This window comes from Cyprinus carpio, chromosome A1 (genome assembly GCF_018340385.1).
Source record: "Cyprinus carpio isolate SPL01 chromosome A1, ASM1834038v1, whole genome shotgun sequence".
NCBI lineage: Eukaryota > Metazoa > Chordata > Actinopteri > Cypriniformes > Cyprinidae > Cyprinus > Cyprinus carpio.
The window spans coordinates 4,274,339-4,399,805 of NC_056572.1; the positions used below are offsets into that span (position 1 = coordinate 4,274,339).

The 125,467-nt window shown below is 35.9% G+C and overlaps 4 protein-coding genes across 5 annotated transcripts; 2 read left to right on the forward strand and 2 right to left on the reverse strand.

Moving 5' to 3' along the window:
* Positions 1 to 23,867: 23,867 nt before the first annotated feature.
* frg1 (FSHD region gene 1) lies at positions 23,868 to 28,826 on the forward strand. The gene is made up of 9 exons (XM_042719086.1): positions 23,868 to 24,079; positions 24,227 to 24,298; positions 24,784 to 24,914; positions 26,718 to 26,775; positions 26,965 to 27,079; positions 27,582 to 27,686; positions 27,987 to 28,078; positions 28,177 to 28,287; positions 28,499 to 28,826. The coding sequence occupies exons 1-9, from the start codon at positions 24,018 to 24,020 to the stop codon at positions 28,533 to 28,535; spliced, it is 783 nt and encodes a 260-aa protein (XP_042575020.1). The 5' UTR covers positions 23,868 to 24,017; the 3' UTR covers positions 28,536 to 28,826.
* A 769-nt stretch (positions 28,827 to 29,595) lies between these two features.
* asah1b (N-acylsphingosine amidohydrolase (acid ceramidase) 1b) lies at positions 29,596 to 34,906 on the forward strand. The gene is made up of 14 exons (XM_019088228.2): positions 29,596 to 29,909; positions 30,113 to 30,159; positions 30,764 to 30,854; positions 31,103 to 31,189; positions 31,394 to 31,472; positions 31,565 to 31,639; positions 32,204 to 32,249; positions 32,388 to 32,532; positions 32,743 to 32,797; positions 32,976 to 33,057; positions 33,683 to 33,814; positions 33,920 to 34,043; positions 34,126 to 34,182; positions 34,259 to 34,906. The coding sequence occupies exons 1-14, from the start codon at positions 29,832 to 29,834 to the stop codon at positions 34,346 to 34,348; spliced, it is 1,188 nt and encodes a 395-aa protein (XP_018943773.1). The 5' UTR covers positions 29,596 to 29,831; the 3' UTR covers positions 34,349 to 34,906.
* A 41-nt stretch (positions 34,907 to 34,947) lies between these two features.
* Positions 34,948 to 78,030, reverse strand: LOC109071930 (pericentriolar material 1 protein-like). 2 transcript variants are annotated; one of them, XM_042718891.1, is made up of 40 exons: positions 77,877 to 78,030; positions 75,555 to 75,672; positions 74,325 to 74,570; positions 73,754 to 74,053; positions 70,572 to 70,742; positions 69,001 to 69,120; positions 57,804 to 57,981; positions 57,615 to 57,724; positions 55,775 to 56,021; positions 55,470 to 55,620; positions 55,152 to 55,346; positions 49,447 to 49,610; positions 47,606 to 47,838; positions 47,092 to 47,210; positions 46,817 to 46,946; positions 46,552 to 46,713; positions 45,768 to 45,931; positions 45,477 to 45,662; positions 45,152 to 45,401; positions 43,620 to 43,765; positions 43,056 to 43,231; positions 42,784 to 42,910; positions 42,285 to 42,637; positions 41,987 to 42,154; positions 41,623 to 41,679; positions 40,824 to 40,996; positions 40,118 to 40,249; positions 39,903 to 40,035; positions 39,611 to 39,754; positions 38,644 to 38,747; positions 38,412 to 38,546; positions 37,933 to 38,130; positions 37,791 to 37,850; positions 37,464 to 37,590; positions 36,834 to 36,985; positions 36,670 to 36,748; positions 36,396 to 36,583; positions 36,187 to 36,279; positions 35,961 to 36,084; positions 34,948 to 35,712 (listed from the first exon to the last, which is right to left on the reverse strand). In XM_042718891.1, exons 2-40 carry the CDS (start codon positions 75,657 to 75,659, stop codon positions 35,687 to 35,689), a joined length of 6,126 nt encoding a protein of 2,041 aa, XP_042574825.1. In that variant the 5' UTR covers positions 75,660 to 75,672; positions 77,877 to 78,030; the 3' UTR covers positions 34,948 to 35,686. The 2 variants fall into 2 exon arrangements, with proteins under 2 accessions (XP_042574825.1, XP_042574748.1); XM_042718814.1 differs by having other exon boundaries at positions 42,784 to 42,943.
* A 1,797-nt stretch (positions 78,031 to 79,827) lies between these two features.
* LOC109088925 (microtubule-associated tumor suppressor 1 homolog) lies at positions 79,828 to 116,455 on the reverse strand. Its single transcript, XM_042766196.1, is given in 16 exon segments — positions 79,828 to 80,842; positions 80,978 to 81,075; positions 81,578 to 81,694; positions 82,332 to 82,427; positions 82,559 to 82,632; positions 82,755 to 82,860; positions 83,182 to 83,396; positions 85,713 to 85,779; positions 90,541 to 90,625; positions 90,627 to 90,765; positions 101,095 to 101,199; positions 102,564 to 102,689; positions 104,289 to 104,480; positions 106,296 to 106,443; positions 107,965 to 109,472; positions 116,296 to 116,455. Coding segments are annotated over 15 exon segments (3,123 nt in total). The 5' UTR covers positions 109,312 to 109,472; positions 116,296 to 116,455; the 3' UTR covers positions 79,828 to 80,634.
* Between the last annotated feature and the right edge of the window lie 9,012 nt (positions 116,456 to 125,467).

Here is a 125,467-nt window from a genome sequence, read left to right on the forward strand (position 1 = left end):
AATGCTGTTATGATTTCGAGGTTTTAAACAACTCAATTAAAATGATTTTTCTCAGCAGTGGCAGCCACTGAAGCTGTTCAGTTAACATCTTTTGTCTCAGTGTTTTTCATTGTTGTCATCAGCTGACCTCAGTGGACTCAGCAGTGCACAAGTCGTGTGGCGTTAGTGGTGTTGTGGCTAGACTGAAAAAGGAAGCAAAACAAAGAGGAACGCAGGTGGGTTTTGATAAGGATTGTATTGAACAGAAGAGGCAAAAGCTACACAGCACATCAGAGACCACTGCTTTGTTAAACACATACATACACACCTTTATAGTCAGAAAAATACTGTAGAATCCTTGCTGTTTTTGAATAGACACAAAACAAGTTATTTTCAACCATTTTTTTTCCTGGGCCATGGAGGTTTATTGTACACTTGATAAAAGGAATCATTCGTAATTAGAAGAAAAATTTTAGCATTTATTCGCAACGGTATAGCATACAATTAAATGCATAACTGATGGCTATGTTATTGCAAGTAGTGAGGTGACACAGGGACCACAAAATAAAAATGTGAAATATGAGTGAATATGAGTGATATGAGCAATAAAAATAACTATTAAAATGTATTCATTAAATATTTAAATGAATATATATTTTTTTTTTCCATAAAACCATTTTGTGACTCGATGGTTTGTGGTCAGTATTTTTTTTTTGGGGGGGGGGGGGGGGTAAAGACTTCTTTTTCCGGCATTGGTGTATTCAATTGGCACCGTAAAAACATTTTTGATGTTACAAAGATTTTAGTTTTAAATAAATACTGTTCTTTTGAAACAAAACAAATCACAAAAATACAAAACAAAAATATTAAGCAGCACAGTTGTTTTCAGCATTGATAATAAAAATAAATATTTCTACCATCAGTCAGCACATTAGAATGATTTCTGAAAGATCATGTAACACTGAAAACTGGGGTAATGATAATGAAAAATCAGCTTTGCATCACAGGAATAAATTACATTTAAAATATATTCAAATAGAAAACAGCCATTTTATATTGTAATGATATTTCTCAACAATATCTGAAGTCTCCTTTCAAAAACATTAAAAAAAATGTTTTTATTGATCCCCACACATTTGAACAGTAGTGTGTATATACTATTTATAGTTCTAGCAAAACTTACATTATGTATAAAATTATCAAATTATTTCACTATTATGAAACAGTCCATTCAATATCAAGTTTTAAATAAAAGGATGGAGATTTTAACAGATTTTCTTTTCAATATTTTGTGGTTGAAGTCTAGCATTGAGCTGATTGGACTGTGTTAGAAAATTCTGAGATGACGTGCGCTGCTCTGATCGCTCAGCCACACTCACACTACATCGGTGTCAAGGTTACTGCAGTGGTGTCTACTTTTGATCTTCAACATACCTGGGATTTGTTTTGTATGGATTTACAGATCACGTTGCTCCCACACCCCATTCTCACTGACCTCTGCCTGATAACTCCAGGAAAATTTGATCTTTTCCAGTGTTTTCTTTAAAGGAAGTGATCTTATGGTATTACCACCCATAACTTTGACCCTCCATAAGGTGAACTGAGGCAGATTCTTACAAATATTTATGTATTCCAGTGATGATTTGAAGTCAAAAACTAAACATGGGAGTGTTTGCGTCACTATTAATTGTCCAAGGTACAGTCTAAATTATTAATGCTGATGGATTTCTAATTCTACAACCCAATTTTTGCCTGAGATAGATTCAAGCCCACTTCTCTTGCATTAAAATGCCATCCTGCAACATATAAGAGTAAGTGAAACCCAATTAGAATTAGAGAGCCTTATAACTCTTGTGCAGTCTTTCTCGTCTCATAACCCTCTTTAATGGGTTTCTCTGAAGTGATACAGGAAAATGTGACACAAATCTGATATACTAAGTAATGCTTTTGATTAAAAAATAAGCATGGAATCAAGGTCTGAGATTCTATGAAGGTCAAATTTCTTTCCGAGCAGATTTTCACTCATGTATTACTGTAGGTGCATACCTGTAATGCCGCTATAAAAAAAAGAAGCATTTCTGCTGCAATTCTCAGTTTGTATTGTTTTGTCCCCCTTCAATCAATAAAAACAAACATTTATTCTGCAGACTTGTGTTCCTCACCTTGACCTTTGCCAAATGTTTTGAGTGACAGGCTGTAGAAAAATAATCTGTACTTTGTCTCAGTGTGTTGATCAGGGACTATCGATCTAAATGAATTGATAAGGTCAGGCCCTGTTCAGACATACACTTCTTTTTTAAGCAATGGATGGTAAACAAATATCTCGGTAATGCTTTACAGCCCGTAAATAACAGTGGAAGTAAACAGAATTTACAGCGTACCTTTTTTGTAATTACAGTGTATCTATATAGTACCTCCGTGTAGTTATAAGGGAACAATATGCAAAGTTTGGGGAATAAAGGGGTAACAACCTGGAAAATGACAAATTATTTTTACTGTAAGCATTTTGAAACTAAGATGTATCTATTCTAATATTATGTGGTATGTATGACCTACTATGCTAAATAATAAAACAAAACTAGAAATATATTTAAAAAAAAAAAACACTTTTTGTAATAAAACACTTTTATTAATTTACTAATATTATATTATATTAGTATTATATTATATATGGTATTGTGTATTATAATGAATCAACAAGATTTTAGCGTTTTTATCCACTCCTCTCAAGTACCATTTCTTGTTCATTTCATGGCTTTACCGCTCAAGGTTGTAAGAAAACACTCCAACAAAACCCTCCAGTTTTAAAAACACACTCCGGTCAGTTTCAAAAAATGTCTCTCCTTTTCGTCTTGATTGGTTTTCTTCTATTTTCTAAACATATTCTTGTCATGAGCGCCCCAAACATGGATAGATTCGTCTTAAGGTTGTCACTATTGAAATTGGAACAACTAACATAATGTGTTTTACTACTTTCACCATACTTTTACAATGCAGAAATAGTAAGAGTAGTGTGGTGATACGTGGTTCCAAAATCATCAACTGTATATACACCAAAAAAAACTCACTCATTTCAGGAAGTAAACACAATTATTGTGTTTTGCTCGGAGACTCCAGACTGGTCCCTATTTGTCTTCATTTAGAAATATTGTCAGTGGCTGAATGAAAACTGCTGATGAAAATAGCCTGTAAAATTTTTGACTCTCATTTAGAATTCTTAAAAATCATCAACATTTCAAATTAATCAACAAATTATACACTTGTAGAAATAGTAAAAATAGTGTGGCGGTTTCAAATTCATCAACAGTTTTTATGAGTCATTGAATTATTCACTCATGATACACTTTCATTCAAAAACAGTGATTCATTCACAAGCATTCATTCTTCATACATGATTCATTCAAACACCTTTATGTGTTGCTTGGAAAAGCTGGACTGATCCCATTTTGACTTCATTTGAAAATATTTGTATTGGCCGGACAAAAATCATAACTGACAACATTGTCAATATTGCAATTTCCAAATCATTCAGCCAATTCATCAAAAAATGATTCATTCGGGAACAAAACCAATGACTCACTAAATTCTGAACTACTAGCATACTGTTCCTACTGTCTTCATGAGTCTTTGAATTATTCACTCATGATTCACATGTATTCCTGATTCACAAGTAAACACATTTACTGTGTATTTCTTTGAGACAAATCTGAAATGGTTTGAAAATATTTTTATAGGCTCAACAAAAATAGTAGTTGACTGTAAGTCACTCTCGATCAGCTTCTTACTTATTGAGCTTTGTATAAATGCGAAATCAAACTCACAATTAATGTTTATCTGCCAACAGCACTTACACGATTTTGCTTAACTAAAGAATTGTAATAGAATTCTGTGTAAAACAGGCACTTATACTTGAATCTGAGAACTACTGAATTAAAAAGCAGTGATATGAAATGCTTAAAGCAGAGGTTATAAATAAGCCCTGCACTTAGAGACTGAGATAATGTGAAAGTGGAGAGAACGAGTGTATTGGGGCAAAGATTACAGCCGCACTCCCTCCACTGTGATCTTTAATGTCTCTAATGAGCTTTGTTCTCCTGTTTAGAAAAAGACTCACACTTTCACATTAAGCTTTCAGGTCAACCACAGTATCTCCAAGGCCAAGGATATACATGCAAAAAGAATATTCATTATCTCTGGGTTGTGTATATGTGTGCTCCATTGCATGTGTGCATGTGACAGAGAGAGAGACAGGAAGAGAGAGAGAAAAAGTATTTGTCCGAGTAGGTTAAGGAGTAGGTTTTTTGATTAAAAATCACCAGGTTAGAAATGGGAACTTTTCCACCCTGATGTGCTTTGAATTTCAAGTGCGAAATCCAACAGCAATTCCATCTGCCAAAGTATAACAAGCACAGCCCTGTCCACAACCTAGTGAGCTGCCTCGCTCCTTACAATCTAATAAAAATTTACCTACATAATAAAACTGCCCCAAGATCGGATAAAAGCATATTAGACACTAGTTCATGCATTCACTAGATCAACCCCCTTGAGTGGCAAAGCATCTGAATTAAAAATTCAGTTTTGTTTGCTGAAATCATGTGATTTAGCAGTCCAAACCACTGATACAAAACAGAAGATTTGCAAGGTTTCAAAGCCTCGTAAAGCAGTATTTCGAACACAACCATCACTATGCTCCAGGAACGTGTCTATGATGGCATAAAATGCTTTCTGCGTAGGCAAGTTTTTGAACAGCGAGTGAGATTGATTGGTTTACCAGCTGCCTTTTGGGATTGTGAAGGAAACAACAGTGGTCTTTCATAAAGCATATCAAAGAGGCCTGTAAGCAGTGTCATTACCTTTTTATTGCTTTGCTCTGTGCGTGTGTGTTTGTGTGTGAGAAAGTCTAGCATTTAATTTACATCAAAAGTGCTTTGACTTGCTATCGGTTGTGGATGCTGACAGTGAAGATGACTTCAAGACTGTGAAACAACATGGAAAGTGGTGCTTTTTAGTTCTGAGAGGTTGTGATTTATTGATTAAGGAGATCATGTTTTATTCAATGGAGGAAGAGGGAGAGCATGAGTGAGTATATGGCATGTGTGTGTTCTGCAAGAGGATGGGAAATGATACGGTTATATACAGGCATGGTGCTAAAAGAACTGAAACAGTATGTGTGTTAGTTGTCAAGGTCTGTTTGCATCAGGTGGCAAAAAACCGAAATACAGTACTCTACAGTTTGTCTCCAAATACCTCAAAATGAATGTCAGTTTCATAAATGTTTAAATACAGAAATTTCATAAATGTTTGTTTAATGCAATTTACATCATCTATTGGAAGTCATCAGACCATTACAAATATGAGACAGAAAAAATAAATTTGCTTAAAACATTTTAAGGGATTTTATTCAGAAGTATAAGCCAGGCAAAAAAAAGATAGATATTTTAGTACGCTGCTACCTAATAAGACAAATATGTAAAATTTGTGCTGTCAGAAGATTATAGATCTATATTATTGGCAGGGGTGTTTTTTAAAAGAGGCTAATGCATTGGTTCTAAGCCAGGGGGCCTGGGACCTCAGCAAACTTCCAAGGGGCCACATGCAGGATGACATAAAATTTAATTATATCAAATTATCTTCATTTATATTAAAAAAGTATTTGGATGAAGAACAAAATTAAAAACTTAATATTAACATTAAAGGCATAGTTAACCTGTCAGTGTTGTCAATTTACTCACCCTCAGGCATACAAGATGCAGGAGATTTTTTTTTTCTTCAGTAGAGCAGTGAAGAAGATTTTTAGCTAACACTGTGGTCCTTTGGTGATTCATAAAATGCAAGTCAGCAGCTGCCCCTATTTTAAAGAAGAAAAAAAAAAGCATATTGAGGAGCACAAAATTAATACTTGTTGCTCTTGACAATATATTGAAGTCTTATAAAGCGAAACGATCAGTCTGTGCAGGAAATAAACGCACAAACACACACATATTAAGAAACCTGCCTCACTGCTTATTAATATTTGAAGAACTTTTCATGCCATTATGCAAAAATATGCAGAAAAGGGTTAATTTACATAGTGCTGTGACACCTCAGTAACATAATGGTTTTTATGAATTAATCTGTGATATATGTTACAAAAATGTTTACCTTATTTAAAAACTCAAAAATACCCTTATGACTAAATAAAACTGTCAGGATCCCCGAAATTAGTCTTAGATGGCAAAACTGCACAGTGTGCACTAGGCTTAACACACTAATCTACTGGCCATAGTTTGTTTGTGCACAGATAAAAATTTGATGTTAAAGATTTGACTTTAATTCATGCAAAGCTGAATTTTCGAAGGACTGGAATCAAACAGTGTTTGTAAGTCTGCACATGTGGAATCCCTAGCGAGAGGGATCAGTACAGACTAACTGCTTAAGTGGCTCTTCAGGGGTTTAAGAAGACACAGATTCCCCCTTATAAAATCTCATAGTGTCTTCTGTGAGGGTCTTGTGAGACATGTGGAGCACTCCTGGTATGGAAACATTAAAATATTGAGGGGTCAAATGATCTGATGAGATCAGTCCCACCCGGAGCATTAACAATGGTTGTGTTCCTCTCTCTGATGCTCATGCATTTCCTCTTTCATAATTAAACCTTTGAGATCATGCCAGAAGATGAAGCACAGGAGTGGGTCTGTTGTTTGGAGAGGATTTAGAGAACACAAAAGCTATACACAAATCATTTGGCGCATTGCATCTGTTTGGGAGAGAGAGAGAGATTGAGAGATTGTTTTGATGATGGAAACGGTTTATAAAAAAATCCCCACATGGTATTAAAATGTGAGTGTGTGCAAGATACATTCCTACAGCATGACTATACTATTCCAAGCATTGAAATCCATGCAGAAAATGCTCCTTTTGTGGATAATCCAACGCAGTTTCCATGAGGTTATGACTAAGAGGAAATGCTATTAAATAGCAGGAATTGTGGAGTTTTAAAGATTGTCCTTGAGTTAAGTTCACTTTACTTAACTTCCCTTTTAAGATAGCAGTCTGTTATGTTTCACAGGTCTGTCGTCTGTTATGTTTAGTAGACATTCAAGGTTATCGTATTCAAAGTAAGTGAAATTAAATGACATCCATGAATTTACACTTAAAAACTCCAATAATTATATATATAAACTCAAAAAAAAAGACATTCAAAAAAGTATAAAGTAAGCAACATATATTTATAAGAAAAAAAATGTCTTTGCTGTATAAATACAGCATGAAGGTTAAAATATAAAGTAATTCCCTTCCAATCTAAATTTCGTCTGTGTGACAATTTGTTCCTTCCCTAAAGAATTCTTAATGAAGGCTTCCTTAGACAGCACTAAAAAGAGCACTTGCAAAAGACTTAAACGTAAAATAAAACCCACCACAGACTCAGCATATAGCCACAAAGTAAAGCTTTTTTCATGTCTTAGGTATAATTGTTCTGTATATACTATGAGACAAGTACTTGTATTTTAGATTTTCGGGTTTGAGGTGTTTTATTGCTGAGTTAATCCATTTTTAATCATGCTTTTTGAAAACACTCATCTACTCTGAAAGCAAGTGGCACGTTGTGGAGCAACAAAGCTGTTCCCAATATCCTAAGAACATAAAGCAAATGTCAACATTAAGCAAACAAAAAATCACCCAATAACCTAATAACAAAATGCAAAGATATCCTAGACATTAAAGAGCCTATAGATATTTGTTTAAGGTTATGTAAACTTTAGTGAAAACATTAGATATTGATAGATAGAATGTTACTTTTGAGATAGTAGTAGCAACATTTTAAAAAACTTTAGATAGATAGATAGAATAGATAGATAACTTTATAAACGAACGTAGGAGTTTACTGTAAGAGCCTTTCAACTGAATTAAAAGTCTGCTTTATTGTCAATTCTTATAAAGTTAAAAAAAAATATATGCATACAGATAACACCTAACAGTAGAGCCTAAAATAGATCAAAATAAAATAAAGACCTATATATAAAAAGACATAATAGAAAAATAAAAAAAAAATAAGGTTTACACATACCTGGCAGATAGAAAGAACGAGTGCAGTTCTGAACAAGTGCAGGGCTCAGAGTTTGGTAAGTTTTAATTTTCAAGTCTGTGTGACATTCGTAGGGGTTGGTAGTGTTAGAGGGAGGATACTAATCCCTGTTGCATGAGGAGTGAGCAGACCACTGCTGCGGCGGACAGTTCCTTCCCTAACAGCTGATATGGATGAAGCTTAAGGAAGGCTTTCCTTTTCGCACAGGCAGACTGTTGTGTGACTTGCAACCTGCAAGAGCTTTCGAACGTGAAAACATTCCTGGAAAAAATAAACCCACCACGTTGCAGACTTCAGATAGCCACAACAGTGAGTAGAATATGCTCTCGATGGTGCCTCTGTAGAAGCTTTTTCATTTAGATGCAGTACTCGGGTTCCTGGCAATACACTGCGGCATGAATAAACTATGCTGAGTAATCTTGCATATTATTATTTATTTTTATGCTTTTTGCTGCTTTTATTTGTGCCATTGTCATTGTATGCCGGGTCTCAATACCTCACCTCGCTGTAGTTTGCAGCTGAGTAATCTTGCATATTATTATTTATTTTTATGCTTTTTGCTGCTTTTATTTGTGCCATTGTCATTCAATGTATTTATCCCTCCATTCATTTGCTGCTTTTATTTGTGCCATTGTCATTGTATGTATTGTTCCCTTCAGTTATTTGTCATGTGTGAGTGCTGATTGGATCTTGAGGATGTTTACTTCATGAGGAGTGGAGTAGTAGTAAGTGCAACAGGACGGCTAGTCATTGAAAGCTATGGCTTCTTCGAGCCGACTTTTTTGAAGCATGCTGGTGTTGTGAAGACATCAGTGAGATTACTGCTGCGCACAGTACTAGCATGTCAGTCACAATTAGTTGATCTGCTGCAACATCCTCTCAGTACCATGATTTGTCAGGACCCGGAGCTCCTGGTTTGTCCTGTTTTTGTGACCTCAAAGCGGCCCGAGAAGCATCTGTCACAGGTGAATGTATTGCCCCACAGGCTTCCGAGTGTCTCTGCCCTGTCGCTGAAGTGGGCTTCCTCCTAGTACTGTCTCTTAGCCTCTTCTCTGATCATAGGTTGGCTAGGCCCCCCTCGTCTCCAGCTCTGAAAGCAAGTGGACACGTTCTGGTTGGCGCACAGTAATGGTTTTTTTGTGACTGTTAACAAATACACTGTGATCCAGTGACAATACTCCTAAGAACATTTTGCTTAAACATGTTCCACATTGTAAGCTATGGAAAAATTGAATTTTCTGAATTTTTTTAACGAGCGGTATCTGTAAAACAGTGATGTTGGTCTGAGGGCACCGAGGTGGGGAAGGGGCGAGGGCTTTGTTTAAAAAAGTCTAAATCTTTTTTTTTTAATTTTGGTTTTACCCAGCTATGATTGTTGTAAGATTATTCATTTAAACTTTAGTGAAAACCGATTAAGGGAGTGTTCTATTTTCATCCATTTTGCAATCACATTTTTTGTTTCAAGAACCGATAAAACTATTAAAAACAAAAAAACTTTAACAAAAATCCAAAAGACAATAAAAAAATATATAAATTAAACGAAAATTCTACTAAATACAATATAACATCAACGAACCAACTACTATCATGAGCGTACGCTTGAGACTGAGTTTACTGTAAGAGCACTGGTTCAACCAAAATACAAACACCCACAAACATTATCCAAATTTCTGAAAACCAAATAAAAAACTGGTTCAACTTTGAGAGAATCTTGCCCGAACATTAGCCAAAGTTCTGAGACCTATAGCTGGGTTGGACCTGTTTGAAAACCAAATAAATATAAATATACATACAAAAAGGGTTAATAGGGTTAAACATTATACATTTCTATGCTTTAATATAATATCATGACAGCAAAGTTTGGAAAAGTACATTACCTCACTTCTTTTTTCTAGACTTACACAAAATGACCTCACTGACATGCGGTCATACTTTTTTCTTTTTTTTTTTTTAAATCATTCATCTTTCCTTGTTTTGTTCAGACTACTTTAAGAATGTTGCTGCTTGTGTTATCATTTCCAAACTAATAATGAGCAGGCTAGCATCTCTACGTACATACAGTATTGTGGAGAGTTAGTTGGGATGAATTGTAATTCTGACAGCAGCAGTTGCTGCCATTCCCTCTAGAGATGTACCATTCTCAGCTGTAACAGCAGATTAACAATGACCAGTCCAGTCTCAGCAGAGACGGTCTGCTAAATCACAATCACCTCAGTGCCAGGGAAATGCCAGAACTGAGCAGGCATGAGCGGGTAGGCCAGATGGTTCAAGCACTGTCCTGTCTATTATTATGATGGAAACAAGGCCCCAGTGAGACATTCTGGGGACATTTTGTATCTGGCAATTTTTTATTTTTCTAATGGACCATTATCTCACGTAAAAATGTAAGATGCATTGATAAAGCAAAATACTGTGAAATCCATATTTAATGGCAAATATGACTAGGTAATAGTGATTCTGATAGTCCTGTCTTGTTCCTTGAAAAATTTCCAGACTGATTTATGCTCATTAGTCTCCCATTGCAATATTGTTGACTAGCAGCATAAAGTCTAGTCCAGAAGGCAGTTTATTTGCCCAAGAAAGAGCCAATTAGACATGAAGAACCATCTTTGAAGTGACCAACCACAGTTCATTTTATTTTTAGGAGCCATTTAGGAGCGGGTGAATATGAAATCTGTGACACCACCACATTAATAAAACAAGTGGAGAAAAAAATCCTAAATAGAAAAAAATACACTTTCTGATTATGTTACAGGCAAGACTATGACTTGGACAGATTTTTGGGTTTCACTTGATTTGATGGTCCATTTAGCACATTCTGTTGACTATAATCACCTACATGTCTACTAACCCTCTATAGAGTACTAGGAGAGTATTAGTAGACTAGTAGGGTTAGTGTTAGAATACATTGACATGTACTGTACTTGCAAAGTTACTTTTAGTCAGCAGAATGTCTTTTGGGAGACCATAGCAATAAAAAGTTAGCAGATATTAAGCAAACAGTCTATTAAAACTCTGATGAGAGTTAGTAGACATGTAGGTGCAACATTACTTATTGTCAACAGAATGTTCAAAAGGGACCATCAAAATAAAGTGTTACCGATTTTTGCTTTCTTTGCACAGCAAGTAAGAGCAGCCTAATGGATATATATTCAAGTCATTTTGCATTGACGTAAAACTAGCAGTTAATTTAGTAAGTCATATGTTGATTAAGTAAACCGATTCGGTGAGTTTGAGTGATCATATGAGTGAAGGATTTGTCAAATTCAAACTGGGAATTGCTTAGTCTGAGTCTTTTTGAATGGTTTGTTAAAATAACTAGCTCATAAGAATCTTTTTCTTTGATGCATTTCAGGCTGATTTACGCTCATTAGTCTCACATTGCCATATTGTTGGCTACCAGCATAAAGTCTAGTCCAGATTGCAGTTTACTCTGCTCTAAAACCAGCCAGTTATACAGAAAGAACCATCTGAGTGACCTGTGAAGTGACCAACTGCAGTTTATTTATATAACAGCTCATTACAATAACTCGTGTCTCATAATAGTAATTTGTTTTCAAATCAGACTACACAGCTTGTGCAGTATGCTGACAAACACTGCAGGAAACACTGCTGCAATCTATAACACTGTATATTTTATGTAACTGTGTGCCTTTCCAGTTTGTTTTGACGTGTTGTAATCTACATACCATATTCCATGCATCTTAATATCGCTATTGAAACAAGACTCAACAATCAGATTTATCTCCTCCAGAGAATAGCATGAGCTTTACGAAGGAGTGGCCCCTGCTGGTTAGTGAATGTGGAGAACAACCAACTATATTAACATTATTGTAAGCTTGGTGCTGAAATCACAGTCTCACTGTGAGGCAGTGGTTCCCACTGGTTAGTGCGAGTGAAGTGCGGTAGCACACGTGGTGGCGCTGAATGATTTACAGCCTGTCAGTCCCCGAGCAACTGGAGTAGCTGTGACTCTCATCCAAGAGCATCTTTAATGAATGGGGAGAGTGTTAAAAATACACAGGTTGTCAATTATTGAACATCTTCTCTCTCTCTTTCTTTCTAAGGTGCACGGACACTTTCACTTGCGTTTATTGGCCTGCTTCCTCCATCTTTCTGTCATTTTCCTTTTCTGCCCTCTTTTTCAACCAGTGCCGCTCATATTCCCTCAATCTTTATTTCATATGTATGTTACTAAAGGATTCTTGTAAACAGGACCAAGCTGTTTATTTTAAAATATTTAAACAGTAAAAGTTTGTAAAGTGTATAATTTGTAAAAAAAAAAAAAAAATATTTAATTACATCATTATTTACTCATATATGAACACAAAATAAGAAGCTTTTCAGAATATAGTATGTTGTGTCCACTGTTAAGCTCTAAAAAATAAAATAAAAAAGTAAAAAACATAAAAGTGACCTTGAACAGACTACTTTGCAATAGCATATTTTTATGCCCCTGACATACATCAACTGAATCCAAGTCTTCTGAATGTCTTTATATGATGAACAGATTTAATTTAGGCTTTTATGCACATATAAACTTCATCACATGGTAAATGGAAGCTGAAACGTGCTTTGTTTCACATGCAAGAATCAATTTTCTTTGTTCTCACACATCAAGCAAGTAGAATTGAGCTTCCATTTACCATATAGGTAGGGTAAAGGTGACAAATGTGTACTTTCTGAAATTCAAAATGCCACTTAAATAATTAATCCTGCCAGCAACTCTGCTGGTGCCCTCAAATCTCATTTGCACTTCTGCATATTTAAGCATCACGTTTAGCATCGTTGACATCAAATGAAAATGTTTTCATGCATCTTCAACCTTTTGTGTTCCAAAAATATTCTTACCAGAAAGTAAATGATGACACACTTTCATTTTTTATTTATTTATTTTTTTATTTTTTTATTTTTTTGTGAACTGTCCCTTTAAGTACTGGGTCATTTAAGTACTTTTATTCAGATTTAGAGTATTTATTCTCATATTATTCAAGTACATCAAAAGCACATGTTAACAATAACATGATGTACTGAAATAAACAAGGAACTGCATTAGTACAACAAAGCACTGCAGCTGAACTCAGCAACTCAAAACCCTCTCACCTCTGGATTTTTTCCACACATGCAAATCACTGCTTCTATATCACCTGGGTATTCAGTAACTAGGGCACTAGCAGTATCTTGAAAAACCTTATTGTACTTTGACCAGTTCAGGTTTTTCCAACACCTTTTCCGCAGCTAACTGTAAAAAATCCATGAAGAAAGAAGCTGCCTTTGGATAAACAATACAACATGTAATTTGTCATGGTTCCCACAACAGAACCATAAAACATTTTTTCTTAAAGATTCTTAAAAAACATTCTGTGCACATTCTGCACAGTTTCATTTTTGATGATTTGTTGAATTTGGTTATTGCTTTTAAGTGTGACAAATGGCTAAAGGTGAGGTTTAGTATACTGTTTGTTACTTTTTATTGTGACTACCCAAGATAATCATAAAACAATATCTGCTATGTTGTAATCATCATAAAAGATTAATGATCGAAGAGTGGGATACATCTTAATGATGTGCAAGATGGCGCATATATGTAGTATTGCTCAATATTGCTCAATATTATATAGTGTTGCAAATCCCAGAGCATTACCAGATAAGCAAATGCTCTGTTAATGCCAAGTGCAAGTACATACTGCCCCCTAAAGGCAGACTGAGATTTACTTTTCAGAGATTGAGTGCTGTAGGCGAAATCACACATGTGAGTTATGATGCAAACTCCCTTGTGCTCGATGACACAAATGAGAGATGTGCTCTGACTGAATGTGTGCTTTGCTCTGTCACCACCAGAACTAGAACAGAGAGACAAAGTTAGACATATGGCATCCCAATGAAGAAGAGTGAGACTTTAGATGTTGAGACAGAGTCACGCTTTCTCTTTTATTGGCATAAATTTCATAATGGAAAAAGTGAAATGCTTTGAAAAACTTCCAAAGCTCAGCTCTCATTTTCCAAAACTGTCTGAGAAAGATCAAATGCTGGTGTTGTTAGAGGGAGGTTGCAGAAAATACACAAATAAATAAATAAATGGGGAAAAAAAATCGGATATTTGAGAAGTACAGCCTCAGATGGCAATCATTACTTTGATCACTATACAAGAATCGTCTGATTAGGGAATTCCATTATTCCGTTATAATGTGCATTAATTTCTAGTTAAATGTTTGTATAAATGTGTGTGGTGTACTGACACAACAATACGTTCAGGGTTAAATTATATGCAGGAAAGAGGTGGTGAACCTAGCACATACTGTATACTTGAAAATAGCCAAACTGCATTACATCATTTCAGAAAACTGCTGATAATCACAGTGGAGATTTTAGCAATTTAAGCAATCAAGGTCATATCACCCAGACAAGGTTATCTATTATTCCACCTACTAATGATTGATTAATACCTTTTTAAAGACATGCAACACTCTTGAATAGTTTCAAACAATTTATTTATATATAAAGGTTTCAAATATTTTATTTAATTTTATTAATGCCACCAGTCCAGGGGTCTTATGTATATACAGTAACTTTTTTTGATCCACTTCAAATGTTGACTAATCAATCTTGTCCTAAGACAAGAACACATTTTGTTTTAGGTTTTAGGACAACTTTGATGAAAGTTTTTGATCCACTTCTGCCTTGAGAAGTGACAGAAATAGAGTTAACATCTGCCTATCACACACACGATTAGGTGTTTCTTGTGATATAGAGGAACTTGTGCAATGTGTGTTTGTTTTGGTGTGTGGTCTTTTCAGCTAAACCTGTTAATGACACTTGGAAGAAAAGTGGAATATCTCAGTCAAACTTGTGACTTCCTTTGCAACTTTCTCACTATGTTAATGACAGATATGCAGATTTCTGCATGTGTATGCGAGACACAGAGGGAGCAGTCTATGAGCGAGTGCATTTTTGTGAATCTTTAAAATGATAGGTTTGGCCATTGTTGATAACTTGTAATTATAAGGAGACTTGTGGTACTTTAACATTTAAAAGAGTCTGAGTGCATAATTCAACATTTATTAACTCTACCCATTTTGGGATGAGGATTCATTATTTGATTACCATGATTTGTGTACCACCCCACCCAATAAATGTTGGTTTTTGGAAGTTAAAAAGAACAAGTCATCTTGTGTGAAAACTCACATTATGGTTTATCATTAATACACACACACACACACACACACACATTTTTTTTATATATAATTTCTTTCTTTTTTTTGTCAGTGTATTATAAAGGTATAAAACAGACCTTAGTATTCATTCAGTTGGTATATTAACATCACATTAATTAATGAAATGTATGTTTTTGTACTGTAAATTTAAGTTGAATCCTTAAATCCTAAAATATTGCTACCACATTTTTACGGTAAAGTTCTGGCAACTACAGCTGCTGTTTTTACTGTAAATTTCACAGATGTTGGAAGGTATATGGCTCATGAAGGAAAGGCTGAAAAATCCTCTTGTAAAAGGAAACACTGAGAGAAGGAAAATAGAATAGAAAAGATGTAGCCAGAGAAACCGGGCCTGTTACCTCCTCCAGAAGTGTTGAGAGGGAAATTTCACGGCTAGTTATTCATGCTGCGATCTCTTCCCCTCCAAATCACAGTGAGAAATTGGCTGAGCCCTAAAGTGACTCTAGCTTGTAGTCTGTTTGAGGGTAGAGACCCATGACAGAGGAGCAAGCTCAGCGGGAGTCTCTCAAAGGTCTTCAATATACAGCCTTTCAGTCAGTTTCTTGTGCCTGAAGCTATTGTCCAAACAGCTCTGTTACTAAAACCCAAACTGGTGAGCCTTTCCCATATACCTGTAGGCTAAAGAGTACATTTTTCAAACTCTGTTGCTAACTGGCTTTATTTCAACAAAGCAAGCAAAATGCTATACATATATATTTTTAGAAACATTTTAACCAAGTAGGACGTGTTTTATTTTTACTGTAGATTCTGCTATAAATTGTTTTATTGGAACTCCTGGAATAAAATCCCAAATGTGCATTTCCCAAATGTGCAATCATTCGTCAAATTACTTGGCAGCAAGACCTAAAGCTATAGCTCACCTCCTGAAGGCTTCAACCCACAGCTCAATCACAGGGTCAGTGTCATGAGAGACAACTTGTTAACCTCACAAAATGTGACATCATTTCCTGGATTTAGCCTGAGGGTTAAAGCGGCACTCTAGAGATTCGGTTACATGAAGCAGAGGCTCTCATAAATCTATACGTACGTCTATGCAAGACCCTCAAAAGACTGTATCCAGTGTATAAGGGCACGAGAGGGAGTCTGACCTCCATTAATGCAGTAAAAAGTAGATGGAAGGCCTGTGTTATGATAGTGACCTACATGGTAAGCACACACCTCTGTGTCGACCACCTGCTCTTCACCGTCAATCATTCTTCTCTGGCTCAAATCATTTCTCATTAACACAGTGACACTCAGAGAGACACAAAGACCCTGAGCTTCCGAGCTGCTCCTGCCTGCAAAATCACTTACTGTCTGCAACACGGAGGTGCTGCGGCGGTCCCATTAGCAGCTGCATTCTCCGGTGTTCAATCCCCCTCCCCCTTATTTCTTCTGTCAGTACTTGTCAAATATCGGAACGCACAGCTCCCATCGGAGGTTTTCGGAAAGAGAGCCTGTCGCTGTCTCGTGCACAGCAGTTTTCTTTGTAACACCTCATGGGGGCGGGGTTATCTTCTCAACACTCCTGTATCTCTGCAGAGAATTTTACTAACAGTACAAGCAACTACGGTACACTGCTGAACACTGCCACACCATAAACAGAACAAAATTGAGACATACAAAGAAAGGAGCAAGGTATGTGAAGTTGCAAAGGCATAGTCAACCTTAAATCTCTGAAAAAAAAATAGTAATATAATTAAAATATAATAATATAATTAATGACACAATATGCTGATTTATTAATCTGTTTATTTGCATGTATAAAACGGATGAGAACCTCCTCCAAATTAAGACTTTTTTAATGATCTATTACTATAACTTATCTATTTATTTCGATATTACTATAAATATCTAATTATCTATTAGGCTACTTAATTACGTATTTTTTCTTTTGTTTTTTCTTATTATTTTTTAATGACTTTATTTCTAGATTAAATTAATTAAATTAGATTAAACTGCATGATGTGCTGTAACACCAAATTGCATGTGAAGTTTACAGTGGGGATGTTTCAAATACAAATTTCTTTAATTTGCTTCCATTCTGGAAAAACACATTGTTCAGCTAAATTCATTGCAGTCACCAAATTAAATTTGGCTCAGTCCCTAACGGTTTCCCTGGCGAAAGCGAGAAACAGCATGCGCTGGCTCTAAAACAAGTCACGTTTTGATCTTAATTTGTGTTCTTAGTTGTGATTTGGAAGCAGCTTCCAAACTGAAAATCTGTGATTTTAGTTGCTTTTGATTATTCTAGCTAAAAATAACAGCTGAGTAGACATTCATGCCAACAATTAAATGCATTTTCTCACTAACATTGGCATACTTATGTGTGTTTGATTGCTTTTGGATCATCTGAATTCTTTCAGCTATGAAGTTCATCAATCAGCCCCCAGTCCCAGAAGTATGTGATATGAAATCTGTCATGTTTGCTCATCGGCACTCAGTTGGCAGAGTTGTTTTGAGCCAATAACATGAGCCCTAAAACATCATGTGACTAATGACTCTGGAGAAGCAAAAAAATTATGGCATGACCTTTCATTAGTGACTATCCTGAGCTGTGAAACTTAGCAAACAAGAAAGATATCTTATATTTTAATAGACAAATATTATATGTAAAAAAAAAAGAAAAAAAAAAAAACATTAATTACAAAAATAATAAAATGTGTGTGTGTGTGTGTGTGTATGCGTGTATGCGTGTGTATTATATATTATATATATATTTATTTATTTTTTTAAGGAAGGAAAAATTCTATGAAGAGTTGATCTGACTTACATAAATACTATTTATAAGCTTATACTTGTTTCCAATGATACACTGTCAGCCATTCTGTTCCAGTTGGCACTGTATCATGCCTTATATTACTTTGAAAGTCAGACCAGTCACTATCTATAGCCAACCACTTGACTGATGACTGGCACCATGGGAGGAAATGAAAGACTAAGCTCATTAAACTATATATTAAGCTATCTTTCCCTCGCTCTTCCTCCTCGCCATCCCCAATTGCTTTGTGTCTCATACCACGGTGATGCTTGGTAAGGATGATAAATTTTCTATTCCACTTGAGAGGCGGAGGTAATGGGGCAGGCCGAACATGGAGACAAAAAGGCTTTCAACAAGGACGAGAGAAAGACACTGACGAACACAGATACAAACATCTCATTAAACAATCCCATCACCGCAGCCGCCCGCCCTGCTCCTTTAGTCTTATCACATATGATTAAGCAGGTCTGCTGCAAGTCTTTCAGAAGATTATAATCTGATCCGGCTGATATGCATAATATTTAGCATTTAATGTAAGCCGCCATCTTAGAAAGAAAATAATGTTGGCGTCAATTGACTTTTTAGGTTATTTTCTGTTTATGTGTGTATCAGTCTGTCTGGGATATCTGGAATCAGTTAAGTGTTCTTATGCCTAGTCTGCCACATAGCTTTCTTCGCTGTTCCTTCAGTCACCCTGTTCAACTCATTGACCTGTTTGCATTTAAAATCTGCCCAGAATGCAGCTTGTCTTGTTTATTTTACTTCCTGGCAGTGTCACACTGTGATTTATTGCAAGCTCTGACCAGTGTTTCAACAGACCACCCTTTACTGATTGTCATTACCAGAGTTTGATCCTCATTGGATTTTCCCTGTGTAACTGATTTGTTTGGCATTAAAAGCAGGACAAAACAGCACGCAAGCGAATTACATGCACACAGTGACAGCTCGCACGTAAAACGTAAACCTGAGGAAAAGACAAATTCCAAACTTGAGCAAATAAAATATGATTGTGTGTGCACACATCAACATGTTGCGATTTGATTTGACGCACCGATTTTATTGTTATTTTGGCAGTAGCAGGAGGATCCTTCAACAATAAAAAAAAAAAAAAAAAAAAAACACCACCATCTGTTACAGGCTACATATTTTATTTAACAGTAAGCTCAATAAAATTAATGTGCTATAATGGCCAGTACACATCTCAGATCAAATACTGTCCTACATAAACACCGCTATGTAGAAAAGAAATCATACAAGCAAAATTCATGTCTTGCAGGAAGAACATGTAAAAAAAAAAATAAAAAAAAAACGGTAAGTACAGTAAGTAACAACAAAAACAAAGGAATAATTCTATATTTTAGTATATAGGATATATAATATAACTTACTTTACATTTTAACATATCAACATTTGATGATTCACTTATTTATTCTTTTTATCAACTGACTAGCACAAACAACCAAGCAAAAACTCTACTGCATCCTTTGCGCTCTCCGAGCGTTTTGGTGCACAAAGTCTTTACTGCAGCTTTCACTGTAGCAGTTGCGAGCACGGGGATTGTCAGTACTCAGAAGAGCTAAATTGGACAGTCTTTGAAATGTCTTGATCACTTTTAATTTCGAGAACGAATGACAGTAATTGCATGGCAAAGTCTGGTGAAAAGTTGTCTGAACCACTAAAGCATTTGCCATTTGAACAAGTCAGACAAGCGCAGCAGCAGATCAGGACACAGTTTTCATCATCAAGGTGTAGCTATACTGAATTTGGTCTTCTAATGTGAACAGGTAGAAATAGCTCTTTAACATAATTGCACGTTACCACATTTTTTTTTTTTTTTACAATAGGAGGTAAACGATTTACGTAAAACTTTACGCGTTGCATTCATATATTCTGCTCTCTTCTGCAGAGTTTCATCGTTTAATAGCACTGTCTAAATACATAAATGTAACTTATTTTGGCCAAAATGAAGAAGAAATTATACCCATTGCCTTGTATTTTTGCAGCAACGCTAAATGCAATGCCCTTCCAACAGTGCACATCACACAGATGCCTGCGAAGCTACTTTGTTTGGCCTTCCAAAAGAGGACACAAATAGAAATCAGTGGTTAAGTTGTACTTCAACACTGTTCCAGAACAGTTCAACTCAAATATTCAAACGTGTACAACGCATTTTACGGAGGACGAGGACTGTTTCCTGAACCAGTAGCCTACAATGCCGGTGTCTGTTTCTATAAAGTGGGGCAGTTCCAATTTTGCAAGGACAGTCTGCCGCTTCTGACTCACAGTCTGTAAGTAGCTTTCATATGTAAAGGATTTGCTACTGATGATTCAAACATGAGTTTTGAGCAGTGTAGAGTAACTTTTATAAAGCTTGTTGTTTGTCGTTTCTCCGATCACAAATGCAGACATGGTTTTATGTTTACGCGGAGCGATGTGCAATGTAACGAGTAAAAAGACAGTATAAGTCATTATAATCAGTAATTATGTCCCCACTGGATGCAACAAATGGCTCATTTGTAATGGTTTTTTTCTGGTTTTGTCTCGTCACGCCGGGACATGGCATCACAGTATGGAAAGGTGCATAACATTTCCATCACACGCTTGAGCCTTCGGCCAGTCACAACGCACTGGATAGCTGGCCAATCAGCATACAACTCGCTTTTCAGAATAATGAGCTTTGTAAAAATTGACGAGTGGCAACTTCCCGCTCTCTCTCCTGAAGCCAACAAGGAAGTGACTAAAACTGCAATTCATCGACTGGCCGCTAGAGGCTGGCTGCAAAAAGGAAGTCAATCCCATAGACTCCCCATGTTAAAATGCCCAACTTTACAGCAGAAAAAAACATGTTTACAGCCTGGTTCAAAAAATGAGTTTGGTCTATATAGCTAATTTTGCCCTTCATGACAACTGTGAGGGGGGTGGACTTTTTTATAAATCGTCCGTTTAAATTATATTAAGCCTTAAAGTTTCACTCAGATCATTAGGATCGAGTCAGTTAGAAATACCAAGGGTTCACACAAAACAAGGGGAGTCCGCCTTTAGTTACTATGCCGCCCGCAGTTGGAATCCGCTTCCAGAAGAGATCAGATGTGCTAAAACATTAGTCACATTTAAATCTAGACTCAAAACTCATCTCTTTAGCTGTGCATTTATTGAATGAGCACTGTGCGATGTCCGAACTGATTGCACTGTATTTTACGTATTCACTGTATTTTATGTAAAATCATTTTCTATTTTTAACTGTTATAAATTCATTTTAAATAAGTCAATTTTTAAATCATTTCCAATGTTTTAAAATTGCTTGTTTTATTTTTGTTATTATTTTTCTTAATGATTATTTTACTTTCTTTTATGTAAAGCACTTTGAATTACCATTGTGTACGAAATGTGCTATATAAATAAACTTGCCTTGTCTTGCGTTGCCTTAAAGTTCTGCATAATTAAGGGTGTGGCCACTTGAGTGACAGGTGGATTGCCACTGTTGACACTGGCTTCAGCAACCAGCTCCCTCCTTTTTGCCCATTTTCGATTATCTGGGAGTGACAAGCGGTGACACGCTGCCAAGATGGCGACGGCACGCTCCGCCCACTTTGTGCTTCAAGTATGCTCTTCAGAAATCTGCGGTGACGTCACGGACACTTCGTCCATGTTTTTATACAGTCTATGAAATCAACATTTCAGAAAGGTGGGGCATAGAGGAGAAACAATAATGTACAGTATGTGGAAAATAATGTGTTTTTAAACCTTGCATCATTGTGAAGATGATAGTGGACTTCAGGAGAAACCCCCCTGCACTCCCCCCACTCACCATCATATACAGCACTGTGGCTGCAGTGGATTCATTCAGATTTCTGGGAACCACCACCAACTTCAACCTGCCACAGGAGCTGCTGAAACAGTTCTACTCAGCCGTCACTGGGTCTGTCCTGTGTACTTAAATAACTGTCTAGTTTGGTTCAGCTTCAAAATCAAACATCAGAAGACTACAGAGAACGGTTCAGACTGCTGAAAGAATCCAAATCACATCCAAGTTACCCCCTTTTTGAACGGCGCTTCAGAGCTGCAAATACCAGGAAAGTCAGGCACAAGAACAGTTTCTTCCCCAAGGCAATCTACCACATGAACAGTTAATTGTTCCCCACTTATGCAATAAAAATGTGCAATATCCTTTTATTTATTTGTTACCCCTCCATCCTGCATCTCAGTCTATTCTATTCCATTATCAGCTATAGCACAACTGGTCATACAATTTATTTATTTTCCGATTTATTTTGCAAGATTTGTGTTTTGTTTTTTTGTTTTTGTTTGTGTGTGTTGTTGTTGTCTCTGTGTACTGGAAGCTTACGTCACTAAAACAAATTCCTTGTTTGGGCAAGCATACTTGGCAATAAAGCTCTTTCTGATTCTGATTCTGATTCTGATTACACCAAATACACAAAAATAATGTTCTTTTTTAGCAATGTCATATGACCGCTTTAAGATCCTCGGTTACATTTGCTGCTGAACTAACAGTAAAGAGGAAGTGATGATCGGGTTTACTTGTGCTGCTGCCGTCTGAACTGAGCCGCATATACAGCGATCTAGATGTCATATATTATAAAAATCTTATCGCTTAAAGGATATAAGTGTGAATTTAGAAAGAAAACTTGCCTCTTTACTGTCTGCCATCATCTTTGTTCTCAGGATAGGGCCAATCAACTTTTTTTTTCTTTATAAAAAAAGCTAGTTATAAATACTATAACCTAACTTTAAACCACCCCTAACAGAAAACATTCTGTATTTTTTAAATAAAAAATTAATAAATAACAAAAATACCTTACTTTATACTGTTTTCACAAAATATAATGCAGGTTTTGGTAAATAATGTCAGACTTTGCACTTCTATGTACACATTTGTCACATTTATAGGCACACACACAAGTTATTATTATATATTTGTGTCTGCAGGTTCTTATATGCAGGATCCAAAATGAAAACTGGCAAGTGCAGAATGAGATTGGCCAATAAACTGTCTTCGGAAATTAATAAAATGTAATTATTACATTTTAAAATTAATGTAGAGAAAATAAAAACTATTTACTATACCCATATGATATCTTGGAACATAACATACAATTTAAATCTGACCCTCTTTTGTTTTATATGGGTAAATGTCACATCATGTAATTTCACTTCACTTCACTAATGGTGTAAGAAATTTAAAGAGATACAACTGGTATACTAAAGTGTGTACTTTTTTCTCAGTAGAAAATTTACCATCAGATGTTTAGCTAAAAAAAAAAAATAATAATAATAATTTTTGTCCTTTAAATTTTGTGTAAAATGTCTTAACATTTGGCGGTCCAATAAAATACTGAGTCAAGAAACAGATTGAAACAGATGTTTTGAAAACTTCTTGTTCATCCGTCACACTGGAAACAGAAAGTCAAGTGCAAGTGTGCATCCACAGGACACTTTTCTATCCCATGAGGCCTCGGGAGAAAAGATGTTAATGGAAGCGATGCAGTTAATACTATAAGCTACATTACAATAACCACGTTACAGAGATAAAATCAAATACATCCAGATTATGTTCATACCACACACATTCATACTATATAGCAATTAGTACGAAAATATATTTAAAGAAGCAATATATAACAATTTTTTAAAGGTTGTGATTGCAAAGTAATTACTTATTCAAAAGAAGAAGGACTTCCTCCTCAAAAAGTATGTGATTTTAGACACAGACAAAATAATCTCTGGAGAAATCACAGTTAACAATTTTCCCCAAGTAATTCATTTTTCAAGCTATGCACGTTATATATTCCTCCGACCGATGTGTGTCGCGCTTCAGCCCGGCCGCGCGTCTTCAGTGCGGTCTTTTGACTCCTGTCGCCCACCGTACACACACAGAGCGCTGCTGCAGCAAAACGCTTCCGAGCCGTCGATATATAAAAACATCGTATGATAATCCCACACAAACGTTTTTACAAAGTTGCTTTAACCGTGTGTGATCATGACCGAGTACTCACACGTCAAGTCCACCAAGCTGGTCCTGAAAGGATTAAACGATAAAAGGTAAGGCTTTCGTTCTGTATTACGTTCGAACAAAAGTTTCTGAAAATGTATCGTTTCTCATTAATGTTTACAGTTACTGTAATAATTGATGCAACAGTTAATATCAGAAGTATTTCCGCTAACATATATGACTTCCAAACTGTGCAGAAAGAAGAAAAAGAACAAGGACAAAAAGAGAAAACGAACATATATCATTGACCATTCCAAATATGAGATAGAAGATAGATAGATAGATAGATAGACAGATAGACATACCGATAGAAGAATAGACAGACAAGGACAGACAGACAGAAGATAGAGAGATAGATAGATAGATAGACATAGATAGACAGAAGACAACAGATAGATAGACATACCGATTGGTATAGATAGATAGACAGACAGATAGATAGATAGATAGACATTTAGATAGACAGATAGTCCACATGATAGTTATAAAATATAGATAGATAGATAGATAGATAGAACAGACAGACAGACAGACAGACTGATAGATAGACATAGATAGACAGATAGACAGACAGATAGACAGACAGATAGATAGATACCAATAGATAGATAGATAGATAGACAGACAGATAGATAAATAGACAGATAGATGGATAGATAGTTCTTTGTAAATGCTGTATGATAAGCCTAATAGCTGTATTTTTGTTGGAAGTGTTTGTGGTTCATGATATGAGCGTGTGTGTGTTTGTGGATGTTTCCTCAGGTGGATGGTGGACAGTGAAGAGCTTCGGTGAGCTCACAGGCACAGTGGCCATTGAGATGCACAAAAAGTCCTTCATTCATGCGCTGGACACTGGACTCTTCACTGTAGGAGCGCCACATAAAGGTGCTGATTCTGTTTGCTTCATTAAACTCCTCAAGCCCGGTTTATGGAGGCAAAACAGATCTTTTAGCTTTGCTCTAATAGATTCTCAGATATATCTTACTTTGTGTTTTATTTTGAATCTTTTTTAAATAATAAACAGGGTGGCATTACCTCCATTCCCTGAAGAAAATATTTGTTTTGAGAATTAAAAGAATATTCTTTAGACCAGTGGTTCATATGTTTTTAAATGATTTTAAACCAATTACTTTATATTTAAGTAGTTTCAGAAATTCACATTCAAAATCAGTTAAGCACATGTATGCATCATATTTCTTACTGTGTTTTTTAAACTCATGTTTCCTTAAAATGTTTTTGGCTAGTTGAGCAGATTAGTAGTAAGTTTAAATTAGATTAAAATATCCATGATTAAATCTGTATCTAGCTATAACTAACATTATAAATGGACCTCAATTAACACATTTAAATAATAAAACAAGTTAAAGTAAAAATTTACAAAATGTACAAAAATGGTTGTGCGTGTAGGATGGCCTTTTGAAATATTGACACGGTTTGCGATGAGCAAGTGCATTAATATAGTGATGAGCTGGTTTAAATGAACTAGAAGATTTATTGGAAATGAAATGCTTTATTCTTTAGGCCTATCATGTTTTAAAATACACTTTACAAGCTCTATCTGCAGTGTTTTCAGGCAACAGGCAAATCTCTGCAATTATACTGCATTGTATTTTTTTTCTGCCATGCCATGCAGCTTTTATATTGCCTTTTAAATTGAAAAGGTCCCTCTAATAGCGTGGAACAAATAAGTCTCGAAAGTAGAGATGGCTAGGTGCTGCCGTTTCTCTTTTGCTCTCAGTGTGGGATTTAAAAACCTGAATAATGTTATGGTTGGTCAGTCGCCATTACTGCAGCCGTTCATGCAAAGCACAGAGCAATTTCATAGTTCAGTCACCAGGAGGGGTTGTTTACGATTGTTTTTCTTTCCAGCCTCATTTTCTGCTTTTCACTGACCGCTGAGTGTAAGGATCGCTCTCTACATTTGTGCACTCTCTCTAAAATCTATTTAATTTAGCGGTTGAGACCTGAAATTAGTAAATGAAAGACCGTAACTGTTCATGACACCCGATTCATGACCAGTGCATCTGTGTGATTCCCACACCTCTCCAGGAGAAAAACATGGACACACACACTAACTTTCCAGCATTGTTTCATATTCTTATAAATGTTCAGCCATGAAAACTTTGATGAGATAGAAATTATTCCGTTATAAATGTGTGGCAGCTTTGAATTCTTTTGTGGAATGGAAATGCTAGATTCATCTCCAGTAATAGTGCAATTATATACAGTAAATATAGACTATCATTCAAACATTTGGGGTTGATTTTAAATAAATTGATTTATTTGAAGAAAAAATAAAAAAAAACTTAAATTAATACTTTTACTCAGCAAGGATGCTTTTACGTTAACCCAGATTGACATTAAAACAATTATAATGACTAAATACTGTAGTTTTGACCTTTCTATTCAAAAAGAAATCACTGTAGAAATCAACTGCTTTCAATATTGATAAAAATAAGAAATGTTCAATTAAAGCAGCATTTTTGAATGATTTTAGAATGATCATGAAGACTTCAGTATTAATTCAGTTTAGCGTACAGGAATAATAATCCATAAAATTACTTCTTTTTTTATTATTATTTATTTTTTTTTTTTATTTTTTAACTGTAATTATCAACTAAATGCAGCCTCGGTGAGCATAGGAAAATACTTGGAAAAAAATGGTGATGATATGTTTTGTGTTTGCAGAGGATGAAGGCCCAGATCCTCCAGAGCAGTTCACTGCCATCAAAGTCTCAGACTCCAGGTAAAGATCATGAACATATCTATATCTCTAACTAGGTGTCGTGTGTAGTGATGGGATATCAGTGTTCAAGTGTTCAGTAAAACAACAGCAGCACCTTTAAATGCTTAAGCACCTTGTAATGTTCTGTAGCTAATTATTTTGATCATGTGACTATTTTTTTTTTTTCTTATTTGTTTTGCTGGTGTGTAGGATAGCGCTGAAGTCAGGCTATGGGAAGTATTTAGGTATAAACTCAGACGGTGTTGTGGTCGGTCGATCAGATGCCATCGGCTCCAGAGAGCAGTGGGAACCAGTGTTTCAGGATGTGAGTGAATCTGCCAATCAGATCAGTTCACCAGTCACAATGAAAATACTTCAGTTTGTGTAAATGTGAATAACTCTTGTACATAGGGCTGGGCGATATATCGAACGATATGATCATGCGTATCTAGTCAGTAAAGCCGGTTCCCTGATTAGCCCTAAATCGCCATCACCTGCTTTCAAATGGAGCGGCATTTAATAGACAGAGCCGTAGTTCACTGATAAGCTACGCAATATCGCGTTCATTATCAAAGGCGATTCATCTGCGATAATGAATGCGATATTGCGTAGCTTGTCAGTGAACTACGGCTCTGTCTATTAAATGCCGCTCCATTTGAAAGCAGGTGATGGCGATTTAGCGCGAATCAGGGAACCGGCTTTACTGACTAGATGCGCATGATCATATCGTTCGATATATCGCCCAGCCCTACTGGTACATTAGGCTGAAAAGTTTGGAATTCAGTTTTAACATTTCTTTTATTTTTGTTGTTTCTTGTTTGCCATAGGGTAAGACGGCCTTACTTGCTGCAAACAGCTGTTTCATCTCTTACAGTGAGAGCGGAGACATAGTGGCCAAAAACAAGACCGCGGGAGAGGAGGAGATGATCAAGGTGAATCCCTCCTGAGCTCACAGTCCACACCAAGATGGATTTTTTTTGTTGTTGTCTGAAGGAAATGATTCAAGGCTTTTTTTTTTTTTTAGACATCCATATCTTTGCCCCTAGAAGCTCAACAAACATTTGAGAAATAATTCAGTTAGAGTGGCCAGATTTGGCCACTGCAGTGCACAATGTCCAATGTATATTATCTGAACACATCTGCTATCAAATTATTACAAATACAAATTACACCTTTTTTCCTGGAATGAAGGTTATAAATATTTTTTTTTCATGCTTATCTGTTGCCCACAGATCCGTTCATGCACAGAAAGAGAGGTGAAGAGAAAAGACGATATTGCAGATGAAGACAGGGGTGATGTCAAGAACTGTGAGGTCAACTACGTGTGAGTGCTTGCATTTATTACCTGCAGTAAGATACAGAAGCTCTGCTGTTTATTGAGCATACAGTGAAGTTAATGTTTATGTGAATGTTTGCCTACAGGAAGAAGTTCCAGAGTTTTCAGGATCGGAAGCTGAGGGTAAATGAGGGAGACAGTGGTACGCTGAAAAAAGCCAGAACAGAAGGAAAATTCCATGAGGCCCTGCTGGACAGGTAAGACGTCTGACTTCAGGAGGAAAAACCTCTTACTGTGATCATACTGGATAATAACTGCTAATCATCCTGAGATGGATGAAAAGGTGTCAGATTTGGAGATTTTTGGTGTTTGAAACATCGTGAAGATGCAAATATTTCTACATTTACAGTGGGAAGTGATGTATTATCATATGTTTATAAGAAATCATGTTTTTTGTTTCTTTTTTAGGAGAGCCAAGATGAAGGCTGACAGATACTGCAAGTGAAACCAGCAGTTTTTTTTTCATCATCATTATAATTTTACATTGTCATGGAATCTGCCATTTTTTTTTTTTTAATAATAAACCTAGTCACTTTTCACAAGAAAACAATGTTGTTGTTGTTTTTAAATATCCTATCAATTATATTGTTATTAGCAACAGTAATTTGTTTAATATTGAATTGTACATTTGCTTAATTCACCAAATTAAATGGATTGTAAACTCAAAAATCTCAATGCCATTGTTGTTATCCAATTTTCTGTTACATACAAAGAAAAGAATGATTAATCTATGGAAAACGTGGTTATCCTTGATGTGACTTTAGTCATTTAGTGTTGATGTGGTGTTATTTTGTAGGGTTTTAATATTTATTTGACCCTCTAACTCTAGCACTCTATTCTAATTCTATTCTTTAAAAAAAGTTTTTTTTCCACTTTTAAACTTGCAAAAAAAAAACTAGCTTCTCTAATCTTGTATTATATCTATTTGTTTTCTTTTTATTTATTACACAATTTACAAAAGCAAAAAAGGCATCTAACACTAGCTTGTGCTATTCTTTTTGATCGCTTCCATTGTCCTCATTTATGAGTCGCTTTGGATAAAAGCGTCTGCTAAATGACTAAATGTAAACATTTATGTGATAATATTATTCATGTTAAGCCACATTTGAAGATAAATGAATACTGAATATTAATCCTGTGCAGTTGATAAGGCTTTGCAATATACACGTAAAATGAATTTGTACTTCCACTGTTACATTTGAAATAATATATCTAAGATATAAGATAGTTAAATGTAATGTCTTAGACTTTTTACTAATTTTCTAAAGATCTCTAAGTTTACATTTGAACGAGTGTGCATATTTGCCAACTTTGTGTAATTAAAAACTACTTAAAACTATATGCTTGTTGTTGCACTTCCCTCTACAGCCGTTAGATGGCGCGATTCAGTCGCCTGTTTGTTTATCGATCGATTTGACCTGCTCTGTCTGGTAAAACTGCATTCTTTTTCTGCGGCTGTTATTTCTCCTTAGTCTATTTAATACTAATAATAATAATAATAATAATAAGATTATGTAGGACCGACTTATGGTACAGCTTAGTGAAATAAAACGGCGACAAACCCAAACCCAAGACAGAAAGTGCGAAGTCATCTTTACTTGTTTTATTCTGTAGCTCATTGTTATGGTAACTCCCCGGTGTCTCGTGGGTTTGCGCAGATCACGGACCGTCACGAGTATCATCGGTACTTCCGCGCTCACAGCCGCTTCTGAAGAGCACCGGGCACTGCGCTCGTCTCACAATGATTCCCAAATTAAACCTCTGCTGTTTTATTCTCTCTTTTGTGTTTCTGTGCTTGTCTGCGCAGTATGTCCCGCCGGTAAGTCACAAACTAGTTTGTATTGTTATTTATGAAAACAAATGCTTCTTTACTATTATCCTCGTATCAGCTTAAGTTATAACAGGACTCCAGTAGTATGTCTTATAACCTAAATCAACAGTGCTGTTGGCATAGAAAAGCTTAACTGAGTAACCAACACAACTCCAATTTACTGAATTAAATGACTAATGTTCACATTTCAGTACACAGAAGAGTGCCGAAGTGGCATGTATCCTCCAAACGGCCCAACGTGAGTATGACAACTGAAATCATGGATTATACAACCTTTAAAAACTGCTGTCAGAGACCAAAATTAAAAATCAGTACAGGAATATAATAGTTAGCCTACATGTACAACACGTGAAAAGACAAACCTCACGAATGAATCACAGCAGAGAAACGGATGTGTAAAATTAATAGTGATATTCCAAATGTTTTTATTTTACCAGCTTATTGTCTTTGATGTTAATAAGAAAAAGTATAATTTAGTTTTAAAGTGAAACAAAGTCAGGTGTTTTGTAACAACAGGGCGTTGTTTCATTGTTATGCAATTGCAAAAGATGTATATTAGCCTATATTATCATTGCATATATTATATTATAATGTGATATTATTATAACATTTATATTACAGTGTCCATTGTAATTTTTTAGTGCAAAAATGTTAATTTAATTTTTTTTTGTACCAACTTAAAGAAAAAAAAAACTTTTAAAGTGTTTTCATCATAGTTCATCTATAAATCTACAAAAACTTAATTTTCTCTTAATATGAATGATTTAAAATGTAACTTTGTATTTGTAATGCACATTGAAGGGAGAGAATATGAAAATGTGTATAATCTCTGGATCTTTTAGATTTGAAGGGGATGTGTCCTGGTATACTGTTAATCTGGATTTACCTCCAAACAAAAGATGGACAGATGTCATTACAGACAAAAAGAAGGATGTGAGTTTATATCCGGTTAAATGCTCTTTCTATGAATGTACTTGTAGCAACAAAAGAATTGCCAGTTGTTTAGCCACGACAGACTATTCACTTCATTGTTAGAGGTCTAAATTATGAACTGGTGGACTTTTATGTGAACTATGAACCAAAATGTAAGAGAAATCCTTGAATTTCACAAAACTAAAACCAGATGTTCTTGAGCAACTCTCGGTGAACATTTCTCAAGAGCTCGTGTGTGTTGTCTTTAGATGGTGAGCATGATTCAGGCCATCAGAGATCTAGCAGATGCCTTTGTTCCCAGTGGAAAGCTCATCGATCTAGTAGATAAGGATTTGGTGAGTTATTTAAGAATCTCATCAGTCTAATTATGTAAGCATAATCATGATTGACTCAAGTATACTACAATCCTAAATCTCATATCTGGCAGACATACTGTATACAGTACCTGTCACCGTTCATCTACGGTACATTAATAATTTGGACTGTAATAACTCTGCTAACAGTGCTTGTTAAAAGGACTATGATGTGTTTGTCCGCAGCCCTTGATGGTGGACACCCTGCCGTACCCGTTCAATGAGGAGATCAGAGGAATCGCCTCAGTGTCTGGTGTTTCTCTGGGTATGAATGCATTAAAACAATACTATTATGTTTAACACTGTTGAATGAAATCTGTATTTAAATCACACAATCATCTGTTCTCTGTGACTCAGGTGAGGTGGTGCTCTTCAACATATTTTATGAGGTGTTCACCGTGTGCACGTCTCTGGTTGCAGAGGATGTCAATGGTGAGGATATCGTCAGAGATAACATTATTTTCATTTTTTTTGATAATATTTTATAATCTACATCTATGTTATAAAATATAATATACCAATTAAATGACATACAGTACCAGTTTAGGTCAGTAAGATTATTATTATTATTATATTTTTAGAAATTTTATTTAGTAAGATACATTAAATTAAATAAAATGTGACAGTAAAACTTTTATGTTACAAAATATTTATATTATAAATGTTTTTTTTAAACCTTCTATTAATCAAAGAATTTTGAAAAAAAAAAAAAAAAAAAATGTCTTCCGTGTTCTGATTTCATAGCAGCACCACTTTATAGAAAATAGTTATTTTAAATTGCAATAATAATCCATTGCTTATGTTTATTGTTGTTTTTACACTCAAGTAAATTCCATCTTGGTGAGCATAAGAGACTTCTTAGTTTACCGACACCAAGGTTTTGAATGGCAGTCAAAAAAAAAAAATTATATTACAAACTAAACCAATAACTGTGATATGAGAATATTTTGTTTGAAGTTGTGCCATGTAGGACTCATTCGTTTGTTTTTATCGTAGGCAATCTCATCCATGCAAGGAACCTGGACTTTGGACTTTTCATGGGGTGAGTGTAATGTTGTTTTGACATTTGTTTTTAACCTACTTCCTTAATTTTTTTTTGTTTATATATATACTATATATATAAATATTGAAATCAAAAGATGAAGATTTCATATTGTCCTGTGGTCTGCTCTGCTTACAGATGGGATTTGAAGAACAGGTCGTGGATCATCACAGAGAAGCTGAAGCCACTGGTTGTTAACATTGACTTCAGACGCAACAACCAGACTGTCTTTAAATCAACTAATTTTGCAGGATACGTGGGCATGCTGACCGGGATTCATCCAGTAAGGACAGAGCTCACATCCGTTTATATGAGCAATCTGAGATTATAAATCATGGTGACAAGATTCAGAATGACCTTTTGTCTCTGACATTGTTTGTAGTTTGGCTTCTGCAGTTTAACAGGAAGGAGAATTGTGAAAGCATGGATTGTTGGTCAGTAATCACGTTGCTTCTGTCTCTCAGTGTCTCTCTGTCTTCTGTCTTCTTTGTAGCACTCATTCACCCTCACTATGAATGAACGCTTCACTCTGGATGGAGGCTACATCGGTAAGCCCATGCCTGATATTTGCTGAGTCATATGAGGCATTGTCAGAAATATGTTGAAGCTTTATTTCTTGAGGATTTGCAGGTTTTTATTTTCTTCATATATGTGTACTTATTTTATTTGCTCAGATCTTTGGTAGATGCGTGTTAGTTTTATTGTGACTTGTGATGTGAATTACAGGGATTCTGGAGTGGATCTTGGGGAAGAGAGACGGCATGTGGATGAGTTTTTTGACCCGTTCTGTGCTGGAGAATGCAACTAGGTTGGCTACAGATAAATATATATTTGTGCATTACAATGCTTTAGAAATGTAATTTTAATAAATTAAGTGTTACTTCAAATATCAAATCATTCTGGTGCATTGTTTTCTGAAATAATTTCTGTAATAGAGTATAAAGCATTATTATGCATTTAGAATCACTTTTTAATTCATCATAAGATTTAGAAGTTTCACTTACACACTACGGTCAAAAGTTTGTACTTGTGATTTTTTAAAATGTTTTTTAAAGGAGTCTCACCAAGGCTGCATTTATTTGATGAAAAATACTGTAAAACAGTAATATTCTATTACGGTGTCCACAAAAATATTAAGCAGCAAAAACATTGATAAGAACCATAATTAATAATTGAGCACCAAATCAGCATATTAGCATGATTTCTGAAATTTCAGCTTTGCATAATAGTTTTAAAATACAGTAATCATAATTCACAATATTACTGTTGGTGAGAATGAGACTTCTTTAAAAAAAATAACAATAATAATAATTTCAAAATTTTGACCGGTGATTTAAATTTTTATTTATTGATATAGAAATATGAAACAAAAGAATCAGATGGATGTCTCTTTGGCATATAAAGATGATAATTTGGATGTTGTGTTCTTTTAGCTATGAAAGTGCCAAGGCCCTGTTGTCTGACACGAAGCTGCTGGCTCCAGCGTACTTCATCCTCGGAGGAAACCAGCCGGGTCAAGCCTGCATTATCACCAGATCCAGAACACACAGCATCAGTCCACTGGAGTGAGCGGGCGAGCATTGCTATTCTCTACACATAGTTAAAAGAACACGTGTGAGTTTGAAGTTGTTAGGATTTAAGTTTAACATTACACTTTCTGTGTTTTTAAGGCTTGATGTGAAGAATGGCAGGTGGTATGTGTTGGAGACTAACTATGACCACTGGAAAGAGCCTCTGTTTCTGGATGACCGCAGAACTCCGGCTATGAAATGCATGAATCAGACCACACAGGCTGTGAGTGTGGCCACTGCAAACAGAGACCTAAACTGGTATTAACAAAAATATTCCATTTTAATTTTTTTATTTTTTATTTCAGGATATCTCCATAAAGACAGTCTATGATGTGCTGTCCACCAAACCAGTATTAAATAAAGTAGGTTCATCATCTTTTAGTGTTTCACATTTCATTTTCTGACTTGTCTAACACTTATCTTTCTGGTTGTGTATAGTTGACCACATACACTACTCTTATGGAGGTGTCTAAGGGAACATTGGAGTCGTATATCCGTGACTGTCCTAACCCCTGCATGCCGTGGTGAGGGACAAGCTGCAATACTGTGATGATCTTCTGTAATTCATATTTTAGCTGTTTAAAATTGTTAATCTTACATTTTAAAAGGTTTGCAGTGTCTGCTTTTGAAATTACGTGGGCATTGTTGGGTTTAATCAAGCTTAACCTGTCAAACTGGTACAGTAGGGCAGCCTACTTAACACTTGTCTACAGATGCATGTAATGGAAACAAAATTAACTGCACTGAGAATGTATATTATGTGTGACATTATAGAAAATATTTTTTTTCAGTCAAATTTTTGTGAATGTGACATGTTTGTATGTTGTTTTTTGTAACCACGTATTAGAATACAGAAATGTGCACAGTGGAACAACTTGATAACCAACCTCATCAGCCCTGTTAACTAACAAATGCATGAGGGGGAAATGATCAACCAAAAGAAACAAATGTAGATAAGTTGTACACTTAAGCAGTAGAAAACTTTACACAACTATCATCAATAAATCATGGAGATACAGTACTTGTTGTGGAATTAAATGTACTGAATCAGTTAACCATTTTGCTAAATAAACACTTACCAAAGCAGGTTTTGTGCAAATGGGATAAAGAGAGCAATCACTACAGGAAATGGTAAAAATCAATGTTTTATTTATTTTAAATCTCAAGTCTAAACATCAGCGAATTACACGAGGTGAAATGGGGTGAGAACCCAAGCATTGGCTAACATGCCTTTAAAAAAAAGTGAAATTGAAAGCAAGAGAAAACATTTAAAAGAGTGCAATAAGAGAGGACAGGACAACGTATCGGTGCTAATATGTGATTCTGCTCTATCCATTACACAGTTCACTGTGCAGTCTGGAACATGTCAAATACATTTAAATAGCGATGTTGTTTTTCCGAATGTGTTTAAGTTTTGTCCTGAATCAGAGGAACAAACATCTATTGTTCTTTATGTACTGCATTGGCAAAAAAATGTTAGCGGTCTGGGAAGGAATCCTAGAAAGAAATGCATAAACAAAAGCCAAACCATGCTAAACATAGGAACACAAAAATGATTTGCATCCCTTAAACCGAAACCTTTGAAGGAGCTTTTACAGAGAGAAACACAGAAAATGTACTTACAGACTACAGAACAGCTTAAAGACGAGCCCCTTCAAAACATCATCTTCTACATTCAGAATAAAACTACTTACAAGTGTAGAGAGACTTTGTTAACATCTCTTGAACTGTTTGATCACACATGCTGACAGGCTAATTCACCAAGGCTTAGCTTAGCTGTTGCTTCCAAGAATCTTAAGTTATTAAGCTCATTATACAGTAATGTTGCATGAATGATGGTTTGCAGTGTAAGACGAAAATTCGTTCTCATGCACTCTGGGCTCCAGTGGTTTCTGGGGGAAAAAAAAAAAGATATGATTTACACTAATATGAGTAAAACAATTGTTCATCCATTATAGGGATCTGTTGATATGCAAATCACTGTAATACATACAAAACCAATACATGAATTCTTAAATTAACACACACACAAAACAAGTTTTGTTCTGTTGAACAAAAATTAACACCTTATACTAATTTTACACATTAAAATGAAGTCTGAACAGAAAGCATATGGTTTGAGGTGACATTTACTAGTTACCAAGCTCTTTGAGTGCTTGAGCATTTCCCACCAATCCTGTAAGCTCTTCTTTATTTTCATGGAGAATTTCAGCTGTTAAGTTCTCATATTGCTGCTCTTCTGAGATCCTCTTACAAAGCTCTTCCTGTACAAATTACAAGCAAAGAAAATGTTTAAAAGCAGCATTCAGTGGAGATGTCATACAGTTTATAAACTAATATGCAAACATGACTACTCAAGCTTTTACCTCACACAGAACAGACATTTGAAGAGGAAGGTCCTCCACTTTCACAAAATCTTCCTCATCTGATCTCTGGCTGGTATTTCCAGATCCTGCCTCCTATATTATAAAAAGTCAAACATAATACCCTTTTTAAAAATCAGAGAAAAATCATTTGGTCATTCTAAATAAACAAATAAAAGATGTTTGAGGTTTGCAGTGAGAGTGAGACATACATCAGTGTTGATCATGACCGGAGACTCTGTGTCGGGACTGGCTGTATCTGAGCTCTGTGGTGTTTCCTGGGATGGTGAAACAGTAAAGTCCTCCTTTTCTCTTTCATCTCCTGAACCAGTTTTTGCCTCCTCTCTGCCCTCCTCTGGAGGCTGAACCAAGTCTTTGGACTCAGATGTTATGCTTTTCACTGTTTGGAAATTGGAGACAAAATGCAGTGAGTTCAGTGTAAATAACCCAATAAATGTTAAGGGTATAATAAAGAAAAAGGCATACATTGGCTGCTTTCTGAGTTTTCTGAGTTTTCTATGTCTGATTTGGTTTCCTGGGGGGCTTCGTTTTGTAAGGCAGAGCCCTGGAACAACACAACAGGTCATTATTAGTGTTTGTCATTTGAGCTGAGTCCGATTATTTACTCTCTCTTATGAACCCCAACACACCTGTCTGTGTTCACTAGTGTTGTCCATGCTGGCTTGTAATGATGTTTGCACCTCAACAGCTCCAGCCTCAAACTCCTCCATCTCCTCCACTTCATTTTCATCTTCTCCACTGCCGTAGTTGCATAGAGCCTGTGTCTCTGCTTTAGATAGGCCTAAAAAAAACCATACACACGACACAAAATTCAAACATATTATTATATAAGTCAAACACATTATAGAACAGTCTCAACCTGTAGACGATAAGACAACCTCCAGCAAACACTCTTTACGAGTACTGTTTAACAGTCAGAACACTAAACACAAATGCACCATAGATGGCGTTTTAGTGTCACCAATTAAAAGGAAGAACATGTAATCACTTGAAATATTAAATTTTTACATTTGCATTTATTCAGCAAGGAAACATAAAAATGATTAAAAGTCAAAAGACTTTCTAAAAGACCATGGTGACACTGAAGACTGGAGTAAGAGGCACCAAAGGAATAAAATCCATTTTGAAATGTTAAAAAACTTTATTTTAAATTGTAATATTTCACAGTATTGTTTTTTTTTGTGTATTTAAATAAATCCAGCCATGGTAAGCATAATATATTTTTTATTTCCCCGTCTATATGTTTCAGATAAACTCACTTATAGAAAGAGGCAGCCCTTCTCCCTCCTCTTCTTCCACCTCTGATGCTTCACTGCTCTGTGCATCTTTCTCCTTGTCCTCTTCCTTCTCATGGAGCGTCCCTCCCTGCTCAGTCTCATCCTGATCCTAAAGATGAAAAAGTCAATTTTCAAAACACTTAAGCTCGCAATAACAAAAATAAATAAATAAAACTAAATAGTTGAACAACAGCTGCTCTGTTTGTTGTGTGAAATCTGTGAAGACTGTGGGGCTTTAGATTCAGAAGCAGTGTAGCTGCTTAGTGTATTTATGTGAATGCTGCAAGTGTATCAACAATTATAACTTACTCTGTCTTCATCAAAATATGATGGGGAGATTGTCTTTTCTCTCTCTACTGTTTTCGCCTCCTAAAAAAAATATGCAATAATCATTCTCCTCACAAACAAAGATTACAGGCCCACATGACGATGATTAATCACTCAAGCCTACCTCAGTGTGAGATGAGCATTTTGGAGATGTGTGGTCAGAGCGTATCTTGGTTCTGAGTTTGTTTTTAGAGGTGTTCTGATCTAAATCCTGCATCAGTCTGAAGAAAGCAAGCTCATTAAAGAGGATCTCAGAGATCTCCACCAGCAGGTCCTCACCGCAGTCCTGCAGCATTCGCCCAACAAACTTGCTCAAGGAGTCCTGTGCACAAAACCAAGAACTGTGATCCAACTAGTGGCCTTCCTACATAGACTACATTTTCGGGCATCACATGCTCAAATATTCGAGCACACTATGATTCTCAAAACTAATTTGGTCTTAATCCAATTAATTAGTGACAAACTAACTAATCTTATAAAAAGGATCAAATAATTATTTAAGAAAACAGTAAGTAAATTAAAAAAAAACAAACAAACAGAAAAAACACAGAAGAAGCTATTTACATTAGGACAAACAAATTAAAACATTAGAAATGTACTTACCTGCAGGATGCCGCCCAGCTGTCGGTGGAAAAACCGAACAAACTCTTTGCTTTCATCATTTTGCTGAGTGAGTTTGAGCACCATGCGTCTCACAGATGTGAGCAGCTGGTGTGAACACACCTCCCCAACATGCTCCTGACAGAAAGACATTAGCAAGACAGCATGTCTACAAACTGCAGTTTTGAGGGTTGATTTATTTTTACATTTAAAGCGAAAAGTAACGCGAGCTCACCTTTAGGAAAGGAATAACTTCTGTCATGATGGCTTTAATCTGTCTGTCAAGCTGTTGTGTGTCAATCTGAGGACAATGTGCATCTGTAGATGAATGTCCAGCAACTAAAATCAGACAATGAGACAAACACAGAAAATTCATTAAAACACAAGTAGATCTACTTAAAGTGGTATAAAACCCAAGCATTCATTATATGTATGTTTAAAGCAAGCAGAGCTTTAGCCAGTGCTAATTATAACCATTCAACCCCCATAATCCCTAATAGAAAACCTAATGAATGGGAAATTTATCAAAACGTCTTCTTTTCTAGGTATAACATCAAAGACCATCTTCTATAGGACACAAAGTTGCAGCCTGTGAAAATCAAGACACTGCCACAAGCGTGATACACAGTCATTAGATTGTAAAAAAATTGGATTATTCCTTCTAGAAAGAGTAGCATTGACCGTGATTATCTGTGCAATGACAGCAGAAGCCAATGTGAATCATAAGAAGATGCAATAAGTAAGGTGTTAAGCGATAAAAGTCTCTAACCACTCATTTGTTAGCTGTTTGGTTTCTATTTATATGCAGTCATGTTGAAAATCTCCTTGTATGGAAACTTGTTGCATTCAGGAGCCCAAAAATGGGGTATGCAGCACATGGGTGCATCTTGCTGAAATCATTCTGTGAAATTCTTCTTTAATAAAATATTATAAATAATCAAAAGTAATGTCAAAAATAATGAAAATAAACATTTTTATTAAACTTTAAATGAGTTAAAAATGTATTGTATCATCAAGTGAGTACATATCAACCTTCGACATGACTGTCACAAGCAAGTCACATGACTGAAATGAATAAAGGAGGGAAAGGGGCTCAAAACATAAAAAAGCAAAGGGAAACAGAGCAATGTTACACACAGTTAGAAGCTCTTGTAACTGAATGCTGGGTCTACTCTGCAGTCTAAGAGTGTTCACAGCAGTACCTTGAGTGAGTGCTGAGGCAGCAGCGGCAGCAGCTGCTCCAGGGCTGTGCTCAGGGTTATCTGTGTTAAACTCAGCCCTCAGCTTCATGCGCTCATACTCCCTCATCCTGGCCAATGCCTTATCTAAATGAATTACTGTGTTACCTGGAGGAGCAGGAAAGAAATAAACAGAGAGAGAGAGAAACATAACCGAATTCAAGAGGAGCTTGTTAAGATTCAGACCAGCACAGCCCCAGCCCAGCAAAGCAAGCATGATTGAGGTAGCGTGATGCATACAGCTCTGTCTCCTTACCCAGGTCATCACTAGCAAAGGGTTCAAGGTTGGAAGAGGTGGACAGCAGGCTCTCGTTGTCCATCGAGTCTCTATCTGCTACCCTCTTCAATACAGAGTTGGATTTAACTGTTACAATCTTCTCAGATGCATCCTGGAAACATCAGCAAAAAATTAGCTTGTGTTATAATTAAAGAGAGAAAGAACAAAAACAAATGAGGGAGCAAATGTCTTACATTGTCACTGGTAGCCAAGCTTTCACTAGGTGTGAGCTCTGACTGGGAGCCTGTGGCCCATACGGCCGGACCCAAAGATGATGCCTGCTCATCAGCCACACTCTTCTCTGTCAGGTGCCTTGTTACAATGTCCTGGCAGTCAGAGCCAACAATGAAATATGGTTATTAATTTAAAAACAGAGGCAGTCATCACAAAAAAAAAAAAAAAAAAAAACAACCTTACAAGTACAAAATTCTATTGATATGTTAATAAAGTAGTAAAAGCAGCCCCTTGGTATTAAAGCCAAGGGCTGTAAAGAAAAATGCTTTTTACAATTTCAACTCTTAACTATACAGACTCTTTAATACTGGGGATCTGTAAAAGGTACAAAAGAGGTCATAAATGTTAGAAATCAACAAAATTATAAAAATGTAAAAAATAAAAAACTAATATAGTAATAAATTGTTAAAATATATATTAAAAAATGTGTATGCGTATATTAGTAAAACACATACACACACACACATACAAACATTCCATGCCACCTGCATATTTGTTTTGTACATTTTGCTAATTTGATCATTCTTTTAACATTCTCAGGTCTGGGCAACACATTTTTTTCCAATTAAGTCCATTTTGTAGATTTTCTCCACAATGAATGCAGAAATCGTGGAAAACATCCAGTCTCTTCGTGGGCCTGTGTGTATGTAGAAGTGTGCACAGTACCTGTAGTGAGTAGAGTGCCCTCTGGCGCAGGTAGTCTGTATTGAGCAGCTGAAGCTCATGAAAAAGCTCGATGAGGAAATGAGGACGAGACTCATTCTGAGAGATCAGAGTTGCCACCTCAGAGTAGATTGTCTCTCTCAGGGCCTCAAACAGAGAGAAATCACTGCTCACATCTAGAGAGGAGAATACACACAGAACAAAATGAAAAATGAACACAGACAATCTACTTAACCTCTTCAAGCATGTCGAGAGTAGATCAAACAACTGCTGTATGGGCAAACTAATTACACACACACACACACACACACACACACACACACACAAAAACTACTTGTGGAAGACATGTTTTACATAGCAAGACCTTGAGTACTGAACTTCACACAATGTTCAAAAACACTATGCTCACTTTACAATTTAAGACAATTTAAGAGATGTTTGTTTGTGTAAAACCATGCTCAGATCCACAGTTCTGTGGCTTCAACTCAAAGGCAAAGGTATTAAATATCCGTAACAAAAGACGATGGGTGTGAATGGTGTTAACAATTACACAGCAGATTTCCTTCCCTTTTTCTCCCCCAATTTCCCAATGTTCTGCAATAACAATACAGGACAATAGAAATGAACTTTATAAAACTCAGTGGAGTTGTTTCTAAATTTATATTAGTTCTTAGTTCTTCCTATGCATGTGGATACAGTTAAAAAAAAGGAGAGGAGAAAGGAGACAAAGAAAACATGCAGATAATAAAGAAAATGTTAACAAGTAGTTAGCAGGTCAAACAGCTGGTGAACTTGGAGTTACCTGGGACTTCAGTGCATGCAATTCTGTTAGAGAGAAAAGGTGTTCTCCAAGCATATGCTGTGAAGAAACCAAAAACAAAACCCAAAATGAAATGTGAACAAAAACAGAATTTAAAAAAAAAAATGATTGGTGAGTTACATTATAAAACAATATAAGGGCATGGAGACATAAGAGGTTTAAATGATGTTCAAATTAAATAAGAACGGAGGAAAGTCGGCTTTCTTGCTATAATGTTGTAGCAGATGCTTCTCTGGTTGAAGAACATAATGGACACTGTATAACAAGACTGTTCTCATTGTTCTACACATTGATTTGTTTAGTTTTATCCAGTGTTATCTGTTGCAGAATCCATGATAAGGCATACCAGATGAAAGGTCATTTGGCTTGCTGTTCTTAGCCTTGCTGTCCAGTTTCTCCTGGGTGAGTTTGTCTAGCAGACCCTGGTTGAGATCTTTGTATTTGACCTGAGAGGAGCGCTCTCTGTCCTGATCAAAGTGAGAGTCACTTGAAACACTGTCACTGTCCACAGATGCTGAAAGTGAGAAGAACAAAACTGAACTCCATCTGACTGAATTGTGGGACTTAAGAGGTATTATTATTAAGCGTACTATGCATACTAACATACTATTAAGCGGTAGTATGTTAACTTTAAATATACACACCTGTGTTCTTCCGTCCCCTGCCTCTCCTGCGGCGGCTCTTTGTGTTGGGGGTCTTGTCTCTAGAGGCCAGGCTGGCCTGTGCTGCAGCCTTGCGCCCTGCTCTGAAGGTCTTGGTGACAGTGGTTGGATCTGCCCTGTCTGGAAGGCTGCTCATTGACTCCTGGGAGTCAGGTATGTAAGAAAGATCCCGGATAGTGGAAGTGTGAGGGATAGGAGAGGAGGAAGGAGAGTTCTGCTTTATCTGACTTGGATGGTCTGAGGTGAGGGTGGTTCTCTGACCAGAGCGATTCAGAGAGGAGTTTAACCAGCTAGAGTTATTAGCGTTGACCACAGTATCAGGCTGAGATTGAAACCTATAAAGGGAGGGAAATAAATTACATTACATTCCGTTTTGTTCCTTTTTGTAGTAGGTAATTCTTGCATTTTCACCTGACTGTGTAATCATGTATAATCATGATTATATCACCTTAATTCAAAATACAGAAAAAAACATTTGTACCGTTTCTCTGCATTGTTGAGTGGAGATCTCTGCAGCGGAGGAGGGAAACTCATGTATTCTGTTTTGAGGGATATGTTTGGATCATGTTGTTGATCTGAACCGGCCTGGTTCTGCTGGAAATCTCCTGCTGAGGAGGGAAACATGGGACTGAAATTAAAGCCTAAAGGCAGAAAAGAAGAGAGAAAGAAAAAAGGTTAGAAGTTAATTCAAATAGTTTTTTTAATTAGGTAAATTTACTGATTAAATGAGTAACAGACAGATAATAGACTTGCCAGTAAGGAAAGGAGAGAAGTTTGGGAGTCCAGGCATACTGAGTGTATTGACAGGTGGGTAGTTTACGAATAGAGAAGAAGACGCAGAATCACACGCAACATTTTGATTTTGCTGTTGTCCTGACAATGACTGATTCTGCTGCTGCCGCAGCAGATCATTCAGAACCTGTTTCAACCTGCCAAAAAAAAAAAAAAGAAGTTAAAAGTTATAACAAATGAAACCATACCTGCACTATCATTCAAAATTTTGGGGTCAGTAATAAATGTTTTCAAAAGAGACAATGACATTTATAATATAATTTCAAATGAATTATGTTCTTTATATTATATTTTTTAAAACACATTAAAATAGAAAATAGTTATTTATTACTCTTTTTACTGTATTTTTTTAATAAATAAATGCAGACTTGGACAGCACTACTTTCATAAGTTAAAAAACATTTGACCCCAAACTTTTAAACAGTTAGGGGAATCTACATTAAATGTCTCATTTCTCACACTCAATATCTGACATAAATACATTCTTCTGATTGATATTCAGATTTTTAAAGTCTAAAGACACACCGATTGACGTTGTTCTGCTGCCAAGCCAGTTGTGTGTAACACTGGTTTAGTTGGTGCATGATGAGAGGGATTTGAGGAGAGGTCACATTATTGGGCAAAACACCATAGGGACCTGTGAGCAGAGCCTGCAGCATGTATGAAAGAGTCTAGAGATGAGAGAGGGGAATAAAAGGGTTGTTAGTAAGGAAAAAAAAGACAGTGAAAAAAAATAAAAACATAAAAATGTTATATTAGGGATGCACTGATTCTAAATTTCTATACCGATAACCGATTGTTCAAACGTTAGCGATAGTTTGGTTTTCTTAAGAACAAAAAAATATATATATATTTATACACTCAATATAATTGCAAATAAGGTGCTTTCAATAAAAGCTTGTCTTTGTGACAGATTTATTCAAACATACATGTATATATAATTAACAGCAAATAAGCTTGTTTTTATAGATAACTAAACCAACTGTGAACACTGGATATCTTATCTGATGTAAATGCAATGTTAAGTAGAGATCACAAGCTGTTTTATTGATGTCTTTCCATGGTTGGAACACTGATCGAGTGACTGCATGAGACATGATACATTTCAGAAGGTTGTTCTGAATCTTTCAACATACCATTTACATGACATGCTATCAGTTGTATAAGTGACTTGTGCTCCACACTGCCATTTGAACTGAAGCACCACATTCGTCAAAACGGCATTTATTGTTTGAATATTGTTGAATCAGGCTCGTGATCAGCTAGAAGCAAAAAAGCAGGAAAATCTGACCATGCCCCGACACTTATTATTATTATTATTATTTTTTTTAGCACATTAAAAGATATATCTTATATTATAATAATACATACTCTTGTTCTGTAAAAAATAAAAAGCAGAATTTAATAATCATGATAATTAATAATATATAATATAATTAATATAATAAAAGTATTAATGGAATTGAAATTATTAAAGTACCTGTCAAAGGTTTGGAAACATTACAATTATTAATGAATTTGAAATAAATCTCTTCTGCTCATAAAGGCTGTATTTATTTGATCATGCTGATGAGATGAAGCCGAAAATATCTAGTGGAAAATGAGAATGTTATGTTTTTAATTGTATAATTGCTCTCAATGTTTTGGCAGATAGACATCATCTGATGCCAATTTGGTAGACATCGCCCAACTCTGCTTTCACTTTTATTTAATTAACAAAGCACAAAGTTTTTTCCGATTATTGGATAGGAGGCATGCTACAAACAATGTTTGGTGAAAGGAAAAAACACAGACATGGCAACCCTGGCTTGAACGTCAGGTAATTCACAGGGTCAAATAGAACCTGCATCAATTAGTGTGCTTTTTTTTTTTTAAAGTGAGACTGCGTTAATGTGTCAACATTTTCAGCCCTAAATTCTTCACAAGAGACATTTGCATTCTTACACGTTTCTTCCACCCCTATTTGACTGACAAGATATAATCGGCTCTGATCATCAGCTATTTTTACGCAATCAGCCGATACATCGATGCATCCCTAAAGTTGTACACTCTCTGACCTGTTGGTCCTGTAGCAAAGTTTGGCACATGGTAGTGCTGAAGTTGAGCTGTTTCTGAAGGTGTGTGACCTGCTCCTGCCAGTGTGCTGGTGCAGCACCCTCAGAGAGAGACAGATCAGCCGCCCATCGTAGATTCTCCTGCCGTTTGGCTCTTCTGGAACTTCCTCTCTCATTCTGTGGCTGCTGACGAGGACGACCCCTTGATCCATGGGGGGAAGGACTTCCGTTAATTTCCCTGTGAATTTTCAGATGAAGAATTGAAAAGACAGTTAATAATTGATGGGTTTGATGTATAGTAAAACTAATTGTTTGCCTGTGTATTTACCCATCTCTGTTATTCCTGCTATAGTTGCGTTGTTTTTGTGCGCAAGCATGCAGCTCATCGGTGGAACTGGATTCCTCTCCCTCATCATGTTCAATGTCAACATCTTCCTCAGCCCCACCCTCAGAGGAGTAATCATCATCATCACCAAGGGGACACTGTGTTGAACCACCCCAGGTGGCCACAGTTCTAATACAAAAATTATAATTAGCACCTTACAAATTCATTCTTCCCAGTACATTTATAAAACAAATTTTTAAACTCTAAGCCATGAGTTATCAAAGCCATGGTCACCTTTCATCACGGCTGTACGACTGGGTCTCATGTGTGTCACTCCTAAATGAAGAATCATTAAGTGTGTTTCTCCTCTGCTGCTCTGCCATCAGACTCTCCAATTGTTTCCGCCTCTGTCTCAACTCCTCACGCAACATTTGATGCCTTCGCATCTCTGACCAGAGCTAATACAAATAAAACAAAGACAAAACATTTAAACACGGGCTTCTTTCACTGTCTGCAAACAGATCTCAATAACTTACTCACCCTCATGTAGATATTTTAAAGAAATCCAACAGATTTCTGTCCCACTACTGAAATCTAAATGTAAATATAGTACATGTAAGCTCAAATGTACTTGATTGACATGCAAGAACCAGTGGGGTTTGCTCTTGCATATCACGCAGGTAAGACTGATTATACTGCCACTGATTATATCTGATGTGCGCTGATCAATGATTTTATGCAAGTAAAAGCCTAAATTTAATCTGTTCATCATGTAAAGCAATTGTGTCTTCAGAAGACTTTTATTTAAGTGCTCAATTCAAATGGATTATTTTGATTTCTTTATAAACATTTTTTAAGCTTAAAAGTTATGGTGGAATGGACTTTCAGTTGAGGGACAGAAATCTCTCTGGTTTCATTAAAAATGTTTAACTTTGTGTTTCAAAGATACACAAAAGTCTCATAAGTTTGGAATGACATAAGGAAGAGTAAAATATTTCCATTTTTGGGTGAATTATCCCTTGAAAACTCTACCTGATATATAAAGGAAGCAAAACTGGTATTTTGATTACACACTTACCTCATTGTCAGTGACAGTAACTGGAGGAGGCTCAGTAGTGGGTTTGAGGCCACTAGTGTTGGCTTTAGTTGAGGAAGAGGAGTGTAACGGTACAGCAGCAGGAGTAGAGGCTGCTGCAGGAATCTTCCTCATCTGACCGCTGACACTACTGCTCACGGATGACTGACAGGATACATAAATTAAGACTCCATCTCAGCAGTTGTTTGTGTCTATGATAGTAACCAACTGTAAACTGTACGTAAAAAAGTGCAGATGTGTGAAGTACCTGAAGGTCAGGACAGGACCATTGTAAGTCTTGTATCTTGTCCTGAATCTCCATCAGTCTCTGTCTCTCTTCATGGAGCTGCTTTAGTTCTTGCTGCTGCTGCTTGAGTTTCTCCTCATACAATTTCTCTCTGAAAAACAGATATTATACATACACAGGACACTTGTAAAAACATGCTACAGTGTGATATTAAACAAAGCAAGTTTACAAACAACACATAATGAACAATAAATGCAAGCAGAGATCTCATTTCCATATGAGGAACATAAACGAACCTAGACTTTTCAGAAAGGACGATGTCTCTCTGGATTTTGGGAGCTGTTGATCGGGTGTTATTGGGTTGCTGCTTCAAACCCTCATCCTCATTGGCTGTAGTACCATCTGTATCATCACTCTATAGTAACAATAACAGATCCAGAGAACATGTCTTTAACAGGCTGACAAAAGAAAGTATAATAAAGAAAAAGCAAGAGTTTGCTTATAGATGCTACACTCACAACATATTTGCATTGACATAAATTTATGCAATTAGCAGATGCTTTTATCCAAAACAACTTACAAAAGGGTCAGGAATGTTCATTATATACATTGCCAGGTTTAATAAGAGACAACTTGATTAGGAAGCAAGCTAGAGATGACTTCTTTTTTGTGTTTGTGTAAGTGCATTGGTTTAAGTGTATAGGGTGGTTAGGTGCTTGCAGAAAAGGTGTATTTTTAGCTGCTTCTTGACAGACGTGATGTGATGAATGACCAGAACCTCAAATCACCCTCGTGGCTCCAGACCCTCACCTGCACCATGGCCACCAGTTCTTGAAGTTGTCTGAGTTTCTGTTTGGCAGTTTGAAGACGTTGGACTTTCTCAGCATAATCTGTGTCACCAACTAGACTGTTTCTACGGCTGGACCCTGAACCGTCACTGCCTCTGCCTCCTCCTCCTCTTGCCCCATCTTCATCCTCCTGTGCCTCATCATCATCCTCATCGTTAACACCATCGTAAGGCCTGTCCCGGTTGAATTGGCATTCTAATATGATAATGCAAAAAAAAATAAAAAATTAATAGGTTGATAGTAGAGACCTGCATGGGGCGGATTTTTCAGTCCCGCACCCGCCCTTTCCCACAGAAATGTTATCTCACCCTGCTTCCGCCCGCATAAAAGTAGCTTATATAGATTTTTTTCAGTACTTGTGAAATTCACATGAAATATTAAGTTCTGTGTTGCCTAGCCACAATAGCATAAACGCTCCCGATAAAATATTTATTAAAGCATCAACATTCACAAACCACTGTTATTTTTAGCAGAAATGCAAGCATAGGCTGCCGCTTGGCATGGCAAAATGCAAGCAAAGAGCACTTCCTTTATAATCAGTAAAAAAAAAAAAGCTGACAGATCAGTTCATCGCAATCTCACAAAGCTCTGTTATAACACAATGAATATATGCACAATGAATCTTTCATAATGTCTACACTTCTTGTGTTATAATGAGAGGATTTGTGAGCATGCGAATTTCAGCACTGCACAAGAACTCAGTCGTTTTGAGTGGTAAGCTTATAACGAGTCATAAACCCCGGTTTAGTTAGAAAGGTAAGGGTCCACTGAATGACATCCCAAAGAGCACGTTTATTCCAACGAAGCAATAACATTGTAATATGGATAGTAATTCCTTTGTTTACGTCTAATTACTTCAGTGACAGCATAGTTTGTGTCCGTTATGGAATAACTCATGCTCAGAAAACTGCGTCTTGGTAGTAAAAAACAGAATGTTTTGTAGCATACAGTGTCACAAACAGAATGTGACTATCCACAAATAAAAAAAAAGTCAAAGATAGGTGGAATATTATTCTTTTAAATTCTGGAACTCTCTCGTGATGGCTCGTGACGCTCGCTATGACGCACCTGTCATCTGATGGAGGTGTAACTTAGCGATCTCTTTTTGCACAAATAATTCTTTCTTTTTTTTCTTCTTCAACATTTTTCATATATGTTTGTGTGTTTTGAGGGCAATGTGGCTGTATCTGCATGATTACCATCTGTTTGCGCGCAAATCAGCATGTTATTGCTGTGTAATCACAGCTATCAATGTGAACGCTGTCTATATGAATAGAGTGTGATTATTGACTTTTTGGCGCATCTGTATGATTACCATCTCTATAACTGGCCATCAGCATGTCAGCACGTGATAACTAACTATATGAGCATCTATCAGTGTAAATGCTGTATTTCTAGCAATCTCAGAATGTACTGTAATTGGCATACATAGTTAATTCTTTTTTATTTTTATTATTTTTATTACTCAAATTATTCTTATTGTATTTTTCTAGTGCTCAAATAAATCACTTATATGATGTCTAAGATTCTGTCTATTGTTTTATAATTTAAAAATCTATGCATTGATATATTTAATGACTACAATAGTTTGTAGAACCCTTCAATACATTTGGGGGTGTAGCACACTGAAGTAAGGAACTGTCTCACGGTAGTCCCGCGGGAGTGCAGGTCTCTAGTTGATCATTTTGTCAGCACAGAATGTTTTTGTATTTTAGATTAATAACTTTGTAAGAAGACTGACTATGTTGACAGAAATTGCACAATGGTGAATATTTATAGATTTGAAAGATTGCAAGGTCTGACCTATGACTGAAGGGACGTTGAGACTGTGGAGATTGGCTGCTGAGCGGTTATTGATTTCACATTCTGTGTTCAGACGGCCATCTCTATTATTGGAAGCACCATGAGCTTTCGTCAAACTGTTCATGTCCATCCAGTTACTTGGAGTCTGTGGTTGGGCTGGATTTCTACAAAAATAAGAAAGGACAGTTAGTCAGTTATTTTCACTTTCCTTCAACAGGACAATTCTCACAGAAGCAGAGGCAACCTGTATCCTTTAAATCACACAGACTTGGGATGATAAATAGTCAAGATTGAATCACCCACACTGAAATGTGACTGGCAATGTTTTGGTATGGTGCCTGACCTATTTTTTCTCTCTGCAAGAAACTAGAGCCGGGTTTTGACACAGATTTCATGAATTTGATTTGATATCAATTCATCTGGATATATATCAGGTACAGTACATCACCATTTTCTTAATGAAAACAATCTCTCAATTAATGCTGTGTAGAAAACTACACAAATAATGATCTACAGAAAACCCTGTCAGTTGATACATTCTTATAATATTAAAAGTTTAAAACAGTCCAAAATCTTAAATTAAATTGCTATTTATTTTTAGATGTAATCAACACAATAAAACTAGTTTAGAATACAAAAAATTAAATTAAACATACAGTATTTCTTAAACTTTTTATTATATAATTTTAAATATATGTAAATTTAATTATATATTTGTTGTTGAATTATGGCTGTCATACAACCTTGTTAAAGACATCACTAGGTTAATTAAAAATGTAATGAGTATGTATTACAGTGCGTATATTTAGCAAAATGCTTCTGTAGATTTTTTTTTTGTAGTTGACAAGCTATGGACACTAAATCTTTTAGCTGTTGAAACACTCATTACATGAGACATGATACACTTCAGTAAGTTGCTCTGTATCTTTCAACATACCTTTAGATGTTCATTCATGTTTAACTCATGCTATAACTAGAAGTAAGGAGGAAGAGATGATCACTTCATATGTGCTCAGCATTGCAGCTTTAACTGAGCTACAGGTAATCTGTCATGCCACATTAAAGTGTCAAAATGGTTAGAAAAATGACAGAATTTAAAAGCTGAGACTGTTTCATATAAAAAGTAACAACGCACAAAACGTTGTGCAATTAATAGGCTACAAATGATGTTTAGTTTTGTTTCGTCAAGTTTTGTTTATCCATAAATAAAAAACAGCATAGACAAAAGGATCTATCTTGATTAATCAAAATTGGTTGATTGAAATCAATTAATTGATACTGTCAACCCAGCTCTAGTCACCCTATTGTTGAGTGGATCTAAAATTCTAAAAAGAAAAGGTTTACCAACATTTGCCAAAAGCAAGAATTGGATAACACATATAACACATATAAATGTTTAAATTTTGTTTTAATGCTTATACTGTTCCCTATGGAAGGATATTCCGAACAATTTTCAAAAGGAATTGCAAATTTTATTTTCACGTGCGTTTTCCATATTTGGATGCATTAATTATGACAATCCAAATGCAATTGCAAATCTTGCATTAATGTTTGCTTTTTCACTTTTGCGAACATACAGGAACTGCCAAATTTCAAATGGAAAAGAAAAGTCGATTTGCAGATGTATTTTAAGTTATGAGCCTGTCATATTTAAATAGCAATATTTATTACCACGTCTGATTTTTCACGCTCTCTCTGTCACGCATGTAACCTGCCAAAACTCAAATGGAATCGCATAATAATACAATAATATACTGGCTAAAGGCAGCTATATGTGTGTAAACAAACAGACAGTGTTACCATCTTGGTACCGTACACAGTAAAGAATTCTTTTTTACCCCAAATCCAGCAACTTTCTTCCCTGCTAACAGCGAGAGCCACAATGGTATGCAAAATATTCACAATTAACCAAACGCTTTTCATCTGTCTCAACATCTCTCACTGTTTACACTCTGACTGATGCAAGTGAGTAAACAGATTCTACACTTATTACTGTATATTTTACACTTAGGTGCCATGGAACACGTGCTCCGTAATGGATTAAAACGGATGAATAAAATATAAGGTAAGGTGGCAAATAGGTAAATAAGTATAGATTTGCACTGTCTGTTCGATTATCAAAAATGCGCGTGCTTCATTACGGATTACAACAGAGCAGGGCTCCAAACAAAAAAAATCGAGTAAGGAGCCATTGGCTCCTATAAGAAAAAAAATTAGGAGCCAAATAATTTTTTTAGGTGCCACAGAATAAACGTGTTTTATTTATTTTACGATTATTATTATTTATTTATTTACATTTCAACATTTCAATCATACTGTCATGTGTTTAAGTCTCATCTATTCTTGACTTTATCAGCATTTTAATCAATCTTGTAGATGACCTGGGAACTAAGGTTCACTTAAAGTGGGAACTAAATGTCTTTTCCAGCTTGAAATCTACAGTCACAAAGAATTGTTCATTACACAGAATCTGTAGCAGTATCATGGAGCATAAGCATCACTTGGCCACTGAATGTAGCTTGGGCAACTCCTACATGAGACATTTCAGTAAGTTGTACTGTAGGATCTCTTATAAAATAGCCTATCTTTTGATGTTAATTCATGTTCACTATGTACTATATTAGTAAAGAGAAAGATTAAATGGGTTCACTTGCCCTTGAACTGAGGCGCTAAAGCGACCGCGCCTGCAGCATTAAGGAGCGCCAAAACTGTATGGTTTGAATTTCGTTATGAATTCGGAATAATTTTAAAGCTGGTACTTTTTATTAAAAAGTGACAAAGCACAGAGCAAAAAGGACGGCAGTTGCACTTCAAATAATGAAGTTCACGCATTAAAAGAACACAGACCAAGATCTTGTTTAGAAGAAGCCATATTAGTAATTATTATAAACGAGAATTGTTAACGACATTGCCATTATTCACACAGCTGACAGCTTTACCTGTTCTAATTTGTTCAAGTTGTGCACGAAATAGACGCTGTATTTTCTGCACTTTCCCTTCTTACGTCTCCGTCATTTCTCTCTCGCTGCACAGCGGAGCTGCGTTTATCAGACTGTGTGCGTCAGCACTGATGTGCGGCAGAGTTGAGGACTGTCTGAAACTCTCTTTTTCCACTAAAACTGTGATGCGCATCGTCTGTTTAATACGTGAACATAACAAAAGATTTGATCGCAAAACAATTAAGAAAAAAGGCATTACATTCAAATGTTTAAGTTATAACATGTAAATATATACCCAGATAGCAATAACACTCGGGCTGATTCTGGCTGAAATGTGTCTCTGGTTCAGTCTCAGCATCGGTGAGAAATAAGATAATGGGCCAGAGCCGCGCCGACTCTACAAAACACTTCTGGCTGACAGACGGCTTTTTCTCTATGGGCCGATCTCGGCTGAAAGCTGTTGTACACGCGGCAGGTCCACACTCGGTGTAGTTGTGTGTATTAACCCTCGGTCCGAGTTCGTTTTATCACAGACGGGGCGCTACTAGAATGAAGCAAATAATCCGCCTGAGAAAACTTTTTTAGCGGTTAAATCCTGAGGAGCTTTCGGCGGGTAGTCGCCAGTGGCGACCTCAGCAAAAACGTCACTCGCAAATTAATATTTATGGTCGCAAATGTGACTGTTTTAGTCGCAGTTTGGAGCCCTGCAGAGGAATATAACATAATATAATATAAAATGTGAAAAGCATTCAGTTAATGGTGAATATTGACCGATTAACTCCATTGTTCTAAGCATTCGGCACAATCGACTGTGAGTGATGTTACCTCGCAGTACAAACACGCCCCATAGTATAGTTCCGCCCCTGACACTGACTGACAGATTTCTGTGTAAGGCAACGGAAATTTAAATGCAAAAGGAATTGCAATTCCATTTGAGTTTTTGCAGGTTACATGTGCGACACAGAGAAAGTGGAAAAGCAGACGTGGTAATTAATATTGCTATTTAAATATGACAAGCTCACAACTCGTGAGGCACGGGATATACATCTGCAAATTGACTTTGCTTTTTCATTTGAAATTTAGCAATCACTGTGCATTCGCAAAATCAAAAACGCAAACGGTAATGCAAGATTTGCAATTACTTTTGCAATTACAGTTAATGCATTCACATGTGGAAAACACAATTGAAAATACAATTTGCAATTCATTTTGAAAACAGTCCGGAATATCCTTCCATAGTTCCCCATTAAACTTTAAAACTGTACACTAGGAACGGAACTATTCACAATATAATATTGAACCGTTTGGTACAACATCCACGGATCAATATGCGCTTGAAAATTTTTTTTTTTTTTTTTCGTTTTTGAGTTTAAATTAGGGCTGCCTGATAAATTGCGATTAACACTAAATCTTGCGTAAATTGTCCTGTCTATTTAAATTATGATATTGCAAAGGCTACGATTATGTTTTTATGCACAGCTTGTCCATAAAGCACTGCTCTTTGATCAATAGGAAGTGCTGCTCCGTCTGAAATCACTACGAGTTTAAGTCCCTTATAATGTGCATTTGTAAAAGCAACACTTGTCAAACATCATCATTATAAATATACTTTATTATCGTGAAAATACCTAAGAAGGCTTGAAGAACAGTGATGTGCCAAGCCATCAGAACCGAACTGTATAGTTGCATCCCTAGTATACACTAGGGCTGTGCAATTAATCAAAAAACGGTTTCGATTTTGGCCTCAACGATTATGAAAATACAATAATCGAGATAAAACGATTATTGCGCCCAATTCCGCCCCCTTTTGCAGCGCTGCGCTTTCATTCCTCCATAAAAGCCCAATTTCCCATGCAAATCAGTAAAATCATGTAACGTGACTTTTGCAAAATGGGACGTGCTTGATTTGTCGAAGTATATTTATTCATGTTTTTAAAAGCATGAAAGACAACTTGCGCTGCTCCTCTGAAAGATATATGCACTCAGAGACAGAATAGAACAGTCATCTTTTAGCTCAAGGTGAGCGCCTAAATGGTCAAATACACGCAAAAATGTGTCAAAATGCTGCGCTTAGTGATTATTCATGTATACCTTTGTCAGTCATGTAATAAATTAACGTAAAGAGTTGAGAATGAAAATACACGTATAACGGACTCTGCGGCTCTTAAAGTGACAGCGGCCTATTTTCCTGCTGCTACTGTGTGCAGTTATTAATCATACAACAAAAGACAAATTCAAAATCACACACTGCTCTTGAGTGAAGGATTTTTGTAGCTTTAATAAGTATCAAAAGTTGAATTCTTACAGTGAAGACTACACTGTTTATTATTGTTTATTACTGACAATTGCTATTATTTATTTCTGTAGTAGGCTGTAAACTGCTTAAGACTTGCATAAAAAAACAGTAAAGCATATTTTGTTTAATTTGTATTTTTTTTTATTCTATTGTACTTGTCCTTTGCCTTTTTATTACTGACAGTTTAATTATTTTCAATAATTTTGAGGACTTTTTGTTTGTTTGTTTGTTTGAAATTCCTCTGGCCTCTACAATGTAGATGTCATAGCAACCTTATTTAATACATATTTGATAAGTATCACTATCTTTAAATAAATCCCTCATACAAAGTTTTGGTCATATGCCCCCCCCATAATCATGTTAAATAATCATGATTACAATATTGACCAAAATAATTGATTATGATTTTTGCCATAATCGAGCAGCCCTAGTGTACACAATTTTTATACTGAAGTGACTCTATTCTGTACCTGATATTGGTGACCGGTTCATGGTTCTCCTGCTCTGAATCAAACATGGCCTCGAAGAGTGAACCGTCCTCTGTTTCCTCATCGTCCTCCTTCACATTCTCATTTACTGTGTCCACCACCATATCTGATGTCTGTTCATAATACTGAACAAGCTCTCTTAATTCATTCAAACGCTTGTGCACCTCCTTCAGTTTCCTGCATTGAGTGACAAAACAGACATCAAATACACTGCACTGCTAAAAGTTAACAATAAAACACATCAGTTTGGTACAAGCATCAGAGTAAGAAAGTGAGGTCAAATGGGATGAACAGAGTAACCTGAGTTTATCAGCAGGATGGTTATCATCTATCTGTATGTAAGAGGAGGAAGAGTCCTGCCTCACTGGACGTGGCCCATTTCCCTCTCTACCCAATACAGACGGACGCTGTGACATGCCCATGCGTGCACCACGCTGACTGACACTCTGACCTGAAGAAACACAAACACATCATTTAATCAATAACCATACTTTTCCCTTAACTGCATCTATGCATCCAACACAACACCAACTATATTGCAAAAAATGTACAATTCAGATCTTCTAAAGAAAAGGGGCTGGATGTGGTGTGTAAGAGGGGCTTACAGGAACTGTTGTTAAGGGTCTGGTCTCTAAGGGACTGGAGTTCCTGAAGGATTTTGTCCATGGTCTGCTTTTTGTCCTGTAGCTCCTGTAGTTTGGTGAGTTTAGTGCTGGCGGATGTTGATGCTGTAGTTAGTGGGGTAGAGGAGGGCAACTGACTCCTGGAATTATGGGTAGTGCGTGATCGGCACACCTCTCTTGAAAGAGAGAGACATTCTGCCTGTCGTCGGTTGTCAGGGACTGTCTGGGACTGAGAGAGAAACAGACTTTTAGTAGTTAGTTTTGTTTTATTTAGAACATAAAAAATAATAATAAAACTCCACACTTTTTCAGTGATCATTTTCCAGGACTTTGAGGACTTTTCCAGTACATTTTTAACTTAATTAAACGGTTCTCATTCGCCCTTGAATATGAATTGCCCATGAGTGAATGTCATGATTCAATTCATCTGGAAGAGAACACAAAAATACCAAGACCTAAGCTGTGTGGGAGCACTTTAAATTGAGTGAGGACAAGACAAAGGCAGTGTGCCAAATATGCAATTTGAAACTGGCCTACCACAACAGCACATCAAGTTTAAAAAAAAAAAAAAATCACCTGAGTTCTGTAAGTATGCCTATAGTATACTGTTGGAGTAAAAAAAAATAAAAAAAACGGACTGCTTTTATCCGCCATATTAATCAGTAATTTTACACATGATAAAAACGTGCACTTAATTTGCTTGGAAAACACTTGCGTATACGGCAGTCATAAAAAAAACAAAACAACAACTGTACAGTAGCCCGCCTTTTAATAATTTGTCTATATTAAAAGTATTGCTCTTAAAAGACCTGTGTGTTTTGTATCACTAGTGCAGTGTCTGTTCTCGGAACATATAAGCCCTCCCCGCATGAGGCGCGCCGCTTCTGGCTTGCACTGTTCTGTAGTTTATTAAAAGTTTATTCATTCTGAATGTGTCACGTGTCCATGTTGCACCAAAATGCGACACTGCACTTCCTTGGGTCCGCAGCAACACACCCGCCATGCGTGAAGTCGATGGATGAACGGTTCTCGACATAATAAAAATGCAAACAGACAAACACACAGAGATTCCTGACTTTATTACACAGTGTCTACACTGGATGCAACAAAGTGACGGTTGAAAGTCATTTGACATTTTTGTCAGTATGTCATAAATAGAATGCAGCAGCAGTCTGCACGTGCCGCATCTAGTGTAGACAGCATCATAGGTTCTATTGTATTTTGTCGTGGCGCGACGTCCGGTGTAGATACGGTGTTAGAGAGAAGAATATGTTCTTCCCCCTCCCTCCGAAGCTTCGAAATACAAAGACTTTGAAAATTAAATATGGTAAATATTAGTTATAGAATCATGTATATGTATATATATATATATATATATATATATATATATATATAATGTGTGTGAAAAAAAAAAAATATATATATATATATATGTATTTATATATATATATGTGTGTGTGTGTGTGTGTATATATATGTGTATATATATATATATATATATATATATATATATATATATATATATATATATATATGTGTGTGTGTGTGTGTGTGTGTGTGTGTCACACACATATTATATATATATATATATATATATATATATATATATATATATATATATATATATATATGTGTGTGTGTGTGTATGTATATATATATATATATATATGATTCTATATTCTATTCTAAGATTCTAAGTCTAGAGCATGAAAATGTTTCATGTTTTAATACAAATTCTAGTGTTTTGTTATATTCCAATGAAAATAAATTATACATAAATTCATAAATAAAAATTTGTCTGGTTAGGTGCGTGTGCATGTACCTGTGAATCATGGAGTTGGTTATGGAAACGCTGGATAAGATCATTGAGTTCATCATTGAGCTCTGAGGTAATGCTCCTGCCAGACACACTTCCAGTAGTCTCTGTAACAACTGTAACACAAGAACAATATCAAAAAAAATGGGAACAAGTCTAATTTCAAGAAGCATGAGGTAGATTTGTTCCCCGCACCAGTGTCATCCATCACTGCTATGGCTTGTTCAGCGCTTTGCTGCATGGCCAGTAGTGCTGCCTGACGGCCTTGTAGTGCTCGGAGTTGTTCCTGCTGTTCCAGCATCTTTTTCAGTAGATCATGCTGCTTTCGCATATTCTCTAACTCTTCTTTCTGCTCTCCACACAACCCACGGCCCTGAGAAAAAGGAGAGAGAAAGCTATCATTAGATAAAATTACTAGTATCAACCTGTGGAACCATGCAATAGCAACAACATGCTCATGCTGTAGGTTGTTATAGAGACATTACAGTCAGCTAAGGCCTAGGCCAACAACAAGGATCACCACCAGCCAAGATGACAGTTTTAGGCCAGCGGACTCAACTGTCATTTTCAAGTATGTATGCAAAAATGTATCTTAGATTAGCTCATCTTGTAGACTGGTTTTATGACTTGGTAATAATTTTGTTTTCTGTGATGTATTGAACATTGTTGGTGTGAATTGTGCTGATTCGAAACTGTTACAAAGATAACATTACCACACAATTGTCAGAACCCTCTACTCACACCACGCCGATACTGTAAGCAAGGCGATATATTGGGATATTTCTTATTTTAAGAATAGTATATATTGTAAGGAAAGCTGTCATTAAGAACATACCACCATATGCAAACCTTAGCAATAAATAAATAAATAAAAATTGTTTAACCAGAAAACAGTGGGATCTGCATTTGTAATAATCAGTCCCTGTAACATTCATTGTTATTGAACCACTTTTTGTGCAGTATGAGTTAAGGGGGATCAATTAAAGTGCTTGCAGGATCCTTTAATAAAATCTCAGAGGGTGGTGGGTGCAGAGCCAGTGGTGGTTTTGTAGGCAAACATCAATGCCTTGAATTTTATGCGAGCAGCTATTGTTAGCCAGTGCAAATTGATAAACAGAGGCGTGATATGCATTCTTTTCGGCTCATTAAAAATTTATCTTGCTGCCGCGTTCTGGATTAATTGTAAAGGTTTGATAGAACTAGCTGGAAGACCTGCCAAGAAAGCATTGCAATAGTCCAGCCTGGACAGAACAAGAGCTTGAACAAGGAGTTGTGCAGCATGTTCCGAAAGAAAGGGCCTGATCTTCTTGATGTTGAATAAAGCACATCTGCAGGACCAGACAGTTTTAGCAATGTGGTCTGAGAAAGTTAGCTGATCATCAATCATAACTCCAAGGTTTCTGGCTGTTTTTGAAGGAGTTATGGTTGATGTGCCTAACTGGATGGTGCAATTGTGATGAAACGATGGGTTTGCAAGAGCCACAAGCAGTTCTGTCTTGGCAAGGTTGAGTTGAATGTGATGGTCCTTCATCCAGCAAGAAATGTCTGTTAGACAAGCTGAGATGTGAGCAGCTACCGTCGGATCATCAGGATGGAATAAGAGGTAGAGTTGAGTGTCATCAGCATAGCAGTGGTATGAAAAGCCATGTTTCTGAATAACAGAACCTAATGATGCCATGTAGACAGAGAAGAGAAGTGGTACAAGAACTGAGCCCTGAGGCACCCCAGTAGTTAGATGTTGCGACTTGGACACCTCACCTCTCCAAGATACTTTGAAGGACCTATCTGATAGGTAAGACTCAAATCACTGGAGTGCAGTTCCTGAGATCCCCTTTGCCAGTAGGGTTGACAGGAGGATCTGGTGGTTAACAGTGTCAAAAGCAGCAGACAGATCAAGCAAGATAAGTATAGAAGATTTGGATTCCGCTCTTGCCAGACTTAGGGCTTCAATAACTGAGAGCAAGACAGTCTCAGTTGAATGTCCACTTCTGAAGCCAGATTGGTTGCGGTCAAGGAGGTTGTTCTGTGTGAGAAAGGCAGAGACTTGGTTGAACACAGCTCGTTTTTGCAATGAAAGGAAGAAGGGAAACTGGTCTGAAGTTCTCTAAAAGAGTTGGGTTGAGGGTGGGTTTCTTAAGTAGTGGAGTTATACGAGCCTTTCTAAATGTTGAGGGAAAAACACCAGTGTGGAGGGATATGTTAATGATGTGAGTGAGTGCAGGTACAACTACAGGAGAAATGGCTTGAAGGACATGAGATGGAATAGGATCAAGCGGACAAGTAGTAGGATGATTAGAAAGGATGAGTTTGGAGATTTCTGCCTCAGAGAGTGAAGAGAAGGATGTGAATGAGTGTATGTTTGCTGGTGAGATGTGCTTGACGGATTGTATTGTGGAAAATTGTGCACTGATGTATTTAATTTTATTAATAAAAAATGTGGCAAAGTCGTCAGCTATTAGAGTTGATGCAGGAGGGGGAGGAGAAGGACAAAGGAGTGAGGAAAATGTTTTAAAAAGCATGTGAGAGTTAGACGAATTGTTAATTTTGTTATGGTAGTATGTCCTTTTAGCAGTAGAGACATTAGGAGAGAAGGAAGAGAGGAGTGACTAATACACATTAAGGTCAGCAGCTCTAAGCTTAGAACGATGTTCGCGTAGAACATCAGATAACCAAGGGGCAGATGGGGTGGTACGGGCTGGCCTGGAAGACAAGGGGCAAACAGTGTCTAAACAAGACGTAAGAGTGGAGCAGACCACTGTGGGGTTGTTTGATCTCAAGGCCAAAAAATGAAGATCTTGATCCCAGGCATCAAGACCCTTAATTAAGACGTCAGTGGTTTGGAGTTCTAAGATATTCACTCTCTTTTGCCTCAACTTCCATTTCCTCCAGCAGAACAATGGCTGGGAAGAGACAATATTTTTTTGTATATTAAAACAACACATGAAAGAGACGTATGAGAGACGTATGTTTAAATGTGTTTAAATAAATGAATAAACAAATAAAATGTTAAATTATTAAATGTTTAACAAAACAGTGCTGCTAAACAGCTGCTGGCTTGATGACGCAAACAAACCACGACCCATATAATATAATGTGAACACAGTCCAGTGGGGGCACGGGAAGGGGGTGCAATCGAACTCTGGTTTGGACCAGGCAATCGAAACAAAGGTGAAAGCACCCTTAAGAACTAGTTTAGTTACTAGAAGTTAGCCAAGGGGTAATCAGTCTTATTTTTTCAGATTAAAATTAGTCCAATCTGCCTTTTTTATGTAACTGACTTTAAAAGAAAAGAAAAGAAAAGAAAAGAAAAGAAAAGAAAAGAAAAGAAAAGAAAAGAAAAGAAAAGATTTAGGGCCAAAAATTTAAGATTACTTTAAGTACTTGAGCAACCAGCCACAGGTTAGCAGGAAATATACCTACTGTTGAGCCTGTGAAGCACAATCATATCACACAATTTATAGACACATTATGAAGAAGTTATAAATCCACAGAATCAGCTTTTATGATTTTTTACCAGACACCCGGTAGCAAGTAACTAAACAATATTTAACTCCGGCAAGAAGTTAAAGTCCTTTTTGCAAATTCATAGACATGTATTTACAAGTCAAGTATAATATTGGGTATAATAATAAAGGTTTTACCGAGCTGACTGTGTAACCGAACGCGACCAGGGTTTAAAGGCTGAAAGGCTGACTGACAGCCACAGCGGAGAAAAGAGTTTGTGTGAACTTTAATGTAAGGACTTAAATATTAATATGTAGCTCACATTAAGCCAGCGGTTCTCAATTCCAGTCCTCGCGCCACCCAGCTATGCATATTTTGCAGGGCTCTCTTTGTTAACACACCTGATTCAAATAATCAGCTCGTTAGAAGTGAGCTCCATGCATGAACTGTGTTCCCATTGACATGGTCCCTACACAGTGTTCATTGCTCCCTACTCCCTGAGCAGGGTAAATCTGAAGTTTACCTCACTTCGGAACATTCATTTACGGATTTGCACTGCACAATGTCTTCACACATGGGCAAGTGTGACATCATATACCTCTGTAAATAAATAAAATTTAAATTCATGTCTCGCAAACTTCAATGCACTTTGAATGGAACATATAAATTCGCTTCGAACTGGAATCATGGCGGAATATCCTGTGATGTCCACTTTGCAGGGCACTTACGTTCGAATAGAACAAACGTCTGAAGCGATAAGAGAAACGTACAAAATGTGCAGAGCAGGTGGAGCGAGGACTGGAATTGAGATCCGCTGCAATAAGCTATTGTATGGCTTCAGAAGTAACAGAATAATTCGCACAATCAAAAAAAAGAAAAAAAAAATCTCGGATTTGGATTGGCCCTCTCTGACCGATACCCGATCCGAGAAAAATGGCAGGATCGGAGCCAATACCCGATTTGAACATCGGATCGGCGCATCCCTACATCATAATTAGACAGATACTGTGGTGTATCATTATAGGATTGTCTAGCAATATATTGTTTATTGCAGAATCACTGTATTCATGATTAGAGGTCGAACAATGTATCGGTTTTGCCGATTAATCGGCACTGATAGTTGATTGCTGGAACAATCGGCTATCGGCAAAAATCCATGCTGATAGTTTATTATATCTCACATTATACAGTGTGAGAGCGGCCTCTAGTGGTTGAAATCACTGACAGCATGTGCTATTTGTTTATACATGTGAGGCTGCACACTGAAACTTCAGACCGGGATTTAAATGCAACTGACAGAAAATCCTGCCTTGCCACAGAGCGCCATTCACATAGTTTTCCATGAAATTCCATTATATTCGCCCCGAATCGTTGTTAATGTACATAATGAATTGTATATTGAGCATTTTCATCGAAACGTTTGTCTTTCTGTGGCTCTAATAAAGTCTGTATGCTTCATTTATAGAGCTATAATATAGATCTCTCTTTCCGTTTGCTCTTCAAACTTATCTATGCCTCATTGTTCACTCTTGAAGTAAACTGGTGTTTTTTTTATTGAATAAATAAACTTTTTTAGACCGCTGCTTGAGTTGAACGTGATGCATCCGGAGTGTGTGTGTTACCGGTGAGTTCTCCTAGACTCAGCGCTGCTATTTTATTTTAATTTGATAATCATTAAGTATTCAAGAATAGAAGCAGTTTAAGTGTGAGAGTATACAATGTGCTGGTATAATTGTAGTGCCCTATGATTTCCGTGATGCGGACAGAATCACGGAATCCAGTCATAAAAACAGAATTCACAGTTTAACGCGGAATGTCACGGAATTGGTCACATTTTGAATTAATTAATCAAAAGTAGGTCATTACACAAATCAAATCGCGATATGGACTAGTATCTGTTACTATTAAGCCGCAAAAGTCGATTTAAATATGAATCCTGCATGTTCTGCGTGACTCTAATGAATGGTGCAAATGCGAGGTTTTATTTATACTGAAGCACGTGTGACGCTTGTGGTGATTTCAGCTTCTGTCATCTCTCTAAATGAGGACATAAACAAATGAACAACATCTCCAGAACTGCTCTGAGAGAGCTTTCATGAGCTTCTGACCGTTTGATTTGAGTAAAACTAGCCTCATATCACATACACAGAACTGTAAAGGTATTCACGACAACGTCACCTTAAAAGTCTGGTCTATTTTTCAGTTGAATGTACATAGCCTACTACTACTACTACTACTAAAATGAAACAAACATGATTTTTTAAGGAATAATCAAACAACATTTCTTCCATGCAGGGTTTTTCCTGGGTCAAAATTGGTCTTCGGTGGTGGCTGACCGACACGGTCATCCACACACAGCAAAGAGTACTCTAGTACCCACATGATCCGCAAGCCCAATACTGACAATAAATGTTACATTTAAAATAAATACAATAAGAAACAGAAATACAATAAGAAACAATTTGTGCTTTTTTTTTCTTATCCTATTTATTCATGAAAAAATGATCACTGTCAGGCTAGATAGTAAAAGAAAGCGATTACAACTTATTTTACATGTAAACATCATCGACACCAAAGTATATTTAAAATATCAAAGGTATCACAATTTATCTATTTACAAATTATGCAATTATCAGACACAGATATTACCTGTCACTCTCACTGTCATCCTTTCTTGCCCTCTTTGCAAAAAAATCTGTGATTTTTCCACGACTGGCTTTCATAGTTTTGAAAGATAAAATCCTTTTTTGATAGACCTGATAATTATTTTAGTATAATCATATCAATTAAAAAGTAGCATTAAAACGTAGCATTAAAAGGTATAATAGTGTAATTTTTTACCATATAAAATGTAATACAATTAGCAGCTAGCTAGCAACAGCTTGCTTTGTGCTTTTATCTAGTTTCATCTCACTCCAGTCTAACTTTAAACTAAATGATTTTATAGGTAATTTACTACACATTGTCATAGGCCTATACATACTGTGGAATATTAAGGCTAAATTTTACTAAACACTCTGGCTAAATGGGGTAAGCACACTTACTTTCTCATTTCAGATGTGTTCTTCAAAGAAGTAATGATTTGTTATACACAGATTCAGACACTTCCGTGCAGACCGATTGCTTTAACATTCATTATATTGATCGGCTCAAAGGAGTCATTAGGTCGCGAATCGGACTTTAGCGGACGTATTGTGTGGGAATCCTGGCTGTTAGGACATCGCGAAAGATTTGTCAACACACACACACACACACACACACACACACACACACACAAAAAAACACTTCATAACTGGACAGAATTTTTTTTTTTTTTTTGCGGTTTATTTAAAGTTATGTCAGCTGCATGTGCGGAATGCTTGTCACAAGTTGTAAGAGAAGATAAGGCATTTTTTTTTTTGACTGCAATTCACACCCAGCGATAATTCAGCAAAAATATTCTCCGAATGCACCACGTGAAACATGAATTCGGTCTTCCGAACTTTAGGATCAGTTGATTTTGATGCGAGGGAGAGAGAAAAGACAGAACTGAAGACGGAGGGCTCTATCATACACCCGGCGCAATGCGACGCAAGGCGCAGCGCAAGTGTGTTTGTTAGTTTCAGTCCGGCGCTGTTCGCATTTCCCCGTCCAGCACCACGTCGTTTAATTAGCAAATGCATTTGCGCCCATTTGTGCGCCGATGGGAATGCTGGTCTAAAAAAGAGGTGTGTTCAGGCGCATTGCTATTTTAAGGAGCTGAAAATAGACTGCGCCATAGACCAACTCAAACCTGGTCTAAAGTCTGGCGCAATGTTTTTTTTGTTATTTAAAGAGCGTGTTAGTATAGGCGGGTTCACAACGCACGTACACACTGCTTATTAAAAACAGGGACGCACAGCAGCACACAAACATGCCAAATATTAACCCTCTGGAGTCGATTAACGCGTATACGCGTTTTGGGGTATTTTCTCCTGATAACCCCGAAAAGAACTTAAATTACACTTTCAGTTTTGATCGTACAGATAAGTGCAATACATCAATCGAATCTGTAAAGGGTCTACTTTTTTTTGTATACAGACATAATAACAACAAAACTTTGTGCACTTATAAAATAAAGATAACAAACAAGGAGTGCTGTCTGCAGCCTTTGTCTGCGCTGATCTTCAGATACAAATGCGTCATTAAAATGAACTGTAACTCAGTGAATACTCAACGAAGAGACATGAGAGAGATATCTATAGAAAGCCTGACATGTCTACTTCTAAAACTAAACAAGTGCTGCTGAAAACAAATATTCTGTGATAAAGTAATCCATATGAAAACAACGCGATGTCCGTTTTTCACGTCTCCCTTCATTATCTTCTAATGCGACCACGCCCCCGCGCCGAGCGCGCTTTTGAGATTCAAATGTTTCACTGAAGCGCGCGGCTTTTGAATACGCCCACACAACAGAAGACAACGCAGCGAGACTGTTCTTCAAGTTTTTATTATTTTACTGTTTGCTTCGCGATGAGAGGAATAAGACATAATTCACCCCAAAAAGATGTGATGTGGTTGAGGATTTGAGATTTGGATTTCCTCAGAAAAAAGAATGAAGCACTTTATTCAGCAGAGTTCATAAACATGAGTAAGTATCTTTTTATTTATTTATATACTTGTACTAGTTTTCACATAACGTGTAAACATTTTACTAGTTAGACTTTTTCCAAAGACTTTTTCCAAACTAGAATTCCCTGACTAAATGAAATATTATGAAGTTTCAATAACAATATACACTACTATACCATTCAAAAGCTTGATGTAAATAATATAAATGTAACAATAAATGTAACTGTAACAAATGTAACAATCATTGCTGTTCTTTCAATTTATCCCCCCCTAAAAAACCTGAAAAAAAATATTCTCAGCTCTTTTCAACATTAATAATAATAATAATAATAATAATAATAATAATAATAATGATGATGATGATGATAATAATAACAATAAATGTTTTTTTTGTAGAAAATAAGATTGTTAAAAGGATTTCTGAAGGATTGTGTGACTGGAGTAATGATGCAAAAAATTCAGTTTGAAAGTCAGCTTTGATTTTTCCTAATAAACTATTTAACTGCACTCACAAGTGAATATTAAATTATGCTGTGATGATAATTAAATATATTAAAAATAAACTACAAACATAAAATTATATAGATTTATTTTGTCCTCACATTCTTTCTTGTAACTCATCCCTCTCAGTGACACAGCTGACTGAATGGCTCATTATGCAGCTCATTATGCAGGTCTTTGTCTTCTCAGGTGTGAATTCATGATAGTTGACGCCTACTCGCATATGACTTTTACCAACAAAAAGTGTCTTAGAAAATTTAAATCAATATATTGTTTTCTGTAAGTGAGTAAACAAGATGATTTTCACATCATTTAGAAAAAAAAAATTCTAGGCTACAAGCTCCAGTTCTCAAAATTCCTGGGAACCAATTTTCTATATGTGTTTTATTACCTTTTTCAAGTGATTTAACATTTTTAGTTTTTCACTAACCACGCATAACATTTTTTTTTCTCAAAAACACAATCATGTACATACATGCTGCTCACATATTATTATAGCCTAGTTTGTGCTGATTACAGTGAGATTAGACTTTAGCCATTTAGATATTTATAAGAAACTGAAAAAAGAACAAATGTCAGGGCATGACAAAACTTCTCCAGGCCCCAAAAATACCCTTAGACTCCAGAGGGTTAAAAATTAAAGGATTGCGATACATAAGAATTTTTTGTAGGCTAATTAAATATAAATATGCCTACATGTCATAATGGATAGTCATCGCATGTATCAGAATTAGGCTATCTATTTACTCGCACACGAGCAGCTCCGTTTCATCTCGGAGACGTGTTCTGTCTTTGCGCTTGCCAAATTCCGCCGTGTAAATAGCATATCCGTCATGGCACGAGCGCAACTGGCTCTGCGTTGGAAGATGAGACTCTGATTAGTTTATTGCACGTTACGCCCAAAAAACACCCATTACTCATTAAGAGAATAGGGACAACCCGTTTAGACCATGCGCCCCGATTTTTTTCCCGTCGTTAAACTAGCTAAAGTGGATTCGGACATGCCCTGAGTGCACCTGCGCCGTGCGCTTTACACTTTGCGTTTAGATCGTTAAAATAGGGGCCGGAGAGTGCCCGCGCGGGGTTGGGGCGCTGTGCTCGTTCTCTCCGCCACTCCGTCTGTAGCATGCTTCACTCACAAAACCCAATTACAGATCAAATAAGGCTTTGGCGGGACAAAAAATCGTTTTGGCGGCCGCCAAAAAATTTTCAATGTAGGAAAAACCCTGTCCATGTTTTAATTTTAATAGTAAATCCCCTTTGTTTGCCAAACAAATGAAATTAATGTTTCATGCCTTCATTTGATAACCAGAAAAATTGTAATACACAACACAGAATTTTTGAGGGCGAAAAAATCATAAGGTTTCTTCAAGAAAAAAATAATAATAATAAATTAAGTTGTTATATGGATTCAAATAATTAGACATGCTAAAACACAGAATTTGGTAACAATAAAAAATATGGTGAGAAAAAATGAAACATTTCATAGGGCCCTAAACGTAATTTTTGTTAAACTTTTATTAAATTGATTTGAAAATGTATAATTTCCTGGTTTTAATTAATTAGACTTGCTTTTTAATTAATAAACTTTAACTATTAAAACGGAGTGGAGAAAAATTCAAACGGAAAAAAAACTGAATCCAGAAAAATTCAAACGGAAATAAAGGAATTTGGGAAAAAATAAAACGGAATTTAGGAAAAAATAAAACAATTTTGTGGTAATTTCAACATTTACTATTACTATTATTATTACTTCTATTATTATTACTATTACTAGTATGATTCAGTACTGTTTTTTTTTTTTAAATAAAGCACTATTTTAGTTTTTGTTCAGTATCAAAACTAAAAACTAACTAATAAATAACCGGTATCGACCAGTGTGGTCCAACCTAGCTATCGGTATCGGCAGAATCCACTATCGGTCGACCTCTATTCATGATATTATCGTATCGTAAGCCATGTATCGTGATTCATATCATATCGTGAGGTACCCTGCGATTTCCACCCCTACTAAAATGTGACGTGTTAACACTGCAGATCACTGATTGGCCAAATAAAATCGTCACTACCAGCCTCATTGGATTTGCGACACAAGACACGAATCACGGTAGTAGAGGTAGCGCAACTAGTCCATAATCTCACCTACTTTGAAGCAGTACTAACTGCAGTGGAAAAGCAAGCGAGCCAAGCCATACCACGCGGTGAAAAAGTAAAGCGAGCCGAGCCGAACCGTGCCACACAGTGGAAAAGTGCCATAAAGCTCTCTTTTCCTTGTGAGGCTTTTGGTTGCTTTATCCTCATATGAACTCTAATACCAAGGACACTTACTTTCCTGAACACATTATTAGACTATCAGTGACCTGCAGAAGATAATTAGCCAGTGAGCATCAAAGAATGGTAAAGGATAAAAGGAAAGAAGACCATCTACCAAGAAGAATCTGTTGAGCTGCATAAGCTTCAAATATCATCATCAAGCAGTTCCATGGAAATGAGTCAGCATAAATTTTTTTTCCTGCAGTCTGCTATATCTCACCATAGCATATTTTAACATGACATATAATCATCTGTATACACAAGTCAATGCTGTGTTGCATTAATATCATAATTAGCCATTAATTCGTACAAAAAATGAGCCAATTCTATAAGACTAAACCAATAAAATTCAATGACAAACTAGAAAAAAAGGGAAAACGAGCTAAATAAATAAATATAAAACAAATCTCCCATCTGTTTAGAGGAACAGAAGCATAAGCTTACAAAGCATGAGCTCTATATTGCACCTTGCATGCCCATTACATCCTGATCAATGTTCAGTTCAGGCATCAAGAGCAAAGGAGGGGCCTTTGTGAGTACTCACAGTGGCACTGGAGGCTTCGGAGCGCGGCTCCAGGTTCAAAGATGTGCTCTCGGCCACTGAGCCTGAACCCACTGCAGAGTCCACCGTGGCACCTTCATCATCATCCTCATTTTCCCTCGCCTGTAAAGCGTAGGGAGGAGGGGCAGGGCTCAGAACAGACCCAATTTAGAAGGTGCAGACACTTGCTAATACTGCTACATTTGGGTATTTATACAGAGATTAAACCAAACAAAGTGAACACCTCAATACAAAGGGCCTGGAAAATACGCATTTTATATTGAGCTTTACATTAAAAAAACAAACATATGCACAGCTACTGCAAGTGAGGTCAGACTGAAGAACAAAAACAAGCTGAGGAGAAGAAAGATGACATGCCCTAGATTTGGGCTCTACATTTACCAAGCCTATGCCACTAGGAACAAAGCCTAACACTGAATATATGTGGAATGATTCAGGTTATTAACAGACTGCTGATCAGTTTTGTGAAATTTGACAATAGATCTGGAATTAATTCATCACAATGAATCTCAGTCTTTTGTAGTTAACGTGTTAAATGCATTATTTTAAAGGAGAGAATTATAATAAAATGTGCAATTATTGTTTTCAACAATTTTGTGTGGATGGCACTCAACATACATATATAAAGACACCAGGCAAATTTCAGCAGCAATGCACTGTACTCATTTGACTTGCCCTATTCTCTTCCTCACAACAATCAATCCAACGTCCTTTCTTCTCTCATGATATATCAAATGACAGAAATCAATATCAAACTAAATATGCTTCTGCTTCTGATTTTTTTCTTCTGCTAAATGCTTATATACAAATGCAGTTTTAAAACAGAAGATTCCATATTTCTCAAACAGAATTATTCCCAATAAAATGAAAACACTGAACTATGTAAACCAGCAATTTTCCCCACACTTGGATTTAATCTTGTTTTTGCAGGTCATTTGCGGTTGCAGTGCTCTGATGGCCTTCTTAATCATTTGTGGACAAATTAAGGTGATTCACTCATGATTGATATTTCATACTTTTTTAGGTTTAAATTACCTTTTTTTTTTTTTTTTTTTTTTTCAGAATACCACAAATAAAATGCCTCTACCTGACAGATTTCACTGAAATAGAGGTCTTCAGAAATCACACCTGCCTCTGTGACAACGTCATAAAAATAATGTGCCATAAAATATAATCAAAAGCATTAACTTTGACAGCCCTATCATGGATATTTAGGCAGCAGAGACTAGTCCTTGAACAGTTTTGCAGGTTAGCAGATCAAACTTAGCATTCACAAATAAAGTTTACACCTTAAAAAGCAAAGATATTACATTAGAACTATTTGAAGTTTAAGATAATTTGCATGACAATTTCTTAAGTATGTTAGATTTATAATTATAATACCATCAGCCACTGAAAAGCATACAGTGCCTGAAATTGTCATTATATATGTTTGAACAATTCATACAGCCTAAAAGAAAAGTCATAGTGTATAAATGTCATTAAAGTGCATATAAAAAAACAGTAACAACAACAAAAAAAAAAGTCTCAAGACCTGAGAGAGAAATACTGACCAGCATCTTCTGAAGAAAACGCAGGTAGGACTTCTCCTGTTCTTTCAGGTGAGTGATGAGGAGAGAGAGACGTTCCACATTTGCAGGCACATCGTTCTTTTCCACCAGGTCGTCTCTCATGGATGTGGCCTTCCCAATGTATTCACGAATTTGCACCAGTTTACTGACCACCTGAATGAAGAAATAAGCTGAGTGAGTGAACAGAGGTGCTCGAGCAGAGAAAGAAATAAAATGAACAAATAAAGACAAGCAGAATGAGAAATAGATGGAAAGGATAGAAGCAAGTGAACAGAGAAACAGAGAAGAACAGAGAAAGAGACCAAGGAAGAGCTCTCACACGGACAGTGGCATATTTTTAAACTGGCCTAAATTCTGAGCGCTCACTGACACATCTGTGCTCCAGTTTTTGCTCAGCAACAACAGGGGGGAATGTTCTAATGAACGCAGCGAAGTTGTGCCATCTACTTTTATTATTAAAAAAGCAGATCATTCTAAAGCCTTTTACAGTCTCTCCTTGCTATTCTGAATAGGCAGTGTTGTAACAGTTGGTGTTAATAATTCTTATAGCTTGATGGTTTCAGACTAATGAGGGAGAAAACACTTGTAGGGGTAAAAAAAAAAAAAACCTAATAAAATCTAGATTGTTAATGGCGCATCAAAATAGCCAGACTAAAATCATTCTCAATAGAAAGCAATTTTGGAACAAATGAGAAATCAGGGCTCCAGACTGCGACCATTTTTTCTGCCGGAGCGACTAAAATTTGTAAGCAACTGCACTGGTGTGACCACCACGTTGTGAAACATCAAATGGCAAACAAAACAAAAGCACAACGAAACCGTGCTACTCGTTTGAACTGCGCAGCACAGACCGTTTATCAGAATAAGATTTGTCCGACCTCAGAACAAGTTTACTCAGGAACCAGTGTTGATCTCTCGACACTGTCTATTACAGCAGAGTACTGCAAGAATTAATAAGGCGGCTTCAAAATCTAATGAGACACATTAAAATTCTGCACAGAATTCTCTGTTATAAACAGGTCATACAGTGCTGATTACTTCAGAAAACCAGAAGTAGAAATGCTAACTATAACCATGGTGTTGTGTCAGAAATAGTCTGCAATAATCCAAAAGACAAAGGAACAATGACAAAAACAATGGCTTTTTGTTGAGAGAAACAGGGTGATGCTAATTTCTGGGTTGGCCTACAAACAAATGTCATTCCTGCAGTACTTTTCATTGACTTTCAAGCTTTTTACACAACTATTTCCAGCACTTTAACACTCTAAAATTTATCCAATTTAAATGTTATTTTTAATGGGATGACCAAAATATACTTTGTAGTAAGCAAACACTTATGTAAAATAAAAATAAAAAAATACACCAAAGTACCACTATAAGCAGTAGATGGCAGCAGAAAAGCACTTATTGGTTTATTAGTCACTAATAGGGTTCGGAACTGAGAACCGGTTCTTATTCAGAACCAGTTCTGTTTTTTGAAAAGAACCGGAACCGTGAGCAATTTCTAAGTTTCGGTTCCAAAAACGGTTCTGGTGCAACACGTGACCAAGCGCTGTGAGCAGCCTTGCGCTGGTGTTCTGACGATTCGGCGTTTCCCGTAAAGGATGTCACAAACCAAATAACAGAAACGTCACCCTGCCTCTTTAATTACTGAGCACATTTTTTCTAATGATGCACACTCCACAGACACGCGCGCCGCGTCATGTCTTTAACTGCCGAATACATGTTTTTTCCTACGACTGTACTGCACTCGCGCCTTTGATAACTGTGCAAATCGTTTTGTCTGACTGTACATGTACCGGCAGCGTGCAGCAACTGCTGCCACAAAATTACATTATATTTGTCCCATATTGTCATTAATATACATACTGACTTTAACTTGGACCACTAAATAAATAGACTGCTATTGTTATGTAAGTATGAGGGTTAGATTATTTAGTGTACAGGTCATTTCAAGAGTGATAAACAAAGTGATAGAAAATATTTATTTTCATGAATTTTTAATGTTTAAAAATGTGGAAACCACTCATTGCATCACAGCATCTCCTGACTGCATTATTATTTGTAAAGTAGGGGCTTTATGGAGTGTGTGTATACATGGTTAGAAGTATAACAGTTTATATTTCATTAATTTAGGGAAATGAACAAGTGTCTTAGCCCTCAAGGGACTATTTGGCCAACCTTATTCCTGCTTGAAAAGCAAAATGTTATTGATAGTGTAAAAAACATAAACTTTGAAGCACATGCTGATTGATGGACTTGCATTACTCAACATTACTTACTACCTTCCAGCAACACTACATTCAATGAAGGTAAAATAGTAAAAAAAATAATATTAGTTTATTTAGATGGAATCGGAACCAGAAAATTTGTATACTGTAACATATATGTTGAATTTTGACATTGACAACCTTTAAATTAAGTTGACAGTAAGTAATAAACAGTATTGAGCACTGAGTATTTGAGTATTGTGCATTTTTCCTTACCACTATTTTTTTAATAGTTGTTTAATGATTTTAATGGAACCGGAACTCGAATCGGAACCGGAACCGTTAGGTGGAACCTGGAACCGGAAAATTTCTAACGATTCCCAACCCTAGTCACTAATTTGTACGTATTCTTTATATTTTGAAATTATAAAATCAGTATTATAGAATATTACATTTTGTCAATATTTTGCACTTTTTTGTGTATGAAGTATGAAAAGTCAAAGTGCCTTGAAAAACACAAACTTTTCTTCAATTTGCGACTGAATCAAACAAAAAGAGTGTTCTTTTTATAATCATTGAAGTTGTCAGTCAGTTCCGTATAATACTATAGAAGAAAAATGGTACATTTAATAAGAGCAGAAAACATTTTCTATATAAAAATTTGATTTTGCATGCTACTGTTGTTAATAAAAGTAAATGTTGCATGCTTCCCATCTCAAGCTCAGTGCTTTACTGTTAAATGTATATTACCTAGAAATAGTTTTAGAAACTGCACTTATTAATGTAAAGCAATAGTAATTTTTTTATTAAAATTCTTTATTTGTTAATGCACCCCCCCCAAAATCTGCTCCTGGCACCACCATATGTAGAGCTTGTAGAACATCTGTAGAACTGCTGAACAAATGCACATGTACACACCTAGAGACATTATAAAGACATTAAACTCTTGATTACCTGACTGCTGTCAATGCTAAGCTCTGCTTTTTCATCCTCTGATGTGAAATGATGGGCACCGTCCAGACTAAAAGGCTCTTTAACCACAGCAGGAACTGGGGCAAACAACTCTTTCCCAGGACTCTGTTTCTTGGGTTCCTTGCCCCCAGGTGTGGAAGAGGTGGATGCAGTGGGCTCTTTGCTTTTGTTAGTGTTGAGGTGAATTGGCAGGAAATTGAAAGGTTTCTTGGCCTCAGTAGACAGCTGTCTCTGATTGTTGGCTGCAGTGACGCGGCCTTGAGAATCACTGCCAATACTTCTCTGTTGGGATGAAAAGTGATATTCTGGTTTACCAAAGGATGTCTCTGACATTTACATTTCCTTTTAAAGCTGGCCTGAATTTGACAGTGATCTATTTGATAGTGACTATTTGAGTGTAAAGGGCTAGCTTCTGAGGATTTGCTTCAGAACTATTTCCTAAATCCATGCACTTTCTGTCTTGAAACAGTAACAAGCTTAGATCTTCAGTCAGATCAAACAAATCAAATGAAGCGTGTTATAAACCTAATACTGATTGTAAAGCTCCACTCACCTCATCCAGATCAGTGAAGTTTATGACCTGCCGGAGTCTATCGAGCTCAGCCTGGTCAGGCACAGACATTTGAGTGCTGTACTTCACATGAGGGAAGGAATGGGGTGTACGTGCCCTCCGTCGTCCTGCTCCAGGAGTGGACTCTGGAGAAATGTCATTGGTTAGCCGGCTCTCTGACATAACGGAGAACTTCTTCCTGTTCTTCTCAGAGGAGCGGTTGGCCTTCTTCTGCTGCACTCCCCAATCCTGAGAGAATGGCAAATCAACATTTACAAACCATAAATGACAGCACAGTTTAATGAGGTTTTGCTAAAGCTTTATTGATCAATCAACTGAGCATGAGCTGCACAACAGCTCTCAAATATAGAGTGCATACATACATAGAGTAGGAAGAGTCCTAAAATCTGGAATTAATGCCCAATTATTTCACCTCATATTAGGGAGGCTAATTTTTGATCAGAATTTTTGATTATTGATCAGAAGATGCTCCTAAATTTGTTAATTGGGAAGACAAGCCTGACTGAAATTATTCACTAAAATTGAAACTAAATCCGCCAGCAGGTGGCGGCAAGTCACTGATTTTATCACTGAATCATTCATTCAATTGATTCGTTCAAATGGCTGAATTATTATGGAGTGAATCAAGTGACTTTGTTCAATCCATCATAGCGATGGAACACTTTTATCCCTGTATATTTGTATTTAATACTCCCTTCTTATTTTAAAATATAAATAAAAACACTTTATTATTTACTTTATCATTTTATATATATATATATATAAACTAACTAAATAAAGCGCAACAATACTACCACTATGATTAATTTCTTGTTTCATGGTTGTATTTAATGGGTTACAGTATGTGCAGTATGAGGACCAAACCAAATCTCCAGGTTCTCTTATGAGAACCAGGCTGAAAAACGTATGTGCACCCCTGTTTATAACCTAACTTTTCACTTAAGTCAGTTGTATTTAGGCTTAAAAATGTATAAAAGTTGTGTTCACTTGTGAAGATCATATGATGAACTAAACTTGTAAGCATCGCAACCTTTTATTGATCACCATGCTTAATTTCTGCAATAATCCAAAAGACAAAGGAACAATCCTACTGGCTTTTTGTTGAAAGAATCAGGGTGATGCTAACTTCCAATTTGGCCTACAAACAAATGTCATTCCTGCAGCATCCTATTGTTCCTGTTACATTGGAATATCAATGCGATTGATTCATACCATATTATTGAGTCGGTCATCTAAGCTTCCGTTGGAGATGGTCCAGTTGTGCAGCTCCTGCTCATCTGTGCCGTCTTCAAATGGTGTTCCACCTGTCGCCATCATGAACTATCAGAACCTGCAGAAAAAAATCCAGAGACGATGAAGACGGATGCAAAGAAAAGAAAATACTGTAGCAGGCAGAACAAGCTCGCTGATCACTATGTGCGAAATATAGAAAGAAAATCCTAAATATTAAATTGGTAGTGGGGGTTTAAAAATGAATGTATTTCTGAGGGTAACTGACTGTCTTGACTGAGAAAATTTTAAATGACATTTTCTTCTCATCTTGCCTCTGTATATTGCTTATATAAAGAACAAACCAGTGTAACCCTGCTTTGTTTACACCGGTAATCAAGGAAATGCTCTATCGCTTCTGTTCTATAAGCGCCACCTGCTGCCAGAGAGTGAATCTGCATTTTCATTCAGACCGTCTGCTGTTTCTGTTTCATGCAGATGTTTTATGTAGCATAATTTCACAAAGTTAAAGTCAGACCTGTTTTTGATTCAGATTTTGAAATAATACATTCTAATTTGCATCTGAAATTGCTCATGTATGCAGCATCTTTGTTTGGATCATGATTAAAATGCTGTGTTTGTCTCTAATTTTAAATGGCTACAGATACAGACTGTAATTGACCAAATAAACGTCTTGTTCATTTTCTTTTTTTTTTTGTACACACACATAAAAAAAAAAATAATAATAATAATTATATATATATATATATATATTATTATTTTTATTTTATTTTATTTATTTTTTTTAATCGGCTATCAGAATCAGCTTACTCGCTTCTAAAACATTAACAATCGGAATTGGCCATGAAAGATCGATGCATCACTAAAAAATGACAGGCCAAGTGTGTGGCAAAGAATTCAGGATCAGGTTCAATTGTTAAAGCTTTTAATCATCAGGAGGATGTTACCAGCCCTCCGCTCAATTGGCAGTTGTGATGCTCCTTAATATTCAGTGGGTGCTCCTAAATATTTGTTGGTGCTCCTAACTTCTTGATGATACCAAGTAAAAAAGTTCATTTCGACCCCTGCACCTTGCGGTCACACAGCTTCTTGATGTGACAGTTCCATTTGAGGGGCTGAGGTTTGTTTGACCAGCTGCCAAGCAACATTTAACACGCCACACTGAGCATGACAACATTAAACTGAATAAAATTTAGATAATGACAAACATACACCACAGTATTACAAATTCTTATAATGCCCTTGAAAAGTATTGTGCCAATACCATGGTGCAGTAATGGTAACACAATGGTATTTTGATATATAATATGGTACTAGTCCACTTACACGATTCTCCGAAGGCATAAAGAACCAAGTATTGGTATATTGGTATAGGTTCATTTCCAAAAACAGACGGTCCGATTTGTAACCGTAATCTAAATATAACTTACTTTTCAAAGCTGAAGTCTGTGCGCTTTGTTCTTCGATAAATGTGAACTTAGGTCTAGAATTGATTTTATAATCTGCTCGTTTGTGAGAGGAGAGTCCGTTAAAACGGTTAACCCGGTCAACCCGCTCAGTTTCCAGGCTAACTGTCAACACTCGCTTCTCTCTTACATAGGCGCTTTCACCTGACCCATACAAAACCAAACCGAACACAATAAGATAATATTATTATAAAATATAAAAAAACAACGGTTAGTTGTTATAAACTGAGTACAACCTCTCTCACAGCTATAAAATTGTAGAGTGTGGTAACTGAAGGAGACTTAAGTGGCGCGTGAAGGTGTTTTTTTTTTTGGTCTGTCACCATGGTAACCTTTGACACGAGCCATGGACATCTAGCTCCCCGCGAAAACTCGCGGCTTAGAGAAACAAACCCCGGCACAGTCACAACAACATAGCCAAATATCTAAAGCCTAATTAATATATTTATAATAAAGAACAGATATTAGAAGCTAAATCCCACATTAGTTTAATAGTCTGATATTCTATTTTGACATACGGGCTTGATGTTTCTAAACTTGTCCACCTGACACAAAGGCATCTGACCGGTGCATCACTCTCTCACATAACGTTAGTACGAACGATTTCTTCCACCTTCGAGCGTTCCAGATTCAAAATGGTGTCGGTAATAATAAAACGAGAGCAAAACTTTCATAATTTAGTGGTAATTTCCTCCGGGATACGAAATAGGTTAATATTTGTTGAAATAACTTTGAATGTCTTTAGTGAGGTAAGCTAGCAAGCTAACAGAAGTTGAGAGAGAAACAACTGCACGAGCACAGCCACCAAGCTGTTTTACCGAATAGCCAGGAAACTTACCTTGAACGTTGATACGATCTATTACTGGAACATGAAAATAATGCCCATATGAAGTTTATTAAAATCCCAGATAAAGTGTCAATGCGTAGTGTACCTTCCACTCGGAGTAACCGCCTCTCCAGTCGCGGCCATCTTTACCCCATATCCAAGCAAACAGGCGGATGGATAGCGCTCTCATTTTCATTAAACCGTCATTTAATGTGGATTTCCTTCTATTTGTTGCATATTTTGACATTAAAAGCTGTACGTTTCTATTTTAATATGATACCATTTTTAAAAAGCTAAGCTAGCTTACAAACTGAGTCCATACATGAGTGGCACTATTTCACTTCTCGGAAGCATTTGGAACAGTTGGAGAAGTTGTGCGCAGTCTCTTAAAAGTAGCAGATGCAGAGAAATGCCAATAGTATCGAGCTGCAGACCCGCAGCACCAGCACTTTTAGAACCGCAGCTTCAAAAATGTGATTGATGGAATGATGATGATGAGTGAATCCTAGAAGTTTTGTAGCACAGTGAATGTGCTTACTATAGGGCTATGGTTTGGTTAGGATTAATTGCTTGTAATAAGGCATCATTTACTGTTAGTTCTATATTAAGTACATGTAACATGTAATAAGCATACTCTAAAATATAGTGTTACCATGATTTTAGGCTTAAGCTCATGACATTAAAGCTTTGATTTGGCTACCCAGACCTTCACCAGTGTGAATGGTATCATTTTTGAAAAGGTATCTTTATAGATTTTTATTGTTAGGCATATTTTTACTGAAATAGCTGAACTTTGGGTAGTTTGCACAACCACTCAATCAACAGCAAAATATTGAATTGATCCATAGCAGGCTGTTGATATCATGCAGTAAGAAGAATATCTGCATTTCAGGAAGCAAATACTTTGAGCTAATGCCGTCTGTGAGGAATGGCCATATAGATGTTGACACATGCACACATACACATATGCACATGTATGCATGTGCTCTCTCTAACATGCACACACGTCCTATATAATCTATCATTCTTGCTCTCTCAAGCTCTTTACACGCACCGTAAGAAATATGTAAGCTCTATAGCGTGAAAGTTACTGTTAATGTGATTAATAATAACAGGGTTTCTACTGGTTTATGAAAGTAAATGTAAGATTTTTTCAAATGTAATGAATAAATTGAATGGAACAGAATACGACAATAGGGTCTCTAAATGTAAATGTCTTGTAACACTTCAAAGTTTGAAATTACAGTCTCCAATAGATTTCAACTAAATCGAAAAATCCCAAATAAATGTTTATACTTGCAGATAGTTTTGCAATTTTCATATTGTAAAAAAATGTGGACATGTGATTTAAAAAAGATATAAACAAATAGCTCAATGAAATAATGTCTTCAACTCTTAAGCACAAGAAGACTTGCACTTGCTAAAATTTTAACATAAAGACTATTTATTATATAATACGTAAAATATATTTTTGTTTGTAATCAGTATTCCACTCCTCCAAACGAACATACAACACTTCGCATTTCCAATTATGTCCATTAGATGTCGCTCTTGTATGATTCCATTTACAGTGAACATTTTTAACCACAAGACGTCAGAGTGATACTCCAAATGAAGTCTGTCATCATCCTCGTGTTGCTTTAAACCTGTATGACTTTCTTTCTTCTCTTGAACGCAAAAGAAGATATTTAGAAAAATATTTTGGTTCCCAATTTATTTATTAAGGGGGTTGTGGAAAAAAAGAACAATTAATAATAATTCTATATAAGAATTATATAGAAAGTATAACCCCCATGCTATCTTGGTCAAACTATAAGATAAAACTGAGTGGAAGGCCAAATTCATAATACAGATTCACAAACATCTTTTTGTCATAATTTTACTCACATTTTCTCTGTGTATATGTCTTATGTACAGTATATCTGCAGTACCTATTAAAACAAATTCTAAACTTAAACTTGTGTTTATTTTAAATAAAACTGTTTATTAATTTATTATTTGTATTAAAATAAACAATACAAAATAGGATAAACATCCAGAAATGTAATGCATTCATTAAAAAATAAAATAAAGCAAAGAAGGGCACTGCGGTTGAGGACACATTCACACCTAAAGCGTTCTGGATGTGAGGGCCACTGGACACAGTTTGGGAGAGAAGTAAATACATTCCACAATATTAGGAACAGAGATCTGGACCTACAGTATATGCACTCCATTTAAACAGTGAGGTTGAGATTTAAGCTTCTTTCCTGAAATGTCTTTTTTCGTTTCTGTATAAATGTTCTAAAAATTCAATCCAAGCATATAGAAGATTTCTGTTTTCCATCCTTTTTGCAAATATCATATAGTGTTCTTGTGAGCATACAAAGAAAAGGTAGGCTTTACATCTTTTACTTACTATGCACAGACCATTTTAATTAAAAAAAGGATAAAAATGCACAAGTAACAGAAAATGGCAGTCCAAGGAAGAGATACTCTTTGTACAATCCCTGAGGTATGTTCCCTCCTCAGAGAAAATTGGGTGTATGTTTGAGATTAAATGGGGAAAAAAAAGTGAGGGAGAGATAGACATTAAATAATGAAGAAGCATGTAACTGAACAAGGAAATTCCTTGATCTAGAAGTGCAACTGTGCATCATTGTCTTTAACTGTAGAGGGAACATTCATAAACTTTACAAGTCTTTACAAACTGTACAAGTCCTATTATAGGAATAAAAACGGTCAAAAGGTCCATAGGTGCCTCTGAGTGAGTGTGGTCAGAGTTCAGAGGTTATCTGGGTGATACTGGAGTTGTGGAGAAGGAGGCAGAGTTTTGGGGCGAGTGAAAGGGGGGAGAGGGTGAGAGACGTCGAGGGCTGCAAAGGTCCCCGTTGTGTAGTTTCCACAGCAACTCCTCGTTCTCCATAGATAGCCGTTTGTTGACCTTTGACTCTTTCTGTAGGGTCTGCTGAAGCATGGCCTGCTCTGTGGAGAGCTGCCTACAGTCAAACAGGAACAAAAAAAAAGATCTGAAATCTGCTTTGATAATTTAATACACTAATATTAGAAACAAACTGCTGTGCTGGATCCCAGAAAAACTCAAAGGAGCAGATGACAAATTAAACTCGACTTACTTTGAAAGTGCAGCATGCTTGTCCATCCTAGCCTTGTAGTCCTCGTTCTCCTGCTGGACTTTCTTTAAACACTCTTCTAGTTTCAAATTATCGTCAACCTGTGAGCACAGATAAAAAAACATTAATGTTTTATTTATTAATCAAAAACACATCATACCTGTGGTAAACCCAAAGTTAAGTTACAAATGAAATTTTTTGTGGTTCTAGATTTCTCCATGTTAGAGAGTTTAAATGTGTCAAGTTACAACAGGACTACAGTACTAGCCCTAAAGGGATAGTTCACACAAAAGTGAAAAAATTATTTATTATGCAGAACACACACAAAATTTCTCAGAGTTTTGTGCATACAATGAAAGCCAGGTGGGTCCAGTGTGATTTTGGACATAAATGACATAAATTTTATGGAAAAAAAAAAATTATTTTGTGTTTCACATTATGCAGTGGGAATAAAAGGAAGCTACTTGGCATGAAGGCAAAGGCTAATTATAGATACAGTGACACAGGCAAATCTAACTAGAATGTCATGGGCTCATGATGCCATGAAGAGGCTACTGGGGCATCTAAAGCATATTTATGTATTCTATCTGTGCATATTCTCACCAGTTTGTCCATCTGCATGAGTTTCTTGTCTTGCTGGTGTATCTGGTTGGTCTTTATTTCCAGCACGGCTCTGAGACTCTCCAGCTCCTGTTCCAAATACAGCGTGTGGGCGTCCTTCTGCACACAGAGAAACAGGTGCTCAGTTTGTGTTTCACGCCATCTGGGACTACAAAGAAGTCCACGGAGCATCTCTACGGGTCACAGGCTTAGCAAGTAACTAGCTTTACATGGTCAAGATGGTTAATCAGACGTCCCACTTTGCAGAAGAACTATGCAAATGTAAACATTTCTGATGGACTGTATTAGAAAGCAGTTCCTGGTGTCAGTGTTGTTATTTTGAGCTAAAATTAAAACTATTAAAAGATTTTTTTTTTCATTTAAATAAAGCTGAATTCAAATAAAATATAAATAATAGATGAAAAACTTGAACAAAAAAAATAGAACTATGTGAAATAAAATAAAGTGAAGTATTACAATTACTAAGATTAAAATGAACTTAAGCCAAGCAGAAAAAAAAACAAAAACAAAATTACTTACATTAAAAATGAAAACCAAAAATATGAAAATAAAAGCCAAGTCAAAATATTAATAATTATAATAGTATATTACCAGTAGTTTTTTGGTTTGTCATACAAAGTATATAGATAAAATCAGTAAAAAAAAAATATTTAAATTCAATAAAACCAACAGTTAACCATCCCTATGGTTATACTGAGAATAATACCCATCACTGCAAAAGTCTTGCAAATTTTACCTGGCTTTTGTCTGCCAGAGCTCTCCTCCGTTCCTCCTCTTCTCTGATTCTTTCTCTCAAAGCCTCGTTCTCTGCTGTCAAAGTCTGAATTTTCTCCTGTAGGGGAAAGAACAGTGATTAAATTAACAGTTACCAAACGTTTTCAATTTGCAAAATAAGTAAATAACTAAATGCGATACATTATTCAAGTGAGTTGATTCATATTTAAGTTAGACTGTGATGCTTACATTGAGCATGGCTTCAGACTCTTTGAGTGTTTTATCAAGGTCTTGCATGTCCAGTTCATGAATCTTCCTGAGCTCTGGAAAAGGAAAAAAAAAAAGGATCTTCCTCATCTGACATAAAGATTAGATCAAATTCAAAATATAGTACATAAAATGAAAGGATAAACAAAAAGCCTTTTGATGACTGCAGTGAAATTACCTGCAAGTGACGTCTCATGTTCCTGTTTCAGTGTTGATATCTGCTGAGTGTGTGCCACTTCCTGTTGTTTCCTCAGTGCTTCTTGTTTGTTCCTCACATCCTCCACCTGTCAGTGGAAACCATACTCATCCTCATCATCATCATATAACAATAAAACACTTAACATGTACTTTTTTTGCTCAAGTTATGCATTATATAAAAATTTGTTTTCAGTTACTGATGCCATTTATTCAGTCATTCATGATTCATTTTAACAGACAAACATTAAAAAAAAAAATGGTGCACAGGTTCACAAAATGCACTCACAATAAACCAGACATAGTATTGCGTGATTAGAGCTGTTTGATTTGAATAGTTTAACATGATTACATTACATGTTGTGATTTCTTTGTGATGTAAGCAGAGGCAATTCCAGGTAAGATCTTACCTGCTGCTGCATGAACGCCCTGCATTTATCCGCCTCCCTTTGATAGGCCTCGTGGGTCTTGTCCCATTCTGCGGAGTAGAAGTCCTTCAGTCTTTCCTCCAGCTGCTGTAGTTCTTTCTGATGCTGCTCCTGTAGTTTCTGAAACAACGCCTCCAAAGATGCACGCACCTCATCCTTCTCTCTCTCCAACTGCTCACAACACGAGACAGAGTTACCTGGGAATTAAGAGATTGAGAGGAGCATGTTAGCAAGAAGATGACTCTTGATCTTGTGGAACTCTCAAGACGACATATACTTGGCTTTGTCTTAGTGCTTGGTCTGGATCTACTTCTTGGCTCCAACTACTAACATGCTATGGATGCTTGCTGGAATAAATAATGCCTTCTATCTTTCAGTTCACTACAATACTTTTTGGATAGGTCTTGGTCTGGGTCTTAAAAGAGTCTGATCTGGACTCAAACTTGAATCTGATCTTGATAGAATCTTGAACAGATTCTCAAAACCATCAGTACATTATAGATTCTATTGTATTGCAAAAAAAAAAAATAAATAAATAAATTCTAGAATGTCATGTTGGTTAATACAATACAATATAGAATGCACCACTTGGTCAATTTTCTAAAGAGTCAGTAAAATCAAGAAGATAACCTACAATGTACTTCTCTAAAGAGCCAGTAGAATCTAACACAATCTAGAATGAAGTGGTTCAATTACTAAAGAGAAAAAAAAAAACACTAGAATATAACCCAGAATATAAATTTAAACAACAGTTCATTTACAAACTAAACTGAAATAACTGAAACACTAACTGAAAACTTTTACTGAAACATTAACTGAAATAAAGCTGAAATTAAAAAATTTAAAATGAAAAACTAAATGTTCTAAAGACAATTCTAGGGGAAAATAAATAAATAGAAATGCGGCCTTGACAATTAACTTAAATAAAATATGTTTAAGTTAAGTAGTGAAATGACTAAAAATAAATTAATATAAATATAATATTAAATAATATTAAAATTAATATAAAAATAAAGAAATATAAAAAAATACTCAAAAATAAGACATAACATAACAAAAAAAAACTAAAAATTAAACTAAAATAAAAACTTATAAAAAACTTTTATAAACATAAAAGCTGTATTCAATATATTGATAAATTCGTAAATTCTATAATATCATATAAATAATAATATTTAAAACCAAATTTACATTTAGAAAGAATGTATAGCTGATTCAATTCTAATTGGTCAGTATAATCTAGAACACAATGATGGTTTAATTCCCTAAAGGATCTATATAATCTAGAATGGAATCTATTTAATCTAGCTGAATCTAGAACATACTAGAGTTATAATTCTATTCTAAAGAATTGAACCAACAGTACATTTAAATTCTACAGATACAGTACAGATAGGATTCTTCTGAAATTTTCAATGAACTTTTAAGTCTAGAATGCTTGAGTTAGCAGTTTTTGATACCTCAGGACAACTATTTCGTTGAGTTCTGTGAGGTGAAGGACAGTGAACTTTAGAGGCAGACTGTCATTTGGCTAGCTGCACCTCCAAACTTGCATACAGAAGCCAGCATGAGTGAAACATTCCTCTTACGCCACACACATCCTTCACACTTGTCCCGAAGCCAAAGGCTATGACAGTGCGTGAGGCCAGACTAATTAAACATAACAAGCTGCACATCTTTTTCATTCTACAGCATTAGAAATGTGTGTGTCCGGGCTTGCCAAGAATGCGTGTGTATTTGTGTTCAAAACACATCGAGGACGAGTCATATTTTGTTGCTAATGCATACAAATAAATACAACGACTCCAAACACAATGAAAGGCTGTCAAATGTCTACAGGCAATAATTAAACAGGTAGAGTGTGATTGCCGTGTGGTTGATAACATCGGTTTCCCAAACGATGAGCTGTACAGTTTCATCAATACAATGCTCATCAGAACAGAGCATACAACAGGATATAACACGAAACTCTGGAATGTAGGGAATAACATCATCCAAGAGGGACCGGCAAATCACGCAAGGCAGTACTGCTTAAAACACATGCTAAATGGTGTTAATAACATAGACAAAGAAAAAATACATAGATTACTAGAGCATTTTCTAAAGAAAATTTGAGTATTACTTTTTGTAAGGATGTTGCTAAATGTTTTAATGCATTAAAACTTTGTTGCTAAGGTCATTTTCTGGTGCCTAAATACAGCTTGAGTAAATATTATCTATGAAAAAAAAATGCTAAAACTCATTCTGCAATTCCAAGTAGGTGTGACCCTGAAACTAGACATTCACACAGACCTATTTCATCAGAACTGTGCCCTTGAGCAAGACCGTTATCCCAAGGTTTCTCACAGAGGCTATCCCTACAATTAGTGTTTTTCAAGTCCAGTCACTCTGAATAAAAGCACCTGTTTAATGACAGCTATCTAACCAGGATGAAAGCTCACGGTCTGTGAGCCATGAGAAGGTACATACATAATAACCAACACACTGTGTATGGCTGGACATGTGTTGCTTACCCAGTTGCTCTCGCAGTTTGTTGATTTGGATGGAAAAATCTTCCCTCTGTTTGATTGCCGCCTCACGCTATATCAAATGACAGAAGAAACATAACCAAAAATCAGTCAACATGATTCAAACAAATCATAAAATAAAAAATAAAATTAAAAAGTAAAAGGATAGCCGGCAATAAAATCTCTAAAAAAGATTTTAGGATTTTTTATATAGTATTAGATTAAAATTACAATGCATAATTCTTTGTATAATACAAATGTTTAATACAAAACGTAATGTGTCATTTTAAATATTTTTAGAAGTATAGCTTGACACAATGCAATGGTTCTTAAAATGTTTTCAGGTGGCAGAAAAATTCTCTGGAAGACAAAAATTAAGGACTAAAAACCAGTGTTTTTAATGAAAACTAAACAAAAACTTGATTTTAACTGAACTTTTACTGAAATAAATAAAATAAAATAGATGAACAACTTTGAAGCACTAAAATTACTACAAATAAAGATAAAAAAAGACAAATATTAAAAAAACTAATAAAAAAGAGGAAAAAACACAATAAAATCACATAAAATTTAAATATAAAAATAAAAACCATCTTAAAATAATAGGAAATACTATAATAGTATATAATTATATATGATGATAAAATAAAATAATCACTGCTGGGGGAGCCAACAATACAAAACAAATACCCTCAATTTTGCAAATTCTTATTTAATTGAAATGAGATACTCAGCCAATGAGCTTAATAGGCCGACTGTTTGTTAAACATCATATTAAACACATTTTAATCACAAATTACTGTGAACATAGTTAATTAATGTTATCAATTGATTTATCAGTCATTTAATTTAATGTTGTTACTTCTTTATGTCTATTAGATGCATTTTCTTTAATCAGCCAACCACCTGGAATCTGGTCATGGAGCATCAATGGTGCACAGCTTGATTCATTAGAATTTCCCAAAAACCTTGAAAAAGTTCCAGATGTGCTTTAATTCGACCTCAAACATACTTTAAAGAGCCAACACATCACATTTGATTCTATATGAATAAAACACTCTACAGTTCCCAAGCATTTGCAATGATGTATTACGTGTGACTCTCAGCTAGACACTGTCAGTATTGGCAGAATGGGTTGTTGTTGTTGGATAAGAACCATCTCAATCAGTTTCTCATCAGCAGGCTTGATCAAGGGTCAGTGTGAGGCTGATTTAAATGTTCCAAGAAAGACGCATGTGTGTGTCTCTGATTAAGCGGCATGTTACAGTAACCTCTACATAGCCAAAGATCACACGGCCTGGGAGAGATTACTATGTTCTATGATAAAGACTGTCAGAGAGTGCTGAACAAGTGACAGACAAACTTAACAGAACAGGCTGACACAAATTAACAATCCAAAAATGCCTACACATTGAAAAAGAAGCTACTGAGAAACAAAGAAGCGACTAGTAAATCTGCCAGTAAGAGTAGTTACAAAATGACCATTCAAAATGAAGAGGAACTAAACTGCACCTTTTGATTCTTCTTGGAGCCAGGAAGCTTCTTCAAGCCAGGTTTGCTCCCAGAGGAGCCCATCTTCTCCTCAAACTCCCGCTCCCACTCTCTCCTCTCCCCTACCAGTCACACAACCCAATCTTCAACTACTTTTCTCCTTCTCTGCTCTAGAAACTGGACTGTCAGCATCAGTCTCCAGGCATGCTACATTAGAAACGATTCCCTCCCTATCACAGACCTGCCCCCTTATTCCTCCTAAGAGAGAGGGAGTGGAAACTCAGATAAGAGAAAATGGAAAGATGACTGCTGAAAGAGTGAGTATAGGGAAAAGTCGGTTCTGTGGTTATGAAGAATTGTTTTTTTTTTTTTGGTTTTTATTGGCAAACAATTTGATTGCTAATTACTGATAATGAGACCAAAGTAATAGATGAATCACATTTTGCCAGGGTACATGGAAAGAAGAAAGTCCAAAAGGTGATATCAGAGTTACATAACATGGCTGTTCTATAAATGAGATTGTGCTTGGTGTATTGGTGTTTATATAATATTATGGTCAACATGGGAACCGTTACATGGCAGAAAACCACAGGTCTGCATTCTGCAATACTGTTCAGTATAAAGTGGGAAGGTAAATACATGAAGGATCAGGACAAATGAGTAAACAGAAAAGAAAAAAATATGATTCAATTAAAAAGTAATGATGTGTTTGCTTAAAAGTTAGATTTTACTCAAATGCAAATGCAATAGTTTTAATGGCAGTTCAAACAAATGCAAATAAACTATTTCGATGGGCTTGAATGCATTTTATGTTTTCAGGTATGATTTTACAAAACTAGTTTTACTTGAAATATAAATTTTTGGTGGACACTTATGTGGGTGATATTTTTAATAAAAACAGCCTCAAATATGAAATGTAACTATATTCTATGACATACGGTAAAGTGCAAAGTGGTAGGTGGGTACAGAGAAACACTGCTCTACTGTCGTCAGCCAAACATCTGTAAGGTGGGAAAATAAACCACACCCCTTCTCCAAATCCTGCCCCCTGGGCCTCAGTAGCAGCTGGTGCATTCCTCACAGCAACATCCCACCTCTTCCGTGCTCACTATCAATCACAGTGGGTGACACAAGAGCTAAAACTGTCAATTTTCCCCAAAGTAAAGTCTCTTTTTTCATGAATGGGAAGAAAGTGGAAGTTTTGTGTGTCCTAGAAAGTATGTGACTGTATATGGGGTTTCTGGAGTAGAAGTGCAAAATTTGTTAAGTATCCTATTTGTTTTTTTAAGCTGTTTTGATAAGAAGAATTGATGGTGGGAAGGCTTGCTATTACTTAGCGATAAGGAGATAAGATAACAAATTTGCATTATATATAGGACACTGAGGAATGCATGGAATGATGGCTAAAATGGAAAAAGTGTTGACAAAGTATTAGAGAAAGAAAGAAAGAAAGAAAGAAAGAAATTGTGGGTTTCTGGGTATAATTGTACACCTGGGGTCAGGATTACTCTAGTGGGTGTGGGGTGCACATTGAGTAACCCATTAACATATTTACACTAACATTAGCACACATAAGCCTATATAAGTTCCCAACTTCAAAGCTAGCTAATAGTGTTCACCTACAGTTGGGTTCAGGCAGATTAGAGTATGTTTAAAGTCAACATAAAATCTAAATTCACCCTATTCACTTTCCTAATACACGTTCCTAGGCTTGTGCATGATTTATGGGTGCACATTATTTCTGAGAAAAATAGTTTGTTGTCACAATCTTTCAACAAAATGTAAAGCGTTTCTCCACCTCTGAAACGCCTTTTTTGGCTGCCGTTATTAGGCCTAGCTTTCTTCAATCTGCAATCCATTCTGGTGCACTTTTCATGATCCAAACAATTCTAGAAGGAGAAACTTGGATGGAAAATTCAGAATCTAATTTTCTTGTTGATTATCTAATATCTTAATCCAGTTCCATTCGAGTGGATGTTACAGATATTCCTGCTCACTTTTGCCTCTCTGGCCTCAATTTCAACATTCAAAATCGAGAAATATTCATGCCAGTCATGCAGGCAATAAAAGACAGCTCACGCCTTCAGTTGATCACACATCATCAGACACTGTAGTATATGATTCAATACAGCATTTTATGTCTAGATGATTTTACTGTCAGTGGTTCCATGAAGGCGGGATTACACTCATACCTACTCTGTCAGAGAAACCAAAATGCAAAACGGTAGGGTGTTACTAACCACCCCAATCAAACACAGAGTAGACTATGTTGTAGACATGTAGACCATGTTACACTACAATGGAAAAGTTTGAGGTCAGTGAGATTTATTGTCTTCTAAAATAAATTAATACTTTTATTTGGCAACGGTGCATTAAATTGATCAAATGTGACAGTAAAGACATTAAACATGTCAAAAATATTTCAAATAAATGCTGTTTTTGTTAACTTTCAATTAATCAAAGAATCCTGAAAAAAGTATTATACATCACAGCTTCCAAATAAATATTACCAGATCAGCTGTTTTCAATATTGCTTATAATAAGAAATGTTTTTGTTTTTTATTTAGGACCAAAATAGCATATTAGAATGAAATTCAGCTTTACATCACAGGAATAATTTAAATTTTAAAATATATTTAAAGTGAACACAGCTATTTTAAGTTGCAATAATATTTCACAATATTACTGTTTTTACTGTATTTTTAGAGACCGTATAAGAGACTTACCAAACCCATACTTTTAATTTGATTCATTACAAATACTGAAATTTAATCTAGCCAAAATTTAGCTATCTAAAAAAATGTGGCAAGTGATCTTGATCAAGGTAAATCTAAGTTCAATGGAAAGTGCATTTATGTTTTTGATATCTGTAAAAGAAGGTTAATTCCAGATGTTACACGTAGTCAAAAGTAAACTAACAAAAATGTATTTTAGTATTTTACTGATGATGAAATAAAATATCTTTATTTTCAATTATGACTATCCAAATCTCAACATAACACATCTCACTGGAATTCAATTTCATAGAGCCACAATAGAATTCTAGATATTTGTAATTGTAAAGTTTCCGTATAACTTAATGAGAAAGATAATCAATCCTACTAAAGAAAATTCTTAAATGATTATAAATCACTCTTTATCTGACGTAGTCTCATATAAAACATCACTATGGGTAGCTCTCTGTCAGAGACCACTCTGCTAAAAGATCAATAATGTGCTGAATATCAATATAATCACACCACTGCAAAAAAAGTAAAGCAGAAAATGATTGGGGAGACAACCTGCACAAAAAAATATGTACACACAAATGAAGAGAAAATATAAAACAGTAAAACTCTCCAACCTCACTGAAGATGTGCTGCACAACCAGGGCGAGAGCCTCCAGGCGGCGATTGCCGTTAGCGATGAGTTTACGGAGGTGCAGGATGTTGACTCTTCTTCTCATTTTGAAGACGAAGATCTCTCTCTTCCTCTTCCTCCGTCACTCCTCCTTGACTAGCTGGGCTGTGCTGCTGTGTCCGTCCAGCTGTTGCCCCTGCAGCTCTGGGCCCTTTGGAGCTCTTGTCCACTGTAAAAGAGCGCGTGTTCAGTGTGGTCATTATGTTCAGCATGATTTCAGAGTCCAGAATCACATATTCTCTTCAGTTCAACCAGTAAGCAAAAAAGCTGCATTCACTCATCATAAGAAAGAAATAAACATGACTAACAGGAAAGCGTTGCAACAAAAGCTTTAAGTAACAAATTCAGTAACACAAACAACATGCACCCTGTCTCGTAATAAGTCCTAGTGCATGCTGGGATTGAATCTTGATGATAATGCACTAAAGTCCAGAGAGCACATTAAGAGTGCATTAGAAAGAGAGAGAGAGAGAGAGATTGTGTTTGTGTGTGTGTGTGTGTGTGTGTGTGTGTGTGTGTGTGTGTGTGTGTGTGTGTGTGTGTGTGTGTGTGTGTTTTGGTCTCATCTTCTACTGGCTTACTAAAGTCAAAGTAAGGTTTCCCATCCCATAATCTGTGAAGAATATTGACTAACAGATTTCTCATACAGGGAGAGAGAGAACAAAATCTATATATCATCTATACCAAACATTTTCACCTTACTAAATCAGTAAAAAAAATTATAATGATTCTCAAACTGCCTACTGAGAAATAATACTTCTGAAATGTTGAGGAATAAGTATTTTCTATTCTGTTTGCTTGGACTGCTGGTTACAAAAATATGTATATTATATGTAAATCCATACAATGGATTCCCCATAATTAAGAAGGTATTAGATAAAAAGTATTTCATACTTCACCCCCAAGAAAATTCTTTACAAGGTTATAAAACATGATTTTTGCAAAAGTCTGGGGATCTTTTTAGTTATTCACCCTCCCGATTACTATCTATTATACAAAAGACACAGAAGCGTATATATGAATATGACTACAAGCTGTTCCACAATTAATAATCACCTTTTAACTGTTTTTAGTTTACTTATATAGCCCAAATAAATGAATACAGTAGTCTCCAAATAGATGATGTCATAAAATGTATAATAATTATACAAGAATTAGAAAAATAATGTGACGCTGTCATTGCTTCACATGTAAATTCCACATATATAATCTCTATTATGTCTTAATTAGATATTTAAAGCATAAACATGAGGATAAAGACAGATAAAGGCGGGATAGAGCTTTCCATAATTTTGGTATTCAGTTGGCTTCCAGGACTGTGTATGACATTTAACAAGAACTGTAATTTAGATGGTAATTTAGTCCTTGTTTGAATGCAATCTGTATTACTTAGCAACCTTAAAATATCTCACACACAAATCTGCCAAGTAACCACAACAGATACAAAAGCAGGAAAAGTTGAAGGGTACAAACTGAATATTAGCTGATAACTCCCATTCCCTAGAGGACTGCTTTGACAGCTGGCCTTAAAGGAACAGTTCACCCAAAAAATGAAAATTGCTTCATCACTATAGGAGTGTGGATTTTAAGGAATACATTTGATTCACGATTCATAAACTCTTAGAAAAAATAGGGTACAAAAGTTGTCACTGGGTACACCTTTGTACCTAAAGTTTACATATCAGTATCTAAAATATACATGAGTACCTTTGAAAGGGAACCACCCAAGTGACAGCTTTTGTCCTTTTTTTTCTGAGAGTGTACATTTTCAGGTTTGATTCAGGAAGGATTTTTGTACATTCAGAATGATTTGATTTAATCAGATTCCCAATAACAGTAGTGTTTATATATTTTAAAATATTGAATGATATTTTACAGAAATACAGCTGATCTGATCTTTAGCATTTTTAATCAATTCTTGACCACCAAAACAAATGTTTCACGATTCAAAAATCCATGTTTCAAGATCAGTGTGGCTTCGGAATATTGAATGTAGCTGAATACATCTGTAAGATTTGTTAGAAATGATGACAGAATTAAAATTTTTGGGTGAGCTATCCCTTTAAAGCACCTTCCATGAATCAGATAGTCTCTCTGATGCCCCCTGCTGGCACATATTATTTAGACTGTAGTTGACCCTCATGGTCACATAGTTTCTTATAGCTTTTTTGGAAATGAAGTTACACAAAACAAATCATCTACAAATCATGTATCACTTTTAATGTACAAGTGATGTATAATGCAAAGATCACTTATGACGAATGTCCATGTTACATTATTTAAACGCAGGTTTGAAATAGAAAAATTGCTGCTGTCTTTTTTCCCCCTTCTTTTTCAAAGTGATGTGAGGGAATATGTGAAATGTAATGTCCTAAAATAACTGTATCTCAGTGTTGAACAGTGCCCTTGCCTGTGGTCACATGACCACGTCTGCCACCCCACAGTACTGTCATCTGCTCAGCTCTGATCATATCACTGCTGACCTCAGATACCGCATATCATTGTGGCATGGGGATACATTTTGTCCTCAATACCCTTATAAAACTGTACATTGGTAGTACTGAGGCACTGGATAAAAGTTTTGATAAATACCATGATCCTGAATCATTACCACATTTATTTGGCATGGTATTTACATGGTACTCTAGAATACCATGAAATTACCATGGAACATGTCCAAAAATACAATTGAAATGGCATATATATTAAGTCATTTGAGTTTTTAAATATTTTATTTTTGACAATTTCTTGTACCTTTAAAGTTAACAAAAATACATGTATGAAAAACTTTTTTTTTTAAATGTATGTTTACTTCAAATGTTTTATTTTCCCATGTATTACATTTTGTTATTTAAACCAAACCTACAAATAATTGTTTACAGCATACTCTTTCCCCGAAAAATTAAATAAAATACAATCTCTTTGTATAAATCTAAGTCAATTTTAGTTCATACATTTTACATTTTAGTAATTTTTCTACATTATATTTTTCCCATTTGTTGCATATTCTGTAGTTAACAAAGTTATACATATATAAAATCTAAATAGATTATTTAAAAAAAAAAATGCTTTTAAATTGTATAAATTAATTTTATATCATTTTGTAATTTAAACCAAACCTTTATAACTGTAAAAAAAAAAAAAAAAAAAACATAAAACAGCATATATTTTGCTACATATTTAATAAAATATGTTAAAATGTTAATAAAAATTTAATAAATAAATCTCAAATAAAATGTATTTTAAATCATTTTTGGGTTTTGCAAATTTTACATTTCAGCTATTTTTTTATGTCTTACATTTTTAAATTGACAAAATACATATATAACTATCTAAAAAAAAATAGCATAATCTCAGATATTTATTAATTTTTTCCCCATATAACATTTTTTAAATTTAAACTAAACCTTTAAAACTGTAAAAATGCTTGTTTGCAGCACATATTTACAAAATGATTCAAATATATTTTTCTTTTGCTATATGGGATAGTTCTAGTATGGTACTGTATGTCCAAACGAAAACATGGTAGACAAATAATAGAAATAATGAAACCTAATACAAAAGGGTCTAATGCAAAAAGGTAAAGCTATGATAGTTAAATTTAAAACTCATGTATTGGCTGCATTTTATTATCTGATTAGCTACTACTAGTGTTTGATTGCTGTTTCTTAAAAGTATATTGAAATGTGTGAAATATATATATATATATATATATAAACTTAGGTGTACAATATAAACAGAGAGAATACGGCTTTACTAGATTACAAACTCAAAAACAACATCACCACTCTGTGTGAAATGGGGGCTAGTGCACATACATTTAGAGTCTCTGCTTGTGTGTGTGTGTGTGGGATAAGTCCATGAGTGGCATGTAATCAGCATGCAGTCTAGGCCCCATAATAAAAGGTGTTTACGGTGGTCTACTGTGACAGGAGACACGCTGTGATTGCTGTCCCCCAAACACTCCACTGGAGACAGACCGTAACTAGCTACCACACACATACACACTGAGCAAGGCTCAATCACAGGCGTCCAAACACAAGCTCCGTCAAGCGTGTCCACACCCAGGCCGGATATGTTCATGGTTATGCTAACAGACAGAGTGCTGCTCCTTTGATGCTGTTGTTTCTCTAAGCAATCCTCTTTGCATTACACTGCAAGATTAAACATCACACACAGACACAGACACAGACACACTCATACAACCAGCAATCCACAAGCCTCCACAAAGAAAAAAAAAGCCTTCCACATAATTACTGGAAGGCAGATGAGGAAATTATGCACCCGTTCTTAAGGAAAGCCTGAATAAATGTTTCAGCGTTCTGCTTAATGGAAAGAATTATCTCACTTAGAAGCCGTGCCATACATTCAAAAGGAGACCAAATATATTCAAATACATAACATCACAGCCCATCTTCTCAATCAAAATGCGACATGGTTACATCTAGGAAGAGGAAACTCTCTAATGATACAGCAAAAAAAACATACACTACTGTTCTAACATCTGAGGTCTGTAAGATTGAATGTTTCTAAAAGAAAGAAGATGCATTTATTTGATCAAAACAGAGTAATGTGAAATCAATGTTGACAGTTATAGTTGTTCTGCTTAATATATTTGTGGAAATTGTGATGCTTTCTTACATGATTCTTTGATAAATAGAAGATAAATAAGAAAAAAGTATTTTTTTTAAAAATGAACAAAAAAAAATGTTTTGAACAAAAAGTACTGTGGTGTTACCATGACACAGTGCTACTTAGATATCTGATTACCATATACCATTGTATTTGCATGATATATATTGTAGAATACTACATATTCTGTGGATGATGTCCAAAAAAAATAAAATAAAATGGTAAATGCTCAAATAAACATAGTGAATTAATTTGGTACTATTTTTGTTAGCATTAAAGGGGTCATGAACTGAGTGGTCAAAATAAAAACAACCTATACACAAGCCATTGTACTATAACAACATCCTGTAAGTTTCAGAACTCAAAACTTTCTGGTTAGTCTAAAAACAACTTATACTGAAGCCAATCTGCCAAAACGACAGGTTGTAGAATGTGCCACTTTGTAACGTACTAGTGTGGCTAAACCCCGCCTCACCAGAAGACGATCAGCGCCTGCTTCTACATCACTGCCTGTTTAGCCCCGCCCACCGATTTGCACATGCAGTGTAAATAACTAGAGAGGCAAACGCAGGTCTACGCAGAAACCAAACAATAAACAAGTCCTTTGTTCACTTCATTTTACCACAGATTCGTTTACAAACAAGGCCCAATTCGGTGCAGGATTTTCTGAAAGATTGAAACTAAAAGATGACGCTGTGACAAATATATTGGATCCAACAGTAATGTAATGACAGTTTATGAGTTTTTAACCTAAATCACATCAGCATCCATCTATGAAGGCTGTAGACTGTAAACATACACAACTGTTAGCCAATCATAGCAGTGGGCGTTTACTTCCGAGTCTACAATCCTCCACGCCTATTCAAACAGAGCAGAAATAGCCTATTACTTCTAAATTATGATGCTTTTTGGTGTAACAGTCTTGATAACATTATAAGTGGACCTCAGGAACAGTACAAAAATAAAAACAAAAAAAACAAAGGCAGTTCATGAACCCTTTAAACAATTGAAATGATATAGCTTTTGAGCAACCATTTTCCAGTCCAAAGTTCACTAAATGAGATCTGTCATGACATTTTGGTCATGTTACCTATCCAAGCAGTGCTGGTAAGACAGACAGAAAGCGGCCAGTCTGCTGCACCGAGAGAGCGACATCCAGGGCCTGCGGTAGAATGATATACCAACATCACAAACTCAATCAAAATGCTTTACTTTACTGTTTATTAATTCTTTAGATATGAAGGTTAGAAATGGGATAAACAAGAGGTTTGGCTCACTGGAAAGTCAAAGGGAGTATCTGAAGATGACAAGTGTGATTACACACAAAAAACACACATACTTTTGGATTCTCTGTGGATCCCTGTGGATATTAAGGACTTCGGATATCCTGTTTCCCGCCCAAACTCTAATTGTATCAAATTAGTACCTCAAGGTCTCTAAGACTATGTCCCTGGTTCAGGTCTCTGCTTAACTACCTGTAAATCTAAGGGAATTTTGCAATTGTTTAATCATTCATCAGGAAGAAATAGTACACAGAAATGAAAGAAATGTTTCTACTTCTAGGCACCATAAATAAATAAAAAATACAGCCATTTACTTCACAGATGCAGTTCTCTCATGCACACATAAAACAGCTATTGAGATACGCACAGAATCCGGGGAAATAATCTGGATTGGAATTATAAAATCTAGGTCAGCAGCTGTGTTTAGATGAAATCTCTTGATGAGGGATGAAAACTACGAGCCCAAAGTATGCCATCAAATCCAGATGACTAAATAGATTAAAAAAGAAGGCTGCAATGAATGTCTAAGTTTGCTGGCCCACTTTAAGTACACTGTGTCCCTGTGCATTTGGCACATACTGTATATACACATGCTCACGCAATATTATCACTCTTAAATCAGAGCATTTGGGCTGATTGGAGAGGCTGTGTTCTCAGATAAAGATTATATTGTGCAGTGTGTACAGGAGGGTTTGGTATGTACAAATGGTTCTCTGATGCTGATGCTCTCACAGACTCGCACGCTCACTCAGACCAGCTGTTCAGGTCACATATATCAGGTCTGTTGATAACAGCACCACATGCTCCAGCATGCTAGTTTCTATGGAGACAACTATGGGGAGATGCTGCACTCTGAATGTATTTGTTCAATAATATTCAGGAATTTTCCACTGTATCTACATTAGATGCAGGTGAAGTTTGTGACTGCCAATACATGGTGTGGAAGAGAGATAATATTTGGGAACATCATAACCGGGTCACATTTGAATTCACACATTTGTGTTTCACACATATGAAACACACATCCTGGCATCCTAGTCTTTACCGTCTTGATACACACACACACACACACACACACACACACACACACACACACACACACACACACACACACACACACAGTATTACATCAATCTCTGCTTTATTTACTCCGAGCACAAAAATCAATATATCAACACAGTATATGGTTCCACTAGTTTATGTAAACACTTAATACATAAGCTGTTTACGTATTACTATAAGGAGGATGCAGGCATAGCACAGATATATATATGAAACACAGCAAGCAGTTTCTATTCATGGCACTGCACATGGTGCCCTCTGGCAGAGGCATCACTCACTAAAGATCACGCGACCAGCCTTTCACTACATTACACACACACACGCAAACCCCCAAACACACACGGTTCTTTGTAAGCATCTTCTGTAAAAAGAACCAATAGTGAAGGCTGCCACACGTTTCTCAAAGCACGGATGGAACAACGGTAACTATAGAGAGACGGGGAGGGGGAAGGGGCGTATGGTGAGAGAGAGACGAAGGGAGAGAATGAGAGATGGAGGATGGGAGAGGAGAGGTTTCCCAACCTGCATGGAACACCACCGTGTTCTTCTTGCATCCCGGCAGTAGCTGGAGATTGCGGAATAGTCCCTTAGCCGTGAGCTTCACGTGGAAGTTTGATAGGGAAAGTCTCGGAGACCATAACATGACCTTCAACGTCCAAACGGGGGAGAGTAAATCCTCCACAAAATATAGGTGAAAAAAATCAAGATATTTCGTAAAATCAAATAAATTTTAAAATAAAATGTCTCTGATCTCTTGTCACATTCCAATGGTAAAGTCTTCTTAGGGTGAGAGGGAAAATTCCAAATATGAAGTAGGGAAAAAATATAAGCGAACAAAATTGGAAAAAATATCAATATTATTTTTTTTACATTTCCAAATCTCTCAAAAAATGCTAAAAATACTGATATTGCTACAGAATGTGTAGCTCTTGAGGGAATGGCCACTCTGTTCAGCGGTATCCTCTTGGATGCTGAACCATCCAGTGTCTCGTTTAGTCTCCTCCTCCTCTCTCTCTCGCAAATGTGCACATGCTAATCCTTTATGTGTGTTGCACATGCACACACACACACACACACACACAAAGCCAAGCTCTCTGCAGCTTGACACACACTCGTGCACTCAGAAGGGGGGATGGAGGGAGAGAGGCAATGTAAGATGGAAGGGTAGGGAGGAAGAGCGGGGAGTAGGCAGTATGAGTAACGTCGTTCTCTCACTCCTTCTCTCTTGGCTACAGTACAGGTATGATTGTGCTATGAGAATGCAAGATGCTGCATTTGAAGATTATAGTTTGTGATTTACAATTACACTGCAAAAAAAAAAACGACTTTCTTAATCAGTATTTTTGTTTTGAATAATACATCTACATTTTACAAAATACAATAATTTGAGCAAAATTGTGTCCTTTTAAGTGATTCAAATGTAACAATTTGGTGAGAAAACAAGAAAAACACCAATGAGGTAAGAAAAAATGTAATTCAATATATATTCTCTAAAAAAAATCTTACTTTTTAAAGGAAAATCCTTTTTAAAGGATGGTTAGGTGACTTTAACATAATTTCACCAAACTAATGGAGTCCATTGTTGGCTCCCACTGACTTTCATTATATGGTCATAAAGAAAATTTCAAAATATATGTTCCACAGTAGAAATAAAGTCATACAGTCTGCAATGGCACATGGGTGAGAAAATGATGACAGAATTTTCATCTGTTGGTGAAGTATTCCTTTAACTAATTAATTGTATTGAATACTTAAACACTGAAATCCTACATTCTCTCAGAATTCTTTTGTCATTTTTCATATTTCATAGAATTAAAGCCTTATTAGTCCCTAATCTTGCCTTTTATCATTATCTTCCTTTTTATTCTTCTTCTTTCCCTCTTTTCGGGTGCTTTCTCTCAGACATCTATTTAACATTTATGTATCTTCCAAGCAGCAGGCTTCCTGAATGGATGCCTTTGTTGGATAAAGAAATACACAGACAGAGAGAGAGAGAGAGAGAGAGAGAGAGAGAGAGAGAGAAACAAGCACCCCGGAATACTGATGAGTGACATTGTTGAATAGATAGACGTCAAGCAGCACATGAACGGCTGTGTCCTGACACTATTGTGCTTCTTTTTCACCACTAAAGGCCAACAGCTGCATGGTCATAGCAACATAAATTAGCAACAGTCAAGGGATGGAGGTGGTGTTTGTGGGTAAAATTATGTTAAAGTTAAGTTGTTTTTAAGTAAAACAAGACAGAAAGGCCAGAAATACCAAGCAATGTGCATTGGTTGGGTAAACTCGTCGTGAATGTCACAATAACTAGAAGAATTTCAGAACTTCTGCATTTATTTTCTGCAAAGAGACACTGCAGAGAAGGTCACACTATAGGGTGCTATAAGGTTTGCAACAAATCAAGGGAATGGGGTTATCTAGAGCACTCTATACTCCTTTAAAAAATATATATATAAGAAAATAAAATTTTCCTCTCGGTCATGAAGCTTTCTTCCTTTACCAGACAATAAATTATTCCATACATTTACTTTCATATATGAATATAAATAAATTTATATGTTTCCTTCAGTTAATGGTTTCACCCTTCGTAACAGTTGTGTAAAAATCCATCAGTTGTTCTAAGTGTGAAAAGATGGATCTCAAAATCATAGTCACTGTTGTAAAAGGTTCAAATACACAATATATGCTGGAAAACCAAAGATTGTGCAGGACCTGGAGAACTTTTCTGAAGAAAAGCAGGCAGATTAATTGCTCAGAACAAAAAAGGGACTCATGAACAACTCATCACAAAGAAATAAAAAAAAACAAAAAAAAAACTTGTGGATCAATGATGAACTGCCTTTAACTGTCATTTTGTATTATTGACACACTGTTTTCCTAATTAATGTTGTTCAGTTGCTTTGACGCAATCTTTTTTGTTTAAAGCGCTATATAAATAAAGATGACTTGACTTGACTTGATCTTTCAGGTAACATCAAAAATGTAAAATTCACATTTTTTCTAAAGCACTGTGAATGTTTAACAAGATGTGTTCAACAAACACATTAAAGATTATAACTGTACATGTGTTGTTAGTGTAAGCACATTGTGTGTGTTTACACTTTATGACCAATTAAAGCAGAAAACCAACCAATTCCAATGGGTTTGCATAGTTTTTCTTGCTAATGTATCATGTGTGTGATAGAAATACATGAGCACAGATATAGAGGAATCCACTGTTCGATCATTCGATAAATACTATATCCTATGGTCATATTTATGTTTTGCTTAACCACCAAACTATGTAGCCTATGTAGCACAGTAAGTGAATTAAACACACAATTTAACCTACTTCACATAACACATACACACTACAGAGCTTTGGGAGTGATAACACCTGAAAAGGCGATGACTAAAGTGATAGCACGGACGCAAACAGTTTAAGCTAGACTACTTTTGATAATGCAGCAGTGGTAGAGTGTACAGTATGGATACACACACACACACACACACACACACAATCAAATTCATTCTCTCCTTACCTGCTACTGATGATGAGCGAATAAGTCGTGCAGATCCACTGCGTTGCAAAGCATTCTGGTTAGTCTTAGCTGTCATGTGGCTGGTCACAGCTGGGGCCTTCAGCCCTAATGAAACAGTGCAGAAGAAATCAAACTTCATGCTAACAGACTGCACAGTGGCAGGTTTCAGTAACTGGGTCAGAAGTACTGTAGAGGCTGTAGGTGCAAGAGTGTTTTAATGGCAGTGGGGGGCAGAAAGAATGCTGATGAATCACTCAAAGCAATTAGCAAGTCAATCAGTATTAACTATAAACAATCAACCCTGCAATCTTTAGCTGCACTGCAAAAAAAAAAAAAAAAAGGCATATTTTTAAGGAATATCTTGTCTTGTTTTGTGCATAATACACTACATTCAAAAGTTTGGAGTTGGTTAGATTTTTTAATGCTTTTGAAAGAAGTCTCTTATGCTCCCCAGGTTGCATTTATTTGATAAAATAATATGGTAACAGGGGTTATATTGTGAACTATTATTACAATTTAGAACTGTTTTCTAATATATTTTAAATGTATTTTCAGACTTCAGTGTCACATGACCCTTCAGAAATCATTTGAATATGCTGATTTCTTATTATTATCAATAGTTGTGCTGGTTAATATTTTTGTGGAAGTCGTGATACATTTTTTCAAGATTCTATTATAAATATAAAGTTGAAAAGAACATCATCTAATTCAAATATAAATCTTTTTTTAACATTATAAATGTCTTTACAGACACTTTTGATCAATTTAATGAACTAAGCATTCAAAAACCTCTTACTGACCCCAAACTTTTCATTGCTAATGTATATTAAGAATATTTGTGATTATGTTTTAATTGCTGTCAGAGAATTTGTTGCACTTGTGCTGAAACCAAAAACCAAAACCTAAAAAATAAATGATTTTTTAATCCGCATGACATACAGTAATATATCCAAGGTATATTTTCTCAAAAGTATCTTAACATTTTATGGCAAGTTTGCTTCTAGGGCAACTTTTTTTCTTGTTTTAAGGATGTTTATGGATTTTTAAACAATGTTTTGTTAATGATTCGGATGATCGCTCTTTAACTTTCCATATTAAAAGATCTAATTTAATCTATTTGTATAAGCAGCTGTTGGAATAACAATAGAGTGGCACTATACACAAACGAATTAGGGTATTCAAATCTTTTTAAAACCTATTACGAGGGGTATATGGCAGTAATCAGGTTGTGGTTCTGGACTAAAATGACATCATGCAGTGTCATTAGCTTAAGACAATCAGAGCTTTCCCACTGATTAATGAATAGAGAAGATCTGACGACAGGACAGTGAGTTTCCCTTTGAGGCTGTTTTGATGTGTAAATAACAAATAATGAATGTGGACTGATACATATATGAAAGTAAGTGTGGGTGTTAGAGAGAATTAGTGAGATTAGAAGGTACTAAACTCAACATGCATGTTTCTCTCACCTGTGACTGGTTTAGACGGCGTGGAGCTTGCTCTGCTGCGGTGACCTGATACAGGTTTGCTAACTAGAGACTTTCCTTGAATCTGTTTGATAGACTTATCCTCACTCTTTATCCCTTCAGCAGGAACTGGTTAAAGAGAAATCATCACATCCCATTATAAAACAACAATACAATAAAACATTATTCTTAATTAGCATTTTGCCTTGTTTTAAATATCAACATGTCCACAAAATTAAACATTTACCTAAGAAGCTAAATTGCATATTGGTATTAAGATTTGTTTTTAGAACACTACTAGAGTACTGTGTCTTGTTTCATGTCATTTTTTTTTTATGTATTAATATTTGTTTTTAAGTTTATGTTTAAATGCTTCTCAGGTCAAATAAAATAAAATAAAATAAAATAAAATAAAATAAAATAAAATAAAATAAAATAAAATAAAATAAAATAAAATAAAGTATCTATGTGCAAAAACAAGCCACCCATTAAGGAACTCAAATAAAGACCCAATTTGTTAATTCTTCAAATGATTCAATATGTCCATTAAAATGCTATTAGTAAAATACTCACAAAGCTAAGCAATTAGTCACACAACACATCAACATGATTACTTTATTTTGTTGAGAATTTCCTTTGAAAAACCTTCTTTAGTCACTAGCCAAACACATTCACATGCATTCCTACTGAAACTAGAGCTCACTGCTCAAAGTTACCATGACAACTCAGTGGCTATCTTGATTATTCTTGAATTTGAGCTCAGAGTGTGGGACATCAGGAGAGTGTGGGAATAAACAAACCATGATTCTCAGAGGGTGTAATGCAGAGGATGCTGTGATTAATGTCTACAACATAGCTTTGTGAATGGCAGAGGTTGCACTGTATATGACTTGTTCACAGTCACTGCTAAACTCAGAGCAGATGTGACCTTTGACCTGAGAAAAGGAATGAGGGCAGTCTGAGCTCTGAAGATTTTATTAAGGCGCAAAGAGAAAGTGTGAGAAACCAAGGTACTATATATCATATGCATATGGCAATGGCTGATTAGCATATTCATGTTTCAGCTGCATCTCAAGTAAATTTATTGTTTCTTCAAAATACTGATTAAGAAACTGATTTATTCAGCATATGTGAAAATGGAAAGCATGTACAGTAGTTTAGGACTAAGAGGTTTTTAAGTATGTGCTTAAAGGTATACTCCACCCCAAAATGAAAATTTTGTCATTAATCATTAATGTATCAGCCGCGCCACAAGGATGCGCTGTTTTCTTTCAAATCAAAGCTAAATACATGTAGAAACAGCGCATCCTTGTGGCGTGGCTGATACAGAAGAGCATACAAAGCACACGGTGACATGGAGAGACACAGAGGAGACTGTTGACAAAGGAATTGTTGAATAAAGTCATTATTTTTGTTTTCTTCGCTTACAAAAAGTATTCTTGTCGCTTCATCACATTACGGTTGATCCACTGATGGCAGATGGACTATTCTGACGATGTCTTTCATACTTTTCTGGACCTTGACAGTGTAACTTGGCAGTCTATGGGACAGTCACAAGCCTCCCGGTTTTCATCCAAAATATCTTAGATTGTGTTCCGAAGATGAGCGAATCTTTTACGGGTTTGGAATGACATGGTTATTAATGACAAAATTTTCATATTGGAGTGGAGTTTCCCTTTAAAACCCCTGAGATTAAGATGGTGACTTGAACTCTTCACAGACACGCACCTTTGTTTACAGCAATATTGTTGCTTTCGCTGATTGTACTTCCCAGTGATGAGGAGCTGGGGCTGGTGGGTAGGCCTTTGACAGGCAGTTTGGAAGACTCACACTGAAACATGACACACACAAACATATAGAATATGGCCCCGGAAACCACATGAACCCAAGACTTGTCTGTGCTTCGCATCCTTGGAATACCTGAAAGAGAAAAGAAAGAAGAAAAAAGTTATAATTCAAACCAGTGAGAACAGTGATAATTTAAAACCAATAATCTTGTGATTTGTAAAAAGAATAATTATAACAATTTACAAAAAAAAATACTTTTATGAAAATAAAAAAAACAAATTGACACTGAAACATGACACACACAAACATATAGAATATGGCCCCGGAAACCACATGAACCCAAACATATCCCTGCATCACCTTGTAATTAAAGAAAGAGCAAACACGAAAGAAAAGGGTATCTCACAGAGGAAGGTTAAGTTACAGGATAGCCCAAAACTTTTCAAATTGTAGACATGCACACACACACACACACACACGCACACACACACACACACAGTGAGCACAATAAGACATGTCTTTTTCTTATCAGAACAGGAAAACTGCCTTAGGCTACACACAGAAATAAATGGACAGACAAAGAGCGATAGAGATGAATGGACAATATGAGAGAGGAAACTGAAGTTAAGTGTGAAGTGTTAAACTCAAGTGTGTTATGGCTTAAAAAAATGAACATGTGGCTACAGAATGAGAGGAGAGTTGCATAACACTGCACAGTTCTGCAGGCTTATTAACACCAGCTGCAGCTTCCCTCTCACTCTATAACACATAACACATAACACATAACACTAGTAAGGACACCTCATAGACCTTATGGTTTTTATATGGAGGTAATTCTATTTGCTAAACCCCAAACTTAATTCTCACACAAACTTGTTGATATCAGTTGATAAAAAAATAAAAGAATAAAATAAATAAGTAATGATCCTTTGAAATAGCGAGGACCACTTTAAAACTAGGTTTCTGACATGTGTTGGGGAAACAAATTCAGTTAAATCTGACAAAACCTCTTTTTTGGGGGGACATTTATAAAAGTTAGTCATAAATAAAGACCTTTAAAAAAAAAAACAATAAAAAAAAAAAACTTTTGGGGTTAGGTAATTACTCATATATGTTTTATTTCATTATATTATCATTAGGAAATAATAAAATATATACACTATCATTTAAAAGTTTTGAGGTCGGTACAATATTTTTTTATGTTTTTTAAAGAAGTGTCTTATTCTTACCAAGGCTGCATTTACTAGATCAAAAATACAGTAAATCAGTATTGTGAAATATTATTTTAATTTAATGTAGCTGTTTTATATTTTAATATTTAAAAATTTAATTTATGGCAAAGCTGGATTTTCAACAGCCATTTGATGCTTAAAAACCATTTCTTATTATTATCACTGTTGAAAACAGCGTCTATATTTTAGAATGTCTTTCTGGGAAGTGTAATAATTTTTTTTCAGGAATTTTAGAAGAATAGAAAGTTCAAAATAACAGCATTTTCTTTAATAGAAATCTTTATGGTCACTTTTAAACAGTGTCTTTACTGTCACTTGTTCTGTAACAATTTAATGTGTCCTTTCTGAATAATTCAGTTTCTTTAAAAAGCATTTTATAGTAGTCGAGAGAAATTATAATGAGCTTTATATAAAAACAATATGTACACACATTTAAAAACCACAACATTGCACAACATTGCAAACTGTTTCGAAAATGTGCCTCAGGCAGACAGCAAATTTCAGTTTCTTTATTGTAACACAGCTACCTGAATTGTCACAATGCTGCTGCTAAAATAATCACACCCACAATATCAGTATAAGCTTACAGGAAACATTACACTGAACAAAACAAATCTACAGCTCTGCCACTGCAGTGTTCACTCTGTCTACTTCCTTAAACAATGCTTTGAGATTTTGTACTGTGCAAATGGGGTGTTAAACAAGCAAAACTCACCAGCCGGCTGAACCGCTCGGCCTCCCAGTGGACCCAGACTACCTGTAGGTCGGGTTTCTCGGTTAGAGGGCTTTAGTCTGGTTTCTGGGGGTCCAGAGGTGGATGTCCTATTAGTCCCCAGAGATGGTCCCAACTTGGAAGACACAGTCTGGAGAAAGAGTCGTTGGTTAGTGACAGCATCCCAAGCGAGAGAACCAAACTCCGGGTGCCGTAGGGTAACCATAGTGTTAGCCATTCCACAGAACAGACAGAAAATGTGCAGCGTTACAGAGAAGCGAGAATGAGAGGGAGGAGGAGTGGAAAGGAAGGAGGGGAAATAAGACTCGCAGAAGGAAAAAAAAGAGAAGAAAGCAAAGGGAAAACGCTTCTATTGTGTTATTCCCTCAGGGCTTCTGATGCCAGGACCAGCCCAGATCTTTTCCTTTTCTCCCCCTCGTTTTTGAACACTCGACAAGCACATGGAGTGAGTTTGTGGAAAGATTCTGTTGTCTGAATCAGTGTTCATATGATTCAGACTCCTCTCAGGAATGTTTCCCTCCTCGTTCTGTTCTTTTCCCTCCAAGACAGTTTTATTGGCAAAAACATCTCACTCATGTTCAAAAGGCAGGAAAGTGAGAGAGAATCGGAATTTAAAGCACTTGGATGTTACCTAACAATAATAGTAAAGCAGAAACATGCAAAAGCATTTACGTACAATTGCGTAAGCGCTCTGACATGCTTTAAGACTGCACAGCAAACTGATATAGAAAACAAGGTGTGAATGGATAAATGAGCGTTTGTGTTTGTCTCTAATCACAGTATTTATACTCTAAAATCTTTTCTGAGGACTACATTTACTCTTGACATTTGGTTAGACCCAACCTAATAACACATTTAAGCTTGAATAACAGCATAGCACAATCATGTGACAACACGTATAGAGCTGGACCTGTTGAAGCAGTTCTTCTCTTAAGGAGAAGATTGACATGGAATCATACAGCTGCTATTAATAAGTCAGTTTAAATGAACATTCCAGTTTGAGTATACCAAAATTTGCATACACTTCAGTTTGAGTATACCAAAATTTGCATATATGTGCATAAAGGACACAAACAACACGAAAGGTCTGAATGGTAACATATAACCTGGGTGTAAATCTTGAATACTTCCTAATCATAATGCTTTCTTCCATTGGTGATAAAAAGTCAGCATGTTTCCACTGGCTAAAGTCTCAGTCTGACCCCTTCTGTGAATCCCAGTGTATATACTTGACTAGTCAAAAGATGCTTTATTAGAATCCCTGATGTTTGATAAAGCCTTTACTAAATGTAAAAATATTACTTATTGTAAAAAATAAATTAAAAGTTTTAATAATAGTAAAAATTTAAATAAGCTTAACCCTCTTATTTTACTGAAATGTAAACTCTAAATATATTGAATATGAACATTTTTTTTAAAATAATAATAATAATATTTAAAAAAATATATATATATAATTTAATAAATGTTTTAATATTACCAAAATGTAAACAGTTTTTTTTTACAAAAAAGGAAAAACTTTTCTAAATGTAGAACCCTAGTGAAAGTTTTAATAATAGTAAAATCTGCATTAATAAATCATGTATTTACAAGTAAATTATAACAGTCAATACTTCACCTGAGGGAATATGGGGAAAACTGAATCACTAACCTTGCTGGTGCTTTTAGAGGTTTCTTCCTCTGCTTCTTTCTCAAGTTGAGGTTCTCCTTCATCTTTACAATCAGCTGAAGGAGGACATTCTGACTTCATTGTTTCTTCCCCTTGTGTTGGCAAGGATAAAGTGTTCACATCTTTCTCTTGACTGCCATGGTCCACCATCTTTGTTTCATCCCCTCTTGTATGGTTTGATGATGATCTGCTTCTTTTTCCAACAGCTTTATTTTCCACCTTCCTACTAGCATGAACCTTCACACTCCCTGAAGCGGACTGGTTAACATTAGTGTTTGTTTTTGCGGGATCAGCTGATCTTGGCACAGAGGCGGCCCTGGAGATGATTTTGGCCTTCACGTTCCTCAGGTCTGGTCTGGGGAACCTCTTCACCTCAGGTTTTGTGGCTTTGGTCAGAACAGCCCTTGTAGGAGGCTTGGCAAGAACACGTCCTTCCAGATCACTGGTCTTTTCTGCTGTTTTCTTTGGCTGGTTGTCCACTTTTGAGATGGATGTGCGAGAAGTTGTTGTGTTTCTGGTATCTGTTATAGGAGTATTTTCAGGGGACACCACTGTCTCATTCACAATGTCAGTTACTTGAATGGCTGAAGATAACTCAACAGAGACAACTTCCCTCTGGGTTTCATTCACCACAGCAATGTTAGGCACTTCTGCTGGCCGGCCTTCAGAAATGTCAGGTGAAACACTGTTTGGCACTTCAGAGCTGGTGGAGACTTCCAGAGCAGAGACACCAACTTGGCACTTCATTATTAATTCTACTGAGGATAAAGAAAGAAAAGTGTCTTCTTCCTCTTCCTCTTTAGTGTCATCATCATCACCATTTTCTGAAGAGCACAAGGATGTATCATCACCATCACTTTGACCAACCTTCTGTGTTACCACCAAAGTGACATTATGGTTGTCATTGTCACTCCAGCAGTCTTCATTAGCATCCAGATAGACAGACACAGAATTGTCGTTGTCCTCACTGTAGTCTGGTCTGCATTCTGGGCTCTGTATGCCTGAATCATCACTGCTGGCTGTTGCTTTTCCCATCTCCACCTCTGGCATGTCCACATCCAGAGGACTATCTGTTCTGGCACTACTCAGACTACTCAAGCTACGTATAGTGTCCGGTGACGTCTCACCTCTTTCATACAGGAGCAACGTCGAAGATGGTGATGATGGGGACTCAGAGGTGAAAGCATTGTTACTTTGCTCCCTACTGTGTAACGGGAGACACATCCCATGCTGAGATCCCTGCAAAGGCCTCTTTGAAAGTGCAGGTGATGGAAGCTCAGACATGTTTGTTGGTGGTTCCACGAAACATGTGGATGGAGAGACAATCATGCAGCCATATCCCCCATTGCTAGATCCAATCCATCACTGATGGACAAGAAATAATCCACTTTTTAGAAGAAGGGATTAAGGTGTTTCTCATCATAGAAAGTCTATCCATTGATCATTCAGAAGATGACGTCCATTGTTTGGCTGACACACTTTTAATGACTCTAAGAAACAAGAAAAGACAACACCATGTCAGTCGCATTTCTCTACTCCTTATCTGTACTGTTTTACATATTTAAGGATTATAGAGCCTGAGATAAACACAGGGAAACCAGAGTCATAGAAGTAAACCCATCGCTAATGTTGAATTTGGAGAAGACAAAAAAATCTCTAGATGAGATGTCAATAAACCAGATTATAGTATTCTATAATATAAAGAAAATATCTTGTACTGTCTTGTAGGGAGGTTAAAAAGTGCACTACTGCTCTCTACTGGCAATTTATCTCCCTGCTGTTCTATATGGGCAAAGTCAAAGGAGAGAAGGGTAAGAAAATGTGGTGCAAAACTTGACAAACTCTTTTATATTGCTATTGAGCCCGCCATTATACATGTTGATGTATTTTCAGTTCATTTGTTAGGGTTGTTTTATATAAATTTTTTTTTTTACATACATATATATATATATATATATATATATATATATATATATAATATATATATATATATATATATGTGTGTGTATATGTGTGTGTGTGTGTGTGTGTGTGTGTGTGTGTGTGTGTGTGTGTGTGTGTGTGTGTGTGTGTGTGTAATATAATTAATTTAAATTATTTAAAAACAAATCTCACTCTGTGTTGATTCATGAAAGCTGTTAGTCTGCTTGAGTACTGGAACAACTTGTTTAAAGCTGCCTGCATGGAAAATTACCTTTAAATTAGCCATTCTTGCATAGTTTAGGCATGCATATAGTGCACCTGCACAATCAAGTCAGTGTTATGTCAGAGTCACGCTTTGTTGATAATGTAGGTCAAATAAAATCTAATAAAAGGAGCAGGCTTTTATTTTGATATTCAGGGCATTCTCTCTCTCTCTCTCTCTCTCTCTCTCTCACACACACACACACACACACACAAGGCGATGGTGATAGTTACAGCCACAATGGTGGCCTTGTGTTTACAGACAAATGCTGAATGGTCCCAACCAAGAGGCTGACTGTTCTGCTCACAAAAACTTTTCATTGATCACACCAAGTCATCTTATAATACAAAGAACAGGCTGATATCAAGCCGGGTCGGAAGGATGAGTGGGTGGCAAAATGTGTCTGTGTCCTTTCTAAGAGCTGGTACATGATCTCATGACACTCATGTATTAATGCAAGCATTATTTGTGAAGTTCTTTATTATTAAGTTATTAAGCTGAACTGCAAATATCAAACGTATGTATGTAACATTGGTTAGTTTTTAAAAAGATCACAAATGATGATGCAATGAATTGTCTAAGTGACGCAAATAAATCAGTATCAGGCCAAATTCTCCTCCGCTGACCTTCCAGAGACATGCTTATGTGACAGATAGGGCTACTATTGATGAGAGTGCTGCTGACAGAACAAACTATACAGTATCACTCCAGAGAACAAGATGAGCAAACTTTATGATGCAGAACAGAGACAAAATTTGATCATCTTCACATTTAAAACTGAGATGATTAAAACCAAACTATTACATAACATAATACTTTGTTTTTTTGTTTTGTTTTTTTTGACTCCACTGAACTAGACTTCTCATCATATCATGTACTGCACAATGAATAAATGATAGTTGAACGACTGCAGAGGTCGCTTTTTTGGGACTTAAAGACCCCGTGAAAGTGTTTGATGAAAGTAGTTTTCTTTCCTGTGTTGACATATTTGAGACTTTTGACATATCAAGAGACTTCAAATAGCCTTTAGGTTATGTCACAAAAACATGATTTGCTACTTTTTTTGTTGTTGTTGAAAGAAATGAATACTTTTATTCATCAAAGACACACTGAACTGATCAAAAGTGACAGTAAAGACACTAACAATGTTGCAAAAGATTTCACAGATTCACATTGTGCTCTACATAATTATGTGCGCATATATACACTACGGAATGGATGACGAGATAAACGAGCCTTGTTGTGCTGCACTGCATGCCTGTCAACTGAAATAACTCTGAGCAAGCATCACACTGGGACAGAAAAATCACAAATCTCAAGGCAAGAGATACACTGTTAAAATTCCATAAGAACTGCCTTTTATTACTATAAATTAAGTCAATTTTTAATATTTTTTGTCTCTGCTAACTATTTGCAAATTTGCTAATAAGTTAACACAAATCCTGCTAAATAAATGTTTCGATCAAAAATACAGTACAAATAATAATACTGTGGAATATAATTTAAAATAACTATTCTCTATTTTTAATGGAATTTATTCCTCTGATGGCAAAGCTACATTACTCCAGTTTTAAGTGTCACATGATCCTTCAGAAATCATTCTAATAATTTCCTATTTTTATCAAGAAACATTTCTGATTATTATCAATGTTGAAAACAGTTGTGCTGCTTAATATTTTTGTGGAAACCATGATATATTTTTTCTGGATTCATTGATGAATAGTTAAAAACAAATAGCAGCATTTATTTTTATTTATTTATTTTTGTATCAATGTAAAAGTCTTTACAGTCACTGTTAATCAGAGTAATGCATCTTACTGACCCCAGACATTTGTGCAGTAGTGTATGTAAAAAGACAGCAGTAAGCTGTCAAACAATATTTGATATATTTGTAATTGTATCTTTTTTTTTTAAAACCCCTTAACTGTCACCTTGGTGCTCTTTTTTCATTGTCTATTTCCCTATCACATATTTTAGTAATCATCATAAATTATATATCATTTAAAAGCTTACAAACTCAAAATTCATCCTTTGAAAACCATTTTGAAATTGGACATTGCATGACTGCACTTAAAAATCTTTTAGCGGTCTCCTCCCCCTATTGTGTTGTGTCAAGTGTCATGTTACAAGATGTATTATTGTATTTTACAATCAAATATTTTTATAATCTTGACAAAATGTATATCATTGGAAAAGTCTTAAGATTCCATGTTTGGTGGTTATTGTGCAGAAGTAATATTGAGAAAGAAATTATTGCATTTGTGACAGAAACATGCATCACAAAAAAAATAAATAAATAAATAAATAAATTATATCAACTTCTAATTTGGGACATAACTTATTTATCAATTGGCTTTATATCAATTTTATATCAATTTTACATCAAAAAATAATTTGTAAAATATTTATTTTTATATAAAAAAAAATTTAGTACAGTACATTTTCTTTACATTAAATTTAAACTTATTTTTAAACTTTTTTGAAATGATTTCACTTCTGCAATAATCTGCTCTTTAAAAAGAGACCAACCTTATTTTGGTCTGTATTCCAAAGCTTTAATGAATTATAGCTATTTAAGTATGTTCAAAAATGGGGAGGTTTTGATCATGTATTACATTTTTATTGATGTGTTTAATTTTTATTTTTTTATTATTATTATTATATTTTTTAAAACTTTTTTAGATTTGTATGTAGACATGTAAATGGGTGTTTTTTCCCACAGTGTGTAAGATCACCATTCACCATTTCCTCCTACAATAACTGTGCTTTATAACTTATGCAATAACAATTGTCAAACATAAACATTTTCTAGAACCTGCCTTCAACTGTGAAGCAGCACATGCTTTTGAATCAGAATGGTGCTTTATGGCATCATCACAGCAGTGAATGACTGACATCAACCCAGTTTTCTTTCACTAGTCTGCCCACTGGCCTTCTGGGTGAAAAGAACAGTGAAGTGAAGAGTACCTAATGCTTCTTTCCCTGACAGAATGATCCAGAGAATGAATGTAATGTACTAGGACTGAACCGAGTGGATTTGTTTAACACTCCTCAGTGCCTAGGGCCCAACAGAAGATGCCCATGAACTTATATAATTAATACTGAGCCGTTTCAGTATCCGAAAGCCCAGGACTTAAGTTTCAGTATGACCTTCCAAGGAGTTAGTGTTTCTTTTTCAGTGTGATACACAATACATTTGCTTTTCCCAGAACTTAAATGACAACACCTCTATAACATTACAGAACATCTGATCAAATTTCTGCACATTATATTTAGCATCATTTCGCATTTAGCACCTGCATAATTCCCCAGGTTATTATTCATAATTTGGGAACTGCAGCCATACTGTGACATGGTTTTTAGTAATTAGCTGAGTATTCCCATTAACAAGGAATTACGCTGATGACCTAAAACGAAAATATTTCGGCATGTGAGGAAAAAAGGCTGTTATGTCCTCTTAAACCATCGAGCATTCATTGACAAAGCTCTTTGCATCGCAACTATTTTTGGCCACTTTTAGCATTGTTAAAAATTAGAAAAAATGCATTTCCTTATGTTTGCAACCTCTGCCTTACCATTATTGTCCTTATATGACTTAAAGCCTGTGCAGAAAGCCCACAGAATGATGATTAGAATAAATAACATAAATTATTAAGGTGGGCAGTTACACCTCCGTATAAATGTCATTCTTTCCTTGATGCTGGCTGCGATTATGCAACAGTGTCTCAGTTTTCATTCTGGTCTCTCTCTCTTTGTCATCATAACAGCACTCTCCTCGACTTTCCCTATTAACAATCACTCATGCACAACACAAACCCTAATAAAATGTCAAATATTTCATTCAGAAACTACACATGTTAATTCGGAAACTTAAATTATATAGGCAATTCTTTAATATTCTTCTTCCCGCCTCCCATATAAGTGCTAAAAATAGTCTCAAGCCCAAACGACGAAAGCGAGGTCTCTTTCTAACAGGCACCTGTCTAAGTGCCCTGCTCAGACATAGTCGTAGAAGAGCACAAACTAGGGACTACAAGGACTTTGCACATGGCACTTGTGATGCATTCTGATAACAGTCTGGTTGCATTGCACAAGCATTTCAATACTAATAAAGGTATTTGAACAAGGAGTGATTATGTACAGTGAAAATTAAAATAACAGTTTCCCTTGTAAACTATGGAATAAAATATAGATATAGAATGAGTAGTATTCTTTGTGCCTCTATCTCTCTGTCTACATACTGTGTAATTGCACTACATAGTTGAGCATTAGCAGGCTGTTTGCTTGGCTGGAGGTGTTTATTTCCCATAGTAGCACTTGGTGCCAAAACTGATCTCATAGGCTTATTCTAATGAATGAGCGTCAAGTGCAGATTTGCACAACTCTGCATAGGCCCTAATTTGACTAGACAAAATGTTAAATACATTAAGAAAGAGCTACAGATCTACTGGTGCTTGCATTCTTATAGGCAATCATTACTGAACTAAGAGTCAAAGGACCCTAGTTCAGTTGATATTGATTTAGTTTTTCTGGCAAGCATTATAATGTTTCTATTTATTTGTACACTTTTACATGAAATCTCTATATGTTTGTTTATTCCACAAAATAAAACACTGTAACCGAATGTACTTGTTTATTTGCATACAAATGCTCAGATATGCAGAATGCTGTTTGTGAGCTGTAATTATGCTCATGTAATGCACATGGCTATGATGATAACATCTTAATAAGGAAGATGAACGGCTTTCAATACATGAAAATTGCCATGAAAAAAGCATTTTGGTTTATGTAATTGCACAAAATTGATTCAAATATATGTTATCGCACACACATAGTTCTTAAGTTACGTCAGCTCATTTATACTGATGAAATCACTAATTCTTCTAACCATACCTAATCATTTTTATCATTAAATCTGAGGCTACAAATGAACTTTTTGGGCTAAACTCAGCTCAATCTAATGGGATTTTTGAGACAATACATTTTTATCACATTAAATCTACTTAAATTCATTTTAGCACAGAGAACAAATGGGAAATGAGAACTACATTCAAAATCAAAAATTAAACTGCATACTTACAATTTAATTTCTATATACTGACAACAATGAAAGTCTGATTCCGTGCTCATTTGCCGTTATTGTGTCAGATCACATTTCTGTCTGAGTCTCATTATAACTTTAATCTTAATCTTGAGACAGTTAAAAAAAAAAAAGCCATTTTTAAGCCATCTCTATTAACACATTAATAAAGTTGAACTCCAAATCCAAATAACAGGTAAAGGCACCATCAATTTCTCTGGATTTCTCTCAGTTCACAAACGCTGCTGTCAGAACCAAACAGTTGCCATAGAGATGAGCTGTCTACTTTGTCATTTGCAGTGTCTGCGATACCAAAATACCCACAAGCCTCTACAGATCACTCCTATCCTGACTGACTCCAAACATTATTTTTATAGTACTCCAGTAAAAGAGCTGCCAACATTAACAGGTCAATATAGTGCAACAATGTGGTTATGAATCTCATTAGGCTAGGTTAGGTAAGGTATAGTGGCAGGTGCATATGCTCACTAAAGCAAACAATCTTAAAACACACACAAAGAGTCACGTCCCTCTAACGCAGCGATGGTTTCTGGAGCATTCTGACTTTGGTGCTGGTACATGTAAAGCTGTGGCAAGGTAACAAGCGTAAACAGATCAATAGATCACTCTGGTTATGTCAAAGAGAGCGCTGGAAAGCATCCAAAAAGAGGACATGCTCTTATAACTATATCATTCATACAGTATATACCGCAGAGATTCAGATTCCAAGAACACACTTATCAATACCAGCATCACATGCACAAACAAATCAACATTACATTACATAACTGCGCATGTAAATAGTGCGACACCATACAAATACATGGGATGTGAGGAATAACAGACTGCAATACAAACAAGCTCAAAGCTCCAAGAATACATGAACATCTACATTCTAATCCTAATAGAAGTTATTAGACTGGGATTGTTATTGAAAAAGCCCCAGCTGACTTGAAAACCATAAAAACATCCCTCTCATACATATACAGCTGAAGAAAAGTTCTCTCATGCAACTACGCAATTAATGGTTTTAAAATAACACACGTACCTGCATTTCAAGTGTTTTTTTTAATCAATCCTAGAGTGTATTTCATCTTTTTAAAACACACACTTTCCACAGGTAAGCCCGTCCCGGACAGAACGTTCTGTTTCATGCGATCATGCCAGCAAAAGCACTGCAAGAGAGCAGGAGACTCAGAGAGAGAGAGAGAGACCCCTCCCTTCTGTCTTCAGCTGCAGCCAAACTGTGCCGCAGTAACCAACCAGAATTGTGTTTGTGTGTGTGTGTGTGTGTGTGTGTGTGTGTGTGTGTCTCTTACAAAGTGTGTGTGTGTGTGTGTGTGTGTGTGTGTAAGAGAGCCAGTTACTTTTCTGAGGCAGCCCTGGAATGCATTTTTCTCCTCTTACACAGAACCCTCCATACAGACGCAATAGACAATCCTTCCTGCTCTGCGACACACACACGAGCATCACATAAAAACACAGTAAAATCTCAAAAATATCTGCAATAAACACACTGTTGAAGGCTGCTAGGGTTTTCGCGGCAAATAAAAAGTTCACTGCTGACTAAGAATGTGTGTGTGTAGGTGGTTGGGAAGGTTATGTCCTCCTGGTTACAACTTCTGTAGAAATAAAGGGTCCTCCTGTGTGTATCCGAATGCATGGTTCCTGAGCAGCCAAAAGTCTCTCGTTTAAAGAAATAGAGGAGTCTGTCTGTGCAGTTTTAAACCTGCACTGTAAAAATAATTCTGTAGTTTTTACAAAATAGTTTTGGCAGCTGTGGATGCCAGAATAATTTTGTAAAAAAAAAAAAAAAACTGTAAACACATTTACAGTCAAAAATTTTGATTTTTTTACAGTATAAAACTGTAATTTACAAACAAGAACACTTGAATGTAAACCAGTAAACTCAACAACGCACACTGCTATTAAAATCTGTTTTGTGCCTTTAACATGCTGACAACCACCATCACAATGTACGTGGAAAAAGAGAGAGCCACATGAAGAATCAAAGCTCATCACATGTATCTTCACCACAAGCAGAAGTATATACTAATATATAGAAGGTGCACAGAGTCATTCATGCAAACACAAAACACCATCATGGTAACACACATGATACTTAAATAATGCAATAAACATTCAATAAACAACAGAAGAGCCCAAATGTACATAACTGATAACAAAAACTATTTAAAAACATGATTATTTAAACAAAATACTTTCAGGAGTGTCACACAGGGAATTCTGGGAATATCAGTTTACAGTTTTTGACTACCGGTACATCTAAAAACTGTACAATTAACAGCATTTTACTGTAAAATTAAATGAAATGTCTGGTTAGATCTTTTACAGTTTTTCCCTGTATATAGTACGGGGATTTACAGTTAACATATTAACATTTTTTCATAGTGTTTTTACACAATTTTACAGTTAAAATTACACTGTGGATGAGAGAGAGAGAAAAGGTTGATGATATGACAAACAAAAGATAATGCAAAATGCACCAGTTTCACTAAAGTTGGTCTTAATTCAAAATGGGAGATTAAAAGCTCACTCAAATCTGCTCAGATTAATAGTGATAATCCAGCCAAATGCACGTTCACTGAGTACACAGTTCTTCTGGAGAGTGCGTGATACACTTTATGAACACAAGCAGAGCGACATTTATTTTTTGCACACTACCATTCAAAAATTTAGGGTCAATAAGATTTTATTTTGTTTTTAAATAAAATTAATTTTATTCTGCAAGGATGCATTGAATCACTAAGAAATTGACAATAAATACATTATAATGTTACAAAAGATTTCTATTTCATGCCGTTCTTTTAAACTTTGTACAAAAATATTAAGCAGCTCAACATGAAAAATAACAAGAAATGTTTCTTGAGCAGCAAATCATCATATTAGAATGATTTCTAAAGGATCATGTGACACTGAAGACTAGAGTAATGATGCTTAAAATTCAGCTTTCCCATCACAGGAATAAATTATATTTTAAAATATATTAAAATATTTCTTACGGTAATATTACTGTTAAATGCAGCCTTGGTGAGAATAAGACTTTTACTGAACCCAAAATTTTGAATGTGATATTCAACATAGTCAAATTCATGTAGACAAAACCATACGGTTTCACCAAATTATTCAATATACAGAAAGTTTCAAACTTTGCTCATGCTAAAGACTAAAGATCTTGAAGAAGCGTTTCCTGTCATTTATGACGAAATGATGCTAAATTTCACTTTGAAAGATTAAAACACAAGAAAATACACAACTTGTCTCTGCCTTACACAGTCAAAACAATTATAAACATTAAGGACAAAATGAGAAACTAAACTTTTGCATTGCTATGTGATTGTTCAAGTGTCCTGAATGGTTTTGGCACAATGTTATATGGTTGCTGAAGTGTTCTGGGTGATTGCCTGCTGGCCTGAAATATTGTGGCTCATCAACTCGCCTAAACAGTGGTGTTAGACAGCTGACTTATCACTGAACTGTGGTCAAGTGGTCAATAATAGGCTACAGTATCTTCAGTCTCACAGCTGTTTTTCCAGATAAACTCATATTAGACGCCAGGAAAACACTGCTGACATGACTGAGACAAAACATACACACACACAAACCAAAAAAAGTGTTAAGAGCATCAGTAAAGAATGAAGTAGTGTCCACTTCATTTCACAGTCAACTAGATGTTATTTAACTTGTAAACTTTCTTGTTCCCAGTGTCAGTCAGCAAGGAAAAAAATAAATAAGACATGCATTGTGTAGAAAAAGACACAACATATACCCCAGCCAGTAACCATAACCACAGCTGTAACCACTGACATTCAGTACATGTTATCAGAGCGCTGTGTTACTGTGTATTTAACTGCTCTTAAATAGACGGTTAGAATGAAGTCCATCTGTCTGTTTGCCTTCAGTTTCTCCAGCACCGTTTTAAGAGATGACAAGCAGGCCACTAAAAAAAATAATAACCACCATACAACATGATGTTTAAAAAAATCAATTCCGTACTAACAAACAGTTACTTCTTTTTTTATACTCAGGCCATACTAACAACCAGTGTTGGGTAAAAGTAATTAATTACTAATTACATCATCAATATTGTATTTAAATTACTACTTTTCTAATTACTCTGTCTGAAAAGTAACTTAATTATTTGAATTGTTAATTATTTCATAAAATCCCTATAAACCTTGATGGATAGAAATGAAACTCTTTACTCTTTCAGTTTGAGTTAAACATGAAATAGTTTAGCCTTTTAGCCTCAAAACAACTGTAATACTTAGGCATTTTAGTTAACGAATAGAATTACTCTGCAAAATGTCCTAATAATAACAACAACACAAAAAAGCTTAAGAAAAGTAACGTTCTAAATAACTTTTATAAATGTGCCAGAAGAAAAACATTACTGGTGCATGATGCATCTTGAGATAAAACAATGGAACTGACATATTTTTAAGGTTTGTCAGTGTAGGTTTCTTACAGTTAAAACAGCTCAGAAATGTATTTTAGTCTGGGACTAGGCTTAGGCCTTGTCTGTGAAACCGTATAAAGCCTAAAACATTAAACAATCCAAAACAATTAAAACCATAAAACAAACAAACACAAAAACTGTACATGGTATACAACATTAGCAGTCTATACTAATTTTGTCCGACCCCTAACAAAAAGACAAAAACATTATTATTAACACACAATCACATAAACAACACTCTTATATATTAAAAAACAGTTCATAAACAACACTCTGATATTTTATAAACTAAATTCTTATTGCTTAGCACACTATAAACATCGACATCTGATAGTAGATCCAACACTGATCTAAACATTCTAGACTGTAACATTCATCATGCTGCAGTGTAAACATTCACATTACTTTATATCTATATCGTATTATATCTCATATTTTTATTATATGATAGCAAAATATTTACATCCTCATTTCATATGATATTTAGCCTATTTAAATATGAATGAATATCATGTTTCAAAATATTTTACTCGCTTTCATTTCAGTTTGGCAAAATAATTTAGGAAAAGCCCAACTAGTAAAATGCATACAAGTTTGTGAAAAAAAAACATGTGATCACAAATGATCAAATGATCTCAACAAATGATCTCCTCCGCTGAATAAAGCCGCGTCAGATCGCGCTGTTCCTCTGAGGTAAATTCTGGCTTATTCCTCAAGTCGTCTTCCAAAGACAATGAAAAGTACATGAATCTTGATTATTATGAAAACTGATTTATCTATTTTTTTGTACCTAGGTGATGAGGGCATTTGCACGCAGGTATGGCTGCAGATAATGAGCTCAGAGACGGAAAAGACTGTGCCTTGCTTTAGTTTCATACAGATTACATAATGAGAGAATTTTCTTTTTCGATTTGAATTGGTTCATCTAAATGTAGACACTTCAAGTTTTCTATAGACATATTTCTTATGTCTGTGTGTCAACTATTCGCTGAGTTTTGGTTTGTTTTTGTGATGCATTTCAGAAAGAACTTCACGGAGACCAAAACAGCAGAAAGCACAACCTGTTTGTTTCGTTTATTTTGTTATTGTCAGTGAATACAAATAAGAGTAACAGCATTCATAGATTCGATTGATTTTAGTCTTATCTGTGTCTGGGTATTTTTAGGTGATTTTCTCTCTAATCAGGAAAAACTGCAAGTGAACGCACTGGCGCACAGAGGGTTATTCTACCTTTAGATGATACATTTAGATTTCAAATTCAATACTGAATTTAGAACTGTAACACAAATACTTTATAAGTAACTGTAATTAAGTAATCCCTTACTTTACTTTTTTCAGTGGGTAAGTAATTTAATTACAGTAATGCGTTACACCCAACACTGCTAACAACACCACATTTGCATACACATTTTTACACAACCTCAGACACTGGAGTCATGGTTGTGCAATAAATGCTTGATCTGCTCATGTTATCACTTAAAGATAAGTTCCAGTGAACCAACAACAGGATCACTTGGGAAAATGATTCTAGCGGACATTACTCAAGCAGTGGTAGAGGACAAAGGTTTCACTCGGACCTACAGAAATGCTTCACCTCAACAGATGTGAACGTTGGCTTAACAAACACCACTCTAAACATTAATACTGTAACTCAAAGAGCCTTAAACTAAAAAAAATAAAAATAAACACACACACATGCAAGCACACACACACATAAATTAATTAATTTATTTATTACATTATAAAAATTGAGAAGTACATAAAAAAATTTGAAATGAAAAGCAGTAAAATTTAGAATTAGCAACCAAGCAGATGTAAAAGTGCTGTTTGGCTATATATGTGTTGATTAATTTGTATTACTATTATTATTATTTATTTATTTATTTACTACATAAGTGTAATTCTGAATTCTTAACCTAATATTTAAAATGTCGGTAGAGATAAAACTAATCAAAATTTATATTTAAGTAGTGGTTTTGTGTAACCATGTTTGAGAATCAGCTTTCACAGTCAGGACAGCACTTCAAGCCTGGACAAACCTGTGACTGATGTGTGTGTGTGTGCGGTGCATGGAGCCAACAGTGAAGATAACAGGGCTTTAATATCACTCTTTATCTGTCTAAAGCATTTTAGCACTCAGACACATTCAATAGCTAGTTCTGTTTTAAAGAGATAGATATGAATAACCTGATACCTGGGTTCATACACAATACACCTTTAGGTCCAATCTCTAAAATTCTTCAAAGGTATTTGGTTGCTGCATTCAGTAAAGAAATAGCAGCATCCATCTTCACTTAAACACTGAACGGAAACACAGATACAATCCTGACCACCCATGCACATGTTCCAGCAGCCTGCAGGTCATGTGTTTCCCAGGCTCCCTGTATTAGACTAAGAACCTATATAGAAACATCAGTGCTCTCAGGGGCCTGTAAACATGGGCATTCAACCTGACCACAGACTTCAGCGGATAGTTACTAAATATTTACTCAACCAAAAACAAGTCATTTATAAAATGATCGTTAGGGCCTGTTCACTTACGCAGTGAAACAGCATATAGAGTTCAGATATGTTTATGACAAATCATCTTCTAGAGCACAATGGGCCAGAGATTAATTTTTTTTATAAAACCAATTGCAGATCTCTGCATATTTTAATACAGAGACCATCAATATATAATTCATTATATGTGTAGAGATTAAGGTGTTAATTCGATCCTGAGCAAACTCAAACCAGTAAAATCAGATATAAATAGACAATGTAGAATATTAACAGTGACTGTTTATTGAATCTTAAATAACTAGTGGGGGAAAAAATTACACTTAAGCCTTGTCTGGTCCAAGGAATTCACCCTACATCAAGTGTACGTTATGTAACTCTGTTCTGTTACTTGTCAGCTCTTATTAAAAGAGTGACAGAGAAAAGATACTGCCACAGCAAGCTGTCCATCATGGCCTACAGGCAGCTCTGAAGACTGCAGCCTCAGCTGGAGTACTTTCCCAATACTGCATACAGAGCACAGACAATTTCTCAACTTAATTTGAGCAGAGACAACTAAGCAATCAACTAAGGATGATTTGTCGACCATCTCGACACAAAAATATTGTTTCAAATAAATGGCGCGAGTTTGAGGCGGGTCTGAAAGTGTATATTTCTCAAATTAAACACAATTTAAAGAATTCCTTGTGAGTTCAGATATTAAGAACATTAGGAAAACTATAAAAGTTAACAATATTAACTTACAATAGTCAAATATATATTTCTTTGGCTCTTGTCTTACCTTAACGTACATTAGAATTCATATCGTCATCATATCAGAGAGCATTAATGTCTGTTGACTGTTGGACTCATGAATATTAATCACGTTGTCGGCATTGCGATTTGCTGAAATCAAACCGCTGACAGGTGAGCACTAGCCAATGGCGTTATTGCTTGCATGTTAGTCCCGCCCACAGCTGAAGCAATCCTGCAGTCTAAACAAACAACAACAACAAAAAACATAAGCTATAAAAAAACAAATTTTGCATCCCAATAAAAAAAAATCATAAAATGCCACATTGAGTTACAGTGTGATAGGTTAGTTCATCAATTGATAGCCCTACTGAAAAAGATCAAAAGTGTTCAAAATGTACAGTATGTAGTTTTTCTTCTTTTTCTTTCATTCATTTGTATGTATTTTCGTTTATAATTGAAAAAAGATATATATTTATAATTAAATTACATTTATAAGACGTCCAAAAAAAAAAAAAAAGAATCTTGAAGAAAAAGTATTAAAGATTTAACACAAACAATTAAAATCAGCAAATGAAACAAAAAAAGGACATACAAAACTGTGAAGGTCAGTTATATAAACCTATATGTCCCAGTTTTCCAGTGTTGAGTGAAGCTGTTTTATTACCAGTTTTAGTGCCCCATGATAATAAACTGGGTATTGGGTTGAAGAAATTCACCTGGCAGGAGTTAATCTCAGTTAAAAACATTAAAATTTAATAACTTTTAATAACATTTTGCAAAAAATCAAATGTTACCACATGCAGAACGCATCTATGTAAACAACAATATGTCTGTCTGAAGTCGGGCCACATGGTTTCAAAAAGAATATACAAGTGCTGGTCATATAATTAGAATTTCATCAAAAAGTTGATTTATTTCACTAATTCCATTCAAAAAGTGAAACTTGTATATTATATTCATTCATTACACACAGACTGATATATTTCAAATGTTTATTTCTTTTAATTTTGATGATTATAACTGACAACTAAGGAAAATCCCAAATTCAGTTTCTCAGAAAATGAGAATATAACTTAAGACCAATACAAAGAAAGGATTTTTAGAAATCTTGGCCAACTGAAAAGTATGAACATGAAAAGTATGAGCATGTACAGCACTCAATACTTAGTTGGGGCTCCTTTTGCCTGAATTACTGCAGCAATGCGGCGTGGCATGGAGTCGATCAGTCTCTGGCACTGCTCAGGTGTTATGAGAGCCCAGGATGCTCTGATAGTGGTCTTCAGCTCTTCTGCATTCTTGGGTCTGGCATATCGCATCTTTCTCTTCACAATACCCCAAAGATTGTCTATGGTGTTAAGGTCAGGCGAGTTTGCTGGCCAGTTAAGAACAGGTATACCATGGTCCTTAAACCAGGTACTGGTAGCTTTGGCACTGTGTGCAGGTGCCAAGTCCTTTTGGAAAATGAAATCTGCATCTCCATAAAGTTGGTCAGCATCAGGAAGCATGAAGTGCTCTAAAACTTCCTGGTATACGGCTGCGTTGACCTTGGACCTCAGAAAACACAGTGGACCAACACCAGCAGATGACACAGCACCGCAAACCATCACTGACTGTGGAAACTTTACACTGGACCTCAAGCAACGTGGATTGTGTGCCTCTCCTTTCTTCCTCCAGACTCTGGGACCCTGATTTCCAAAGGAAAAGCAAAAGTAACTTTCATCAGAGCACATAACTTTGGACTACTCAGCAGCAGTCCAGTCCCTTTTGAAGCGAGACGCTTCTGATGCTGTCTGTTGTTCAAGAGTGGCTTGACACAAGGAATGCGACAGCTGAAACCCATGTCTTGCATACGTCTGTGCGTAGTGGTTCTTGAAGCACTGACTCCAGCTGCAGTCCACTCTTTGTGAATCTCCCCCACATTTTTGAATGGGTTTTGTTTCACAATCCTCTCCAGGGTGCGGTTATACCTATTGCTTGTACATTTTTTTCTATCACATCTTTTCCTTCCCTTCGCCTCTCTATTAATGTGCTTGGACACAGAGCTCTGTGAACAGCCAGCCTCTTTTGCAATGACCTTTTGTGTCTTGCCCTCCTTGTGTAAGGTGTCAATGGTCATCTTTTGGACAACTGTCAAGTCAGCAGTCTTCCCCATTATTGGCTGCATCTGAAAAACTGAAAAATGCTGCCTTCAGAGGACGCATTCCAAGGTAGGGAGGCATCAAGGCATGTCTGAATTCAATGTTAGCTTTAGTTCCTGTCTCCTTAGATGCCTTCATCTGGATGATTTTTGAAGGCAACATAGATGTATCCTTCGCTGCCTTTTATATCCCACAATCCTGTGCGTTCAATTCTGTGACTGTTAAGACAAAATTAAAGATGGCGTCTGAAAGTTGCGGTCGGTGGTCAGTTTGTGTGTAAATGTACGTTTTTGATCAATGTTTTCCACTTTTGATGTCATTTCTAGCGAGAAATTAATATTGCAGTAATGAAATATCCACTTAGTTAT

What these genes read in the sequence shown, in the direction of transcription:
- frg1 (XM_042719086.1), top strand. Translation starts at nt 24,018, where the DNA reads ATGACCGAGTACTCACACGTCAAGTCCACCAAGCTGGTCCTGAAAGGA. An exon ending in CATTCCAAATATGAGATAGA is followed by an intron (nt 24,299 to 24,783) that starts AGATAGATAGAT and finishes GTTTGTGGATGT; the next exon opens with TTCCTCAGGTGGATGGTGGA. An exon ending in AACTGTGAGGTCAACTACGT is followed by an intron (nt 28,079 to 28,176) that starts GTGAGTGCTTGC and finishes GTTTGCCTACAG; the next exon opens with GAAGAAGTTCCAGAGTTTTC.
- asah1b (XM_019088228.2), top strand. Translation starts at nt 29,832, where the DNA reads ATGATTCCCAAATTAAACCTCTGCTGTTTTATTCTCTCTTTTGTGTTT. An exon ending in TGCTGACCGGGATTCATCCA is followed by an intron (nt 32,533 to 32,742) that starts GTAAGGACAGAG and finishes TCTTCTTTGTAG; the next exon opens with CACTCATTCACCCTCACTAT. An exon ending in GTGCTGGAGAATGCAACTAG is followed by an intron (nt 33,058 to 33,682) that starts GTTGGCTACAGA and finishes GTGTTCTTTTAG; the next exon opens with CTATGAAAGTGCCAAGGCCC.
- LOC109071930 (XM_042718814.1), bottom strand. Translation starts at nt 75,659, where the DNA reads ATGATGGCGACAGGTGGAACACCATTTGAAGACGGCACAGATGAGCAG. An exon ending in GTCCTTTCTGAAAAGTCTAG is followed by an intron (nt 46,947 to 47,091) that starts GTTCGTTTATGT and finishes TCTGTTTTTCAG; the next exon opens with AGAGAAATTGTATGAGGAGA. An exon ending in CTTTGCTAGTGATGACCTGG is followed by an intron (nt 39,755 to 39,902) that starts GTAAGGAGACAG and finishes CTGCTCCTCCAG; the next exon opens with GTAACACAGTAATTCATTTA.